The 127,349-nt window shown below is 46.1% G+C and overlaps 10 protein-coding genes, 1 long non-coding RNA gene and 1 pseudogene across 29 annotated transcripts in view; 8 read left to right on the forward strand and 4 right to left on the reverse strand.

Annotated features, from left to right (window-relative positions):
• Positions 1-15,100: 15,100 nt before the first annotated feature.
• On the forward strand, positions 15,101-17,125 carry LOC140497017 (complex III assembly factor LYRM7-like). Of its 5 annotated transcripts, none has more exons than XM_072597486.1 (2): positions 15,101-15,227; positions 16,356-17,125. In XM_072597486.1, exon 2 carries the CDS (start codon positions 16,442-16,444, stop codon positions 16,754-16,756), a length of 315 nt encoding a protein of 104 aa, XP_072453587.1. In that variant the 5' UTR covers positions 15,101-15,227; positions 16,356-16,441; the 3' UTR covers positions 16,757-17,125. The 5 variants fall into 5 exon arrangements, with proteins under 5 accessions (XP_072453587.1, XP_072453588.1, XP_072453586.1 ...); XM_072597487.1 differs by having other exon boundaries at positions 15,191-15,298; XM_072597485.1 differs by lacking the exon at positions 15,101-15,227 and adding an exon at positions 15,636-15,843.
• Positions 17,126-18,767: 1,642 nt separating this feature from the next.
• On the forward strand, positions 18,768-32,738 carry LOC140532213 (replication termination factor 2-like; annotated as a pseudogene).
• Positions 32,739-42,056: 9,318 nt separating this feature from the next.
• On the forward strand, positions 42,057-48,509 carry PRSS36 (serine protease 36). The gene is made up of 14 exons (XM_072597496.1): positions 42,057-42,160; positions 42,499-42,531; positions 42,944-43,106; positions 43,392-43,666; positions 44,277-44,446; positions 44,901-45,132; positions 45,234-45,360; positions 45,528-45,769; positions 45,867-46,027; positions 46,146-46,374; positions 46,807-46,948; positions 47,270-47,520; positions 47,740-47,855; positions 47,952-48,509. Exons 1-14 carry the CDS (start codon positions 42,127-42,129, stop codon positions 48,231-48,233), a joined length of 2,457 nt encoding a protein of 818 aa, XP_072453597.1. The 5' UTR covers positions 42,057-42,126; the 3' UTR covers positions 48,234-48,509.
• Positions 48,510-49,860: 1,351 nt separating this feature from the next.
• On the forward strand, positions 49,861-53,216 carry PRSS8 (serine protease 8). Of its 2 annotated transcripts, none has more exons than XM_072597512.1 (6): positions 49,861-50,104; positions 50,354-50,371; positions 50,741-50,906; positions 51,060-51,331; positions 51,439-51,605; positions 51,913-53,216. In XM_072597512.1, the coding sequence occupies exons 1-6, from the start codon at positions 50,017-50,019 to the stop codon at positions 52,222-52,224; spliced, it is 1,023 nt and encodes a 340-aa protein (XP_072453613.1). In that variant the 5' UTR covers positions 49,861-50,016; the 3' UTR covers positions 52,225-53,216. The 2 variants fall into 2 exon arrangements, with proteins under 2 accessions (XP_072453613.1, XP_072453614.1); XM_072597513.1 differs by having other exon boundaries at positions 49,861-49,996.
• A 96-nt stretch (positions 53,217-53,312) lies between these two features.
• On the reverse strand, positions 53,313-62,108 carry KAT8 (lysine acetyltransferase 8). The gene is given in 12 exon segments (XM_072597503.1): positions 53,313-53,519; positions 54,224-54,378; positions 54,611-54,761; positions 54,861-54,954; positions 55,046-55,186; positions 55,691-55,780; positions 56,532-56,696; positions 56,863-56,916; positions 58,135-58,310; positions 58,452-58,526; positions 61,531-61,780; positions 61,783-62,108. Coding segments are annotated over 12 exon segments (1,608 nt in total). The 5' UTR covers positions 61,975-62,108; the 3' UTR covers positions 53,313-53,454.
• A 146-nt stretch (positions 62,109-62,254) lies between these two features.
• On the forward strand, positions 62,255-65,611 carry LOC140497028 (uncharacterized). Its single transcript, XR_011964505.1, has 2 exons — positions 62,255-62,458; positions 64,863-65,611. It is a non-coding gene; the product is annotated as an uncharacterized lncRNA (long non-coding RNA).
• Positions 64,058-73,356, reverse strand: BCKDK (branched chain keto acid dehydrogenase kinase). Of its 4 annotated transcripts, none has more exons than XM_072597506.1 (14): positions 73,274-73,356; positions 69,165-70,192; positions 68,435-68,744; positions 67,483-67,834; positions 67,309-67,377; positions 67,072-67,182; positions 66,508-66,555; positions 66,198-66,317; positions 65,979-66,077; positions 65,702-65,775; positions 65,479-65,607; positions 65,302-65,391; positions 64,822-64,980; positions 64,058-64,712 (listed from the first exon to the last, which is right to left on the reverse strand). In XM_072597506.1, exons 4-14 carry the CDS (start codon positions 67,669-67,671, stop codon positions 64,568-64,570), a joined length of 1,233 nt encoding a protein of 410 aa, XP_072453607.1. In that variant the 5' UTR covers positions 67,672-67,834; positions 68,435-68,744; positions 69,165-70,192; positions 73,274-73,356; the 3' UTR covers positions 64,058-64,567. The 4 variants fall into 4 exon arrangements, with proteins under 4 accessions (XP_072453607.1, XP_072453608.1, XP_072453606.1 ...); XM_072597507.1 differs by lacking the exon at positions 73,274-73,356 and having other exon boundaries at positions 69,165-69,280; positions 69,999-73,243; XM_072597505.1 differs by lacking the exon at positions 73,274-73,356 and having other exon boundaries at positions 69,165-69,280; positions 69,455-73,243.
• On the forward strand, positions 73,350-75,885 carry VKORC1 (vitamin K epoxide reductase complex subunit 1). Its single transcript, XM_072597511.1, has 3 exons — positions 73,350-73,903; positions 74,671-74,780; positions 75,240-75,885. Exons 1-3 carry the CDS (start codon positions 73,350-73,352, stop codon positions 75,458-75,460), a joined length of 885 nt encoding a protein of 294 aa, XP_072453612.1. The 3' UTR covers positions 75,461-75,885.
• Positions 75,604-93,028, reverse strand: ZNF646 (zinc finger protein 646). Of its 5 annotated transcripts, none has more exons than XM_072597494.1 (5): positions 92,763-93,028; positions 92,437-92,553; positions 91,759-91,817; positions 85,583-91,187; positions 75,604-83,793 (listed from the first exon to the last, which is right to left on the reverse strand). In XM_072597494.1, the coding sequence occupies exons 4-5, from the start codon at positions 91,098-91,100 to the stop codon at positions 83,729-83,731; spliced, it is 5,583 nt and encodes a 1,860-aa protein (XP_072453595.1). In that variant the 5' UTR covers positions 91,101-91,187; positions 91,759-91,817; positions 92,437-92,553; positions 92,763-93,028; the 3' UTR covers positions 75,604-83,728. The 5 variants fall into 5 exon arrangements, with proteins under 5 accessions (XP_072453595.1, XP_072453594.1, XP_072453593.1 ...); XM_072597493.1 differs by having other exon boundaries at positions 91,754-91,817; XM_072597492.1 differs by having other exon boundaries at positions 92,437-92,593.
• On the forward strand, positions 76,777-83,066 carry PRSS53 (serine protease 53). Of its 4 annotated transcripts, XM_072597502.1 has the most exons (11): positions 78,510-78,621; positions 78,791-78,953; positions 79,153-79,418; positions 79,535-79,689; positions 80,028-80,247; positions 80,598-80,748; positions 80,848-81,092; positions 81,289-81,434; positions 82,124-82,334; positions 82,584-82,651; positions 82,726-83,066. In XM_072597502.1, exons 1-10 carry the CDS (start codon positions 78,510-78,512, stop codon positions 82,604-82,606), a joined length of 1,692 nt encoding a protein of 563 aa, XP_072453603.1. In that variant the 3' UTR covers positions 82,607-82,651; positions 82,726-83,066. The 4 variants fall into 4 exon arrangements, 3 of the variants coding, with proteins under 3 accessions (XP_072453602.1, XP_072453603.1, XP_072453601.1); XM_072597501.1 differs by adding an exon at positions 76,777-77,538 and having other exon boundaries at positions 78,601-78,621; positions 82,124-83,066; XR_011964503.1 differs by having other exon boundaries at positions 82,124-82,651.
• On the forward strand, positions 93,010-107,584 carry ZNF668 (zinc finger protein 668). 2 transcript variants are annotated; one of them, XM_072597498.1, is made up of 3 exons: positions 93,010-93,098; positions 104,617-105,294; positions 106,056-107,584. In XM_072597498.1, exons 2-3 carry the CDS (start codon positions 104,639-104,641, stop codon positions 107,293-107,295), a joined length of 1,896 nt encoding a protein of 631 aa, XP_072453599.1. In that variant the 5' UTR covers positions 93,010-93,098; positions 104,617-104,638; the 3' UTR covers positions 107,296-107,584. The 2 variants fall into 2 exon arrangements, with proteins under 2 accessions (XP_072453599.1, XP_072453598.1); XM_072597497.1 differs by lacking the exon at positions 93,010-93,098 and adding an exon at positions 93,950-94,159.
• Positions 107,585-110,728: 3,144 nt separating this feature from the next.
• The window catches only part of STX4 (syntaxin 4), a 23,291-nt gene continuing 6,670 nt past the window's right edge, over positions 110,729-127,349 (reverse strand). For 2 of the 3 annotated variants that reach the window (XM_072597510.1, XM_072597509.1), the window contains 11 exons: positions 126,765-127,237; positions 126,443-126,544; positions 126,147-126,246; positions 125,881-125,955; positions 125,707-125,777; positions 124,494-124,602; positions 124,197-124,273; positions 123,701-123,838; positions 122,759-122,869; positions 122,566-122,667; positions 121,832-122,293 (listed from right to left, as the gene is read on the reverse strand). In XM_072597510.1, coding sequence (XP_072453611.1) covers positions 122,587-122,667; positions 122,759-122,869; positions 123,701-123,838; positions 124,197-124,273; positions 124,494-124,602; positions 125,707-125,777; positions 125,881-125,955; positions 126,147-126,246; positions 126,443-126,544; positions 126,765-126,794 — 894 coding nt within the window. In that variant the 5' untranslated portion in view covers positions 126,795-127,237 and the 3' untranslated portion in view covers positions 121,832-122,293; positions 122,566-122,586. Of the gene's footprint in view, positions 113,305-119,267; positions 120,055-120,576; positions 120,744-121,831; positions 122,294-122,565; positions 122,668-122,758; positions 122,870-123,700; positions 123,839-124,196; positions 124,274-124,493; positions 124,603-125,706; positions 125,778-125,880; positions 125,956-126,146; positions 126,247-126,442; positions 126,545-126,764; positions 127,238-127,349 lie in introns of those variants that run through there. The other variant, XR_011964504.1, reaches the window with a different exon arrangement.

Consider the following 127,349-nt stretch of genomic DNA (forward strand, 5'->3'; position numbering starts at 1 on the left):
AAAAATAGAAGCCCCAAAATGGCAGCCCCTACCCTAAATGTGCTTACATTCTAAAGGGGGAAGATAACATAAAAAAGGGGGTTGGAAATAGGGGAAGGGGGCACCAACAGGATACATCCCTACGTGAGGCTAAGGTGGAAAAGTCAGGCGGGTCAGGCACTAAGCCAAGATAGAATTGATGTAACTGTGGATGGTCTGGAGAATTCCTAGTCTTGAGAAGGGAATCGTGAATAGAAGAGGAGCTCCAGAGGAAGAAGCATCTTCTCAGTGAGAAGGTTGCCATTCCAGGGGTATGAGGGACCAGAGAGTCCCTCAGCAGAACTTAGCTCCATGTGAAAGACCTCACCAGTCAGATGAAGGACCAGAGGGACAGAGGTATTTTCAGGGTAAGAAGGCTGCTGACCAAAATGTGGAAGAGGCAGCAAAGAAAAGAGAGAGGCAGTGGATTATAGGTATAGAATGAGGCATACCCTTTAGAGAAAACCAATGTAGTGATCTACTTGATTATACTTAGTTGTAAGAAGGTTTTCTTTTGGAGCAGGAAAAGTCATAATAGGGAAAAAGAGCACCAAAAATATTTTAAAAGAAAGAAAATCAGTGGAGCCTGATTAGATCAGATGGATACTATTCTTGCCTTGGAGGAACTTGAAAATCTAATGGGAAGATAAAACAAGCATAGATTCCAGGTTTATCTATGTTACACATATAATTATATGTCAACAAAAGTACCTGATCAAAGACTAGAGCTCTAAAGGTTATATAAGGACGACAGACAGCATACTATTGTAATAAAGAGCACTCTTAGAGTCAGTTCAAGTTCAAGGCCCATCTTGGACCATGGACAAATCAGACTTTATGTCTGTTTCCCTCAGCTATACAATGGAGCTAATATACTGCCTAACTCATAACATTTTGTAAAGAAAATGCTTTGTATCCTATACTACAGGAAAGTAGGAGAGAAGGGGATAAGCAGGGTGAGGGGGATGATGGAAGGGAGGGCAAATGGGAGGAGGGAGCAATTAGAAGTAAACACTCTTGGGAAGGGACAAGATCAAAAGAGAGAATAGAAGAAATGGGGGGCAGGGGCAGAAATGGAGGGAAATATAGTCAGTCTTACACAACATGACTATTATGGAAGTCATTTGCAAAACTAGACATATATAGCCTATATTGAATTGATTGCCTTCTCAGTGGGGATGGGTGGGGAGGGAAGAAGGGAGAGAAGTTGGAACTCAAAGTTTTAGGAACAAATGTTGTGTATTGTTTTTGCATGCAACTGGGAAATAAGAAATACAGGTAAAGCGGTATAGAAATTTATCTTGCTCTACAGGACAAGAGAGAAGATGGGGATAAGGGAAGGGAGGGGTGTTAGAAGGGAGGGCACATTGGTGGAAGGGGCAATCAGAATGCAAGGCATTATGAGGTGGGGGAGGGGAGAGATGGGGAGAAAATATGGAACTGAAAATTTTGTGGAAATGAATGTTGAAAACTTAAATAAATTTTAGAAAAGATATCAATATATATAACAGAAAAAATAAAAAAGAAAATGCAAAAAAAAAAGAAAATGCTTTGTAAAACCCTTAAGTACTGAAATTGTGTATTATCATTATAATTGAATCAGGTGTAACAAGGATGTTGAGCAGGCCCAATTTCCCTAGGGAAGTCCTTGGCTACCTACATCTTTAAAACTGGTGACATTGAGCTGGTCACTCTCTTCTCTTCCATCTTTAGCCCCACTGGACCAGTAGTTCCAGCCATAGAGATCTTGGAGTGAGGATTACAAGTAGGGTAGTGCAGGCAGCCAGGCTAGCATGGAAGCTCTGAGAAACCAGGATGCCTGGGACTCCAGTCTGAGAGGAGCTGTGGACTTGAAACAGAAACTGTATTCTACGGGAATCCATGAACCTAAACTTCTTCCCTTCCCTAGAGACTGAGGTGGTGCAAAGAGGGGAGAAAGATTATATCTCCATGTGACAGGGAAGCATTTATGTGATTACACCTTATGAAGTAAGTATTAAGAGATGAATATTGACCTGTACGCTAAAGAATGGGGAATATACAACTTGGCCAAATATGGTACACAATCTGAATAGTCTAAGTATAGTCCATAGAACATATAGGAATTACAGGAAGATGGGAGAGTAGGAAGAACCAATCTTGTACAAAGGGAGTGGAAATATGATTTGAAAGACATAAACAAAGGCATATCTATTCCCAAATATCTCTTCCTATTGGAAATTCTTAGGATTATTGTTATTTCTTTAGGCTAAAATATTACATCTGTAGGAGGTATCTGACCTAAAATAAATATTCCTATATCAGAATAGCCAGAACCAGAGAAGAGTCCCAAGGGGCAAGAAACCAGATCTGATCAATTCCTATGAAGTATAAGAAAAGATGTGAACAGGGAACAGGCTCAGGTGAGGCTCAATCACAGGACAGTGAAGGCCTGGACAATATGGAAATATGGAACAAGGAAAAGTCTAAAAGGTCCTAGAAGAGAGAAGAATTTGACAAAATCTATAATGACTCTGATGTAGACAAGACTGAGAGATGTACAGTTTCATGAATTCAGAACTGGAAGTTGCTAGTGGAATGCCACAGAACTCTGCCCTAGGTTCTGTTTTTTCAACACTTTTATTCGTGACTTAGAAAGTGACAAAGCAGCACATTCCTTATATGTGCAGAAAACACCCTGGATGATAGAATTGGGATCCAAAAAGATTTCAACAGTCTAGAATGATGGACTAAATCTAATAAGATCAAGTCGGATTACTTAGATCAGCGATTGACCAGGATAAGGACTCCTTCCATTGCTGCTGACCAAATTTGAGACAGCAAGATGGTGACATAGGACCCAGAATGCTGGGCCTAGAGTTCAGAAGACCTGAGTTCAAAGTCAGCCTCAGGAACAAGCTGTGTGACCCTGGTCAAGTCATTCAACCCTTTTCAATCTCAGTTTCCTTCTCTCTAAAGTAAGAAACACCAAATGAGTGAATAAAAGTTTAAAAAAACAACAACTAATAAAGTTAGCTAGTCTGATTTAAAAGGAGAGGAAAACCAAATTGCTTGTATCAAAAATGATAAAGGACAGTTTATAATGAATGAAGAAGAAAGGAAAGAATTATTTTGCTCAGTTGCATTTCAATGAAATTGATAACTTTAGGTGAAATTTACAAAAATATCAAATTCCCAGAATAAAAAGAGAAGAAATTGATAAATATCCCAGCATCAGAGAAAAAGAATGAGCCTTAAATGAACTCACAAAGGAAAAATCTCTAGGGTTAGATATTTTTACAAATGAATTTTATTAAATATTAAAAGAACAATTAATTCCAATATCACATAAACTGTTTACAAAAGTAGGAAAAGAGGGGTAGCTAGGTGGCACAGTGAGTAGAGTACTTGCCCTGTAGTCAGGAGAACCTGAGTTCAAATGTGACCTCAAGACACTTGACCTTGGGCAAGTCAACCCCAACTGCCTTCTGCCCTTCAAAAAAAAAAAAAATAGGAAAAGAAAAGACCCTTCTGAGCTTTTCTGTGATAAAAATATTTTTTGATGCCTCAACCAAGGCGAGACAAAGTAAACTACAGACCAATGTCCCTAATGAACAACAAAGAAATATTAAAGTGAAGTATTGGAGTAGAGTCTATTAGACTTCAAGTGAACTCAAAAAAAAAAACCCAAAATACTAAATATTAGCAAATAGACTACAACAATATATTTAAAAGGTTATATATTATGATCAGGTTGGATTTATACCAAGAATAAGGAGATGGTTCAATATAAGGACAACTACTAACAAAATCAGACATGTAAATAACAAAAATAATAAAAAAAATTTTTTTAAATTGTATCAATAGGTGATTAGAGGGATTTTTTAAAAATCCAAAACCTGTTTCTATTAAAAAAAAACAAAACACTTGAAAACATAGGAATAAATGGACTTTTCCTTAAAATGGTAATTAGTACCTACAATTATCTAAAACCAAGAGCAAATATTCTATGTAACAGAAAATGGATGGGGAACTTTCCAATAAGATCAGGGTAAAGCAAGGATACCCATTACCACCACTACTATTTAATATTGTACTAGAAATGCTACCTTAGAAAGAAAAAAAGAAATCAAGGAAAATAACACAGGCAAAGAGGAGACAAAACTATTGATATGGATGGATAGTCTATATAGAAAATCGTAGAGTCAACTAAAAATTTAATTGAACCAAAAAAAATTCAGCAAATTTGCAGAATATAAATATAAATCCACCTGAATCTTTAGCATTTCTGAATATTACCAATAAAACCCAGCAGGAAGAGATAGAAGAGAAATTGCATTTTAAAATAACTACAGAATGTATAAAATCTATCAGTTTACCTTTCTAGACACATACAGAAAATATATGAAAAGAACTACAAAACTTTATTGAAATGGAAACATAGTTATCGTGGAGTCAGGACTAGAACCCAGGGCTCCTGCTTCACAATTTTGAGCTCTTTCTACCAACGTAAGGATGCCTTCCCATGAGATGTATCTACAACCAGAAATAAAAGAGAAACATCAAATCTAGGAGACCTCTCCAAATCTAACTCCCACTGCTCTCCTACAGAAACACTACATCCCAGCCTAGATAGCAAATGCCAAAGCAGCTAAGGAGACTAGTGGATCAATGAGGGCTTCCCAGATGTCGTGGAATGTCATCTGGGTTTTGACAGAGTTTGGTTAAGCAGAGCATAGGGGAGGACCTTCCAGGCCGAGCAGATTGAGCAAAGGGGACAAGAACACAAAGAATAGACCAATGTAGTGCCAGAATGGCGTGATTATAACGCAAGATGCAAATAGGGAGCCTATATGTTCACCATGCCTGAACATTTCTGCCTTTGTTCATGCTATCCCTGGCTATGAAATTTTGTTGTTCTGTTATTTTAGTCATGTGAGTCTTTGGGATTCATTTGGGGTGGTCAGCTTAAAGAGAAAGCAGCCAATATAGAAAATATTCTGATCTTTAGGCAGGGTAAGGAACTTACAATTGGATTATCAGAGGAGCAAGGGCTGGGGAACCCAAAAAGAGTTCTTTGGACTGGAGTTCTTATAAAGTAGCAGGGCAGTAGAGGGGCTGCAGGTCCAAGGGGGTTGGGATATCTCTGAGTTTCACGAGGTGAAACAACCAAAAGTCCAGAAAGTAAGCTTGGGAATCTGGGAGGGGAGAGTTTGGAACATTTACAAAATAGTCAGACTGGGAGTGATGATGTCTGGTAACCTCACACAATTTGTGGGTCTAGGAACCTGGGACAAGGTTAGCTTCAGTCAGCTTGTAGTCAGCTGCATTTGACAGGGTTTTCTTGGCAGAGATACTAGAGTGGTTTGCCATTTCCTTCTCCAACTCATTTGACAGATGAAGAAACTGAGTCAAACAGGGCTAAGTGACTTGCCCAGGGTCACACAGGCTAGTAAGTATCTGAGGTCACATTTGAACTCAAGAAGATGAGTCCTCTAGATTCCAGGCCAGCATTCTAGTTGCCCTAGGTATGGAATATCTTCCCCCTAAGCATCCCTCTTCCCTAATTTCCACCTACCAAAATCTAGACATCCTTCAAGGCCCTGAATCAATCCCTCTCTGTGAATAACCCACACAGCTAAATGTCTGAAGCTAGATTCGAACTCAGGTCTTCCTGACTCCAAGGCCAGTGTTCTTTATCCAATGTACAACATAACTGCCTTCTGCTGGGGATTTTTGCTCACCTGTGATATGAAAGATTCAAGAAGGAATAAATAGATCTCCTGCCCTCTGGGAGCTTATCACCTCATCCAACTTCCCCACAGGAAAAAATTATTCTTCATTACTTTTGCCAAATTGATTTTAATCACTCTCCCAAGATCAAAGCAGCTTGGGTGGAAAAGGGAGAACTTGAGTTGCATCTAGAGCTTGGATGGGGAGTCAGAAGTTAGGGGTTCAAGGGCTAGAGCCAGCAGTTCCTAGCTGCATAGGGTGGGACAGACCACGCATCAGCTTAACTTCAGTTTCCAGTTATAGAATAATAACTGCATTGGCTGCTTCACGAAGTTGTTATGAATATCAGCTACAGAATGTATATGAAATAATTTCTAATGGTAAGGGCTATAGAAATGTAAACTATTATTACTCAGACTACCACTCCCATGTTCTTTCTCACCCCACTGTGACTTACTAGGAGTTTAGTATATGCTAATTGATTGATTATGTCATTTAATCCATCCCTTTATTTTTCTGCTAAGGAAACTGAGGGACAAAGAGGTGAAGTGAGTTGCCCATTATCACCTCGTAAGCTTTGAAAGGTTGGAAGAGTGAGCCAACAGAAGTCCAGAAACTAGAAATTCACATCACAGTTTGCACCATGGAGTTGATGAGGTTCAGACTCTGGGAGCCTCCTTGAGCTCCCCTTGAATCTTCCCACTTAATCTGGCCTTTCTTACTCAAATCTAATCTTCCCATTTGTTCCGCAGTCTCAGGAAGCCATGGGCTTTTCATTATCATTTCAAGTCTCTGTTGCACTCCCCACCCTTGATCCCATCAAAACCCCATTTCCCATACTGCCCCTATCAAGATCTCTGGATTGCCCCACCTGCTTCCCACCCAAACCCTCCATTGTCTGATATCTCCTGATAGCCTCCAGGTATTTCCAGCCTTTGACCCTCCTTGGATTCCCTCCTTGGACTTCTCCTCAAGACCCTTCCTAAACCCCTCCTCCCATCACCCTGGACTACCAGACCACCCCCCTCCAGATCCCTCCTATACTCTTTTCTGTATTTAAGTCCCACCTTGCCTCCATGAAGGCGCTCAGATGCAATCCAGCTCAGACTCTGTCTAGCTGGGATTGTGTCTGGCCCGCTTGTGAATACAGGCGTTACAAATAACTTAGGCTCCTTAAGAGGCAACCCAATTAGGCGAATCCTTAATAAACTTTGTTTTCTTTGGCTTTAAGAAGGCTTGAGTCGAATTCATTCGAGCATGACCCAGACCGTCGGTATTTTGAGGTCCCCATCACCCTTTAACCTCTTCAGAGTGACTTGCTTGACCCAGTGGCCAAAAAGTTTGTATCCAAATTGTGAAGGGCTATAAAAGTCAAACAGAGAAATTTATATTTTATCCCAGAGGCAATTAGGGAACCGTGACAACCATTTCAAATTCATCTATTTGCTGACGCAGATTGCCTTCTTTTAAAGAGTCCCAGTCCCCTTCTAGCACTTAGTACAGTGTCTAGCACATAGTGGGCATTTAATATTTATTGACTGATCAAAAGATACAATTATTCGAATGAATGAAACATTTACTAAATGTTAACTATCTTTCAGTGAAGTTAATTGGAATAACAAGCAAGATTGGCCTTGGAGTTGAGGGAAATTATTTTTCTATTAATAACCAATTATTAAATTAGAATTAAGGCTTTCTCTCTATTTCCTCATTCAGGGACCAACCCCCATAGGTCAGTCAGTTAGTCTCCGAAGGCTATTGTTGATAGATGAGATTGTCCAAAATCCTCAAAAATATATTCTACAATCTTGGGTGGGATTCCACCCAAGTAGGAGACCTTACTTTTGTTTAGAATGTAGCCAGAATCTAATCTAGGTGAATTCAAGCTCAAAACAAGCCTATGCCCTTGCACTCCTCCATTGGAATCCAGGGTAACCCAGCTCATGAAGAAGAAAATCAACTAGAACGGTATTCAGATTGCTGGAGGCTGCTGAGTCTCATGATCAAGCCACATTCTCAGCAGGAGGAGCTGAAGGCTTTCAGCCCACCTCCTCATTTGAAAGTCCACCCCCTCATTAATTGTTCACTAATATGGGGTTAATTTTTATCCCTCAGGGGCACCCCTTTTCAAAAGGTATTTAAATATTCAGGGATCTCTACGGTTTTATCGTTGGTTGTCAAGGGAAACTGCTGACCATCAATTTATTATCAGCTAGCCTAATTAATAAATTGATTATCAATTACTCAGAAATTTTGACTCAGGCTTTTCATTTGTCTCAGAATACAAAATTAAGCAGGACAGAAACTAATATAGTTTTGTTGAGATAACTGACTGATCATAGCAAATACACTTTTTCAACAACCCAAAAGGTGACTCTACACATGGAAATCAGATGGTCAACATAGAAATCAAACTGATTATACACTTTGCAGTCAAAGGTGAAGAAACTCTATGCAGTCAATTAAAACAAGATATAGAGCTGACTGTGACTCAGATCGTAGGTTTCTCATTGTAAAATCCAGACAAATTGAAGAAAGTAGAGAAAAACATCAGACCATATAGGTATGGCCTAAATAACATGCCTTATGAATATGAAGTGGAGTTGGTGAATAAATTTAAGGGATTAGATTTGTTAGAGTGAATGAAGATCTGTGGACAGAGGTTTATAATATTGTACAGGAAGCAGCAACAAAAAACATCTCAAAGAAAAAGAAGAGTAAGAAAGCAAAGTGGTCGTCTAATCAGACTTTACCAGCAGCCAAAGAAAGAAGGAAAGAAAAATGTAAATAAGAAAGGGAAGGATATGCCCAACTGAATGCAGAATTCCAGAGAATAGCACGGAGAGATAAGAAAGTCTTCTTAAATGAGCAATGCAAAAAAAATAGAAGAAAACAATAGAATGGGAAAGACGAGAGATCTATTCAAGAAAGTTAGAAACATCAAAGGAAAATTTCATACAAAAATGGATAAAAAACTAAAATGATAAGGACTTAAAAGAAGCAGAAGAAATTAAGAACAAGTGGCAAAAACACATACACACATACACAAACTATACAAGAAAGATCTTAATATTATGGATAACCAAGATAGTGTGGTTACTGATCGAAGTCAGACAGCCTGGAGAATGAATTCAAGTGAGCCTTAGGAAGCATTGCTAACAATAAGGCTAGCAGTAGAAACGATGGAATTCCAGAACAGCTAGAGCTATTTAAAATATTAAAAGATGATGTTGTTAAAGTGTTACATTCAATATGCTAGCAAATTTGGAAAACTCAACAGTGGTCACTGGATTGGAAAAGAACAGTTTATATCCTAATCCTAAAGAAGGACAATGCCAAGGATGTTCAAATTACTGAATATTTTGCTCATTTCACAAGCCAGCAAGGTTATCCTTAAGATTATGCAAGCTAGGCTTCTTGTGAACAGAGAATTACCGGAAGAGCAGGCTGATTTTCAAAGAGGCAGAGGAACTAGACACCACATTATTGGCATTCAATAGATTATGGAGAAAGCAAGGGAGTTCTAGAAACACATCTACTTCTGCTTCATTGACTACACTAAAGCCTTTGACTGTCTGGATCACAACAAAATGTGGGAAGTCCTCAAAAGATGGGAGTACCAGATCATTTTACTAGACTCCTGAAGAACCTGTACGAGGGCCAAGAAGCAACAGTTGGAACCAAACATGAAACAACTGATTCGTTTAAGGTTGGGAAAGAAATGTGACAAGGCTGTATGTTATCCCTTATTTATTTAACTTATATGCAGAGTACATCATGTGAAATGCCAGACTGGATGAATCAAAAGCTGGAGTTCAGGTTGCCAGGAGAGATAACAATAATCTCAGATATGCAGAGATTTCAGAAAGTGAAGAGGAAGAGAAGAAGTCAAAAAGTTTTTTAATGAGGGTGAAAAAGACTTGAAGCTTAGCATTAAAAAAAAAAACACCCTATCCCCAAGAGATCATAAAAATGGGAAAGGGTCCCACATGTACAAAAATATTTATAGCAGCACTCTATGAAGTTGCCAAAAACTGGAAGTCAAGGGGATGTCCATCAATTGGGGAATGGCTGAATAAATTATGGTATATGAATGTAATGGAGTACTATTGTGCCATAAGAAATGATGAACAAGAAGACTTCAGAGAGGCCTGGAAGGACTTATATGACCTGATGCTGAGTGAAAGGAGCAGAACCAGGAGAACTTTGCGCACAGCAACGACCACAGTGTGTGAGAGTTTTTTCTGGTAGACTTGGAATTTTGTAATAACGCAAAAACTTCTTATAAAAAAAAAAAATCCCAAAGGTGGTTCTCAAGGCAGAATGCCTTCCACACTCAGAGAAAGAAATATGGAAGTCACTCACAAAATGTAGCAGATCATGTTTGTGTATGTGTATGTGTTTGTGTATCATGTTCTGATTTGTTATACAATTTCTTTCATTTATTTTAGTCTGACTACATAGCATGACTATAGTGAAAATATACTCAATAGGAAAGTATATGTAGAATCTATACAGAATTGTATGCAGTCATGGGGAGGGAGGGGAGTAGTGGGGGGTAGGTGGGGGGGGGATAAAATCTCAATTGTATGGCAGTGATTGTTAAACATTAAAAAATAAAAAAAAAAAAACACCCCAAAGAACTTGGCAACTAGTCTCATCACATCCAGGCACAGTGGGAGGAACAGAAGCAGTGTCAGATTTTATATTCTTGGACTCAAAAATCATTGTAGATGGAAACTGAAGCCATGAAATTAAAGATCCTTATTCCTTGGAAGGAAAGCTATGGCAAATCTGGACAGCACACTAAATAGCAAAGATATCACTTTGCCAACAAAGGTCCATATAGTCAAAGCTATGTTTTTTCCAGCAGCAATGTATGGCTGTGGGAGTTGGATTGTAAGGAAAAGTGAGCACCACAGAACTGACACTTTCTTATTGTGGTATAGGAGAAGACTTTTGAGGGTCCAATGGACAGCAAGGAGATCAAATCAATGAATATTTAAAGAAATTAACTCAGACTGATCACTGGAAGGTCAGATACTGAAGCTGAAGCTTAAATACTCTGGCCACATAATGAGAAGATGGGACTCATTGGAAAAGATCCTGATGTTAGGAAAGATTGAAGGCAAATGATAAGATGGATAGTGTCATGGAAACAATGGACCTGAATTTGAACAGGAGATAGTATAGGATATAACAGGCTGGAATGCTATGCGCCATGGCATCACAAAGAGTCAGACGTGAGTGAAGGACTGAACATGTGCAAAGCACTATGCTGAACACTGGAAATACAATAGAAAGGTCAGACAATTCCTGCCCTCAAGGAACTCACATTCTAATAAATGAGACAATGCATATGGAAGGTTTCAGTGGCAAATTAGATAAAAAAGTCATGTGGTCCTTAATATTTAAAAACAGTGTACTGGTGTTGGTGGGTAATTTAAGGGATTTTCAAAACTAACTGAATATATGGATTTTCCCTTTACCTTGACTACCTAACACTTTGTAAAGCAGATCTCCACTATTTGCAAGTATAGAGAGTGCACGCTGGCTTTGCTCTCCTGGAGTGAGATTGACTACGTTTGTCTCTCAGGATACTAGGGCACCCTGAGAGGGTTGGGGTATCTCTTCTTTAATGCCTCCTCTAAAACCACTCAAACCCCCACTGGTTGTATGATCTCATGGTTGGGTACCAGTAGCTATCTGGTACCCCAGTTCTATGTAACCATTTAACAGCAATCAGCTTTTACAAAAAAACATATTTACTTCAAAGCAATAGAAAAAAGAAAAGTCCAAAAATTTTTCCTAACCCCAACTCCTGGGGAAACAGTTTTCCCTATCATATTCTTAGCATAGTTAGAACCTAATATTGGTTCTACCAAGTTCATATCCAGATGCAACATGCCTATTGGATAAATCTTGTCTTATCTACTGCTGGGCTGGAGCCTGAAGGAAACACCCTCAAAGGTCACTTCTTGCTCCATGGGGCATCAATTCTGAATTAGCTGCAAAACCAAGACCCCGGAACCCTGGGACTCCAGGATTTCTGTTTTCTTGGCCTTGTGAAACTCACAAATTTGGAGTTTCCAACACCTTCATCTAAAATGGAAAAGAACAACAGAAAAGCAAAAGGACTATGGGTCATTTTACAGGCCTCATTGCACTGGGGGTGCTGGTGGGGGGAAGATGGAAGGAGTTGGAAAATAGTCAAGGGCCTGTCCACTTACAACACTGTTTCTTACCAGACACTGTCAATGACAGACTCAAACCAAGAGCAGGGCAGCCAAAAACAATGAGAGAATGGACATGACTCTGGATAGCTACTCCTTTCAAAACATTTTCCCCAATTGATAAATGGTCAAAGGATATGAACAGGCAGTTTTCAGAGGAAGAAATTAAAGATATCTATAGTCATATGAAAAACTGCTCTAAATCACTATTGACTAGAGAGATGCAAATCAAAACAACTCTGAGGTACCACATCACACCTATCAGATTGGCTAACATGACAAAAGAGGAAGATGATAAATGTTGAGAAGATGTGGAAGAGCTGGAACACTCTCATTGTTGGTGGAGCTGTGAGCTGATCCAACCATTCTGGAGAACAATGGGAAACTATGCCAAAGGGCTACAAAAATGTGCATACCCTTTGACCCAGCAATACCACTTCTAGGACTGTATCCCAAAGAGATCATAAAAATGGGAAAGGGTCCCACATGTACGAAAAGTGTTTATAGCAGCTCTCTTTGTGGTGGCCAAAAACTGGAAATCAAGGGGATGCCTGTCAATTGGGGAATGGCTGAATAAGTTGTGGTATATGAATGTAATGGAATACTATTGTGCTATAAGAAATGATGAACAGGAAGACTTCAGAGAGGCCTGGAAAGACTTATATGATCTGATACTGAGTGAAAGGAGCAGAACCAGGAGAACTTTGTGCACAGCAATGACCACAGTGTGCAAGAGTTTTTTCTGGTAGACTTGGAACTTCATTGCAATGCAAGGACTTTAAAAAATTCCCAATAGTCTTTTAAGGCAAAATGCCTTCCAGATACAGAGAAAGAACTATGGAATTCAATCGCAGAATGCAGCAGATCATTTTCCTTTGTATTACATTTTGGTTTGTTGTATGATTTCTCCCATTCATTTTAATTCTTCTACACAGCATGACTATAGTGCAAATACATTTAATAGGAATGTATGTGTAGAACCTATATAAAATTGTATGCCATCTCGAGGAGGGAGGGGGGATGTAAGGGGGAGTGAGGAGAAAAAAAAAATCTAAGTTATATGGCAGGGACTGTAGAACACTGAAAATAAATAAAATTAATTTTAAAAATCTTTTTTTCCAAACAGCAAAAATCTACCTTCTTTTCCTCCCACCCTAATCCCCTCCCACAATTAAGAATGAAAACCAAAACAAAACCCTCATTACAAACATGTATAATTAATCCAAACACATATCTGCCGTGTCATGTTCAAAAATACAAGGGAAATGTGACATGTCCTGTTCTGCATTCTAAATTCTTCATATGGGTAGTATATTTTATCATTAATTCTCTGGAATTGTGAAAGACTTTCTTTCAAAAGTTTTTGTATTTAACATATTGTTATTAATGCAGAAATTTTTCTTTTGGTTCTGTTCACTTTGTATTAACTTCATAGAAATCTTCTCGTTTCTCTGATACCATCCCCTCATCATTTCCTACAACACAACAGTATTCTATCACATTCATATACCATAACTTGTTCATTCATTCCCCAGTTGATTGGTACTCCCTCAGATTCCCACTCTTTGCCTACTCAAAAAGAGACATACATATTTTTGTACATCCTTAGAGTTTGTTTAGGACTAATCCCTCTCTTAATATACCTTCCCTCTAATTTCCCCTTATTCCTTCTTCACTTTTCCTCCTATTTCCCTGTTAAATGAGATGTATTTCTGTACCTAATTGTGTAGGTTTGTGTGTATATATGTAGGTATTCTTCTCTCCTTTAACCAGTTCATGTCAAAGTGAGGTTCACTCCCTCTGCCCCTCTCATTCCTGTAGATCTCTTTTTATGCACCCTAATTATAGGAAGTCATTGCTTAGAATCCTCTATTTCATTATAGCTCCATCAGTTTTACAGAGTAAATCATACTTGGTGGTAAGCCTACATCATTTGCCTTCTGAAATATCATAGTCCAAGCTCTCCAGTCCTTCAGAGTGGCAGTGAGGCAGCTGATGACACAGTAGACAGAGCTCTCGGCTTGGAGTCCTTGAGCTTAAAACAGGTCTCAGCTGCTAGACTGAGAAATTCATTTAACTTATGTTTGTCCCAGTTTCCTCAACTGTAGAATGGAGATACTAATGACGTCTGCTTCTGTAAAATGGGGATAATAATAGCACCTACTTCAGAGCGGTTGATGGAGTTCAAATGAGACAATATTTTAAAAGGGCTTATTTCAGGGTCTAGTACATAGAAAGCACTGTGTAAATAATCTTGACCTTCCCCCTTTACAATGCTGTCTGCTAAATCGTGTGTGATCTTGACTGTGGCTCCTCAGGACTTGACTTGGTTCTTTCTAGTTGCTTGCAGTATTTCTTCTTTGACCTGGAAGTTCTAGATTTTGGCAGTAATGTTCCTGGGCACTTTCCTTCAGGGTTTTGTTTTGTTTTTCAGGAGGTGACCAGTGAATTCTTCCTATTTCCACTTTGCCTTCTGGTCCTAAGTGATCTGGGCAGTTTTCTTTTAAGATTTCTTGCAATATAATGCCTAGGTTCTTGATTTGATCATGGGTAGTCCCATTCAGGTAGTCCCATGATTGTAAACTTTTTTTCCTCCTTTCTTTGTTTTCCATGTTGTTTTTGCTAGGAGATCCCTTTCATTTTATTCTATTTTTTAGGTCTTTTCACTGATTGACAGAATCCAAGATATAGAACAAGTCTCACATTTTTGAACATTAACATTAACATATGTTGTTTGACTCTGCATAATTGTTACAAGGATTTTGGGTTTTCTTATTTTTTAATAAAGAGAGGAAGGAAAGAAAATAAATTTTGGTAACTGAACTTTTACAAAAGAAGGTACAGGAAAGACCAATATGGATTAAAGAGGCATCTAGGTGGCAGCGGGTAGGGTGCCAGCCTGGAGCGGGGCGGGCTTGAATTCCAATCCAGCCTCTGCTGTCCCTGAGCTGAACCCTTTGCCTCGGTTCCGGGCACGGCGAACCACCGCCATTCTGTGCCAGGGAAGTCCTAAGTGGGGTCCCAAAGAACCGGACGCGACCCAAAGCCCTGCGCGAGGAGGGGCCTCGGAGAAGGTCCACCTCCTTCTCCTGACTTCTTCCCAAGCCCCACGAAGGTCACACGCTTAGTAAGCGGCACAGGGAGGAGCTGGGCGCAGGCCCGGCTGCGGAACCGCGGCGCTGCCCACGGCCCCACGCGGGGCAGCCCAGGGGGATGGCCCCACGTGGCCGAGCCCTGCCGGGTGGGGCCCGGACGGAGGAGCAGGTGCGGACAAGCGGGCAGCCTCCGCTTTATGGGCCGGGGAACCAATGATCCTGGGGATCCGGACGTTTGAAGCAAGTGTTCTTAGGGAACGACGCGGGGCTCCCGGGCCCAGCGACGGCGGGGTGGGGCTCTGGGGCCGGGTCGGAACCGTCCGCCGCGCCACCCAGCGGCCTGCACACGGCGGGCGCTTCGTAAAGGCCGGCGGACGGGCAGCCTCGGCGAGAGAATATGGTGATAACTGTAAAGCAACGAATGAATGCTTCTCACTCTTGTGGTCGTCTTCGTCCCAGAAAGCCACAGAAGGAATTTATACTAATAATTAAAGAAAGGGACGTAGCCGTACCCAGGCGGGGAGAAGGCGGAAGTAGGCCCGGGGCTAGTACCCGGAATTCCCCTGGCTTCCGGGGAGGGGCTTTTGACCTTGAGAGCACTTTCTTCTGGCCGGAAACTTTCCGGCGGCTCGCGGAGGAGGAGGAGGCAGAACTGGAGGAGGAGGGGGACGTGTGGCCTCCCGGTGTCTCCTCTGCCTAGTCAGGCCAAGCTCGCCGGCCCCTCCTGCTGCCCGACGCGGGAATGGTTGAAGCCAGAGTGGGGAGCGGAAGGGAGCTGCGGGGGGGTGAGGAGGGGATCGGGATGGGGGCGGGGGGCGGACGGAGAACCCCAGGAATGGAGAGGCGCGGGCTAGCCAAGGCTGGCGTAGAGGATCGCAGACCCGACCGGGAACCAACGGCTTCCGAGTCTGGTGAGAGGGGCATCGGCCTCCCCCGGAGCGCCTGCCCCCGTGAGCTCCCCCTGTAGTTACCTAGGGGGGCTGGGGGCTGGAGTCGCCCCGCTCTGCCTCCTCCTCCCGCTCCCAGGGTCAGCTCGCTGTGCTTTATTGAACCCGTTCCTGGGCACTTCTAATTCAGCGGTATCAGTAAGTGCCCCCCTCTGGGGCACGGGTGGGGGCGGGCGGAGTGCTGTACCTGAATGCGTTCAGTGTGTGCTGCAGTGTATCTTCATGAGATAGACTATGAATTTATACTGTACGCACACATATATATTATATATATAAAACTAGATTCCATCGGTTCCTTCTTCTGCCTTCCCTTCCCTCTCTTCCCTTCTTCCCTTCTTTGCCCCTCTAAGGAATGTGACCGGGCAGAGAAAGGCTGGGGTGAGGAGGTGGCCAGCCCTGGGAGCCCGACGGAACCCCAGAACACCAGACTGCCGACATGGTGGACTCCGCCAAGGCCTTACGGCTGTTTAAAATCTTGCACAGGACTAGACAGCAAGTCTTCAAAAACGACACCAAAGCCCTGGAAGCAGCAAGAAAAAAGATCAACGAAGAATTCAAAAAGAATAAAAGTGAGACTTCACCGGAGGAAATAGAAAAGCTGATCAAGATAGGTTCTGATGTTGAATTAATTCTCAGGAAATCTGTTATTCAGGGCATTCACACAGATCACAACACTTTGAAGTTAATTCCTAGGAAAGACCTTCTTACAGAAAATACTCCTTACCGTGATGCACCTGCCCAGAAGCCATGAGTCTTCTTGGACAAACAATTTATAGCATGTTAATTTTTAAATTATTTTAAGTGACTGAAAAAAAAAAAAAGTAGAATGTGTATCTTGATTACATTGTACGGGGAAGGGCATCATTGGGAATAGCTAATTGTACAACGGAATATGTCACTATGCATTTTATATTGGAAGCACATCATTTGGAAAAGCTCATTGTGACGTTGAATGTTTCTGGAGAATATTTGATAAGATGGTTCTTTTTCATAGGAAATCGGTCCATGTTTTGTCTTTAAGTTATGCTCTGGTATATTGTGAATTTCAATTTTTGTGATTTTACTGTGTATTAATTGAGAAAATGAAGTGTGTTAACACACTGACTTATTTTCTTTTAAATTCTGGCTTGAATTACATGCTCCTTAAAGTGTTAAATATAATCAGAAATTTTAGTGTTCCAGGACATTTGCTATTTTAATTATTGAAGTCAAAAGGGAAAAAGGAGAAAGGGAACAGCTAGGTGGTACAGTGAAGAGCCCTGTGGCCCCCTGGAGTTAGAAGGACTTGAATTCAAATATGACCTCACACACTTAGCTGTGTGACCTTTAGGCAAGTCACTTAACCCTGAAAATAAAAGGGAAGGGGAAGTTCCTTTGTACACACACTGCACAAACTATAGTCTTTGTATTTTTGTATCTAAATACCAGAGCTATTTTATCCACCCTGGAGTAATTTTATATTTTGTTAAAGAGGCTAAATGGGTGCACTTTTATGAATAGTAAAGCCTTCCAGGTGAAAGAATAGATGACTTGATGCATGAGGAATCATGGTGGAACAAGCAAAACCTAATAACTTAGGAAGTGGTATTTTATCAATCCATATTTTTATTATCCTATAAAGTTTTTACTGAGGAATTTTTTGGTCAAGGGGTGGTGGAAGAGTGTCCTTTGGAAAATAAGAATATATACGTATTTCTTAAAACTCTTGACTTTTGGAGGAAACAAGATAACATTTATGGTATTTAGTGAAGGATAGGCCTCCATGGCTCCCCACCACCACCACCCATCCTGTTGTCAGAAAATAGGCAGAGTCACAGTACATTTTGACATCTCTGGTGAGGTTTGTTAATATATTTGCTTTAAAATGTAAAAAGTGAAGGGACCTTTTAGTGTATTTTTCCTGTTTGCTTCTGTCTATCTCCCAATTCACAAAAATCTTTTTTTTGTTACCACCCCTCCCCAACTCCTTTATTTATTATTATCAAGTTCTGTTGATGCCTTTTGCTTTTATGTGGCATTCATTTCCAAACCGACTTTGCCTTTTTCTCTAATCCAGTAAAGCAGTTCAGAAATATTAACCCAACATTGTCTATACCCAATAGCATGTGGCTGGGGATTTTGCATTTTCTTGTCCCTTACCCAGGGCCAAGCTTAGTTATAATTACATAGTGTCCAATTTCATATTACTGTTTTTCCCATTTAGATTGTTGTACTAGGTGTGTATGTTGTCTTCCAGTTTCTGCTTAACTGCATCAGTTATAAGTCTCCCCAGGTTTCTCAAAATTAATTCCTTAAATTCATCATGGTTTACAACACAGTCATGTTCAGTATATCCATGTACCACAGTTTGTTTAGCCATTCCCCAATCACCCTTTCTTTTTTTTATAGTTCTTTGCTCCCACAAAAAACGCTACTCATAATTGGAAGTAAATTTTGCTAAGTTGGTTCTTTGTTTATCTTTTAGCCCCTCTGTTATATGAATAGCCTTCCCTTTCCCATTATTAACCAGTAAGAACCAGTGAGTCTTGATGCAAAAATTGCTCAATGACATAATTTTACTACTGTGTTGAAAGTAAATGTATTTGAGACTAAAGTAAAAGGAAATAAAAGCTTTATTACGGTAGCATCGCACCATATCAGGACCATGCCTGTCCTTTTTGGGTTTTGTCAAAAATATAGGGATTTTTTTAAAAACCTACCTTTTCCAAAATTAAATTCCTCCAAAATAGATTTATGTCCAATAAAAAGCAGGAAAGGTGTTGATGACGGTATGCTAATCTGATTTCACTGATGTCCTGCAGTTTGAGTTCTGTTGTGAGGAAAGTTGGCTGATAAACTGGAGTTCTGAAGTTTATATATTCTATATAGCAAAATCAATAAAAATTTGTGGCAGGGTATAAATCTTTCGTTCTAAAAAAGTCAAGCATAAACATTCGCACCAACAAGAGTGTTTATGAACTCAGAAAAACTTGAGGAAATGAGTCTCTCCACAAAATAGTCATTGGGGTAGTTGTGTACAAGTGCCCTCTTTTGCCAACTAAACTTTAGATGACATCTGAACCTCCCACCCATACCCACATGCACCAAGTTCCATGTGAAGATCCCTTCATAGTTTAAAAAAAAATCCTTTGCCTAATCAGTTGTGATCAGCAACTATTCCAAAACTTGTGGTCTTTAAGAGAGTTGTGGGGGACACTGAGGTTAAGTGACTTTCCTTAAGGTTTCACAACTAGTACCTGGCAAAGTTAGGACTAGAACCCAGGTATTCCTGGCTCCTAGGGCTGCACTTGATTGTCTATACGCGACTACCTCTGTTGTGTGCTCTGCAAATGTGTACCACTCCTTGCAGGGCTACTCCCCAAACTTGTACTTTCATTTAAGGGTTGGGTCCCTAAAGGGGTCACAACTACACTCAGGGTAGTAGGAATAATTATGTGGGACTTCTAATACTGTAGCTCCTGATTCCCCACCAATATACTTCCTATTACCAATCTCAGTCAATAGACAACTTTTAGTAAAGGTGTTTACTGAGATGGTAGAGTCAAAATAGTTGACATAATGCATTTCCCCTAGAAAATGAACTCATTTTCCCATTAATATACACAGCATATATGAGGGAAATGGGCTCAAATTTAGGCATGCAAATGAAGCAAAGGAGTAACCTTCAGTAACCCTGAAGCCAGAAATCTCTTTTCCCTTTGTAGTTATCATGTAGCTTCCCTTGAGTGAGTTGTTCTTCAGTCCATTGTACTTCTCTCTGAAATGAGGAGTCACCCTCTAAAGCTACCTTCCCTACAGTACGTATCTCTCTAATCTCCTTCTGATGTAGGTGCTTCCCTTCTATCTGCCACTGCCGCTTCAGGAACAATGAAACTACCACCTTTCACTCCTGGGATCTTCTGTCTATTCGGAAGTCAAGGACACTTCAAATTCAGGTCACTGACTCATCTATAATCAGGACAAAAAAGGAAGAGAGAGCCACATATACAGTGCTGCCATGGCTGGGTGAAGGGAACAGATCAACTGCCCCTCCTTTACCTTCTTTCCAGGAGGCAAGTCAAACCAGTCTTGTTTCACTTGCTGCCAGGAAAGAAAAAGAGCAACTGAAAGTTATGTTATCCCTTTTGTATATCTGCTGAGTTCCAGGCCAGCAGCCAGCTAGGGAACTCTTTACTCTTTATTTCCTATTGCAGAGTCCTGAGTCATCAGCTCTTCTGGCTCAGCAACTGCACCAAGGACTCTCCATCATCAGTGAATGTGAACCCCTTGGTCATTGTGAGCTTAGAGTAGATTCCCCCAAGTTTCCATATGACGGATTGGAATCAGGCAGGGAATATCTGTGCATGCTCTAAGAAAGATCCTTCTAGACCAGTTCATACACATAATGTAACAGAGTAAAAAAGACATTTAGGAGGACGAGGTCAGGAAGAGCCTCACCAAATACATTTAGAGAAGATCTAGGTGGAAGCCAACACAACTTTAAAGGCTCTTTGGGGATCAATTTTTAAAATATCTCCAGAAGGGAAAATTTCCAAAAGGGGGAACTAAAGATAGTAACTAACAATCCACATGCCTATTTAAAAAAAATATTTGTAAAACTGCTTTATGTGTGCAGTGAGGATAAACATGAAATGGAAACCGGCAGGTTTTCACTGAACTTTCTCTCCTGAAGACCCTATCTGGACAGACACAGGACTGACTGACAGCACTTGACTCACTCTTCTCCAAGTAGGTGTCTTCCATTCACATTTCAAGATCATAAAAAATTCCTTGATTTTATATAATCTGCCACCGCTATTGGGTCCAGGAGGCTGAGGTACTAAACCTCTCTAATAAGGGATGCTTAGACCCAATATCTATGAACCAGTATATGGAGACTGAGAGAGTAATACCACTTAAAAGAAACATCAGGCTCTTTTTTCTCACACTCTCTGGAGTTTTACATCCCCACCCCAGAATCCTGGGGAAAATTACTTAAATCTTAAATTTCAAGTCAGATAGAAATGAGGTCAATGTACAACATAGATCAAGTATAAGACAGCTATTTGTTTCCTCTAAACAACAGGAATGTTTAACACACCCAAGACCAACAAACATGCAGTGAAAAAAAACCTCAAGTGGTAGTAACTTAAAAGTATTCTTTTACTCTCCAGGAAGGTCTGGACTTAAAACTGTCAAAACCTAAAGCAATTTGCAAAACTGCTGATTAGGTCTTTATTTTTATTTCATCTGAACCCTACCCTGTACAGAGAATTCCTTCATGGTTCATGATTCCTGGAATGTCAGGGTTAGGCCCCTCCTCCTGTCGGTGGTCCGCTGTTGTAGATGCAGAACAGACACCTCCCACAGGATAGCACCTCTCAAATTCATGAGCCTGGCTCTAAAACCTGAACACTTCCATTTTGCTAACTTTAATCCTTTATAGCTGATAAAAGAAACATAAATCAAAAGAGACAGCCAGAAACCCAGACTCACATCCCTGCTCCAATTGCTGTACAAGAGTGACGTTCATGTCTTGATGCCTTATAGGAAGTCCCAGAATGAACTGATGTCACAGAGTCAAAAAAAGAGAGAGCTAGAGGAAAAGGTCAAATTATTTTAAAGTTTGCCGAGTAAATCACAACTCTCCTGCTTTAGTGATCAAGCCTCTTTGATACAACCTCGCCCTGCTTTGGCCTCGGTGGTGGGAGGAGAGACCAAGAGATCACTGAAGCTTCCCATTATCATCCCAAAGCTGCAAGCCAATTCAGTTTTGAGCTACACATTCCCTGAGAAGAGGTCAGAGAGCAGACCTTGCACACGCAACAGGGAATAGTCCTCACTGATCCACCCCAAGACCTACTGCATGGGTTAGAAGCTCTGATACATACACAAGTAAAGAGATAATAGTTTTCACTTGCAATGGTAAGAGTTTATTGAGCCAATCAAATCATTTTGCCCCACTTTAAATAACAGACAAAACCCTAATACGTTTGTGAAGTGAAAATATATCTCAATTAATTAGTTCAGTCAATGAGCAGGGTACATGTCCTGTGGGACTTACATAAAACCAGTGAATTCCTTTGGAATCAGAGATTCTAGCATCTAGAATTCCATTAGTGGAAGCCACCAGCCAGGTCCCTGAAAAAGAAATGCTTGGGGGACAGGAGAGTGCCTCATCTTCCACCTTACCCTTAGCTTTTGTCTCCTTCCCCTCTCTGCCTCTTGATCAAAGGGGGACTTTGTGAACTCTAGAGGATCAAAAGTTTTCAGCTTTTTCATCAGCATCCTATCAATGGCCTCAGACAAAAGCATCTTTTCCAGAGTCCCACTCTCTTTCAGAATCAAAGCTCCCACTTTCGTAGAAGTTTTTAAGGAGTGGACACAGAAGTGAAGTTTACTTGAGTAAAAATAAAAAATAAAAAAAACACAACTCCTCCCTGTGGTCTCAGCTCTGACCAGGCTAGGGCTACAGTGAAAAGTTAGAACAGCTGCATTTTTAGCAGATTCTGTTAACTCCTGTCATCCCAGATCAGATTAAGGAAAGAGAGTGCCGATGAATAGTCTGGAATTTGAGTTACCCTCCCCTACCTGGCAAAAGGAAGGAGGGGGAGGCACAGCAGCTACAGCAGAGATACCACTGGCAACAGCCTTGAGCCCCTGGGCACCCTGAAGCCCACCCCTCTAGGCAAGCAGTTGAACCTCTCCTCTCAAACCCCTGAGTCCTTGCTTCCATACCAGCAGAACCTCGTCACTTCTGCTCCAAGTGCCCTGAAGCTGAACAGCCACTATCCGGAAGCTTGTAGGTTCCTCAGGAACCCTCCTCCTTATTCACCAAAATCTCCTCCTCAGTGGGCCCCCGGACCTTTAATTCAGGTGCAGGACTCTACAACCTCTCATCACTCCCTGGTCCTTAGTTCTTCTCACAGAGGGAGAGAAAAGGAGTACCCTCTTTCTCCTTCCTTCCCAAATCCCAGACTCAGCCACCCATACAATCAAGATCTGCCGCTGTGGGGATAGAGAAAGGGGGGATGGCGCAGGACAGTACAAGGTGAGAAGCCAGCTAGCCTCTGTACTTGATAAGCCCAAACTTATATCAATAATTTTATATGTAGTGATTTGGAAATGCCATTAATGTCATTTGAGGATGTTTGCATTATTACTGCATTTCTAAATTTTATTGTAAAATTCTCTTATATTGTAAAATTTGAGTGATTTTAAAAATTTAATTTAAAAAATTGAGCTCACAATGGTGAGCCAGAAATGGTGTTAGACAAAGCAAACTTTAATCTGAATTTTGTTGAAACTGAGACAGTGAAAAAGATTGTTTAAAACCGGTTATTTTATTAAGCCCTGCTTTACATCTAAAACAATTTGGCTGTCACTTATGAAAATTGTAAGATTGCTAACTAAATTATTTGGGATTATTGTTATAATGTTAAAACCTAAAATTGATCCCACAGCAGCCCTAAGGGTAGATAGGGTAGATATTCCCTAATCCCCTCCCTTAGGAAGATGGCCAAGGTCTCCTCCAATGTAAGGCTATAGGGATGGAGGTCACATGTGCTAGCTACCATATACTGGAATCCTAAAAATAAAATATGGGAACACCGAAAAGCATCCTAGCAAAGGAAAAGAAAAATCAGTTAGGGCAAAACAAGTTAAATTAAGATTGAAAATAGGGGACTTGCTATGCAGAAAGTATGTGGTTTCATCAGTCCAGAGGAAGAACATCATGGAGTGGACAGGCAGCCTCTTCTTTCAGGTCCCTGCTGATTCCCCTTATTTTGTAAACTTGCCAATTCCTGGAAACAATCTGATGGGCAAGGTCATCAGCCTTGGAGGGGAGAAAAACTTGTTTGGGGTATGGAATTCCTAAACAATGAACTTGACTTGCTCAGAAGTTGCAGATTTATGTGCTTAGTGCGACTCTATAAAAGTAAAAATGATGTATCTAACCCTAAACTGTGATTGATGAGACTTACCAACTCAGGTAAAAGCCCTTGGGACTGCACTGATTTTATTCTGAATTTGAATTAGGTAGTTGTCTGTATTAAATCAGTATGTGAGAGAAATGCCACAAGCTACTCAGAGGAAATATGATCCTATTGCAGGTGGAGTTTGCTTCTGGGAAAAACCAAGAGGACAGTTTTAGCCTCTATCTAAGATGGGATCCTCCTGACTCAGTTTTCCCATTGTCTTCCTTTGAAAAGGAATGTTACCCATCTGCCTCTTCCTGAATCTGGCTATGCGGTGAAATTGATAACTGTGACCTTATCTGAATTGAGACAGACCTCAGGATGTTTTATCCTGTCATATCTACCATGTCCCTGTTTTTTCCTTTTATAGCAAATTTCTATAATTAGGGCAAGTGGTTAATAAAAGTTATGAGTACAATGCAAGTATGTGAAATCTTGCTACTTTCAATCTGAATGTGCAGTCATTCCATATTCCAAACAACTGGGTAAATCAGTACTCAGGATTGTCATCTGCCTGCCTACATAGTCATGTGAAAGGTTAAATCCTTGGAAGAGAACATTCTTTCTGAATGATATTGGAACAATTAGACAAAGGGAAATGAGGTTTATGAAACAAAGGTAAAAACACAATCTTAATCATTATCCTATAGATGCATCTATCCTAGGGTACATCTGAGTTACTGTTATATTACTGTCTATATCCTAAACAACTTAGTAAATGAGTATTTGGCATAGTCACCTGCCTGTTACTATGTGTGTGTATGTATACACGTATATATGCATGCATGTATATATGTATGTGTATATATGCGTACATACGTATGCATGTGTATATGTATACCTGCATGAAAAAAGGTCCTTAAATGTTTCAAAATGATGTAAAGTATCCTCCCAAATCTTTTATTATAATTGTAGTAAAGCTAGCCTCTCATAAGCAAATTCATTTGTACAACTGTTGAACCCAAGGTTGAAAGCTTCTATCTGCAAAAGGGTTGTTACTAATATTTATATGTACAGGGTTGGATCCTCAATAGCATCTGATCCGCCCAAAGGAATTGGAATCAAAGTGGAAACTTTTGGGAAAGTAACAAGATCAGATAATTCTACATGTCAAAAGTAAATAATAACATCATGTGGCTCTTGGTTTCTTTGCCTTTATATTTGGACTCACATATTGAACTTATCTATTACATTTGTGTCTTCTAGACTACATGCCACTCACCTACAGCTGACAGCCCATACTCACCCATCACCTCCTATGCTTAGTTCCAGTCAATCTCCTCCTCAGGACCCATTGAGGCAGGGACAGCTCTATGCCTCTTGACAGCCTGAAGAAGCTACAGAAGCAAAAACCTTCATCCCTTTTCCCAAATGCATTTGGGCTCCAGCTCTTTGAGGGGGGAAGGATGGAATCCTAATAAAGCTGCCCTCAGACCCAATATCCTAATTTCCTTATGGGCCCCACTGAACAGCAGAAATGTCCTGATTTAACCACATAATCTGGCTTTAACCACACGACAAGCCCCCAGACTCAGTATAGCCACTGTCCCTAGCTAGCCACCACCCTCGGATCCAATTCACAGATTTGAACAGGTGTGTTCTTGTACTCAGCCACAATTACTTCATTCATTTAGCCCAAGACAAGCCCACAGTACCTAACTATCCATCTTGACTAGTCAGGACCACAATAGCTAGTCACTTGGAGGGCAGCATGACCAGAATATGTGACCACCAAACCATAAAAGGGACCCCTCCCCTATTACCGCATCCCTTGACAAACCACTCCTGCCTTTTTAATATCCATAATTTCTGTTATGTAATTGCATCTTTACCCTACAAAAATCCATCTTACTTTCTCGGAAGCTGCTGGTTCCAGGCTTCTGAGGGGTGTCAATTCTCAATAAATGCCTACACTTGGATTAAAGGTTGTCTGAGTTCTCTGAGACAGTACCACCACAACACACCATGAAAAGGCAACATAACAATCAAGAAATCTGAGGAGAAACCACAGCAAGGGATTTCTTCCACCCTACAACAGACGAAAAGCAAGCCAGAAGACCCACGGGCTATGGTGAAATTAGCAGAGTCAGAGTAAGCACAGGCAACCAAGCTGGCAGCATCCCAACCTAATCAGTGGCAGACCAAAGACACCTGTATGTAGCCTTCAAGACTGCTTAGAAGCAGCGAGAGCAGTGGCTCCCCTGAGAAAGCCCGGTAGAATTTTGAAAGGTCTTGGCTGGGAACCTTGGAAACTTCAGGAGCAGCTACTGACAATGACCAGTGTGGTAGAGCAGCAAAACACTCAATCTGGGACAACCTAGGTCCAGGAAATCTAAGGTCCCTAATACACTGTCTTGAGATGCCAGAGAGTACCACGAAGAACTAATACTCGGAACCTCCAAGATCGGGGAGGAGGTTTAGACACCTTCTGGGGGTGGAAGTCAGGGCAAGAACCCATTTTTTAAAGTACACAAAAGAAATCAGAAGGCATGACAGACAATAAAGCATCTTTGAAAGTAGCGTGTGGAAATGACACGATATAATGCTATGTTATAGCATAACTTACATTAAAGCCAGTGGCATGAAATGGAGATTTATGCTTTCTTGTACTAATTTTTGTTATACTGTACATATGGGATTTGGAGGGGTGTTTAAGTTTGAAATTTTTCAAAATTGTTTTGGAAAGACCATACATAATGGGAAGAAACATCATGAGTACACCATAAAGAGGAAGGACTTCCAGTAATCGGGAGCTATGAATTAACTCCTTGTAACATGAGCCCACTTTCCTTTGGACTCATTATGTAGCTGTAGGACTCTGTGTGACAGACTTTTTTGGGGGTATGTTTTTATTAATTTTCCTTACTCGACCATATTAAGTCTAACTGACTAATTGATATCTACAAGAATTACCGAACAACCACCCCAGTGGGGGTACATGAATTATCACATTAGAAGACAGTTAGGGATTGGGAGATCCCAGTGCCAGAGCATATGCTACACAATGACCTGATAATCTCTTATCATGAAAGGAGGCTCCATTAACACCTGAAGAGCAGTTGTTAAAACCTAGACCTGTAGCTCAGGCCACCAATGCAGCCATTGTTGCAGTCACTTTCCACTACTTTCTTTTTTTTTTGGAGAAGGGGAAAGCAAGGCAGTTGGGAATTAAGTGACTTACGCAAAGTCACACAGCTAGTGTCAAGTGTCTGAGGTCGAATTTGAATCTAGTTCCTCTTGACTCCAAGACCGGTGCTCCATTCACTGCACCACCTTGCTGCCCTCTACTGCTTTCTTACAGAATGAGAAGCAAATCAAAAATTTTTTTCAAGAACTATATTTTGTCCTGCTCCTGAGACGTTGGATGCCCAGTTTACCTGATTAAATTTCCACAGCCATGAAAAATCAAATGGATGAAGAATGACTTTTGTTCAGCTTATAACATGTAGCTAGGTAGTTCATTAAGTTAGTTCTTACTTTTGCAGAGAAGTATTTGTGGTTCAGTCATTTATCAGTCATGTATGACTCTTCATGACCCCACTTGGGGTTTTCTTGGTGAAGACACTCGAGTGGTTTGACATTGCCTTCTTCAGCTCATTTTACAGAGGAGGAAACTGAGTCAAACAGGCTGAAGTGACTTGCCCAAGGTCACACAGCTGACAAGTATCTGAGGTCAGTTTGAACTCAGGAAGAAGGGTCTTCCTGACTCCAGGTCCAGCACTCTATCCACTGTGCCACCTAGCTGCCCATAGATAGGAATGCATTTGGAAAACTGTACCATATATTCAAAAGATTCCAAAGTACTCCATGATTCAAAAGCCCATTTAAAAAAATACCAATATTCTCAGTTTTGCAAGGTGAATGTGAATCATCACATTCTGAATATTCTGATCAAAATTACCAGTGACCCAAAGACCAATTAAAAGATGTATGAAAGTTAAAAATGAGAAATGACAGATCATCATTAATGAGTTGTGCTCAAAATACCTAACAAATGGGAAATAACTAAATGAATTAAGGCACAAAGATATTACAGATCCCTCAAAGAATTACAAATGTGAAGAACTCAAGGAAACATAAGAAGACTTGTATGACATGAAAAAGCAGAGCAGAAGTGACACATGAAATCACAATAACCAACGTAAATAAAGTTACCATTGACATTACCAAACTGTGCCTGTCCTTTCCACCAGTGCTACCACTACTAGTCCTATACCCAAAGATGTTAAAGAAAGAGGAAAGAAATCCATTCATACAAAAAACATTTGTAGGAGTACTTTTTGTAGTGACACAGAACTAGAAACTGAGGGAGTGTCTGCCACATGGGACAAGGCTGAACAAATTAAGGTATAGAAATATAACATTATTTTACTCCAATAAATGAAAAAAGATAGTTTCAGAGAAACCTGGGAAGGCTCATGTGAACTAATACAGAATTCATGCAGTGAGAAAAACCAGAACAATTAGTACTGTAACATCAATATTATAAAAACAAACAATTTTGAAAAACTAAACAACTCTGATCAGTCCAGAGGACTTATGATAAAGAATGCTGCCCACCTCCTCATGGAGAGGTTCTGCACTCAAGGTGTAGAATGAGACACATTCTTGAACAAGGTCACTTTGGGGTTAACAGCTGAAGTATCAAAAAACCAGTCAGGATCACAGAAGCCCTGGCAGCCTCTATAATAAATGAGAGGAGTAAAATATTCCATAAAGGCTTACAATTAAGCATAACTTACCCTTCCTAAAAGGAAGAAAATGGATCTTAACTGGACTCTTGGGTAGCTAAATGGTCCAGTGGATAAAGTACAGGGTCTGAGTTTTTGAAGACTCCTCTTCCTGACTTCAAATCCAGCCTCAGACACTTGCTAGCTCTGTAACCCTGTAACTTAATCCTGTTTGCCTCAGTTTCTTCTGTAAAATGAGAAGGAAATGACTATTAGGGTGAGGAACTTACTTGTGGCCTCAAGGCCTTGGTTCTTGGGTATGACTTTTTAGGTAAGTTTAAGTTTCACAGAACAAATCATTTTATTAAGGAGATTTGTTCTGTGGAGTTTGGATTCTGTCAAAGGGCTGCTCTTACGGACATAGAGGACCACATGTGGTCCCAAGGCCCACAGATTCCCCACCCCTACAACTATTCCAGTATCCTTGCCAAATGGGATCAAGAAAAATCAGACATGACTGAACAAAGGACTTCTTTTAAGTATTTTTGATGAAAAGATCAGACCTCAGCTGAAACTTTGAAATACAAACCCTAGTCCAAAGAAATCTCAAAAGGTAAATTTATTTGAACAATTTGAAGAAGCCGTATGATGTTGTGCTAACATTTTAATACAGGAAGGAGATAACAAGTGTCCCTTCAGAATCTTATCATCTTTGAAAGGCATTAAGGAGTTAACAACAAAGGAAAATTCATTTTCTTCTCAGAGAGAGACAAAGAGAAGAATATACTCATGTAGAAGGGAGGAAAGGGGAAGAACTTGCTATTTCTCATAAATGGCAAGAAGAAGAAAATATAAATGTTGAGCAAGGGGTGATGAGTGGGGTATCAGACAAGCCTTCCTCTTAATGGGGCAAAGGAGTATTGAACATTTTGAAAAGCCTAGTTACAATAATGGGCTCAACCTCTAGCCATCCAGCAGCAGAAGGGATGACTCCCTAGCAACAGTTTCCATAGGAACCATGGACTCAGGTCTCTCAGACTCCAAGTCGTATCGTCATAGCAACAGGAGTATGGATTCTAGCGACCACTGGTAGAGTGGACTGAGATGAAGAGAGATGGGTGGAGATGGGGCCATGATTCCCAAGATGCACAAGTTGGTGAAGGGGGCGAAGAAGGTAGAGAGAAAGTGGACTGAAATGCTGAATTAATAGCCCAATGAAACTACTATACTTCAAGCCAAGATATTGGTTGTTGTCCTTCATTTTCGAAGAGGACCAAAATGACATCACCATGATAAAGTGAAGTTTCAATGTGTATGACTATGACTGATCAGACCAATACGAACTTGGAGTGCTCTACCACAAGTTGGGCATAGATAGTCCCTGTCAACATTTGGGGTGGATACTCCAGATTTGCACATCCTATATTTCCTTTGTGCTGTTTTAATTCTGCTTTACTCATAGAGCACAGCACCCTTTCTGATATGGGCATACCATGCTGAGTGGTCCTGTGCCAATGTCTCCCATGATCCAAAATCAAATCCAAAGTTCTTGAGAGAGACTTTGAGAGTATCCTTGTGCCACTTCTTCTGACTGAGTGGAATAGGTTTAGTAAAGACTTCTCAGGTTGTAATTCTTCTCCCAGGGGTGAGGTAAGACTGAGGGGCTCAAGGTCACTATATTTTTAGTATAGAATAATTCCATATAAGGATATAACACTGGGTAGTATATTAGGGTCTCAATGATTGGATAAAGTTTACCTAATTCTTTAATGTCTTCATTTCAAAAGGGATTGGTTAGATTTCGTGTCTAGAATGTAAGATCATATTCTCAGCTAATGAGAATAATGGTCAATGGCGGGGAGGGACTGCATTAGAGTCTATATAAATCACTGTCTTTTCTTTGTCTTTGTCTTTCCCACTCCTGGTAAAACTAGGGATTGCCCCTTTTCTCGAGAATCGAATAAATAAACTTTCTGTCATCACTTTGAGAGGCCTCTGACTTTAGTGGAGATTCCGAGCCATCCCACACAGGACCTTATGTGATCACCTGCCCCATAGGAGTTCTCCATAAAAGCCTTTTTGGCAAGTATGCATTTTGCATTGGAACAACATGGCCAGCCCATCAGAATTGCACTCTCTGAAGCATAGTTTGAATGTTTGGCTGTTTAGTTCGAGCAAGGACCTCAGTGTCTGGTGCCTTATCCTGCCAAGTGATCTGAAGAATCTTCCTAAGACAGTTCAAATGGAAGTGATTCCCTTTCCTGGTATGGTGCTGGTAAACTGTCCATGTTTCACAGGCATACAACAATGAGGTCAGCACAACAGCTCTTTAGACCTTCAGTTTGGTAGTCAGTCTAATACCTCTTCTGTCTCACACTTTCCTTCAGAGCCTTCCAAACACTGAGCTAGCTTTGGCAATGCAAGCTGTCAGACAGCAAACACTATATTGACATGTTCCTCAACCCTTTCTGAAGCCACACTGGCTCTCAGGAATATGACCATCTTCCAGGTGAAGGATCAGCCTATTAAGGAGGACTCTAGCAAGAATCTTGCCAGCAATAACTAAGAGAGAGACCCGACACCGCCCCCCCCCCCCGTGATTGTTGCAGGACAATCTATTCCCTTTACCTTTATAGACATGGACAATGGAGGCATCATTGAACTCCTGGGGGATAACCTCCTCTTGCTATATAACCTGGAAAATTTCAGTCAGCTTTTCTATGAGCAGTGGTCCCCCTACCTTGTAAATCTCAGCTGGAAGAGAATCAGCACCAGGTGCTTTGCCACATGAAAGGAGCCTAATGGCCCTCAAAACCTCTTCTTCAATTGGAAGTTCAGCTAAGGAGGGATTGACTTCAACCTGAAGTAAACGGTCAATGGCCGTTGATTGATTGATTGATGATGGTCTGTTGAGAACACTATGGAAGTGTTCAGCCCATCTCTCTAGGATCATGTCTTTATCACTAATCAATGTGGCTCCATCAGCACTGAGTAGTTGTGATGCATCATAGGTTTTTGGTTTGTGAATAGCATTCAGGGAATCATAAAAGCACTTTGGATTGTTACTATCAGCATAAAACTGAATTTCATTTACCAAGAAGGCCAATCTTAGCTTTGTGAAATTGGTAGACTCTACAACAGATACTGCAGTCACTGAGTTTTTATTGGATAAATCTGATGACAAAGCCTTTGGGCAGGCCACTTCTCACACTGAGGGCATTAGGAACGTGACAAAGCCAAAGTTCTCTGATAATCCAACCTGGAATGGTGATAAAGGACATACAATAAATATGATAAGTATGATGACCTCTAGTGTGCCCTGTTGTAGGGATGGAGATGAATGGTCAGCACAAGTTTTGTTTCTTGGGCCATTATGGTTGTGTATTTTTTGAAAGAGCCATGAAAAAAATTAAAGCTGAAGTTTGTCATAGGTGCAGTGTGCTTTTTCAAGAGGACGATGTCACTGTACTTAATGGTGATAAAGAAGATATGGGTATTTTAAAGCCGCTAGGTGGCGCAATGGGTGGAATACTGGGCTTGGAGTTTGTGAAAGACTTGTGTTCAGATTTAACCTAAGACACTAGCTGTGTGACCCTGGGCAAGTCATTCAACCCTGTTTGCTTCAGTTACCTAATCTTTAAAAGGGGTTGGAGAAGGAAATGGCAAGCCACTCCTGCATCTTTGCCAAAAAATCCCCAAATGGGGTCATGAAGAGTCAGACAGGGCTGAACAACACAAGACGATGTGTTAAGGAAGAGAATGGAAGACATAACTCAAAATAAAACTGGAAAAAAATCCAAGGCAGTAGAATCAGCTTTCAAGCCAGATGTCACTGAAGAATTTCCTGGGTCATCAAAGGTTAAGGGTGGAAAATGATTAGAAACAAGCCTTAATTCTGGAGAGAAGAAACCACTCCACTTAGAAAAGTGCAGGAACAAATGGAAGTTCTTCAGGAAGGGTCAGCAAAGCTTCTGTAAACACCAAGAGATCTGTAGCAGATGGTGAAGGATCAGAGCTCTACCAGGATATTTTTTTACAACACAGCTCTGCCAAATGCTTTGAGGAGTCCCCCAACTGGGTTCCTCACATATCATATTGTTACTAAAGTACTCTTTAGTATGATTACACCTTTTCTTCCCCAAGGAAAAATAGTTTTCATGTAGGCTAATCATTGCAATCTAATATTATTTAATTTGTAATATTTTTAGAAGTGTTTATAAACTTGCCCTTTCCTGTGTGAACCATAATAACTGTAATTATTAAGTGTGTAGGAAAGATAGCAGATGCTTAGAGAATCGAGAAATTCAGGATTTCTAAGAACCTGTCTTTGAAGAACATTAAACTATTAAGACATCTGCATGCTTAAAGTAAATTTGCATTTCATCTTGACTTTAGAAATTTTTATTATTTTAACCATAAAATAATTAAAATCTAACAGTAGCTTTTTTTTAATTTTTTAATGTTTAACAATCACTGCCATACAATTGCGATTTTATCCCCCCCCCACCTACCCCCTACTACCCCCCTCCCTCCCCACGACTGCATACAATTCTGTATAGATTCTACATATACTTTCCTATTGAGTATATTTTCACTATAGTCATGCTATGTAGTCAGACTAAAATAAATGAAAGAAATCGTATAACAAATCAGAACATGATACACAAACACATACACATACACAAACATGATCTGCTACATTTTGTGAGTGACTTCCATATTTCTTTCTCTGAGTGTGGAAGGCATTTTGCCTTGAGAACCACCTTTGGGATTTTTTTTTTTAAGAAGTTCTTGCGTTATTACGAAATTCCAAGTCTACCAGAAAAAACTCTTGCACACTGTGGTCGTTGCTGTGCGCAAAGTTCTCCTGGTTCTGCTCCTTTCACTCAGCATCAGGTCATATAAGTCCTTCCAGGCCTCTCTGAAGTCTTCTTGTTCATCATTTCTTATGGCACAATAGTACTCCATTACATTCATATACCATAATTTATTCAGCCATTCCCCAATTGATGGACATCCCCTTGACTTCCAGTTTTTGGCAACTACAAAGAGTGCTGCTATAAATATTTTTGTACATGTGGGACCCTTTCCCATTTTTATGGTCTCTTTGGGATACAGACCTAGAAGTGGTATTGCTGGGTCAAAGGGTATGCACATTTTTGTAGCCCTTTGGGCATAGTTCCAAATTGCTCTCCAGAATGGTTGGATGCGCTCGCAGCTCCACCAACAATGAATTAGTGTTCCAACTCTCCCACATCCTCTCCAGCATTTATCATTTTCTTGTTCTGTCATGTTTGCCAATCTTAAAGGTGTGATGTGGTACCTCAGAGTTGTTTTGATTTGCATCTCTCTAATCAATAGTGATTTAGAGCATTTTTTCATATGATTATAGATATCTTTAATTTCTTCCTCTGAAAATTGCCTGTTCATATCCTTTGACCATTTATCAATTGGGGAATGATAACAATAGCTTTTTGTATCTTAAATTTTTGACACAGTTTAAGTATAGTATTATAAATTTTAAAAATAAAATAAAGCGTATCCTATTAACAACTTCCCCCCCATAAACAGTTCATTTTAGACCTAAGAGATTAGCAGTATAATGACCCCTTAGAGTCCATCGGTTTGCTTTTCTTCAACATCTGGCAGTTTATTTTAGATGAGAAGTCTCAGATTGGTCATACTTTCTAATAATTCCCCAAATTCCTAACACCTAGGCAAAGGTTGAGTTCTTTGATTTATTTTATTTTATATTAATTTACCTTTATATTTATCTATAGTTAACCCTTGGGCTCTGTGGTTCAAACAAAATTAATTTTACTGGGAACACTTGGGTAATAGAATAGCAGATTATGTCATAGTGTCAATAGATAACTAAGCATCAGAGGGATTGGGAAAGAATTAACTTTTTCTTGGGTCTTCTCTCATCCTACTTACAATGCTCATGGACTCGAGGACTTTCCTCCATACTTTCCTTCTCTACCAGAGTTCAGAGAAGACCCTTTACACCATGCTTGCTCCAACCTGTTGACTCTGGAAGCTTAGAATCTCTTCAAATTCTTCAGTGTTTTCTTCCTTTTATATAAAATACTAGGTTGTGACCCGCCCCCACCACCACAAACAATTTTGTAGAAATACTGCAAACTCAACATGGATGCAAGCAGGAGTAGGAAGGACAAAAAGAAAGAAAGAAGCAAAGAAAATGTCCTGAATCTGAAAGGGGAATTAATTAAAAGGAAGAAGAGAAAGAACTATAATAAATTTAAGAATAAATTTAGATTGCCTCTTAGGCAATTGAGGAATGAATGAAAAAAATTGTAGCACATTAATATAATGCTATGTTATTATTCTATTAGAAATGACAAAAGCAATAGTGATGTTTATAAAATGCACAAAAAAGAATAGAAAGAAGACAGAAAAAAGCACAGCCAAGCTAGACAATCTTTAATATGCAGAATTTTTTTAAAGTGAGTAATGTGAAATGGAGATTCACAGTTTGACATAGAATCTTTTTGTGTGTGTGTTCTGCTGTGTACATAGAAACACTCCTTTTTTTGGTGTTTAAGTTCAAAATAAATAAAGTTTTAAAATTTAAATAGAACAGGTGCTAAGGAAAGAGAAGAAACTTACAAGTAAGGGAAGGAACATGAGCAAAGGCATAAAGAGGTTAGTGCTGACAAAGACTGAGGATGAAATTAGGGAGATAGTAAGAGAACAGATCCAAGTTCAAATTTGTTTCATTCTAGGTAAATTGGAAAATCGTGCCCACTTGCACTTGAAAACTGTGCCCTCCTATCAAAAATGTTTAATGTAATATATGCCACTGACTTATAAAATAAGTACCACTGGCCATGAAAACATAAAAAAAGGAAATCTTTGTTTCTTGACTCCTACACTTTATCAGCTTTTTAAGCATAACGGTTCTGCCTCTTTCTCCAGCTAAACTGTTGATATTTTGTGCCATCTGTCCCAGATAGATATTGACGGAGAAGCTCTTTAGGTTGTTCATCTAATATAGGCAATATATACTCTACATAAAACATAAAACTCTACAAAAAGTTCCATAAATATCTTATGTTAACATAGATTCCCTTTGGGATTTGTTTGGCCTGACTACACGTATTTTACAAAGAGGATTTTTTTCAACTTGGAGAAAAAGTGTGGGAGGAAGAAGGATAAGGGTAGACAAAAGGAAGAAAGGAAAAGAAGTCATTGAAGAATTTTGCATAAACATATAGAAGGGAACAGATGACCAGAAAGAATCACAAGATAGCTTGAAAGTTACATGCTAATGTGTTAATTTATATTTTACATTATATAAACTTTTATATTAAAATGGTATACATTAATGTTTGAAAGGAATAGAACATGTTTTATATTATCTTTTAAAAGAAAAGCTGTACATAATAGATATTTGCAGTTTTGTGTACAATATTCTTTTTCTGTTCTACCGTATACATAGGGGTACCCATTTATTACATTCAGAAGAAATTTTTTAAAGTATAGTTTACATTGCCTCAAGGAAAATTTTTTTTTACCAAAGATAAGTAACAGAGGGTAGGTTCCCATTCGGACACTCTAGGTAAGCAATGCATCAGAATAGGAAGGACAGCCTTTATTTTATCCCATAAAATTAGCAAAAAGATGCTAAATACTCACTGAGAAACAAAAACCACCAAAGTCACACCCAGAAGCACCTAAACAGATACTGAATCACTTAAAATCTCCCACCATTGAGTTACGTTTAGATTTAGATTCTCCCCAGAAGGCAAATACATTTTAATTTCTTTCCCATCAGACTTCTGATTATCTGAACAATTCAATGGTTTTTCTCTTTAAGTAGTATGCAGCTTTGGAAATGGGTGGGCAATCCAGTCCTTTATCTAAGGAACAAATAACATTTGACTACAGTAATTTCATCTAGCTGCCACAAAAAACAGAATGAGGAACTACTGCCCCCTACCCACCATTGTCCCCTACCCTAATAACCATACTTCTTCATGAAGATTCTGCTTACTCAAATGTTCCCAGTAAAATTAATTAATGCCAAATGTTGAAGAAAAGGGTATGAATGGTGAGAAAAAGGGAGAAAGGCCAACCAGTACTTTATTTTCAAAGTTATGCTTGAAAACAGGGAGGTCGAAGAGCACTTGAGAGGATTTGGGATCCCCTGGTGAAACTTTAAACAAATTGCTTAAGTTCTCAAATTCAGTTTCCACATCTGACAAATGACAATAATACCAGACAACTCCTAAATAAAATGTTAAGCTGCTTTTGTTTTGGTCTGTAGTTTATATCTCATGCCTCTAAGCACAAGAACCAACCCAATAGGTATTTAATAAGTTTTTTTGAATAAAGAGATTGAATTTTAAAATCTCTTTAAAGTTATGTACAAAAATGTACACATTGTTCTGTAGTTACAGAGAATAATTTCATGCTTTCAAAGGAGAAGTTTTATGATTTAAGAATTTGAAAATAGAGTGATATGATTAAAGCAGAGAAATAAGTATATCTGGTACTCTGAGTAACAATTAGAACCAGCTCCTCAAAAATGTCTCCCTACATTTACTTAGAGTACTGGTAGGCTGACGCCAAGGGCTGTTGACTGTCCCCTCTTCCTGTCCTTTATCCTTGAGGTTTACTTGGGGTTTGTCTGTCTCCTAGGCAGGAGAACTAGCATCCTCAATGCTCTAAGTCTAATCCGACTTCAGATTCTTGAGGAACAATCCTGTTTTTTGGCTCTAGTCCAGGGAGAAGGAACAAGGTACCCAGAGTACAAATATGTACCAGGTACGAAAGTTTTATTTCTACACATGAAGGGCAATGCTGAACAATAACAGTGAAATAATTGGAAGCAGTTGAGAGGCTAGTATCTAAGCCTCATAGGGACACTTGCAACATTGACTGAGTACAGGTCATAGCCAAAGAGGCCTTTTTTCTCCCCATCCCCCTCTTCTCTGGGCAACTCTCTCCCTTTCTGACAGTCTACCTCTGCCAGTGTTTCCACTGCAAGTAGCTGATACCGCACTGCTCGAGTGCTCAGAAAGGAGAGAAGATGCCAGTTGCTTCTGAGATCCAAGGAGGGCTTGTATCAAAAGTAGACATAAACAGCAGGTGACCCCATCCCAGGCACAGGCTTGTCTAGAAGGCTATGTGCTTAAGGGGCTGGGGCTGGTAGTGGGGAAATGGCATCCCCCCAACCCCCACTGACCCTCCTGAGCTCAGAGAGAAAGAAGGGCTGAGGGTTTACTATAGGCATGGAGTTCTGGCTCAGCAGCCAATGAAAAGTGTCATCGTGACAAAAAAAGGACACAAATCAGAGGATATCTGTGCCTACTCTGACATCTAGTTTATCCATCAAGCATGCCTGCATATAAATTAAAGGATAAAGGGCAAAGGTATAAAAGGGAAAAGGCAGAAAAGGATCCGAATTATAGGAAGAGAAAAAGGAGAAAAAGGATGAATTCGGAAGAAATAAGTGGTGAATTTTTTTTTAAAGGGGGAATTTTTTTCAAAGGGTATGAATGGTGAGAAAATAGGAGAAAGGCCAACCAGTGGGAACCGGACAACTCTGCCCTTACTCCTTTCCTCTGCAGAGTACCCAAACCTCTCGACCTATTGTTCAGCCTTTTTGCCTTTGATATTCTATCCCAGCTATCTCTATTATATGTCAACAGCATAGTAGTCTGCCCTCTCTGGCTTTGAAGAACAACTCCCAGGTGTAAGGGTGTGGTGACTTTTTAGTAGGATAGGAGGTCTTTACGGGAAGGCTACTGTGTTTGAGGAAAAAGAAGGATAGATGAGGTCTGGGAAGACTGTTGGTAAGGGCTGTCATTAGGGGAGAGCCCACAACTCACAAACCTTTATTAACCAGTCAGTCAGCATTTCCTAATCACCTACCATTAGTGTGCTAAGTGTCGAGGATACAAAAAGTAAAAAACACAGTGCCTTCCCTTACGGAGCTCACGTTCTAATGGGGGTGACACACCTGCAAATAACTGTACAATATGTACAGCGTAATTTTGCATCTACTATGTAGTGTACGCAAAGGATTTAATAGCTTACAAGTGTACTGACTTTTGGTGTACCCTGTACTAATGGAAGAATGCCAAAATATAAAATGGGGGTTGGCTTGGAGGAGTGGAGAAGTGAGAAAGAGAAGATAAGGGAGAAGGGAGGAGAATGAAGGAGAGGTAAAGAAAGGGAAGAAAAAGTGTTTAGGGAAGAGAGAGGGCAGTGATGGGGAGTAAGCTTCCTAGAAGTAGTAGTAAAGACATCTTTGAAAATTTGTTTGAAACTGAAATGTATGCAAATGGAATATTATTTTAAATACGCTTGAGTGATCATCCTATTTAAAAGAAACTTGGAGGGGATCGAATTGTTTTGTAAAATGAAGGGGTCTCTGCTTCCCCCCCCATCTTGCACTACTTTTTTAAAAGCTGTTACATAGCTAGTGTAAAGCTTGGGGTGGGGGGAGAGAGGGAGGTATTGAGAGGAAAGGGATCTATGTATGATATACAAGGGCCCAAGGCAGGTATGTATGTGTGCTCAGATCAGTTGGGTATGCCAAGGGACCTCAATGCCAGAAAAAGGCTCAAGAAGTTACAGCAGATATTCAGTGATCATAGTGAAAATTTTGACGTGCCTCCGGGAGACTCTTTGAGGCTTTTCTTTATAAGTCTCTCTGTCTCCCCAAGTTCAAAAACAGATGATACAAATGCGCACGCACATGCACACACACACACACACACACACACACACACACACACACACACACACTTTGGAAAATTTTAAGAACAGCGTGGCAAGAATTTTTAAAGTCCTTGCTAGCCACTGCACAAATAAACCAGCAGAGGATACAGACAGGTGGACATTTGTGTCCCAGAATTCCATTTGTCATTTATAGATATAGGTATGTGGAAAGAGGGAGATACGTATCTGATCTATACCTATACCTCTAGCCATATCTATATATCTCTATCTGTCTATATTTTTTGGTCTCTCCAGGAGAGAGAATTTGGGTAAGATGAGATAGGGCATGTAGGTAGGATAACAAAAAACATTTTGGGATAAGAGCAGCCAGGTCACAAGTTTTTTAGGAAAAGATAAAAGATACTTAAACTGTTACAAAGATCTTTAGCATAACTATTTACACCAGGCCAAAGAACACAGAATCTTTTTTTTTTTTATCAGTTAATTAGCATTTGTTAAACTCCTTCCACATGCCTTATTAAGCTGGAGAAAGAGATGGGAATGTGTTTCTGGGAAGTACTCAAAGTCCTCGGGGTGGTTTCATGTTTTTTGTTTTTTGTAACTGCAAAATGACTTGGGGGGAGGGAGATATTAAAGGAGACAATCGGTACATTCAGTTTCATAGAAAAAAAAATATGTAACTACAGCAAACTTAGCACAATTACAAAGGTTTTCTTTCTCATCAGCTATTAGGGAAAAAAATCTGTCCTCATTGGGTTAGGCTTCCCCTCTTTCAGGACCATGTCTAACATCCATAGTCAGACAAACTGAGGTTGGATGGCTGTCTAGTTGTTATTTTCAATGTCACAGAAATGAAAATAAGTTAAAAGGATAAAGCTTCTAAATTCCATCTGCTTTGGCACCACCAAGAGGAGACAATAATTCTTCTCTCTTCCACTGCTACTGGGATAGAAAGGAAACAGAATGTGCGGGTTCCCCACTTTATGAATGAAGGTTTATGCATCTCTTTGCACCCTGAGTCAGCTGGTTTCTTGTGCTCTCACCATGCCCTTAACTAGTCAACTCACCTCCCACTGCTCCCAGTCGCTGACCCTCTGCTTGTCCTTGGCTCATAGCTGTCAGCATCTTGGCTCTAGCCCTTGACTTTCTCACCTCCTTGATCCTCTGCTTCTACGGCCCCTCCCCACCATGACCTGGCAAGCAAGAAGGGGTCCCAGCTGACATGGATGCTAGCCCATATGAAGTCTCCAAGTAGCACTTCTGCTCCCTTCTCTGTGTGTCTTTCTGGCTGACTAGGCTTTTCTGTGAAAGTCCCTTTAAGATCAAAATCCACAGAAATTTGGGGAACCACCAGCAGGTGGTCCACCAAGTGGTCCATAGTAATGACTAGGGGAGGTTCAATCAGCATGGAGATAAGGGCTGCACAGGTTGCCTGCAACTGGCAGGTTGGGAAGATTAGCTGAAAGATAAGAGAACTTGTGGAACTTGCAGTATGTCTTGATGTTGTCTTGATGTGGGTAATCTATTGGTGATGATCAATGGGACTGATTAGACATAGGTGACTTAGTGGGTAATGTCTCTGAGAGAAGAAAGATATTTTCTGTGGGCACTAAATGGGAAAGATGATGTAGGGAGGCAGTTTCCACACCCCATCCTCATATCACATTGTGTTTTCTACTTCTGCACCCACCCTATCTCATAGATACTCTTCTGCCCTGGTTTGATCTCTTCCTTCAAAGTTTTTATTGAAGAGGCGGATGCTAAGAACAAAACTATGTCTTGCTTGGGGCAGCTGAAAATGAGAACGGTTAGCCTTCTGACCTCAAGCAAGTCACAGGAGGCCCTTAGAGGGCCTCTATTTCCTTCCGTGAAAAATGGGGGTGGTGGGGATTTGAACGAGATAATCTGCAAGGCCCCTTAATGCTCTGACATTCTTGGATTCCAAGTCAGTGCTTGATAAGGAAAGTGAGCTCAGGGGCAGAACTCAGAGGGGAGAATGAGACACTGGCTGTCCATGTTGCCTGATGAGTCAGGGTGGAAGCTAGGCCTTGGACCCCATCCCAGCTCTCTTCCCTCCCTTAGTGCAAGCGTCCTGCCTGGCTGCTCTGGGACATGGGATCTGTGATCACATTGTTTAGGATTGGATCAAATTCCCCAGGCTCCTCTCTCTGGGGCTGGCAGGCAGCATAGGTAACTGGAGCAATGTGAGAAAAAAAAAAAAGCCCAATCCATTAGGCCACCCAACCCCACCCAAAGCAGAGGTGAGTCACATCAGTGAAGAGCCCCCTCCCTCTCACCCCAAATCCCAGGGGTGCCAAGCAAGGAGTAATCTTCCCCCTTTAAACTCACAAAGAATCTAGTATTCATATCTCCCAATTCCCAAGGTGCCCCCAAGTCCCACTTTATTCTTGGAACTCTGTGTGTGGTCCTGGTCCTCCAGTTCTCACCTCCTAGATTCTGTCCCGTCTGCTTCATCGTACCCACCCCCATCTTCAGAAAGCAGATGTCCAGACTTCTACCTCTAGTAACCTGGTTAGCCTGGCACCATTCATCCTTCCCAGCCTCTTTGAGATGCATCCGGTCTTGGGGTGGGGCACCCAAACTCCCCACTCTCTACCCCCAGCTCCAGGACCTCTCCAATTCCCTGGGATGGGCTAAAGCCAGGGAGGGTGGGGCAGTTCCTCAGGAACTGCCTCAGGCAGTGGCTCTTCAGACTTTAAAAGGGGAGAGGTCGCCTGCATATTCCCCAGAGCTCTGGCAACCCCAGACTCTGCAACAAAATGATTCCAATTCTCTTAATTCTCCTGCTACTGGGTAACTATGGATGTTGGTGCAGCTTGGGGGGACCAGTCACTGGAAAGGGATAGTCATGGACAAATGACTTAAAGTCCCAGGAAGGAAGGGTTAGGAAATTTCTAGGTTCCTACGGAGGGAAATGACATGCTTAACGGTCAGGAGCACCTTTTGTAAAGGCATAACTGGAAAATGGGGAATGCCAATCCCTAGTAATTCTCCAAGTCCTGTGAGAGAATTTGAACTTTATAGCACGAAAATGAATATGAGGATCTGGGGAAAGCAGAAATATTTTGCCACTAATCTTGGGAAATCGATGAACTTCATGTAGCCAGATTTGTCTTTCCTATCTTCCGCAGCCCTCGCCATCCCAGGAGAAAGGCAACATCCAGGTAAGAGAGCGGCTGGGTGATATCATAAACCTGAAAGAATTTAAAGTAGAAAAATGACGAGGAAGGTGGGAGGCTGGTGGTCTTGGTCACTGGGGAATAGAACCTGACTTTAGAAAGAGCAGGCAGAAGCATAGTAGGGGCACCCTGGACCTTATCGCCGAAGCATTTCCGATCTAGGTAAAAAGGAGACACCCCCCCCCCCCACCATGGGGGGTTAGTAACTAGGGTCTTGAAAATGCAGTGACATGTATGTCTTAGCACATCACTAGACAGGGTATGGGGGGTGTTTATTGGGGTGAGATGGGCTCCTATGGCCCACAGGCCTAATTGAGGTATACAGAGGGGCTCTACTACTAGGGGTAGTGGTATCAGAAGATGGATAAACTTTATCCTCTTTGAGTCTCTCTTCCAGAATGTGGTTTAAGACCACCTTTCCCCCGTATTGTGGGTGGCTCCTATGCCAGGCCGGGAGACTGGCCATGGCAGGTGAGTGTACGCTTGCTAGAGTTCCACATCTGTGGTGGTTCCCTCATTACCGAGTCCTGGGTCCTCACTGCTGCTCACTGTGTTGTACGGTAAGTATGCTATCTGTGCCCCTTAATATCTCCTTTCCCTTGTATATCTTGCCAAGGTCAACAAATAATTCCCTATTCACCCAAGTTATAAGTGGCAGATAAAATACTCTGTACATATCCTATATCTATATGATAACAAATCCAGTACTTTATCCTGTTTATATTCCCTTTCAGTTTTCTGGACTTAAATGTATGTAATAGACCTCCTAAATGTATGTAATAGACCTCCTAGTTAGCTTCAAGCACTCAAGTCCCACCTTCTCATTCTCATCCACCTCTTTCTAGTGATCAGATTGTGATGGCACCACAGAATTTTTCGGTGGTCCTGGGTTTGTATGCACTATTTTCGAACCAAGGACAATACCGGAATGTAACAGAAATTCTGGTCCACGACAATTACATCAATGCATTGGAAGGCTATGATATTGCCCTGTTGCTCCTGTCTGAGCCTGCCAACATCACAGATTCTGTGCAGACCATCTGTCTACCCCGATCCAATCATCACTTTCCCAACGGAGCCTCCTGCTGGTCCACAGGCTGGGGAAACATACATCAGGACAGTAAGCCTTTGAATAAGGTGGCAGCTCTTAATCCTGGACTACCACCTACTTACCCTGTTTTCTGGAAGCCCCACCCCACCCCCCCTTACCTCATCCTTCTGAAGCTCCTTGCCCTCTGCTCTATGCCATCCTTTTCTGTCTTATCTGACTTTCCATCTCCAATTTGGCTCACAGCAGAGGATCTGGCCTCGAGTCTTGACTTAGCAAATTTAGGCTGGCTTAGAGCAGGCTACTTCTTGTCCTCAGTTTTCTCTTTACACATAAAAGAGACAGGAAAGGCTGAAAGGGGCACAGAGCCAGTTGTCTAGGAAGATAATACTGGAAATTTTCTACAGTATTTTAAGGTTTGCCAAGTGTTAATAAAGACGAAATTAAAGGTTAGATAAAGTGATTTTTGAACGCTTAACCTTCTAAACCAGCAATGGACAGGACCTTTAAGAGGGATTCAGGGTGGATATAGGTTAAAGAATGACTTTATTCCGAAGTTAAGCTGTAGAAGTAGATGAATTCTCCAAGGGAAAAAATATGGATAGAATATGAAGAAATTCCTTATCCAGCTCTAGCCCTCAATTTGCAGGCCTCACATGGGAATTCCTTTCTCCCTCCCCAGTATATGTTCCAATACCGATGATGCTGAAGGAAGTGGAACTATCTGTCCTCGGACCTTTATCCTGTCAGTGTCTCCTAAACTCAAGTGGCCCCTATAATGTATCATTGGATCTACTACCGGACATTATGATATGTGCTGGCTTTAAGGAAGGCAAGAAAGACACCTGCCAGGTAAGAGGGCGATCTCCTTTCTTAGGTGCACAATTTATCAAATGCCATCGGAATTCTATCATACTGGATATTCTAGCCAATCAGGGTTAAGTGACTTGCCTAGGGTCACATTTTTAGCTCTGGGACATTCTGCTTCTGCTGTGTTTTACATCTGATCCTAAAATCTGTCAATTTAACTCTTTGGCATTTGGGTAATTTGCTATCTGCACTTCCAGCATTAATTAATTCATGGGCTTTGGTACTTGCCTTTAGTTTTTCTAGTTCTTTGTATCCCTACCATTGCATCTACCAGCTGCTTCCTGGTATCCCTGGGATCTTAGTTCATCCAGGCCCAGTGGTTTAAGCTTATTAGCTCACTTAGCTTTCAATGAAGCATTTTTGTTATGTTCCTGGCTTGAGGTAGATAACACAGCCCCACTCCCACCCCCCCAAACCCTAAGCTCAATTTCCACAGGGAGACTCTGGCGGTCCACTAGTATGTGAGGAGGCAGGTCAGTGGTTCCTGGCTGGAATCACCAGCTTTGGTCATGGCTGTGCAAGGAGGAACCGTCCAGGGATCTTCACAGCTGTGGCAGCCTATGAGAACTGGATCCAGGAACGAGTCACTAACGCTTCCTTCCCTGAACAACCCAAGCCTGTGGCACCAGATATGCCAGAAGAAGAAAACTGCACCCTTGCTTTGCCAGGTAAGCAATGAATGATGATGAGAATGAGGGGCCTGATCTCTCATCTTCTGTGTATGGGAATGCTTGATTGAGGCTTATATTCTAACTCCTTCTGATCTCAGAATGTGGGATTGCCCCCCAACCTGGTCATTGGCCCTGGAAGGCTATTGTAGTTACCCCAACATCTCACTGCCATGGGGTGATGATATCAGAGAACTGGGTCCTTGCACCAGGCACCTGCTTTCTGGGGTGAGTAATGTTACAGGTATCTTATTGACAAATCCTTGAGGGTACAAGTCATGTAGAGGAGGGATTTAATGGCAACACTGGGATAAACTGGGACACTACCTTGTCTGAATTTGAGGCATGGGGATGGATGCCTTAATGTGAAATGGCTTTCTTTGTCCCCTGGACAGCCTAGGCCCAGACCAAGACCCTGCCATCTTACAAGTGATCCTCCCATCCGATGGTGGAAGAGCTGCAACAGTCAACCAAATCTTTATAAATGAAAACTACACAGCAAATTATGGCTATGACCTGGCCCTTTTGGAGATTTATATTGAGAACTCCACTGACACAAGCCCTGTGTGCTTGCCTGAGCTATATCACTACTTTGTGCCCAGGAGCCACTGCTATCTGACCCAATGGGGCTCTGGAGGTGAGTCTTGACAGGACACAATTTTCTACCTCCAAACATTCAGGGAGAAGGGCAAATGCTCGTCATCCTCAGCACTTTCTCCTTTTGCTCTTCCTAGATGTACCCTCCGTCAATAATTCTCTCTTGGAAGCTGAAATAATGATACCCTGGTGGTGTTATTGTCTCTATGGCCAGGAGGGGGAGACAGTTGCTCAGCCTGGAATGAATCCTAGAATCCTGTGTGCTCACTACAAGGAGGAGGAAATTAGCAGCTGTTGGGTATCGAGGGTTCTCCTTATGGGAGCAGAGGCTCCACTGGGATGTGGGGGGATCCATATTCCAACCAAAGACTTAACTTTGGACGCCCATCTTCTAATAACCTCTACCTACTTCTTAGTTTGGTAGCCGCTGGGCCCTCCTATGCCAGGAATCTGGGACCTGGTTTCTGGCAGGTGTTTCAGATTACACAGAGAGCTGTCTTCGTCCTCGGGTTTTCGCACCAATACAGCTTCATCGCCGCTGGATCATACTAGCTGCCGACAATGCCGCCCTGGAGGACCAACTGAACTGGAACTGGGAACTTTTACAGTTTCCAGAAAAGTGTCCCGCCAGAACAAAATATGGAGGTCAGGACTCTTAAGGCTCAACGTTCAAACACTGCCAAGGCCATAGGAAGAGTTCAGGGTCCAAGTCCTTTTTGAGTGGGAGGACAGTATCATTACATAGTGATTCAGTGAGGGGAGTACACTGGTTCCATGGGCTTCTTGTTGGGAGGGGCCATATTTCCTCAGCTGGTCTCTGTAGAATCAGTGGCTTCATGAGGGGAGTTACATAGAGGTAGATCCATGAGGTGATTCCATGGTTCAGAAAGATTGGGGTTCCATGAAGGGAAGGCATCCAGGGTTTCTACAGGTGAAGGAAGGGAAGTACTCATGGTCTTATAGCTGGAGAAATGCCCAGTGATTCCATGGGGACAGGGTAATTCGATGGCTTTAGTAGCCTGAGGAAAAATCTTTGTTTGAAGAGGACTAAAGGACTTGTGTAAAATCTTTTGTCAGCTTGTGGTCTTACACTAAGGACACCAGGAAGTAATAATCCATTGCCCTGGATAGCAGAGGTATACGGGACCAGGGGTGGAGTTTGCCTAGGCACCCTGGTGAGCCCTGATTGGGTCCTAGCACCTGCTCATTGTGTGACCAGGTAGGTCTCAATCATGAAGGGAATCTAAAGGAGGACTTTATGGTGTTTTGGAGGATGGTTCCCCATGTAGTGGGGAGGGATAATTTTTAAAGGTTCCTGTGGAGGTGTTCATGACAAGTGTGAGATTCAGATTCTCTTGAGTGTTAAGTGAAATTCTATGGGAGATAAGTTTTAAAGAGCAGTGAGATAACAGCCCTTGACTGAAGGAGGGGGAGATCCCTTTCTAGAGCAGCTCTCGCATCTTTAAAGGACTAGGAAATTGAACCTAGTAGGCTCTGGACAAACAACATTTAATTCTGAAAACTTGACTACTCCCAACAGACAAGCCTCCACAGCAGGTCTTCAGGTTTACCTGGGAGTAGCAGGGTCCCAGGGCTACCAGGTATCCCGGTCAGTCATCAGCATGCGCTTCCCCTCGGATATGGGATCCAGAGCATCCTTAGTCCTCTTGAAACTAGACACCAGGGTTTTGTCCTCCCCCTTTGCCCTGCCCGTTTGCCTCCACTCTGGTTCTTCCCCAACTGATGCAAGCTGCATCGTGCTGGGCTGGAAAGACAATACTGCAAACAGAGGTGAGCAAAGCCAAAGGGATTCTGTGGGGGCCTAGGGCCTTGAATTTGGGAGGGCTCTCCCAGGACACAGAGTCAAGTGCATCAGGACATTCTCTGGGGGAGGCAGCTGGTTACATGAAACAACTGGATAAAATCTGCTTTTGTGCAATGAAGGGTTTGGAGGGATGACCCTGAGGGTCCATTGCCAATTCTAATGGTCTTGTGTTCTATCACCTCAAGTTCCCTTGGCTGTTCCAGTCACTGTCTTGCCCCCTGAAATTTGCCACTGCCAGTATGATGCACTACCCTATGGAACCATCTGCGTCCATTATCACGATGGAAATCACAGATTTGAGGTATTTCCAAGAAGGGAGGGAGGTAAGACTATTCTGCATCCCACCCTCAAGCAAGGGTCGTTTGAGAAATAATCAAACCTTGATTTCTTTCTCCAGATGAACTCAGGATTATCTCTCATGTGTGAAGAGAAAGGGGGCTCCTGGGTCCTGATTGGAATATCCCTAAAGGAAAGCCATGAACTTTTTTACTCAGTAGGAAGCCAGGAACCATGGATCTTGAACACTGTGGGGGAGGCATCCTTTTTGGCGGAGTCAAAGTTCAGTGCAGTCTTGGAGGACACCAGTGTCCTTTGCCCCCTACACCTGAGTAGCGCTGCAACAGTTCCAAGAGCAGCCCTTGTAATGCTTTTATTTTTACCTCTTTTTCTACTACTCTGAGCACAAGGGGAGAAGATGCAAATGGCCCTCTTTCTCTTCACTCCTCTCCCCCCCCATCTCAAGTCTGCCTCTTGCTGGAATGTACCCAGACCAGTTCCAGGCTGGGAACCTCGAAAGCTTTCCTCCCCCCCCCCCTCCTATATGACAGTGATGACAAACTGTTCAACCCTGGGTGTCTAATTGGACTTGTGTGTTCCAACCACAGCTAATTTCAGCCAAAGAATCCTGGGGGTGGAATAAATACCTGGGTAATAAATACAATGCCAACATTGCCAAGAGCTGCTTCATGTCTGTATGGGGGGTGGAGAAGTATCCAAGGGCTAAGAACAATTTTTAAGTTCAGAATTAGGTTCAGGGTGGACTTGGGTAGGGCTCAGCCTTGGTGGGAGGAGATCACATTTACACTTGCTGGTTGGGAGAGTCTAGATCATCATGATTTGAAGATGTGAAAAATGTGAGGAAAAACTTGGCAAGGACATAAGGGACATGGTTAGGCTCATAGTAAGGTGAGGAACCACACAATGGGAGTCCAGTAGCTTGTTTCTAAGCCCCTGGGGATGTTTGGGTTCAGAGCTGGCCACACAAGGTGCCAGAAGTTTGAGTCAGTATCAGGGCTGTAAGAGAAATTTGTAGCTGATAACGTGGCAGCTGCTACTCATTCCTGCCTGCCAGTGCAGGGTGTGCCCACAGTCAGCTGGCTGTTTGTCACCAGCAGCAATGGAGCACCAAGTCTCTCTGTCCCCTCCCAGGTGTGTTCAATCTCCCTCCATCAAATCCTCAGATGAGATAGAAATATGCCTGTGTTCCTTGCAAACATCAATTGGAAAACCCCTGAAACCTCTAACTTAAGAACCAGAGATGGGATTCCATTTAATAGTGAACTATTTCATTCCAGCCATGGGAAATCAAACTTCCTGGTTCAGAACTGTGGTATGAAGTACATTCTGCCTCCCTGAAAACATTTACTTCTCAACACTACTACTTCATGGTTCAAGTCCTCATAGAAATTTCCCCCTCGCCCTAGTCTAGTCAAAACAGTTAATTCCCTGGGTCCCTTGGGGGAAGGACTTAAGTGGCTGTGTAGTACCTGGTCAATAGGACCTAACTAGTACCTGTAGATCCTCATACTCTTGTCAAACAGGGCTGGTTATGCCTGGATTTTCCCCCTTCCACCCCCCACCCCCAGGTCTCACTCATCTCTACTATAAAATCTCTCCCTGAAATCCTGTCTACATTTTTTTCCTCACCCCTAATAAAGGCCCTTTGGTGGGGTCCAAAGAAGCAGTGGTTTAGAACTGAGTAGCATTCTAGGAAAGTGTTCTTGGGCACCAAATATGAGGAAAAATAGCTAAAGCAGTTCAGACATTGACAGAAGGGTTGTTAGGATCTAAGAATATTCAAGATAAAAGGTCAGCACTGTAGGGGCACCAGAACTAACCTCCTCCCAACTCCACTTCATGTAGAGGAAGGGAGGTGGAGCTTAGTGGAGTAGGTGGAGCTTAGTGGAGTAGGTGTTACTGCTCACTGATGGGGAATAATCCCTATTGGGCTAACCTGGCCAGTGAACAAGGAGTTGGCAGGTAGGGGTGGGGCAGGGCGGGAACAGGTGACACCGGTTACCAGCTCAGCCATTCCAGATCCCTCCCTGAAAGCCTTTCGAGCAGCTCAGCCCCATTCTTTCCCTTCGATTGGTAGCCTACTGGAAGTTCTCTTGGCAAGGCACAGTCTTCTCTGCCCCCTAGGACAAACCTGTCCTGGGTCAGGTGCGTCCCAGATTGGGGCCATGAGCTGGAAGATGGGCCTGGGGTCCCAGTGGCCCCTGGCATTGGTGACATGGCTAAGCTTATTGAATCTGCTACCGCTGGGAAGGGGTGAGTGAAGGCAGCAAGGTGGAGACCAGGGGACAGTAGGTGGCCAGTTTTTCCCCTTCCCCAATTCCTTTCTGTTTCCTAGTTCCTCGGTTTGCCTGTTCCCTAGGCATTTCCCCCTCCACCCCCAATCCTGGCTGACCTAACTCTTCTCCCAAATTTTCTATTTTCATCCCATCCAAGTATTCCAGGTCCCAGCCCTGACCACTTCCCCTTTCCCGCCTGCTCATTTTCTCCTTTCTTTGCTTTCAGGGGCTGATGGGAAAGAAGGTGAGACTCTGGGGGAAGGGAAGGGAGGAAAAGGGTGGGACAAGAAGAGGAAGGGGAGGAGAAAAAATTGGGGAAAAGGGCTTTCTGTTAGAAATGAAGGGGAAGAGGGAAATAGAAAAGGGGACAGGAGAGGTGGGGGAAGAGGAGGGGAGGGAGATTGGAACAATACAGGGAGAAGATATGAAGAAAAGGGAAGGGATGAAAAAGGTAGAAAAAGAGAGGAGGAGGAAAGGAAGTATACAGAGAGGGATTGGGGGGAGGGCACCCTGAGCAGAGTTAAAGAAAGAAAAGATAAATAATTGTCTAGACAACTAGGAAAGAAGTCACAGAAGTCCCTAAACAGTGCCCCCTCCCTTTTCCCTCTTCCAGAAGTTCCCTGTGGCATGGCCTCCCAGGCACGGATTGTGGGAGGTACCAATGCCTCCCCAGGCCAGTGGCCATGGCAGGTCAGCATCACCTACAATGGCGTCCACGTATGCGGCGGCTCTCTTGTATCCAAAGAGTGGGTGCTGACCGCTGCCCACTGCTTCCCAAGGTGAGACCAAGGATATGGGAAGGCATGGAGCTGGCAGGTCTTGGGTAGGATTTTTGGGAGAGAAACAGGTCCTGCTTGGATTCAGAAATGGAGGGAAGTAGTGGAAAGGATGAGGGACGCTGTGATCCCAGCTCTCTTAACTTCGCCTCTTAGGGAGCACAGGTTGGATGAATATGAGGTGAAGCTGGGGGCCCATCAGCTTGGCAACTATAACCCTGATGCAGAGGTTAAGACCGTAGCCAAGGTCTTCACCCACCCTAACTATGTGGAAGAGGGCTCCCAGGGCGACATAGCTCTCCTTCAGCTGAAGTCTCCTGTGACCTTCTCGAGGTACATCCGTCCTGTCTGCCTACCAGCAGCCAATGTTTCTTTCCCCAATGGACTCCACTGCACCGTCACAGGTTGGGGTAACATACACAGCTCAGGTAAGGTTCCTGGGGGTGTAGAGGTTGCCAGAGCCAGTGATATTCATCATAGAGATGGAGAGGATGGAAGATTTGATATGTGCCCTTTTGATCTCCTTTTACTGCAGTGAGTCTTCCTAGCCCCAAAATCTTGCAGCAGCTGGAGGTGCCTTTGATTAGCCGGGAGACGTGCAACTGTCTTTACAACATAAAGCCTGATCCTGAGGAGCCACACGTCATCCAGCCGGACATGGTGTGTGCTGGCTTTGTACAAGGCGGCAAAGATGCCTGCCAGGTAATGGCCTGGTCATGAGAAAGGGAGGAAAAAGGAGGACACCTGAGTCCTAAAAAGCAGGGGCTAAGATACTGGATTCTACCTGGGCCCTGATGGGGTGAGACACCTGAATCTTTTAGGGGCTTGATGGTCCTAAAAGAAGCTAAAACTTAGCTGTCCAGGCTTCTCAAATCTTCCTAGTTGTGTGACCTTAGGGAATTCACTCCCTTTCTCCTTGCCTCAGTTTCCTTATATATAAAATGATGGGGTTGAATTAGATCTCCAGGGTCCTTCCTGTTCTAACCTTTGGTGGTTTCTCTATCTCCAGGGAGATTCGGGAGGACCACTCTCTTGTCCAGTGGAAGGCCGCTGGTTCCTGGCAGGTGTTGTGAGCTGGGGAGATGCATGTGGGGCTCCCAACAGACCTGGAGTCTATACTCTGACTGCTAACTATGCTTCATGGATCCATCACAAGGTCTCAGAGATCCAGCCCCATTATGTGGCCCTGACCAAAGAGTCCCATTTGGATATGGACTTGTGCAAAAAGGAGCTAGGCAAGCTCATCTCAGCCTCGGCCCTCCTGGCCCCAAGCCTGCTGCTGTTGCTCAGTGTGTCAGTCTTTTGTCACCTCCTGCTCTAGAACAGAGCACCATTTCTACAGACTTTGCCTGGTTTGGCTGGAGGGCTTAGTCCCTCATCCACTCACTGCCTCCTGGACAACTGACACTACTGATCCCCCCAACCTTAGAGGACTGAGACACTCCCTTCTTACTGGGACCTGAAGCTTCAGATTGTGAACTGTGGTCTGCCAATGGCCTCGAACACTTACTACCTTGTGTAACTTGGGGATCAATAACCTCAGACTCAATTTTCTCATCTGTCACATGAGAAGATTGGATTAGACGGCCTCCAAGGACCCTTCCAGCTATAATTCCATGAGCAATGAGGACTTTCTGATCTTTGAGCCAGCTTCTTCCACACCAGGACAGCAATGGTTCTTGGTGTGGGATCTGAGGCCTTCTTTGAGTTGTCTGTGGTCTGAGCCTTTCTTTAGTCTTATCATTTGTGGCTGTTTGTTCTCCAGAAACCTCTTGGCAGAGACCTCAGTGAACAGTCTGGGATTCTTCCACCTGAAGGGTTGAGCCAGGTACTTCTCTGGCTGCCATTGGAAATTCTGCTGCCGTTCTTGTGGAGGACTTGGCCTCTTCACTTCAATCCATGCCAGCCCCCAGAGATTTGGTGGAGACTGGGCATCTCCACAAAAACCAACCACAGACAAGGAGCCTCTCCAGCAGAGAGTAGCTCCCATAATGTGGCTCTTCATGAAGGATCATCAACTTCCTCCACATCTGGCTGACCACCCCCATCCTACCCCAGTCCCCGAAGGCACTAACAACTGGTCCTTCTTATGTAAGACCCTATGCTGTAGCCACCTGTTATTGGACTCCCTCCCTCTCCCTCTACTGCACCCTGGAGGACTGAGCCACCCTTGGGAAAGGGCTGAGGGGTGAGGGTGTTTCTGTATATACGTATGTGTGTGTGTATGTGTGTTTGTACACAGGTGCATGCACAGCAGGGGAAGGCATCACATCAGTCCTACTGAGCATAATAAACCATTTGTATAAGCCTGTGGCCTGCGAAGTCTCAATTAGGTTGTTGACCCCACAGCCCCAAACACCATTCTTTCCCTTGCTCCCTCCCCAAACAGCCAATTTTGCAACTGTACAGTGACAAGCTAAAGTGTCTTTATTAAAAAAATATTTTAGGGCTTGAAGGTGGGCAGACAAGTCTATACATATTTACAAACTGGTCTAAGACTGCCAGTGGGTAGGGATGCAGGGAGGTGAAGAGGCAGTGGTTTGAGTACCACTCACTTCTTGGACAACTTTACTTGCTTGTGCTTAGGTGGTGCCCACTTGAGACAAACTGAGTCCACTGTAGGGGAAAAGGAGAAAAAAGTCAGAGATGGGTTGGGTGGAACATGGGGGTAGGCTGCCTCTTCCTGCTCCAGGGCAAAGACCATAGGCTGGGAAAGCAAGCCATGATACCCCCACCCCCCCAACAAAGAAGTGACGTGTGCGTGCGTGTGTGTATAACATGGCCAATGGGAGTCTGACTGTGCATACCTGTTAAGAGGCATTTTTCCCCCAATGGGGTAGGAAGGGTATGAGAAAGACAAAACAGATTTCTGCTCACTGAAAACGTACAACTTTTTTTTAAAGGAAAAAAAGTCATCTGAATGTACAGCAGAAAGAGCCAGGTTCCAGGGACTGGGAGCCAAGACACAGAGGCTCAAATGTGAGGCGCCTGCCCAGTTCTGACATTCTAAGTTTCCATGAGCGGGAGCCCACGTTTGCACTAGGCCCTGGGCCAAGTTTCAATGATCCTAAGTAAGAACAAAAGGGCATACTGAGTGAGTCCTTGAGGGGGAGGGAAAACTAGCCTCCTCCAGAGAGCTTGCCATTGGTAGACAAGAGCAGGTAGGACCGGTTTTCTGGTCATGGGACAGGGCCAGCTTAGCTGCAGGGGACATAGGAAGCCTTGTGTGGCCAACAGATGGGAGCCTGAAATCCCCCAGTAAACATTCTCCTTCTGACCTCCCCCACCCCCTCTCTGTGGTTTGGGTACCTCCCCGCTACCTGTTATGGGCGGCTTCTTGTACTGGGCACTCTTCAGGTGCTCTTCCACCAGCTTGGGGGTGACACAGATGACATGCTGCCCCTTCCAGTACTTGACCATGTTGAGTGACTGCAGAGTGCTGATGATGTCATTCTGCGTGATGCTTGTCATCTGGCTTTGGGAATGAGGGTGAACAGAAGCAATGAGAACTGAGGGGCTTCCTCTCCCCCAGTCCTTGAAAGGGGGAGGGGGGAGAAGATGAGGAGGAAAGGACACGGCCACATTCCAGTCCATTTGGGGAGCCAGAGAGACAGCATGACACTTGTCCTACCTGTTGCCCTCCCCCTCTGCTCTGCCCCTCTGGTGGTGCTGGGGTGGGAGGAAAGAACAAGACTGTTCATCCTTACCTGAGGTCTTTGATGGACAGTGTGCCCCGGAAGTCCCTCAAGATCTCCAGCAGGACCCACGACCAGTAACTGCGATAGCTCAGTTTGCCCAAGTCTGACAGTGGCTTCTCTGGAGAACCCACTGTACTCTCCAACTTCGACAATTCGTAACCTTAAAGAAAGGAGGGTGGGGGTTGAGGACCCTAGCACTCCTACCCCAGGCCCACTTTCTTCCCTCCCTCCCTTTTCCATCACAGGAAACTCAACTCACTGAAGGCAATGAGGAACTTGCCATAACCTCGCCGCTGATATGGGGGGAGGGTCAGGATACAGGCCACATTATTTCCATCTGGAGATTCCTTCTCCTTCAGGGGCAGACAGGTAGAGAACTAGTTAGGAAATAGATACTGGACCATCCCAACCTAATACCCATCCCTCCTGTGCCCCAGTTGGCACCTTAGAGAAGTAGCCCACAATGTGGGCCCCCTGTCTGTCCACCTCAGTCAAGATATAGAAGACAAATGGTTCCACATCAAAGTACAGGGTCTTGTGGTCCAGGAAGAGCTTGGCCAAGAGACACAGGTTCTGGCAATAAATCTTAAAGATGGGAGGACAGAAAGGAACGGGATTAGGGGTTTCCCCAGGAAACCTCCCTCTATAAAAAAGAGAAACTTCCATTTTCCTGGAACTAAAATGAGACTGGGAGATGCTCTTGGAACTCTCCACCTCCCATTCTTCCCCACTCCAAACAACAGCCCTTAGTCTTTATATACTATTCATATGTTTTTCATATATGTATACTATAATATTATAATGATAATAAAATGTTAATCTTTATATAATAATCCCTAGAGGAGGGTCTCCTGGACGATGCTGAAATAAGCTTCTTGAGGGTAGGAAATGTTTAATTTTTTTTCATCTTTGCACAGCACCTTAAACAAAGTAAGTCTTAAATGTCTGTTAAACTGAATCCGCCTAATTTTGAGGGAAAACCTCCCCTTTGGTCTTCCCACCAAAAACAATTTCTTGAGTACCCTGAGATCTCATCAAGGACAACACTGGAGGGTAAATACTATTCCATCCCAAGGTCCTGGGGCACACCTTATGGTCTTTGCCATCTACTTCATACACCGAGATGTTGTTCTTTCGGTAGATTTCCTTGCCGGGTGGCTGTCTCCATTGGCACTGCCCCTGGGATGGAAGAATGGATGAGTTTGACTCTTATCATGGGATTAGCTCCAAAGTAGAGAGACAGTTCAGCAGACACATAGGAGAGCTTACCAACCCAAACCCCCATAGGAGACTAAAGTTGCAAGAATCCTGGTACAGGTAAATTAGTTTGGGCTAATTCAATGTGTGATTTTAGGCAAGTTGTCACCTTCTCTGGGACTCAGGCTGTCCATCTATCAAATGAGCAACATAGTCTGGACCAGGGGTTTTTAACTTGAGGTCCATGGATAGGGAAGGGAAAGTGAGAGGCGGAACAAGATTTTATTTTTATTTTCACTAACTCAAGTTTAGCATTTCCTTCAATTATTTAAAAACATTATTCTGAGGAGGGGTCCATGAGCTTCACCAGGTAAGACTGCCCAAAGACTGCTCATGACTCACAAAAAGATGAAGGCCCTTTGACCAGGAGCCTCTCTAGGGTGCATTCCAATTCAGATGTTGTAGGGTTCTTTTTCTATCAACTATTTAGGCTCTGACCTTTACCAGCCCTGATGCCCCAACCACACTTCATCTGCCATGTTAGAGAGAACTTCTAACTGTCCAAAGACTTGAGTTCTGATCCCTGCCATCACTAAGGGGACCGGAGGTGCCCTGCCAAATTTGGCATCTTGTTATGCATTCACTTCCCCAGTGGCTCTCCTTTCTATCCTGAGCCCAAAGGTACTGCACGTGCCCCCAAACACTGGTTAAGTAGGCTTTAGTCAGGTCTCACCAAATGGAAACGGTAGCTCTTTTCAAACTTCATGTACTTCAGGCAGTATTCGCAGAGCCAAAGTTTGGGCTGTTTTCCATAATCTTCTGGGAATGGAGAGAAGTACCAGGCATCAATCTCATAGTTGCCAATGTGAATCTTGTCCACGTACTTCACCTTGGTAATCTGTGGGTACATTTACCAAGTTAAAGAGACATTGAGTGGAGGCTGTCCATGAACCCAGGGGAGGGGACACATTCAAATGGGGGAAATGAGAAGAGATCACATTGACTGGAAGGGGATTCACGGTAGGGGTAGTGAGAGGCCTGGTCTCATGCCTCTGTCTGCTTACCGCCTCATGTTCCTTTTCTAGTGCTGCTGTGGTTGGATCCATTTCTGCATAGGTCTGGTGGGGAGAGGAAGAGGACAGAGGGAATAAAAAACACTTTCATCCTATCATACCCCCATCAAATCACACCTTCCTTTTAAAACTCACCAAAATTTGGACACAATTTGCAAACTATCTTCTACTACTACTGATTTCCATTATCCAACATGGGCCATTCCTGTCCCTCTCTGTACCTCTGCCCAAGGTGTGCCTCTCTGCCTCTTCTCTGTCCTTTTAGTCTAATCCTGATCAAGCTTCAAGATTAAGACCCTCTCCTACTTTCCCTTTTCTGACATCTTGCAGAACCAGTCTTGCACCTGTTTAATGATGCATTCTCTCTCACTAACATTATCTGTGCCTGATTATCTTTGACTATTTGTCATTTACCACACAACACTGTTAATTTTACTTTTCTTGTCTGTCATGTCTTATTCTCCCCAACTAAACTGAGTTCTTCTAAGTCAGAAGGCCTACTTTAAACACCTTTGTCTCCCATACGCATGGCTAAAAATTGAGACAAACTTGATCATGGACTGAGAATTGAGGACTGGAGCAGAACAGAAAGGGATAAAATTGGACCTTACTCTCTAGCAGGCTCTGGGAACTGTGAATCCCTAGAAAGGATGTCTCATGGAGAACATCAGTAGAGGGCATCCTTCTCCCACTACGACCCTTCTGTACTAGACTACTCATAACTTCATGATCTCATCCTACCCTCTATGAAACTGGTAAATGCTATTTCCTTAGTTGCAAAACAATCTACTATTTCCTCCTCTACTTTATCTCGTCTGTTGAAATCTGTCTCTTCCTTCAAAAGGGAAACATAAGCCAGGTGCTACCTCCTCAGTGAAGTTTCCTGATCCCTTCTAGCCGGAAGTGGTCCCACCTGCCTTAAATCTCTCACATCTCTGACTTTTCTCATTCACTTAATCAACTGATGTAAACTGTCAAGATCTCATGAGCTACACTGTAAATACCTGGCCAGAACTCTTGTTTTTCATTTCCATACCTTAAGCACATAATATAAGGCCAAGTGCTAATAAACAACAACTACGCTTTAGAGCAAAAAGGGCTTCAGAAGGCTCAATTGGTCACCTCCATCATGTTACAGAGGAGGCAGATACACAAAGTTTAAGTGGTTTTTCCCAGAGTGACTCAGTTAATCAGTGGCAAAGTCCATCAAAGAGCGCCTATGTCCTGGTTCCCCCTCAGGCCTCCAAAGGTGGCTACAGAGACCTTCTGTACATGGTTGATCTCATCATGCTTTCGTTTCTGGTTTCGGGTGATCTTGCGCTCAGGCTGCTCTGCCAGCTCACTTAGGTACTTCTCAGAGTTCTTCTGAACAGCTTCTTTCACCGTCTTGGTCAAGGCCAGCCGATTCTTGTCCACCCATTCATCCAGCCGACGGTTAACTGAGAGAGGTGAGAAGTTAATAGGAGAAAATTCAGGTGTTCCACCCACTTCCCCATTCTAGGTTCTGTTCCTTGAGGTGCCCAGTTGGTTCTTCCTGCCTAGAAAAAACTGTCCTGTCCCCAGAAAATCAAGGTACTCACAGCCCACATAATGTACGTAGAATTCCTCTCGTCCTTCTTGGTCATTCACACGGGACTGAATCACCTCTGCTGAGTCTATGGAACAAGAAACCTTGAAGTTGTCAGAAGGACAAGGCAGGGATAAAGAGGTGAGGGCCCTTGAAGAGTAAGGACCCTCCCATTCAGTGAGGACAGTTTCTAACCTCACTGGCCCACTTGTGATAATCACCAAACTACTCCTCACATCTTCCCCTGAGGAACACCTTTCTACTTTTTAATAGCTCAGTTAGGAAGCGATGGATGCACAAAACTGCTTCAAATTCTGCCCTCTTAGGCCAAACAGAACCAGTTTAATCCTCCTTCCACATAATTGCCCTTCAAATACTGGAAGAGAGCCATCATTCTAAGTCTTATCTCCTCCAAGCTTAATACCACAAGCTCCTTCAACCCATCTTCTTATGGACCAGTGTCCAGTCCTCTCACTTTCTTGATCATCTTACTCCACTTTTGTCAATGCCCTTTATAAAACATGGGTTCTAAAACTGAACGTTGTACTATAAATGTGGTCTAAGACAAGGTATAGCAGAGTTATCAATTCCATCACTGTTTACGAAGTACCAACGGATGTGCAAGGCACTGTGTTAGTAAGGGGAATGAATACTTGTATACAAAAAAAAGTATAATATGAGGTAAAGTAATGAAAACCAGCACAGGAGAGATCCAGACAAAGTGCTTTAGAAAAATGTGATGAAGGACAGAATGCTTTTAGTTGAAAGTGGGAAAGGGGAGATAAGGTTAAGGAAGGCTTCAGGAAGGCAACGGAACTTGAACTGAGCTTTGAGGTTAACATGCTGATGTAGTGAAGTGAAGAGCAAAATAATATATACTCTAGGCATGAGATGGACAGTGAAAATGAACAAGCACAATACACAATGAGAACTCAGAAAAGATATCTGTGTTAAAGAATGTTTGGTTAATATGCGACTTGCCCAAAGTAATGCATAATCAAACCTAGGTCTTATGACTCCAAAATCTCCCTAGAAAGAAGATGCATTGCCACGTGTGTCAGGAAAAAGCTCAGTTGATTCAGTCTATACAGAACTTCAAAGTGTGTGAAAGGTAATATAGTAAAATATGGTTGAAAAGGTAGATGGGAATCAAATGACAGAAGGCTCTGAATGGGAGGATAAAGAGTTTGTACTCAGAGAGGGACCATAGGTTACCACTAAAAAAAATATTTTGTTGTTGTTCTTTTTAAAGCAGGGGAACGACATATATCTGCGGATTAGTAAGCTTATTTTGGCAGTTGTGCTAAGGATAAAAGGAGAGGGAGTATGGCATAACAGAGAGCTGGCTGGCCTTGGAGCTTTGAACAAGTCACTTAATCTCAGTACTCTAGGGCTATTTTCAAGAATAAAAACGGAAAATAAATGGAAACTCTTAGGGTAGCATAGGTTAAATGACAGGTCTAGAACCTCTCTTCCTCCCCAACCCCCAAAAAATGTGAAAGAGAAAGGGAAAGACTGCAGACAATTGAGATCCATTAGGAGACAATTGCAATAATTGCTGGACCTGAAGTCAGGGAGATCTGAGCTCAACTCTGGCCTCAGACACTGCATGACCCTCTGCAAGTCACTTTACCCTTGCTACAGCTTCTTCATATGTAAAATGGGGATGATAAAAGCATTTATCTCTCAGGGTTATTATGAGGATCTAATGAAATCATATTTGCAAACCTTAGAGCACTAGGTACATAAGCCCAGCTAATCGGTCTTCCTGCCTAAAGGGTCTTCCTACCCAGTTCGTCCTTCATGTGGCTACCAAGGTGATCTTGCTCAAGTGCATGTCTATGTTACACACACACCTCTCTCTCTCTCTCTCTTTCTCTCTCTCTCTCCCTCCCTCCCTCCCTCCAGTGGCTCCTCATGACCTCCAGGATCAAATATAAATCTCCTTTGGCTTTTAAAGCACTTCACAACTTGGCCCCTAACTTTCCAGTTGTCTTCTCCTTTACTCTAGGACATCAGGCTTCTTGCTGCCCCTTCACACAGGACTCCCCATCCTGAACTAGATCCCTTTTCACTATGGCTAGAATGCTCTCCCCTTTTTTCCTTCTGCCTCCTGGCTTTCTTCAGGACTCAACTCTTGTACCACTTTCTGGAAGAAGCCTTTTTCAGCGACCCTCCTCCCTACCACTCCCTTCCTTCTGAGATGGCCTTGCTTTCATATTGTACATCTCATGTACACAGACCCGAGTTCCAAGCAAACAGGGCCATCCCCTGCATTAACGAAGCACTTAATAAATGCTCCTTTACGATGCGGGGCGATTGCAACACGTAGTCGGTGGGAGATAGGACAGACCTGAGTTAAGGTGCTTGCAAATGGAGGGAAAGAAGAGGCAAGAATGCCAACTGGCTGGAAGGAGGAAGAAGCCAAGGACAACCCTGAGGTTTCGATCTGGGAAAAGCCACCACCGTCTCAGACTGCTTTAATTCTCTGGGGGGAGGACCCTGAAGCCCGAGGACATGAAGCGATTCCCTCAAAGGCACACAGCCGGTAAGCGGTAGGCTTGCGTGGGACCCAGGTCTCCCGACTTCAAAGTCGTCACTTTTCCCACCGCGTGACTCCACCGTTCGTTCGTTTATCAGCAAAGCCAGCCTGGCACAGCGGGGGGCCCGCTGGTCTCGGAGTCCCGAACCAGCTGGGTTCAAGGCTCCCTAACACACCGGCGACTTGACACGCTAAGCCTCCGTCTCCTCACCTGTGAAGCGGGAGTGACGTACAGACAGCTCGGAGGCCAAATGCGCTCCGCAGCCCTTGGTGCCCGCGGCCTCGCTTACCTTTCCCCCCGCACAATCTTCTAAAGCTCAAGCCGGGCCACCGAACCCCAGCCCCAAGGCTCCTGCCCCTTGCCCCCGACCGCGGGCGTTCCTCTCAGGATGCCCCAGAGGGGCTCCCACGGCTCAGGTTTCCTTCTAAGACCCAGGAGGAGCCCCGGGTCCTAGAGAGAGGGCAGCGCGGCCCCTACTTCCATGCCCGTCCCCCACGTCGCCCCGCCCCCCCGGCGCCCCCAGAGCTACTCCACAACCCCCGCCCTTACGCCAGGTACTATCCGGACGTCTGCAGAGGTACGTTTCCCCGATCTCCACCGTGACCTCGGGCTCGCCGCGGGCCGGGACCGGAGGGGAGGCGCGGCCTGGGGGCGGGGAGGTCCCTTCAGCTACTGCTCTCTCCCCGCCCCCGGCCTCGCCCTCCCCCGGGGCTCCGACCGTGGCCGCTGTCGCTGAGCTTGCAGTCGCCATCGAACCGGTCGGAAGTGACGTAAGAATCAGGCGCCTCGACGCCCCCCAAACTTCCGGGTCCCGTACGGCAGAATGGGGGCTCCTCCAGCAGCGTGGGGGAGGTGGAGTCGCGTGACGTAGCGCGCCGCGATTGAGTAGCTGAGAGCACTCACGGCACGTGCAGGGGCGCGGCCCCTCGCTGATTGGTAGCCACGGCTCGGGCGGCCGCTTCTCCGCCCCGCCCCCTTTCTTCCGTACGGCATGGGCCTGCCCAGCTTTAGCAAGCGGGAACGCCCCGTTGGCTGCGTCACGAAGGCGTCAGTTTCTCCCAGGCTCCGCCCGTAGGCTGCCAGAGGTTCCGAGCATTAGGGTGGAGAGGGGATTACATTCTCCTTTCTAACCGGAAACGCTGCAAATAAAGCAGGGGCGGGTCGCGTTGCATTCCCCGTTGCTGGGCAACGGCAGACGAAGGCGGTATCCATAACTTCTTCCCGGCGCTGGCCTTTTTCCTCGTCCAGAACGGACCCCACCCCCGACTCTCGTTCTGACGTCCAAGCTTTCTAAAAGGCGCTGCCGTCTACCACCCTGGGAGATTGTTCCCACTTCACAGATGCAGAGGCCGGGGCTTCGGAGAGGGTCCCACCGCTAACCGATGGCAGAGCTGAGTGCTCGGACCACGCTGCCACGGGGAGAACGGGGGGGCGCCGGCTCAGCTCCCACAGATCTTAGAGGCTGCGAAAAGGAGAGGTCAGAGCTTGCTGTGGTCGGCTGCAAGAAAGGGAGGGAGGGGTGAGGAGGCCTTGGAACGAGCGCCCCCTCCTCACAGTGTTCTGAAATGTTTAAAACAAATTACACAGGGCTAGGAAGGAAATTGAAGTTGTAGTGTTTCTCCTGCCCAAGTTCACGGACACACTCCCTGGCCACAGATTCATCTGTGGACCCCAGTTTAAGACCTTCACCCCAGAACTGACAACGAGCCCCCTCAACTGGACAGTATTTCCAGTATCTGAACAAGCCTGAGGAGGGTTCATCTCCAGAAATGGGTCTGAGTGGTCCCGGGTAATGTCCTTTCTAGGCTGCTTGGACGGTTCAGAGCAACAAGGCACTCTTCTTCCCAAAGCCCGGAAGTTGTCAAGGCCTGCTCTTTTGGGAAGCCTTACTAATGAGCTGAACTCATAAAACAGGCACTTGGGAGGAGGGGAAGGGAGGTCAAGGAGGGACTGAGAGAAGGTAATGAATGACTTTGGAGCCCAGGTCATCTGAGCTATAGGTCAGGACTCCCTCTGAACATCCTCCTGAGAAAGAGACACATCACAGTTATGAGAGGGTGGAGCTGTGTGTATATGTGTGTACATTCAGGGCAGACAGGGACTGAATTAGTCCTCATTAATGAGTCAATAAATCTGGAGATAGGAAGCAGCGAATTCCATACCTGCCTAGACCTGACAGATCAAGGAAGACAATAACACTACATGGTCACATTTCCTCCTTACTTACTAGCGTCTCACGTGCTTCATTTAAAATCCAGCCTCCTAGCCACTTCTATCCTAATTTTCCCCTATCCCCTACATCTTCCTCCTTCCTATATTCTGGGCCTGACCCAAGTACCCTGCAGCCAGAAGCTTGCTGGCCAGGACTCATAAAGACAGGCAGGAGGCCAACCTGTGTGTCACAATCCAGCTGAGGGCAAGTATTTTTAACAGCCACCTGGGATCAGAATATCAGACAGTCCCGTAACCTCATTAGCTGTGGAGAGTGGAAAGGAAATAGAAATAAGGAGCCTTGGGGAGAATATGGGGAGCCTGAGGATGTCATAATTGACAATTATTCCTATTTTAGAAGAGCTAAACTGAAGATCTCACCAGACATTCTTCCTCACTTCCAACAGGTCTCTGGCCCCACAAAGGAACTAGCAAAAAGACAGAAGACCCCAGGATTAGGGTTAGAAATCAGGGAGGATTTCCTAGTTATGACAGGAGAAAAGCCCTAGAGAGATGTTGTAGAAAGAACTGGATTTCAAATCAGAGAAGTGTTCAGATCCCTCCGTTACTTGTTACCCTAGGTGACCTTAGACAGGTCACTCTATTTTGGGGGCCTCAGCCTTGTCATTTATAAAACGAGGAGTGTTCATCTAGTTGATCTTTAAGGTTTTTTTCCGGCTCTAAATCCTATAAAATGGATACATCTCCTCAAAAAGGAAAAGTGTGCCCCACCCCCAGCCAGGCCTACCTGTCTGTGGACAAGGGGGAAGAGACAAGGTGACCCCCAGCTTTGTCCTGGGAAAAGGCAGACAGGAAAGTCTGGCTGTCCCCCAGCCATCCAGGACACACACACCGTGCCCTGGGGGAGGGGCTTTCAAAATATGCACTTTAATATTACAAACACAGCAGAAGATGGGGAGGGAAAGGGGGTTCATGAACCCCCAAACCCACTTCCCCAGTAACATATATGATGGAGGCCTCTGGGGCCCCCAAACACCCCCCTACCCCACTCCATCATCCCCAGCCCTGGGCCAAAAAGCCAGAGGTAGAGAAGATATGAAAAAGGTGGAAGGGTATGAAAGGAAGGACTTCAGTAATTGGTGGGTGGAAACTGAGTTACCAACCCTGGTCTAGTGGGCTCAGGGGAGCTGAGAGTCTAAGTCCTGATTGCCCAGAGTCCAAGGTGCAACAGCAAGACAAAAAAGGTTCAGATATCCCAGGCTGAGCCATTAGCAAAGGTCCTGAGGGGAGCTCCTGGCTCATAATACTTCTGACCAAGCTGCAAGACCTGGAAGGAAGGTGGGGGGAAGGACAGTATTACGGTGAGAGAAAGAAAGAGGCAGGGGGCGGGCCCGGGCAAGGCCAGGCTAATGGGTCAGATCCGGAAGCTCTCCTCCTTGCCATCTATGTGCCGAAGTCGTAGGTAGACGTCTGTGCCGATCCCCTGCAAGGACTGGAGTCGAAGGGAGCCACCCAAGTATTCTGCATATGCCCGGGATGTAGGCAGACCAAAACCAAACCTGGAGGGATGGAAACAAGAGTGTGCTTGATGTCCTAAACATCCTAGTCCTTTGTTTCCCCCTTCTTCCGTGAAGACCAATGAAATCTGGGAAGGGGGGGAAGCCTCACCCATGCATAGGTCCTGACTGGCCATTGCTGTTTGTATCCAGGTGACCAAAAAGTGGGCTGATTCGGGGGTCCTGAGTGCTGGCCTCGGCCGTGGTGAAGTGGTAGTCCATCACTTTGTCCAAGTGGTGGTGAGCGATGCCCCCACCCCGATCTGAAATTCTAACAGAAGCCGGCCAAACCAGGCTAAGGCCATCTGCATGGATCACTTCTACCAGAAGAACTTCCCTTATTAAACCACCCACCTCAAACCACCTCAAACTTTTCCCTTCCTGGGATTGTAGCCATGTTTCCTTGGTGTACAAATCAGACTGAGCTCTTCTAGGGCAGGTCATTCTCTCTGATCTTAATGTTCCCTACAACAACCCCTTCCCCAGAATCCAGGGCTTGGGATCCTGCCCTTCCCCACTTCAGCCTCCCACCACCCATACCCCAGTCTCCTTGCACTACTTGGCGGGCCCTAAGACTCATCCCCATCCAAACCTGATTATGAGGTCGATATCATTATTGGCAATAGTGATGACAATATCCGGGACATTGTATGGAGTGTCTAGATGGCTTTCCATTGTGGCCCTGGGATAAGGGGAGCACATCCAGGTGGGATTGTGGTTAGCAATCCTCCCTTCCCACAACCCTTCCTCCCAGGACCCCGGGCCCCACCTCATGGCATTCTTCAGCAGCTCAGGAAGAATGTAGTCCAGGGGCATTGGGATGAAGGGGAACCGGGCAGCCACATGGCCATTGATTCGAACTCGAGGGGCATTCCCATACTTGTGTTCACACAGCCTCCTGGGGAAAAGGACAAGGGGATAGGGGATCCTCAGCCTGTTCAGTCTCCTCAGGTGCTCCCCCTTCCAGTTTCCTCCCCTTGTCCTCCTCTCACCTGGAAAAGTCCACCCACTTTTCAATGATCTTCTTTGGGGAGAGTCGAGTACAGATGATTCCCACAAAGTCAGGCTGGAAGCAGGAGGAGGTACATGGAAGTTAAGGGGTTAGACATAGACAGCTCCCTCCAAACCAAGAAACCCTCCCCCAGCAGACTCAGCTGTCTCCAACTCTATCTCAAGCCTGAAGCTCTGACCTAACCAACTGTTACCTGATCCCTATTTCCCTCCTTGGGCATCATGAGCTACCCTGCCCACCCCTCCAGGCACTGGCACCTTGTCCTCATGCAGGGCCAGGTGATGGGTGGCCAACATACGGATCCCCAGCCGTGATGTCAATGTCTTATCCAAGAAATATCGGACCAGCTTCTCATCCTGAGAGGGAAGGAAAAGAGGCCGAGGGATATGGACCTCTTTCCTTCTTGCTCTTCAACCCAGTTCTGGGCTCTCTCGACGTACCCCTTCATCCCTCTTAAGATGGCTATGGGGCCCTACCTGGATATGCTTCCGGCATTCTCGAAGTCCCTCAGCCAGAAGAGTCACCACATCTTTGTGATCATCCAAGAGCTGACGGACCAACTGGCAATACTGGGCATCAGATGCCTGGTCCTTTATCTGGGGGTCACCAAGTTCATCAGACAGTCCTGAGTATACAAGGTGCCTCTCTTCTACAAGATCTCTTCCCTGAAGTCCTTACCCTTCTAATATACCCTCCAAACCCCACAGACTGTTTCCTTCTAGAAGTCCTGCACAGGCATCCTCTGTCCCTACAGTCCCCAAGTCCCCCAGAATTCCCCCAGCTCACCGGGGCAAATTCGCTCAGCTTCTGGAAGGCTCGGATATAGAGTTCATGCTGAAAGGAGGAGAGACAGTAAAGGGAGAAGAGAGGATTTTACAGTGAACTAATGACTCTGGCCCCCTCTTCCAGCTGCTGTCTCAGTCACTTAATGCCCCACAAACACACACTATTTCCTACCCCAGATCTCTAGCAGTTAAAAAGGCAGTGTGCTATAAAACCAACTCATAACTCTATGCTTTTAGTGGGAAAAGGCCCAAGATGAGAATTAGAACCAAGTTCTACTCCTAGCTCTCCCTACGACTGGCCATCTGACCTTGGAACAGTCCCAACCTCTTTGGACCTCAGTGTTCTCGTCTAGAAAACAAGCAACTAGAGACTAAAAGATAGCCAAAGTCCCTTCCAGTTGTGACAATTTATGGCACTATGTCTATCTCTCCATCTCCTTCCCCAACGCAGTTATGCCAGTCTTTCCCAGCCTTCCCCTTTTCCTCATGGCTGGTTATGTTTGGTTGCTACTTCTCCTGGAGGTGGAGTTTCCCCTTCCCCTGGACAGGATGAGCCTGTTTTTACCACGTGGAGGATGGTAGGATTACAGCCGATGATAAAAGGCAGACTTCGGAAGCCCTTGATCCGGTGAGCTATGCGTACGGGGAGCTCGTGATGTAGGTAACGGGCACTTTTCTGGAAGGCAAGTGTGTACATGTGTGATGAGTGGAAAGCTCGGAGCAGGTCAGAATATAAAACTTGAGTAGTGGTAGAGGGATGAATGATTGGGGGCCTCATGGAGAGGAACCACAGGGCCCTTACCAGTAGATGGCTTCCATCCTGGGAACGGCCTGAGTACAACATCATGGTTGGAGTGAGACGGACAGAAGGCTGAAATATGGATAGATTGCTGATAGTTCCCCAACATAAACAACCTTACTACTTCCTCCAAACTTTCTCTGCACTGACATACCCTCTTCCTCTACCATAACCCACCTTCTCAGCTGCAGCATCAATGGCTGACTGGTTGTAGAAAGAAGTGACAGTCTTGGATCGCTCTCTGGCCAGTTCCATGTGATGCGTGTCCGTGGCCGAAGTAGACCAGAATCGGAGGGCTGGGGATGCAAGTGGCCAGAGTGGGAAGCCCCCACGGTGGCCACTTCCCAGCACTGAGGCTAAGAGCATCGTGCTGTCCCCACCTGTTTATTCTTCCTGATGGGCCTCCGGGTGGACCCAGGAAGTGGGACAGAACAGGCTGGGTATGTAGGTGAGACTGGGGGGAGGGGGCTTACTTCAGGTTTAGCAGGGTGGACAGGAAACAGGGCGGGCTTGGCAGACCCACTCCCATCTGTTGGAAGAAGGAGAGAAGATTGTGACCCTGAGGACAGACCATCTCAGCTCCACCTCCAGGGATTTTCCTGAAACTGTTCTGGGGCATCCTTACACTGAGGCCCCAAATTAGACACGGAGGTACCTCTTGGCCCCAGCCCCAAGGCGGAGAGCAACGTCTGATGCTGGGGGGCCCTGGAGGAGGAGGATGGCAGGGACTGACCCTTTTTTCCCCTCCTACAGGAAACACGCTTCAGCCTCCTGACAGACAGGCAGCCTCCTGAGGACAGCGAGGCTGGACCCTGGGAGAAGCACCAAGCTCGCTGACTGGCGCCCCTCAAAGGGGATCACCCTCCGCCGCGGTGGGGGCCTGGTCATCCATGAACAGCCAAACCTGGGGCATGGGGCAAGGGGGCTCCCCGAGGTCCTCTCCCCCTTCCCTTCCCCTCCTCACCACCCCCAAACATATGGTAGCGCCCTGGTCACCTCCAATGCCCTCCCTTTCCTCCAACCCCCCCACGTCGGCGCAGTGGTAGATCCCTCCTCGGGGGCCTGCAATGGAAGCCCCCACAATGGTAGGGTCCGCGTGGGGGGTACGTCATGTGAGGCCCGCACTTACCGCCTGCTCCAGGAAGGGAGAGGGGCGAGGAGCAGAGCGGATCGGACCCGGGTGCCAGAGTGAGAGGACAAAGCCGAGCCAAGCAGTCTGTGCCCTCTGCTGCTGCCTCCCCCCGTCCTCCCCCCCACTCCTCCTCCGGAGCCCTCCTCCCGTCTCCGGTTCCTGCGCGATGACGTAGAAGACAAGAAGCCTACGCGGAGGGACTAAGGCCTCCTGGGAATTGTAGTCTTCAGCACGACCTGTCAGGTCTCTGCTGCGAAGTTGCCAGGTTTGGGAGGCGGCGGCGGCAGCGAGGGCGGCACGGCGGGGGCTGGGGGCAGAACCACGGGCTGACCTCTGAGCTTGTGCTCACGACGCTCCCTCGTGTCCCGAGGGTTCCCTTCGCCTGCTGAGTGACTGCCCACCCTTCAAGACCCCCTTCATCTCCGTGTGATTGTGATGCCCTCCGTTAGCCTGGGTTAAGGAAGTGCCCTCGGGAGGTGGGGGACTACGGCTGCTGGTGACACCCTGCGTCTACGTCGGGGTTGGAGACTTGTGGCTTAATTTTGCTGTATTGCTATGTCCACCTTGCTATTCTTTGTTGGGAAAGAAGACTCGTTAGGTACGGGAGGGATGTATTTGGAAATTAATTGGATAGGGAAAACATCCGCCATTTAGAGTTTGCCCATGGGGAAAGAGCATTGTCCCTGGCCCCTGAGGCCCGGGGTTCAGTGTTGTCTCTGCTACTTACCATCTGGGTTCTCTTGGCAAGTCTCTTAACCTCCCTGGGCCTCAGTTTCCTCATTTGTAAAATGAAGTTGGATGAGATGTTTGGGCCAAGGGCCCTTCCAGCTCCACCTTAATGAACTAGGAAGAAGCATTTATTAGACACCTGTTATATGCCAGGCACCGTCTAGGCATGGAAAATACAAAGACAAAGCAGTCCCTTGCTGAGAGCTATTGGCTCTCCCAAGAAAGCACTTCGTCTGCGACAGGCATTTACACGGGCCTCCCTATTCCTGGAATTCCCTTCCTCCTCACCTTCATCTCTAGGCTGCCCTGTTTCCTTCCGATCTCAGCTCAACTTCCACCTTTGGCAAGAAGCATCTCCTAGTTCTACTCGATGTTTATGCCTTCCCTCCGATTAATTATCTCCAATTTATTATCTCTATCTTGTTTGTACACAGAGGTTTGCATGTTATCTCTCCCAAGGGAATGTGAGCTCATTGAGATCAAGGACTGTTGTTGCCTTCTTGGTATCCCAAACACTTAGCACAGTGCCTTGCACCTAGAGGGCACTTAAATGTTAAATAAATTAAATTAAATTAATGTTCATTGAAATAGTAGGAATCAATTAGGAGGATGCCAGGTTCAGAGCAGCTTTTTGGAATATGACCCTCTGGACTATATGAGCCCTCTGGACTATACCAGGAGGGCAGCAGGAAAAGGGATTCCTCTCCTCCCTCTACTATCAGCCATGCACCCAACAGGGACCAACCCCATCCAGCAGTCAGAGAGCACATTCGTTTGAGAGAATTCTAGACAAAAGGGAGAAACAACCAGCAAGGAGGAGAGACACACTCACCAGACCAACTAAAACAGAGAGGAATCAGTCACTGTTAAGCAGCCTCAGAAAGTGTGACCCCTGGCTGCAGAGACTGACCGGGAACTGAAGAAAATCCACTGGCAAATGAGAGTGGAGCTGCACAGATCAGAATCAGGGAACACAGCTGAGCCCCCATCGGATAGGCTTTGTCCCAGGGGAAGCTGAATGCTTCTCTGCATCACAGTTAGGTGAAATCAATTACTGATTGATTAGTAGTTAAAGAGTTTTATTAATCACTGCAGTAACCATTGTAATCAGTTTCTAAAGGCTGAGATTCAGAACTATTCTGTATAAGCCTTGGTAGTATGATACTTCACAGGAGACGGTGCTTATAATTCTGAGCAAACCTACCTGTTGAAAGAGCTAAAGAAAATAAATGGAGGATGATTCAACCTGATCAAGAGATGTTTTTCCTAGCACTGGGTTTCTTTGGTACAGGGAAATATTGAGTTGGGGACTTTCCAAAGAGGATTGACTAATTCTGTGTCATCATGGAGTCTGGAAACCCTTGTTACAAGTCAGCATAATCATGGGCTAATCACAGTCTTAGTTTAGTTGACACCATTTGACATTACTTAATGAATTTATAAAACCAAACTGTATAAAACTGTTTGATTACATGAGTGGTCTTTCATCACTAAGTAATTACTAGCCTTGTTATTAGATTATGCAAAGACTTTTGTGCCTCCGTTTCTCAAAATCACAGATTTATTGAGACAGTTATTTCCTATAGCACAATAATATTTCATTACATTCATGTGTCACCATTTGTTTATCTATTACCCAATTGATGGGTTTCTTCACTGATTTCATTTCTTTTTCCCCCTAAAAATGCTGTTATTAACATTTTGGTGTACGTGAATCCTTCCAATTTCTCAATGACTTCCTTGTGCTGTTTGCCCACCATCAGAAACATAATCAAAAGGTCTTGGACTATATTTAGCCACTTCATTTTCATAAATCCAAAATGCCTTCCAGAATTGTTGTACTAATTCACCTCACCACTAGTGATCTACTCACGTGTTTGTTTTTCCTTATCTTTTCTAACATTCACTATTCACTCTTTTGTCATTGTTGCCAACTTGGTATGTTTGTGAGGTGAAACCTCAGGAATATTTTGAGTCACTTTTCTCTTACTAGGAATTTGGAGCATTCTTTCATGTAATTGTTAATAATCTGAAATTTTTTTTTGAGAACTGTTTCTTCATATCCTTTGACCTCAACTGGGGAACGGCTTTTAATCTAATATATTTCTGTTATCTATGTTGGATAACAAACCTTCTTTCATCCTAGACATTTTATGGAAAGTTTGGTTCCCAGTTAACCCCTTCCTTTGTTATTCTAATGCATTAGTTTTATTTGTGCAAAAGTTTTTTATTTCATTTAATCAAAATTACTCATCTTTTATAATTGCTTCTCTCCCTTGTTTGGTTAAGAATCCCATTCTACCCATCTGTGAAAGGTATATTATCTACTTCTCTTATTATTTTTTAATTGTGTGATCTTTTCAAATGCATGATTCCTTTTAAATTTATTGTGGTTATGGTAGAAGATATTTGTCAAAGTCCAGCATTTCTTATCAATGGCTTTCTGGATGGTCTCACTGCTTCATGCCTCCTCACTCTAATTCATCCTTCAACAAACTGCTGAAGAGATTTTTCTAAAGAGTAGATAAGATCATATTAGGGGCAGCTAGGTGGCACAGTGGATAGAATGGGGAGCCTGAAGTCAGGAAAACTCACTTTCCTGAGTTCAAACCTGGCCTCACTTCCCAGCTGTGCAAGTCACTTCATCCTGTTTGCCTGTTTCCTTATCTGTACAAATGAGCTGGAGAAGGAAATGGCAAACCACTCCAGTGTGTTTGCCAAGAAAATCCCAAATGGAGTCGTGAAGAGCTGGAAAGGACGGAACAACAACAGTGACCATTTTAGTCAACTTCTCAATAAACTCCAGTCGTTCCCTGTTACCTTCAGGATCGAATACAAAGTTTTCTGCTTGGTGTTAAAAGCCCTGCATCACTTGGATCCTTCCTACTTTTCCTCCTTTCCACATTAGCCACTCTGGTTGCTCTTTGCTCAGAATTCTCCATCTTTATCTCCACGTCTTTGCCCGGGCTGCCCCCCTACCAGCAATGCTCTCCTTCATCTCTATCTTCATCTTCATCTTCCTTTCCCTGGCTTCCTTCCAGGCTGCTCAGACCCTCCAATCTGCACAATACCTTCACGTGTCCCCGGGTGTCCCCGTAGGTAAGCCTGCCGGACCTGGCAAGACCTCATTTCAAATCACGACCTGGGTGTGTGGTCCCTTGGTTCAGTCCTTTTCGGTTCTGGGTAGGACTGCTAGCTACAAAAGAAGCCTCTTTTTGCCCTCCCAGCTCTTAGCACAGTGCAGGCATTTAAGAAATGTTTATTGATTGATAATGAAGGCTTGGCTGAACAATCATTCAGACAAATATTTGCGCAACCATAAACGACATACTTCCTTCTTCTTGGGCAAGGACAGACAGATGTTGCTGCGTCTGGCTCCGGCTGCGGAGACCGAAGCCGCAGGGTTTCAGATTCTCTCAAGGAACAGTTCCTGAAAGGACGGAAAGAATCTGAAACCCAGAGGCTTTGGTCTCCGCAGCCGGAGCCAGGAGCCGCAAGATCTCCGCTCCCCCAGGCTCCGGCCAATGCTGCCCCCCGGGAGGGCTCGCAGCGTTCAATAATCTATCTTCCCCATGACTCGAGTTCCTTATTAAACTAGATGACATAAAAGAGATGAGGACACTGACCCCGTATTCAAGGAGTTCTAAACGGTCTCTGATACCTCGTCATCACAGGGACTACCACTGTTCCCAGGTTATACACGGATGATAATGAGTGATTAATTAACTGGAGGTAAGGGAGGCAAACCTCACTCCCCCTGCCGTCACCTCCGCTTGCTCTCCGAAGCTTACGCTTTTATCAGCAATTCATTGGGTGTGAGGAGTGAAAGGGAAGTTAAAACACCCCGCCAGGTGTCTGGACCGTTCGGTCCTGCTCCCCGCCCCCAACCTCCGGGCCCCTCTGCAGTGCTAGCCCAGCGGGTGACCTCAACCCGCGAGGTGCAGGAGGTGGAGGGGCGAGGGACGGGCGATGCTTCTGGCCCCCCTGCCCCGGCCCTCCGAGTTAGAGCTAGGAGATGCGGCGCGAGACCGTCACAAGGCTGCCGGACACGCGGGTCCATGCTGCCCCCTTGTGCCCGCGGCCGGCAACACAGCCCCACCTACTTACTCGCAAACCCCGGCAGGCTCTAACTGGATTCCATCCTCGGCGCCCGGAGGAAGGAGAAGCAAGGAGAAAACAAGGCATGCGCCCGAGACTACATCTCCCAGATATCCCTAAACGCGCCTCGCTTACAATTAATTCCGAACACCCCTCACGCCATTTCTCCACCTCCTACTCTGCAGCTCCCAACCTATCCCCGCGTTTTCCTTTAGAGCCGGAAAGTACTGACACGCTTCAACTTTTTTTTCCTACAACTCCCAGCGGCCTTTGCGCAGGGAGCGAGTGTTCTCTTTTTTCTTTCCAAGCCTCTTCTCGCATTGGACGATCGGACTCAGACCGACGGCCAATCGCCTGGCAGGGCGGAGTGGGCGTGGCCCCGCCGCTCCCCTCCAAGTCGCTGCCCCGTGGCTGTTTGTCTCGGTTCCGGCCTCCGCTTTGGCTGCCTCGGGGAGCTGGCATGCTGTCTCTCGCCGGCTGGGGGTGCCCGGGGAGGGCGCGGCTCGCGCTCTGCCTGGCGGGGCTCGCGCTCTCCGCTTACGCACTGCACGTGAAGGCGGAGCGCGCCCGGAGCCCGGAGTACCGCGCCTACTGCGACGTGGGCGAGTCCATCAGCTGCTCCCGCGTCTTCTCCTCCCCGTGAGCGCGCAGGGCTGCCTCGGGGAGCGGGGTGCGTGGGAGGAGCCGGGTCCACGCGGAGCCGTCGGGGGTGGGGACGCCCCCGGGCGCGGCCCGATGGCGGGCAGGGGGTGATGGCCGCCCCCTCCGGGCACCGAGCGTGACGGGGCTCAGCGGCCCGCAGAGGTCTCTGACCTCGCGTGGACCCCGCTGGGAGGGACCGGCTGCGGACCTCGACCTTCTTACCTGGCCCAAGCCTGGGGTTAGGAGGGTGGGAGAGGAGGCGGGGCAGAGAACCGGCCTAGACTGCCCCGAGTGCCCGGGAGCCCAGGCCCCTCCGGACCCTGGCGTCCGTCCCAGCGCTGCTGGGCTATCTCCATGTGGCATCGGGGGAGGGGGCGCATGCCCCGCCGTGGGCCCCTACCGTCGGGCCTTGGAGGAAGGAAGGAGGCATCTGTTTATCAGGCACCTAGTATGTGGCAGGTGCTGTGCCAATAGCATTACAAATAATTCTCTTCTTTGGTCCTCACCGCCTCCTTGGGGATTGGTGAGGAAGCTGAGGCACGCAAGTGACTTGTCCAGGGTCACACGGTTAGGGCGTGTCTGAGGTGGAATTTGAACCCAGCGTTCTGTCCACGGCTACTCTGTCAGAAATCTAGCCTTTGGGGAGGGTTCTGCTCGATGTGACCCTCTTCTACAGAAACAGTAAGCTGGGATGAGACCGGGACCAGATGCTACCTTTCTCAGCCTGAGTCTCCTTGACTCCTCCCCTTTCCTCTACCCTTCAGATGGAGTAAGGGCTTTGGGCTGGTGGAGCCCCTCCTGGGTCCCGACAGCATCCTGAACCAGTCCAACAGCATCTTCGGTCTTATCTTCTACAGTCAGCAGCTCCTTCTGGGTGAGTGGGAAGTCCCTTTGCCTCACAGACAGCCCACTTCCTCACAGTGCCCACCCCTTCTCCATAGTCCCTGCCTCTGCCCCCATAGGCCCCACCCATGCTTTCCTAAAATGGTTACTTTCTTTGTGACCCTACCCCCCCTGCACTTTCCCCCATTCCCAGTTAAGCAAAAGTGACCCCAATGGGCTCAACTCAAGGGTGAGGCATGACCTTCCCTACCTCCTTCCCAAGGTCTGGTAAGGGAGAATAAAGATCCTCCCCTGTCCTTGAGGACTGTGAACAAACTCATGAAAAATGAAAGCAGGAAAGAGACTGAAACTGTTGATACAGACTTTTACCAGTAATCAGTATAGATCAGGAAGATAATTAAAAAGGGGTAATCATAGTGGGATTGCTGCAGTCTAGCAAGGCTTCCTGGAGGAAAATGCTTATTCCCCTGACAATGCCTTCTTTCCCCAGGCTGCTATGGTGCTCCATGGGCTTCCTCGGTCCTCATGTTCAGCTCCCTGCTTTCTCTCTTGGGTTCAGTTTATCTAGCCTGGATCTTGTTTTTTGTGCTGTATGACTTCTGTCTGGTTTGTGTCACCACCTATGCCATCAATTTGGGCCTGGCCATACTCAACTACCGGAAGGCAATGGGGCCCTTGGCACTACAGGATCAAAAGAAAAAAGGACGCTGACTTCGATGACCCTAATGGGGATCAACAAGCCCTAGCTGAACTCTGATCTCACCCAGGAGCGCACACCATCAGCTGCTGGAGTTTGGGTGAAGACTGAAGGATGATGGCAAGATCCATACCAGTTTTGACTGTGTTCTATTAACTTTCTGTCCTTGAGCTCTTCTCCTTGAATCTCTACCCTATCTCCTCTTGTCTTCTACATGCAAAGACATTCTCCATCCCCCCTTTCCTCCCCAAACAAAAGAGCTATTTCCAGGATGCCTAGGCAGGCCCCTACTCTTCAGTATTAGTTGTCTCTGGAGTCACCTGCTGATTCCACCCTTTTCCCTTAGACTACCACCTGAGGAAAAACTGGGATAAAAATTGCTTATTATGGGTGGGGGCAACCTAATCCATGCTGTTCAATAAAGAAAATGAGAAAGACATATATTGTGTGAGTATGTGGACTCTGCCTTAGGCCTAGACTAATCCCACTTCCTTCCCTTGGTAGCTAAGCATTCAGAGCCATAAAGTCCCCACCTTAGACGCCTGGGGGCTGATGAGGATGTGAGTCAGCATTGGAACTTTGTTTAGTCCTCTTCCCCACTTTGCAGAGTCATCAAGGCTCCAGGCAGTATCAGCCCCAAGCATGGGGAGTAACCCCCCCCAGGTTTTTATCCCATTCCACTCATGGGGTAGGAAGATTTTTCATGATGCCTTGGTGAGGAAGGAATTCCCTTTTCCAGACAGGGAAGGCCATTGGAATATATTCCATCCCTTGCCCCCTCTACAATTAACAGAGCTCTCCAGTAGGGAACATTTCTCCTTGAGGACTTGAATTGCTCCCTTTAGACTTCAACCTCATTCTGCTATTTCATCCCTTAGTGAAGAGGAGGCATAGACTGATAGGGACATTATAGCATTTGGACAGAGGTTAGGGATGTGAATAAGGACAGGACTTGGATTTTGGAAGCACAAGAACTAGGAGACTGGCAGAAATGCTTACGTTTTGGATGCTTCCTCTGGTTGCCCTAGGATCAGGCATCTTTTTATTTTTTTGGTGGGTGGTATCAGGCATCTTTTTAACAGTTCAGGCCACTCAGGCCAACTCAGATTTTGCCAGGCTAGATTTGGAAATGTGATGGAAACTGCTGGGGCATTGGTTAACTGGACCATAAAGAAGAGGAAAGGAGGAGGCCAAAAGGGAACAGAATGAGAGGGAATTAGGATTGAGAAATGAGGGGAAAAAAGCCAGAAGACATGCAAATGAGATGGTGGATCAAGGTATTGGGCAATCTTCTCCAGAATGGGAGGGGAAGGAAATAAACATTTATTAAGCATCTACTATGTGCCAGGCATTTTATTATCTCATTTGACTCATTCACTGGAGAAATTGAGGCAGATAGGTTAAATGACTTACCCAGAGTGACAGTTTGAGGCTGGATTTGAATTTAGGTTTTCCTGATTCCAGGTCTAGTATCCTCTCCTATGCACCAGCTAGCTGCCTTGAAAGTTCTGGGCCTTATCCCTTGTAAGTAAGAGCTAATCCAAAGACCAGAAAGAGGTAGAGGGAATATTGAGGTCAGTGTGGCAAGGAAGGAATATTGTCTGTTATGAATGATGAATTAAAATTCTGAAGAATGTTGGGATGGAGGCAGTGGAGAATATGGTCGTTTGATCAGCAAGTGGTTAAAAGCCTGAACTGTCCTCTTTTTTTCAGAAATACACCAAAAGGGGATGGAGATTTTCCCAATGGGAGAATACCCTGGTTTTAGGGTGAGATGCTGAGATTTAGGGTTTTAGGCTGAGATAATGAGATTTAAGCCATCCTGGCCATATTCTGGGGGTGAGGGGTTCTCTAAAGAAGCAATATCCCCTTCATGGTTAGCTTGCTCTAACCTGGGATTATGTCCGGGTGGAGCAATTCATTTGGTGAGTGAAGCAGGATGGGGGTGGGACTTGACTGGAGGTGGGGCTCCCCGAGGAAAAGGAGACTTGGTGGCCTCCCTGAGGGCAGCACCAGAGCAGAGCTAAGAGTAGCATGAAGAGGAGCTGGGGACCAGGACTACTTATACTGGAAGCACTGTTTCTTTCAAGGGGTGAGAGCTGGAGGGAAGGTTGGACAGAAAGGGCATTAACTGTTCACAGGGAGGAGGAAGGGCTGTGGGACGCTAGGGGAAACTTCTCCAAGGCTGGATGTGTGAACAGCTGGTACCTTGTAGAGCTCTCCAGCCAAGCACCTTCTGCAGCTTATGGGACCCCTAAGGGGTATGGCATTGGGCTTTCTGGGGGGGGCCACGAACTTAGGCTGCTTCTGAAAGTTCATTTGTGTGACTGACTCTACACAATTATACCTGCCACTTGATAATTGTACAACTATTCCTGTGACTATCTGGGTAAGTCCAAGTCTATGCCACTGTGACTGACTTCTTGTGAGACTACCCGTGACTTCACTCTAGGTCTGTGATATTCAGTTTGCTCCACTGTTTCTGTGACTGATCACCTATGCTTTGTGTGTGTATCAAGGTGTGGGCATCTGTTTTTGGAATGCCTGCCTGGGGACTTGTCCCTGGAAGCAGGGGGCGGATGGGTTTTTTAGCTCCTGCTAGCCTCCTGTAGCAGACAGATGAACTGGAGACATGGGAGGTAGGATCTCTGACTTCCTTCTTCCTCCATGTAAACACGACCAGGATTGGCTTTCTTTCTTCCATTCTTCAAACCAGTGGGGCAATTAGGCTAATGACCCCAGACCTCCCCAAAATCAACTTTGACTCACCTATCAGGAGACAGGCTCAGACAGGATGCCTGAGGTCTACAAGGGAAATGAGAGGTGGGAAACTGACCCAGGGTTCAGAGTGCTACCTAAGCCCCTGAGGCCCTCTCCTTGCCCCTTAGATTGCTGAGCACAGAGCTAAGGGAGGAGAAGTAATTACCTCTGTGTTGCCTGACGCTCTGAATCTGTTCCAATAAAAGCTGCTTCTTGATCTCATAAATATTTTATTTCTGGGAGGCGGTGGTGATGGAGTCATGGAGTCTCTGAGGGGGAGGAGCTAAGGGGCCTATACCCCTCATGCCAGCTCCTTTCTGGGGACCCAGCCTCAGTCCACCATTTTCCCTGACACCAGCAGAACAGACTCACCAGTATCTCTGTCTCTTTTCAGGACTTCATGCAGCTCAACAAGGTAAGATTTAGGAGATGGCATGAAGGTCAGAGATGCTTGGGTATGGGGGCAGGAGTGGTGCACTGGGGTCTAATCTTGGATGTGGTTGAATCTTACTTGGGGGTGATGGTGTCTGATTGACATAGAGGAGGACAGGGACACTTATGTCCAAACTTCCTCTTATCTCTAGCCTGTGGGCAGCGTGGTCCTGGCCCTCCCAAGCCTCGGGAGGCTAATGCCATGCCAGGAGAGTGGCCATGGCAGGCAAGTGTGAGACAGCAGGGAGTCCACATCTGCAGTGGCTCCCTAGTCTCCGATACTTGGGTCCTCACAGCAGCCCACTGCTTTGACAGGTGAGTCTGGACAGGTTCATCCATTCACCATGAGGTTGGGACTCCTTTTCTTGACCTGGGTACTGACCATTACTGGCTAAGCTTTCATGAGGGCACTCTCAACATAGGACAATTAAAAAACAGTACAAAAAAACCCCCTTTCTTAGGCTTAGAAATTCTCGTAAGTCAAGAACTTCTAATTCTCTTGTCAACCTTCTAGGAACTCTGTGACAGACCTGCGATCCTGGTCAGTGGTACTGGGTTCTCTGCAGCAGGAAGGGATTGGCTTAGGGGCACAGGAAGTAGGTGTGGCCTCTGTCCACATCCCTCAGACATATAGCCACTATACTGAGGGCTCTGACATGGCCCTCCTCCAGCTGACCCGAAGCTTGCCTCAGTGTCCCATCTGCCTGCCCCAACCTGGCCACCGCTTCCCTTTTGGAGCTTCCTGCTGGGCCACTGGATGGGGCCAAGGCACTGAGAGGGGTGAGTGTCATTTCTGGGCACTTGTTTGGCATCCTTGTCTGTCCCTCCAGTACTGTTGCCCAATCCCTTCCCCTAAACCTAGGCACCTAGCCTCTCTAGCCTTGTATCTCCCCCAGCTCCTGGGATCCTCAGGAACTTGCGCCTGCGTCTCATAAGCCGCCCCACTTGTAACTGCCTGTACAATCGGCTGCATTTGCGGCAGCTCTCCAGTCCAGCTCGGCATGGGATGCTGTGTGCTGGGGCCCAGCCTGGAGGTCAAGGTCCCTGCCAGGTACTACTAGAGATATCAGAGGTCTAGTGGGCAGAAGGTATATGGGACTAGGTAGTAACAGAGGGATCTAGATCCTCAAACTAGACACTGGAATTCAGGAAGCAGGGGACTCATGGGCTAGGCTAGGTGGGCAGGGAAAACTGATTACCAAGTAATACTTTGGGGGATGGGATGAACACATAAGACACAAAAATGAACTGAAACAACAAGAGAGGTGAATGGGTATAACAGAAATCAGAAGATGGAAAGATTTCTCAAACTGAGTCTTCACTAGGTATATTGAGCCATTCAAGAGGGTTTGGGGATCTCCACACCAATGCCTCTTCTATTCATTCTAGGGAGATTCTGGGGGCCCAGTGCTTTGTGAGGAGCCAGACGGGCACTGGGTTCAGGTTGGAATCATCAGCTTCTCCTCAAGCTGTGCCCAAGAGGACACCCCAGTGCTGCTCACTGACCTTGCTACCTATGCCCCCTGGTTACAGGCTCAGGCCTCCAGTGCTGCCTTTCTCCACCAGAACTCCAAGGTCTTGGGGAGCAGTGATGAGGACAGCTGCATCTGTACGGGCCAGGGATGCCTGGGTCTGAATTCTGGGGGAAAGATAGCTAGTACCTTCTCCAAGGTGAAAAACCAACAAGACCCAAATGGCAGCTCCTACCATTCTGAGTCAGGAAAGCAAGGATTAAAGGTCATGGGATAAAGGAACCATCATCTGACATTTCTGCATTAAATGACAACCAAAATAATGGCTGAGGTGGAAGCTACAGTCTTTGGTCAGAAAGTAGGGCAACCCAGGCTGGGGAGAACTCAAAACTCAAAAGGGAGATTAGGAACCATGAACTCAGCTTCTTGGGGCTGCCAATAGTAAGGATTCAGCGCAGGCCTTCAAGCTTGTGTCTTTTTCTTGTAGCCTGTGGTTCACTGAAGGGGAAGGGCCCCCGTCCTGGCGCTCCTTCTCCATGGCCCTGGGATGCACAACTGAGGCATCTTGGGCAGTTTGTATGTGGAGGGGCCCTGGTGTCTGAGGAAGTGGTACTGACAGCTGCCCATTGCTTCATTGGGTAAGCCTGCCCCTCAGATTCCATGACCCATGGTCTCTAGGCTCCTTCATACTGAAGTTCCAGTTTTTCCAAATCCCTTCCCCTTATCTCTTTGCACAGGCGCCAGACCTTGGAGGAGTGGAGCATAGGGCTGGGTAAGGGTAAGGAGCAGAGAGGGCTTCGTCAACTCACCCTTCATGGTGCTTACACACACCCGGAGGGTGGCCATGATATTGCTCTGCTGCTCTTGTCCCAGCCTGTCATCTTGAGTCCCAATCTGCGACCCCTCTGTCTGCCCTATGCTTCCCACCATCTGCCTGAAGGGGCACGGGGTTGGGCACAGGGAAGAGCCCAAAAGGGAACAGGTAGGTGGAAATGGACCCCAGGTTCAATTTAGAGAAGAGAAGGGCATGATGAAGAGCCCCTTGTACCCAAGCTGGAATTAGGGAATGCAATGCAATGAAAGCACTTAGGGCAATCCTGGGAGTGTAAGTAAAATAAAAAAAACCCAGAAAAACAAAACCAACCCAACAAGGACCTGGGAGTCTTCTCTCTTCACAGATCTTGACTCCTCCCTGGCAGTTCCTGTGACTCTCCTTGGCCCCAGAGCCTGCAGCAGACTCCATGCAGCTCCCGGGGGCAAGGGTATCCCCATCCTCCCAGGGATGCTCTGCGGCAGCGCTGTGGGGGAACCTCTTCAGTGTGAGGTGAGGGTGCTTCAGGTAACCCTAAAACCACATTCACAACTAGGACTCCCAACTGTTGCCTTTTTCCCCCAATTTAAATGCTTCTCTCATCTTTATGTTTCAGACTCTTATTTTCTTAGGGAGGCTAAGAAGGGTTCAAAGTTAACTTTTAACCCTTAGTTCTTATGCCTAACATTGCTTGCCATTAACAACTTCATACCAAATAGCTCCTAACCCAGCAAGTCAATACCTGTTAACATCTGTTCCCAACTTCAAACCAACATCTTCTAGACTGGACCACCCAATTTCTTATTATGGATACTGTAAGGGTAAGATTGGGGAGCTATTAACTAGGGTCTCCAGAGAAATTGCCCAGAAGCAGAGTCCTAATGTTGGGGCCACTCCTAGATTATGCCATTCAAGGAGACCTTGGGCTTTCTGATGGATCTTGGCTCAGAAAGGAGCTTACACTAAAGACTTAAGGGTCATTACAACTAGAACCTCATCAACCTCCACCAGAGGCAGTGTCCTAAAAATGTCTACCCCTTCCACACAAACTCTTTTTCAACACAGTTCCCCAGCTACTTAACTAGATTCTAACTGTGGCAAATATTGGGGGGCAAGGAGCACATAGCTGTGCTTTGCCACACACCCTGATTCTTTAGAAAGCTTAGTGCCAAAGGATGATGGGTCTTTTCTCCCCTTGCCAGGGCTTGTCAGGCTCACCACTGGTGCATGATGTGATGGGCACATGGTTCCTGGCAGGGCTGCACAGCTTTAGTGATGCCTGCAGGGGTCCAGTCCATCCTGGGGTCTTTACAGCACTTCCTGCCTACGAAGATTGGATTGGCAGCCTTAAATGGCAAGTCTATTTTGCTGAAAAGCCTGAACCTGAGCAAGACAACTGCCCTGCTACCCTAAGTATGAAACCCAGCAAGCCACACCTACTCTTCAGTTACTTTCTTAGCCCTTCCTTTTTCGAGTCCTCCAAAGACTCAGTAATCTTTTCCCAATCTCTTGCACTGCTCCCTCTTATCCCTTTGTCCCTAGGACCTAAGAAAACTGTTCTTCCAGTTCTTAATTCTTGCCTTTACTCCCAGGGAAAGTGATTTTACAATTCTGTCAACTGAATTTCCTGTTTCCTTCCCTCTACCCCCATTTTCCGCTCAGGAGGAAGTCCTTCTAGTTGGTGACTGAGCTTCTCTAAGATGCCTACATCATGCAGGAGCAGTCCAGAGGTAACTTTCAATTCATTTTTCACCATGTGACCCCTGTTCTCTTTCCCCACACCTCATGCTTTTTCTGATTACAGGTGCCAAGGGACTCAAGCTGTGATGGCCTTGGAAAGAGATCAGGCCATTCACTCTCTCTTCACAAGGAAAGACCCATGTCTTATAGAAACACAAGAACCCAGCTGGACCTGGGAAGAAATGTGAGCATTGCAGAGCCAGGAAGAGGCAGAAGACAAAATCACCCCAAGTCCCCAGTAATCCCTTGCAGGATAGGAAGATTTCAGCAGAATCTTCCCCAAATCTCTTGTTGGTCTGTCGACCAACCCCAACTCATGCATCTTCTACCATACGGGAAAGTCCCATGAACAGATTTTCTCCCTTTTCCGCATGCCAGATACACAATACATACTGTAGCAGTCAACTTTTTTCTTAAAATTTCCTTTTTTTTTTTGGAGCAAATTTTCCCTTTTTTAAAACTTAAATAAAACCTTACAAAATAGACTTTAGAAAATAAGTTACAAATTGTAGCAAAAGGCTTTTCCCCCAAGGAAGAAATCTCGTTCCCTTCTCCCTCTTTGGGAGTCTAGATATCTCCCTTGAACCTATGCTTTGCCTCCCCTTCATTCTTAAGACTCCAAGGTTCCTTTGTCCTATATCCCTCTTTCTATGACCACACAGTAGATCTAAGGTCCTGGATGCTGAGGAAGAGAGGGGAAAAAAAGGAACTTAGTACAGCTCTAATCCTTTCCTAAAAACTGGACAACCAGCATCCTGGAAAATTAGCCCCATACAGCAGAAAATGGGAGCCAGAGAAATGGCAAAAGGGCAGAAACATCTTCTCCAGGGTTGGGATTTTCTCCCATCCTGGATCTCTCATTAGAAGGAAGAGGAAGAAAGCATCTCTAACCGTGTTCTATCCTGCCAAGTCTCCTGAGTTGTTCCCAAGAGGATGACAGGAGAGATCAGGATATCCAACTCTCCTGAGTTAAAAGCAGAAATAAGAAGCCCAATGTCCCAGTCTTTGGGAGAAACAGTTCAGAGGGAGAAGCCGAGGTCTGGAGGCCACTGGGTCTAGGACCAGAGTCATGGGGGTGGATGGAGGAGATATGAGAGATCCTTGTCTCCTGCTGTAGGTGACTGTGTGTCTCCTGAGGGGAGAAAGAGAGAAAGACATCAGGTCACTGGCTGAATGTATATACTTACACAGCTAAAAACAGAACTTTAAATCCTCAAGTGTCTAAACCTCAGCCAAATGTTAGATTTTTCTGTTGTTTTGTGAACCTAGGAGCCTGACTTTCACTTCTTTTCTAAGAACCAGGTATCATATCTTTCCAGTTTTCTTAAGGTCACAAAAGGCTTTTGTCCCTTTAAGGATCATCTTTCTGACTCTCCATCTTTCTTTTCTGTCACTTTTCCTTTTAATAACCTCTCCACCTTCCTAAGAACCACTCTAGTTTGAGCTGTCAGTTTGCCAGGGATGTCTTGGGGTGTAAAAAGGGGACAGGGTCTGAGGTGGCTCAGCTGAGATATGGGGAGGATACTTGGATTTGACCTGGAATGGGCTACATCAAAGCAAGAGAAACATTTTACAAGGTGAGAACTAGATGTTTTGAGAATAAAAAAAAAGCAGGCTGGAAGAACTGCCTAACTATCCCTGCCTCAGTTTCCCCTCTGGTATAAGAAGAGAAGGCTCATTCTAGAGCCACGATATGTAAGACTCCATTCCTGCTTCAGTTTTCTCTGTGGCAAACAGAAGAGGTTCTTCCTATAAGCCACAGTGGGTGGAGGTACTTTATACTTTGATCCCCTTTGATAGAAGATGCAAAATGGGGGCTAATTATTGTTATTGCTTCAGCCAGGGCCAACTTCAAAGAAACAATTAACTGTGACTCAGCCCTGGAGCAAGAGGCAAGCTTGGGATTCGGAGGGAGGGGGAAGGATGACTGGGACCTGGAAAGAATCAAGAGATTTGGAGAAAAACCAAACCACCTGATGGAGCTTTGTTTCAAGGAAAAAGGATGCCTATATTTTAGGAGAACTGCCAATTCTAAGGGAAAGGAATAAGTAACAAGCTGCCGAGGTGACATGGGAATTGAGGGCAAAAAAGTCAAGGACTGAAAAGCAGGGGGCTTAAAATGGTGTGGGAAGGTGGGAGACCAGATCCTTGTAGGCTCCAGGAGGGAAGTAAGGTATAGATATGTTGGGAGAAACAAGTGCAATATAAGTGACCCAGCTCAATCAGTCATGCTGTCTAAACAATGGGGAATGGATACCCCTTCAATCATCCCTTTTTCTTGCTGTCTGCTCTGGGAATGGGAAACAATTTTGGAATTTTCTGAAGTAAAAAGTTACATGCAATGATTTAGCCTATTTCCTTTCTGAGCAGGAAGAGATTCCAGATTTGGCTAACTAAGGAGGACAGAGCTGACTTCCAAAAAAAAGAGAAAATTTCCAACAGCAAAGGAACAGATAGATCAATTTCAGCTGTGTCCTTACTTACAGCCACTCTGATCAGTCTCTTTTCTGAGCTCAAAGGGTTCTCTAAACCTGCTCTTCAACCCCCTCCCTCATAGCTCCTCTATCTTTCCTGTCCCAGGCTTTCCACCAAATCGCATCATACCACTGCTTTCTAGAATTGAGGTATCTGCCCATTACCCTATTAGAACTCAGATAATTGGGCCCCCAGACCATGACTCTCCCCTCTACTCAATTCCTCTGGACCTCCAGAAGGCACAGATTTCCCAAATCCTCTTTCTTACCTATGCCCAAGTATCTGAAACCTCTGAACACCACTCAGAATCTAAGTGTGTTGCTTCCCCCCCTTCCTTGTTCTCTCCCCACTTTCATACTCTGAGTTCCACCCCACCTTGCCTCCCAAAACTCTTGTCCTCAGAAGACTACCTCCTCCCTTCTACCCCCCAACTCATTTTCTCATACCAGTGCCAGTCATTGTCCACTCCTCCTCGTGTTGTTGCTGGTGCTGCAAGAAGCTGATTTGACGACGGAAGCGGCGAGGGCAATGTGAGCAAGAGAAGGGTCCTTCTCGAGGTGCATGGACCCTCCTGTGGCCTTCCAGTCGGGCTGCTGTCCGAAAGGCTTTGCCACACACTCCACAGCGATGGCGCTTAGGGTCTGTATGTGTCCTCCCATGATTCTTGAGAGCCAACAGGTTAGGCAGTAGCTTGGGGCAGAGGGAGCAGGGATAAAGACCTGTGGCATGGGCTTTTTGGTGGTTCAACAGGCTGCCAGCATGACGATAAGAGCGCCCACATTGGGTACAACAGAAGGGACGTTCTTCTGTGGCTTGTTTTAACCCCCTGTCCTGTGCCTCCTTCGTAGCTGTCTCAGACCCTGATATTTCTTTGGTGGCTCTAAGGGTCTCCCCTTGCCCTGACAAATATTTATCTTCCATATCCCCTTTAGTCTCAACCTCTTGCACATCAGTTCCCTCCATCTGAGGTGGGGCCTGGCCTTGACCCAAAGCATGGGCTCGCTGATGGCTGGTCAGCTCACGGGAGGCACGGAAAGCTTTTCCACAGTGAGGGCACTTGAAGCGACGGGTTGCTGTGTGAATGCGACCATGGTTTTTGGCAGCCATAGGATTTGAAAATTCCTTAGAACAGAATTGACAGTGGTAACGGCCTGTTTTGTGGGTATTGCGGTGGTTTAGAAGGCTGCCTGCATGCCGGTAAGTCTTGCCACACTGTCCACAGCAGAAAGGGCGGAGTTCTAGCTGGGACTGAGAGCTGTTATCTTGGTCCTGGGTCTGCCCACTCTCCCAGCCTTCTAAGCTCCTTAGATCTGGTTCATTAGGTTGACTATCTTCCTGACTGCATGGACTCCCCAACCCATAGTCATTGGAGCTAGTGTGTTTTTGGCTACCTGGTTTACTCACTGGTGTTTCATTAATATGCCACCCATCTGTTTTCCCAGTGATCCAGGACAATGGCTCTCCATTGCCTTCCTGACCTTCTGATAACCCACTGGTGCCCTGACCTAATTCTTCTGTACCCTTAGCTTGGTTGTCAACCAGAGCTCCAAGTTCATACTCACATGATCTTCCTTCTAGTTCATTGATATCTGTTTGACTTTCATGTCTGACAGTTGTTTGGCTGAGGACTTTAATTACATCAAGCTCTCTCTTACTCGCCTCCTCATGGTCCCTTAGATGCCTCTCCAGAGATGCCCGTCTAGGGAAACTTCGGCTACAAAGGGCACAGCGCACAGCTACCCGAGGTCCACCCCCACGCCTTGCCCTTCCTGTCCGTCGCCTCCGGCTCTCCGAATGCAGGCGCTGGTGGTTCTTTAGTGCCATACGGTTTGAATAGGTTTTAGGGCAGATTGGACAGCTGTATTGCCCTATCTCATGACTCCGCCGATGGTTCAGGAGGCTTCCAGCATGTCGATAAGTCCTCCCACACTGTCCACAACGAAAAGGTCGTTCATCTCGTGATAGTGAGGGTGATTTTGGCAGTAGTTTTCGAACTCCTCCAGAACTGCCATTTCGCAGCTCCCCATGGACACGCTGATGGTTAGCCAGTTGTTTTCGCAACCGAAAGGCTTTGCCACATTCTCCACAATGAAACCGACGGGGTTCGGCATGAATACGCCGGTGATTCTTGAGAGCCATGAGATTAGAGAAACCCTTAGAGCAGGCCTGGCAGCCAAAGTGTCCTGTTTGATGGCTCTGTCGATGGTTGATGAGGCTACCAGCATGCTTATATGTCCGACCACACAATTCACAGCCAAAGGGACGATCCATGCTGGCCTCCTTCTCTGAATTTCCTTCTTCTATGTCGTTGTCTTTTAGTGGGACTTCCTCCTCCTTCACAGTGGTCTCCTCTGGTTCTTTCTTAATGGGTATTTCTTCCACTGCCTTCTCTTTAGGCTCTTTCTGCAGTTCTTCTGATGTCATCTGCGGTGACCCTACCTCTGCTACCTTCTGTGTTTCCTTGCTTTCTACCACAGGGATGACCCCTATCTGGGGTTCTGCCCCTTTGCAACGAGGATGATTACGCAAGTGATTTCGGTAGGCAGCCAAGTTGGGATATCTTCGGGCACAGATGGGACAGGCAAAGTCTCCTGTCTGATGAGTCTTACGGTGGTTTACCAGGCTCCCACCATGGCGATAGGTCTTACCACACTGACTACATTGAAAGGGACGAGGCTGGGCAGGAGAAAGGGACTCTGGAACAGCTTCTACACTGGTACCTTCTATCTCTAACACAGAAGTCGTATCCATAGTCCCTACAGCTTCCATACTGTCTCCGGACACAGTGTCCAAACACTCCCCAGAAACAGTGCCTGTATCATCTTGAGAGACAAAGTCCACAGTGTTTTCAGATATGTCATCCATAGTTGTCTCTGTGATTACATTCTTCTCTACGGTGTCTGCGGGAGTCACATCCATTCCATCTACAGAAATATTTCCTAGACTCTGATGGTGGCGCTCCAGACTTCCTAGGTCATCGTATGTCTGGCCACAGCAGGCACAGATGTGCCCATAGCCGGCACCATCTAGTCCCTCTACCTCCCTCTGTAGTTGGTTTAGTAGCTCTGCTTCTGAGAGCTGCAAGGGAGTGGAATTAGAGACAAATGCCCCTTCCTCTTCATCCTCTGAAGAATCCTGGCTCTCACCAGGGGAGTCATGGGCTTGACTTCTATGCTGTCTATAATCTGCTCGCCCAGGAAAGATCATGCCACATAGGCAACAAAGAAAAGGCTGCCCTGATGTGGCTTCTCCTGGTCCATGGTTCTGAAAATGGCTGCGTAGCGCAGGGAGTGAGTCAAATTCCTTAGGGCAGAGTGAACACTGGTAGATGCCTGGTGGGTGGCAAGGTCGATGGTTCAGTAAGCCAGCTGTATGGTGGAAAGATCGCCCACAGTCATGACATGTGTGGTGGCCAGAGGTCCGCCAACCATTGATAGCCTCAGGGCCATGGGAAATGGCATCACACACAGTCTCCTGTTTATGTTCCTCTTCTACCAAAGCTGGAGTGTCCCCACTGCCTTCCTTATTGCCTGTTACTACATTCCCAAGGAAACAGGACTCCTTCCCTTCCAGTCCTTCTTCATTGGTTTTGCCCAGTTCATTACTCTGGAAACAGGCCTCATTTCTTTCCAGCTTACATTTGTCTCTTTCAATATTACCTTGAAAATAGTTCTCATTGCTTTCTAACTTGCCATTGGTCATATTAACTCCATTCACTTTCACATCTTTGTGAAAGTCAATTTTCTCTTTTTCTTCCTCTTTCACAACCAATTCCTTGTCCTGATAGTCCTCTGGTGAAGATTCGTTTCTATCTGTTACAACTACTCCACTGCTGCTCCCATCAGTGATCCCAGCACTCCGCCGCTGGTGCCTCTTGCTCCGTCTTCGGCTATGGCGTCGTAAGTGGCTCTTCATGGCTGCCACGGTGTGGAAGTGCTTGGCACATGTTCCACAGCCAAAGTCACCTGTCTGGTGGGTCTGTCTGTGGTTGATGAGACTTCCTGAATGACGATAAGTCTTCCCGCAGTCTCTACAGGAATAGGCCCTTGGAGGTGACTCCACTGACTCAGTTCTATTACTCTCCCCTTCTTGATGGGTTTGGCCATGTTGTTTTAAGCTCTGTACATCATCAAAAAGCATCCCACAAAGACCACATATTTGTGCCACTGCCATATCTACTTCTGGATGGCTGCCCATTGTCCCTTCTTCACTAGGATCTTTTTCTTTCCCTTGGGCTGCCTGCTGTTCCTTCTCCTCTTCGGGGCAATCCTCCTCTTGACTAGGGGCAGAATCCTCCCTTTCTAGGCCAGGTGTGATACCCTCTCCATCCTGACACTGTGGTTCTTCTCTCCCTTGACTCCCATTGCGTCGTGCTGCCTTAAAATGTACCCTCACATGATTTCGGAGGGCCATGAGGTTTGGATACTGGCGGGGGCAAAGGGAGCACTGATATTCACCAGTCTGATGGCTGTGTCGATGGTTTACCAGACTCCCCCGGTGACGGTAAGCCCGTCCACACTCATTGCATTTATAGGGGCGATGGTCTGTGGTAGTAGTTGGAGTAGCAGGATTCTCTTCCTCCTCTGGGTCAACTTCTGGTGGTGGTGCAGTCAGGGAAGGTGTGGGAGGTGGTGGTTGATGCTGCTCCTCGCCCCCTCCGCTACGACGAGTTTTAAGATGAGCCCGCAAGTGATTTTTGAGGGCTGCAGCATTGAATAGCTGCTTTGGACAGACTGGACAGGGATAGACACCAGTCTCATGACTCTTCCGGTGATTGATAAGGCTCCCAGCATGCCGGTAAGTACGGCCACAATCAGCACAACGGAAAGGCCTATATTCTTCTACTCCACCCTCATTAAGCTCCCCAGCATCAAGATCTCCAGAAGTGTTGAATTCCCCAGAGGCATTAAAGTCCTTGGTACCATGAAGCTGATTTTTATCACAACCACTTTCTCCAGGGCCATTGGCAGATGGCTCTCCTTTTTCTTCCCATGATAGTTCCTTCCCTTCTCCCTCATGGGCTTGTTGGTGTCCCAACAATTCACTCGGCAGTCGGAAAGCCCGGGGGCATCGAGGACACTGGTAAGGCCTATACTGAGCATGTAACCTAGAATGATTCTTTAGGGCCATAAGGTTGGAAAATTCCTTGAAACATACAGCACAGGGGTAAATGCCTAAAGCATGGCTCTGACGGTGGTTGGTTAAACTCCCTGCATGTTTATAGGCTTTGCCACATTGTCCACACTTATATCGACGTTCATCCTCAGTAGGAGGTGACTGAGGTGGTCTCTCATTCCCTGTGAAATCCACCATGGATTCAGCTAAGTACTGCTCTAAATTGCTGAGAAGGCTATTGGCTGGAGCAGGAAGAGCAGGGGCCTCTGTGGGACCTGATGTATTTCCCCATCCCTCTATACTCTCCTTAGAATCTGTCCTGTTCTCCCAGCCATCTTTGTGTCCAGGTGGCTTCTCCCAGGTACTAGCGGCCTCTGCAGGATCAGGCCCAGCCTCCCATACATGTGTACTTTGTCCATGGCTCGTCTGGTTGTTCCAGTTTTCCCCAGGACCAGGCGTACCCCCCCAAATGTCAGTGGCAGTCATTTGACCCTGGCTATACGATGTGGGCTCTTTGTGGCGGGGGGGCCTGTGCCTCCTGCGGCCCTCAGGGGCATGAGTCCTCAGGTGACTCTTGAGGGCCATAGGATTGGAGAAGTCCTTGTTGCATGTGGTACAAGGAAAGCGGCCAATCTCATGGGTCCGTCGGTGATTGACCAGACTACCTGCATGACGATAACCCCGCCCACACTGTGCACACCGGTATGGCCGAGGGATCCCATCAGCCTCATCACCATTCCTGTTTGGAGGAGAGTGATGGAGCAGCTCACGGTGACGTGCTAGTTCTGGGAGGCTGGGGAAATGACGCTGACAATCAGGGCAGCTGATCAAGGCAGGGGTATCCTCCATGAGGCAGCAAGGTAAACTGCAGAGTGCTCAGGAAACACAGGCAGGTGATAATACCATCTTCTTGCTCTGGAGAAAGCAGCAAAAAGACTAGAATATAAAAAAGGAAATATTAAGAAAGGAATTGAGAATGTAACTCACTGCTTAAATGAGCTTGTCCATTAGGTAGTATGTGAAAAAGTACTTCAGGTCCTGCATTCCATCTGATCAAATCAAAGTCCTATTTCCATCTGAGCAAATGGAACCCATCATCTCAATTTTCCCCAGAGGAAAACAGAGATGGGGCAAGAACCTGAGATACTGCCTTAAAACCAAATGTTTCCCTGGATCAAAGGCAGAAATTTCTGTTACTTTTGATCTCTTCTAAACTTAAAAGTTCAGTACTGAGACCTCTTAGCTATAGTTGGCATCACAACCCAAAAAACCCTTTCCTTTTTTCTTTAATATCCTCCCCAAACTGAATCCAGTTGAACTTGGTGCCCCTCTCCCCACCCTCTTATAGATCTAAAATGGGAAATCATCTTTCTCCGGACACAATGAACTGGTTTTTACCTCTCTCAAGTTTTCTCTCTCTAAAGTCTTTGGTTAAGAATAAAGCTCACTTTTTACCACCCAAGCTAAAATCATGACTTTAGATGTAGTCACACTAATAATACCTTACATGGGCTGCTGGGGATCCAAGTCAGAGCCTCTCTCTATCACTATACTCCAGTTGAGAATCTGTTAGGTAAAAAAAAAATCAGGACTCACTGTTCAGGTAAAGACTTGCCTCTTTAAGCTACCTATACTCGCCACTTTCCTCTTAACCATTTTACTACTCCAGCCTCATATTTTACTAACTTCATATTTTATCTACCCATTCCTATCACCTCCCCTCCTTTCTTCTTTTATTCTTAATCCTTTGCTAATCATGCACTCCCACCTAGTTTCCCACCTAATAAACACTTTATAGGTATTTTTTTAAAAAGATTTTGAGTTCACTTATCCTTTTTCATATTATCCTCACAATAACTCTGTAAAGTAGGGAGTACAAATTTTATCATTCCCTCCTTTATTATAGACAGTAAGCAAGCCCCAGAAAGATGACTTGGCTAAGGACGAACAGTTGATTAAGTGGCAAAGTTAGAGAGTCTTGAATCTCCTGATTCTTAGTCTCATTCTCCTTTCACTATAACCAGGTAGTTCCCAACTTCCCTTCTGCCTCCTGTTCTTATCTCCCTATATTTTTTCCCCTCTTCCTCAGTCAATCTATTACTTTCCCCCCTCTAGACCTCTTTCCCACTCTTGGCCTTCACCATATACTTCACAAGTACACGCACATATACACAAGTACACACACCTCTGATTTCAGCCCTGTCTCTGCTTCAAAAGGCCCTTTCTTCTGGCTGCCCCAAGTGGACCCCACAGTCCTGTTCTTCTCTTAGATCAATCTCAACCGCAGATCTCGAGGAGACAACTTGAATGGAGACATCAGGGTTCCACTTTCTCTACAGGGCCTTCAGACCAGAATGGAAGGTCTTGGGTGCCCCCTCCCCCGCGGCTGCCAATAGTGACTCCTCCACCTTCCGGCCTCCCACTATCCCCAACCCCTTCTTGTGCCCCCCTTGCCCCCCACCCCCACCCAGCCCAGCCCTTCAGGCCCTCAAGTCCCCTCCCCTCCCTCACCTCGCCTGGCCTCTCTGGGGGCGGGGAGAGGACGCTGGTCCCTTTCTGAGCTCCCAGCCTCCAGCTCGCCACTTGACTGGGAGGGGCCCAAAGTCCTTCGTTTCCCTAGGGACTGAGAGTTAAATTGGGGGTGGGGGTGGGGAGGGAGGTCGGAGGATGTGGAGGACGACAACCAGGTTGCGTTCGTATAGGGCAACGGTCGGACGGGACTAGGGGGGCTGGGGGGGTCCGAGTCTCACGGAGGCTGATGGGCCGTTCGCGCGTGCGCAAAATGAAGCCCACTACTCCTCCTCCTCCCCCAGAATCCCCCCCTCAACCGCCGAAGAACTCTGCGAGGTAGGCAGGGGATGGGGGAGGGGGAGGAGGAGAGTAGTCAGTCGCCCGATGCCCACTCAAGTCCCCCCCCCAGGAGGGGGGGGAAGGGTCTCTCACCCACGCGCAAGCGCGCTCGGGCCAGGAAGCCAAGGAAGGGGAGGAAGGGAAAGTGGGGAGGGAAAAGGGAAGGGGAAGGAGGGGGAAAGGAAAGGGAGCTCAGCTGGCACGAGCCCGAGGTCTCCCCCGGCTCCGCGGACACTTCCTATTGTTACTAGGAAACAGGAAGTGTTCGCTTCGCAAAGGCTTCCCAACTAACCTCCGCCAAACCCGCCCCGGTAGCACTTTCCCTTCTTTTCGGCCTGCCCAATGAGACCTCTCCGTTTCTGATGTCAGGGAACGGTATCCAAGGCACAATACTAGCCCCGCCCACATCGCTAGGCATACTTCCGTTTGTCCAATGACTGTTAAACGGCACATCCGGTAGGGTACAGCTAAAAGAGTTCCCGCCATACATTTTTCTAAGAACGGCAAATGATTGCCCCTGTTACACGCTCCAGGTCAGGTGGATCCTTAGACAAATGGCTCTCTCTACTAATAGCTGGTGACACTTCTTATAGGGTCCCCCCACCTTGGTTAGTGATCTTCCTCTTCCGGTGACGTTACCTTCTAAGTTACATGACAGAAGTAGTCACCGGAAGTGTGGCGTGCTTCAAGTCCTTGTGCCTCGCCTAAATCTTTCCCCACCCAATGACGGCTGTGGGGATCCGCTTGGTCCTCGACTTCACTTCCGAGGGTTTTACCCGCAAACGAACACCCCCGATACTGCTTCCGAACCCTCTCTGATTTCATTTCCGTTGGTGCCCGCCTACTCTGAGTCAAATACGTTTTCTCCACTCTTTCTCTCTTTGGGGCTCCGCCTAAACCCTTCCCCCTCCCTCTTAGCGGGAGAATACCTCCACTTCCGGTACCTTGCTCTCCTCCCACCTCCCCCGCTGGGTCCTAGCGCCTGCTCTATTTCTAGCGGGAGCCCCGGCTCTGTCCTCTGGAACTACTGCAGCCGAGAGAGCATCAGGCTCCCCCAGGTAAGAGCCATGATTGCGACCCTGGAACGCGCCCCGTGGAACTTGGGTCATGGAAGTCCCATTGTTTCGGGACGCCATAGATGGACTCAGTTTTCCCATCCGTAAAATGGGAGGGGGTATGTGTGTTTATGTAGACCAGATGCTTTTTCATGGTCCACTGAGGTCTGACATTTTGTTGAGACGGGGACGCTTCCTTGACCCTGAGCCCCGAGGCAGGTAAAACCTTTGACAGTCCGCCCCCCCCCGCCCCCTTTCATTCATTCACACACCCCTGCTGCTCTACTGTGCGGCGTCCCGGGATTACCACCGCTCCCGCCGCTGTGCCCCGGCCCAGCATGGTCCTAGAGACCGCCATTTTGCATGCCTTTGTGCGGCGCGGCACGGCACGGCTGCTCCTTTGGCTTCCGAGCCGGGTGCCGGGCCCGGGGGTGAGGCTCGCTGCATGCGGCTCTCCGCTTCGCTGCTGGACTCCGCGTGTTGGGCAGCAGGGACTGGATGTCCTCTGTCCCCGGTCCTAGTGACCGCCATTTTATAGGCCTCTCTTTTGTCCAGGTTATAACAGCCGCCAGCGTCCTCCCCCCTCCCTCCACGCCCTCCAGCCTCCTTCGGTGACTCGGCCCCCAGCACCCCTGAGGTCTCCAGCGCCCGCCCCTCCTAAACCCGCCTCGGGCGCCGCTGGGGAAGGCTCGGCCTTCTCCACGGCCGCCCCTCCCCCGGTCCTAAAGACCGCCATCTTGCTCGTCTTTGTCCCTTGGCCTCGCGGCCCTTCGCAGCACTCCCGGGGTCGCCTCCTCACGCGAACCCTAACCTCCTCCCCCCTGCTCCCGCAGACCCCTCCTTCCCGATCGCCACATCAGGCCGTAGCGTGAGCGCCGGGAGGGGAATGGGAGGCGCGGGAGCTAGAGCTGGAAGGGACCTCCGGGGCGGTCCGTCCGTCCGGTTTAGCAGACGAAGGGACAGAGGCACCGTTGACGGCCCCCCCCCCCCCCCCCCGCCCCATTTATACTGAAGAGGCCCTGCCGAAGGGACTCAGCCAAGGTCGTCAGTGACCTGGCGGCGCAGCGCCAAGGCCTGAGATCTGGATGCGAATCCCTACCCTGGGAGTGCCAAACGAGGGGAGTGGACGCCAAGGTTTCTTTGTGCCCCTTCAGCTTTACACATTAGAACAAACCCGTGGATTCTTTTATTCCTTGTCCCCCAGTGAAGCCCCCTCTGTGGAGCCCCGGCGGGGGAGGAGCGCGGCCGCCGTCCAGCCCGGGCGGGGGGTGAGGGGGGGAACCGCCCCTCCTCCGGCCCTGGGCTGCCCGGGCTTGCGCCGGTCCTCCCCCTCTCCCCCAAGGCCGCCGCCGCAGCCGGGCGCTCCCTTTTTAAACTGCCCTCGCTGCTCTCCCCGACCCCGCCTCCCGCCGCTCCGCCCGGCCCGGCCGCGGTCCTAGAGCCGGACTCGTCTGCACCTCCCCTAGGACCTGTCCCGGCCTGTCGGGGTCGGGCTTTGTGAGGAGGCTCTGGGGCTGGAGAGGGTTTTCACTTCAGCCTTCCCTGGGTCCTAGAGCCCAACCCTGGCGGGGCGGGGGGAGGGGGGGAGCTTCTCCGCGGACAGCTGGCGCTCCAGCCTGGGTAGGAAGGCGGGGCTGGGTCATCTGGGGAGGTGGGCGTCTCGTCCTGGGTTTGGTGACGCCCTCCGCCCCGCCCCGGGAGCCGCAGTCCGAGGCTGGGACCAGGAGCTGCCGAGGAATTGGGATTTCTGGCCGCTGCTCTGCCTGAAAGGGCCAGAGAGATGGTTCTTGAGAAGATTCGTTTCCACTCATCCAAAGCTCTCGCCTCGGGCTTCCCGCAGGGTCACCGGCGTCAAGGCCACCCCGGGCCTTGGGGATCCTTTAGGTCCAGGCACTAAGACAAGTCACTGTTTCTACCACTAGGCTTTGGTTCCCAGTTGAGTTCTCTGAATCTGTGATCCAGGGATTCCTCATTGGACAGGTCAGGAAATGGATGGTGGGGATGAGATAAGAAGAAACAAGCCGGGAGAGCCAGGTAGAAAGTGGCGCAGCTGGGTTCAAACCTGTATCTTCTGCTGCCCAGTCCTAGACACAGGTTCGAGGGGGTAGGGAACAGGTAAATAAGTGCTTGCCATCCTCCTTACCCCTTTGAAATAACCTCAAGACCATGGTCATACCTTCCAACCCTTGATTCTCCCCCAACATCCTTCTTTCCCATCCTCATCTTTACTGAATTCTGTTTGCCCAGTCTCATATCCTCTGTGCCGAAGAAATTGTCAGATATAATAGGAAACAAATCATCGCTATCCTTGACTAAAGGTGTGAAGTTGGTGAAGGCACCAAATCTACTTAGACCTCATTTTCCTCATCTGTAAAGTGAAAAGGTTGGACTAGATCAGGGGTGGGCAACCTGTGGCCTTCTAGATGCTTAAGTTCAGCCTTTTGACTGAATCTAGACTTTACAGAACAAATCCTTTAAAAGGTAAAATTTGTGTAAAATTCAGATTCAGTCAAAAGGCCACATTTAAGGATCTTAGAAGGCCACTGTCACCTCAAGGCTGCAGGTTTCCCATCCCTGGACTAGTTATCTTCAAAGTGCCTTGTTAGAGCTAAATGATATAGTTCTTCAATTCAGATAATGCTATATACAAAGGTAGGCAGTTGAAATACCAAAGAGCTCATTCCTTCTGTCCCAACACCCAGAGCTCCAAAGTTCTAGAGGACAAGTTTGGCACAGACTGTCATCTTGCATCTCATTTGATTTTCTCTCTCCCTTCTCTTTAACATATGTGCCTTAGTCTAAGTCATCCACTCACTCCAGCACTGCCAAAATTGTTCATGAGTGAATCATAGGATTTTAATTCTGGAAGGAAGGAGATAATTTAGTCCGAACCATCTATTTTAAAGATGAGTTAGCTGAGGCCTAGGGAAAGAGAAGATCTTGCTTTACTATGATCTCATACATGTATCAGTCAACAAATCACTGACAACCTATTTGGGCAAGGCACTATTCTTGGGGTATACAAGAGAAAAGAGAGTCCTAGCCTAGTGAGGAAGTCTAGACACACAAAGCTTAAACAATATAGTGATAACAATGCAGGTTCTTAAAGTATCTTAATGCTTAATAATCTTTTTCCTTTACAGTAATACTGTGAAAATAGTAGAAATTTATTATCCTCGTTTTTATAGGTAAGGAAACTCTGTCCAAGAGAGGTCAAGGGATTTGCCCATCATGTGGCCTTTAAATGTCTGAGCCAGGATTTGAATCCAAGATTCCTGACTCAAAGTCCAGTGACTTTTGTATTGAATAATTAGTACACATTGATAAGTGTTGTAAGAGCAGAATTTGTGGAGAAGGTAGTACTTATTTGAAGGTGGTGTAGGCTTTGGATAACCTATAACCCTCTCTGGATAGGGAAGGTATGAGTGGGGATTAGGGTAGGCATGCCCCTAGGCTCCAACAAATGGGGAAAGGGTGGCAGAGTCTTGAAGTGAGGTACTCTTTATTAATATGACTTTTTGTAAAGGCACATGTTTGTAATACTAGAAAATCCATGGAATGTTTGTACATGTGTTACCCTAAAGACTTAAAGATTAGGGGAGTGGGGCAGAGTGAGCACATGCCTTCCATTCCTGTTCCGAAGAAGGGTTCTGGACTGGAAAGGTTTGGAACTAGAAAATACTAAGGGATTACTGAAAGTTAAATGTGGAAATTTTGATTTAGACCAAATTGGGGCAGGGGTGGCTGAGGATGAAAACAATCAAAGATATTTATCTGCTAAGCAGTGGGGAACTATTGAAGGCTTTTGAGCAGAGGAATGACATAATGAAACTGGTGTTTAGGAATATAAATTTGGAAGGAATGGAGAAGAGAAAGATGGACCAACCCAAAGGACGAGAATTCTCTTGTAGTGGAAAATGATCTTATGGGTGTTGGAGCCTGGCTGAACAAACTCCACTCAGACTCCCTCCCAGATGTGACTGTTCTGTTCTTCCAATCTCTTTCCTCTCCCAGCTGCAAAACCAGCTACCCAAAAGCTCTAAATGGGATCTACCATAATCTCATCCCATTGCCTTCCTATCCCTCAATCCTCTTCCTCTCATCCCAGCTAAGCTGATAATGAAATAAACCGGGTTTGTTAGCAGCAGCTGCCAATCTCATTTGTTTATCCTTTGATCCTCTGTAGGGCTCAGCTGTCTGGCCTGTCCCTGAGGAGGTGGGTGCCAGGCCTCTGTGAAGAAGGGGGGAGGAGATAGGGTGAAGAATAGGAAGCAACCAAATTCTCCCTTTTCTATTCACTTCTACTCTTTCTTGTGGCCAGTGATTCATTCAAATAGTAAACCTTTAGGGAGGGAGCCCCTACTATGTGCCCTGCTCTGACCTGAGTGTTACAGGAGGACATAAAGAAATATGAGGAACACCTGCTGGAATGTTGAGTAAGTATATTGTTCTGAAAAAGACTTAGCAGATACATGAGCATTGTCTTCTAAAAGCTGTCACACTGTTGTGTGGACAAGGACGGACCTCTTCAATATAGCTCCAGAGGGCAGAACTAGAGTCCCTGGGTGAAAATTAGCGTAAATGGCAGTAGAGTTTAGAGGAGGCCAAGACTGGATTCGGCTGTGGCATTTGATGAACTTTTAAGAGAGAAGTGGGTCTTTGATTCGACCTGCGAATTTGCTTGTACTCTGTTGCTCCTGGCACTGTGCCTGGCACACAGCAGCGGTCCCTCAATAAATACTTTTTGATTGAATTGATTGGAGAGGAGGAAAAAGTAGAATGGGGTACATTCCAAAGGAAAGCCCAGAGGCAGATATGCCTGATACTTGTTCAGAGGAGAGCAGACGGAATGAGTAAGCGCTGAGAAAGAAGGCTGATTACAGAGCGCTCTGAATACTAAGCCAAGGAATTTGGATTTGATCCTGTAAGCAATAGGGAGCTATGGGAAGTTTTGACCAGGAGCACAACATGAAGTATGCTAAACATGGGGTTTTAAGAAGTTTTAGGTTTTATTCCACAGAATACTCTTAGGTTTAACTCTGAGAAGCCTTACTGCTCCTGCTAAATTCCACCACCCTCAGCTCAGACGCTACCTTTCTAATACCTCTCTATTTCCCACCTGACTTCCCCAGGATCTTTCAGAGACCATGGTTCCCTTCTTTTCCCTCACTTGTGTTCTATTCATAGTCTTCTTCTATATCCATAGACAGATACTGCTGTGTCTGAAACTTCCCTTCTCTTTGTGTCTCCCTTACCCCAGCTCTGCAGGAGAAAGCAAAGGGGCCAGGGGCTATGTCACTGATGGTGTCCAGCCACTAGGTTCAATAGGTCTGGCCTGATTTGTGGGGCAGAAAGAATCACTGAGTGTTAGAGCTGGGAAAGTTCATCTAATGTAATTTGTTCTTTTTACAAAAAAAGAAAATGAAGCTCAGAGGGGAAGTAAAGGGTCCAAATGTCACATTGCAAACAAGCAGCAAAATTACAGCTGGAATCCAGATCTCTTGAGTCATATCATATTACTACTTATTCATTCAGTGTAATGACCAACTACTATGTGTCTGGTGCGTGTGCGCGCATGCACACACACACACACACACACACACACACACACACACAGCTGAGGGATATGGAGGTGACCAACTGTCAATCTGGCACAAATATGAGAGACAGCTATAATGAAGACAGGACTAGCTTTCCAGTTGAGTTCCAGCTTTTGCCCCTTCTTAGCTGTGTTACATTCAGCAAATGACCTAAACCCTCTGAATCTGTTTCTTCATTTGGAAAATGAGGTAATACCTTCTCTGCCTGCTTCACAGGGGTGTACAAGGATCAAATCATGTGTGCCTATGTCTACATATGTATGTATAGCAGGTGGTGCAGTGGATAGAGCTCCCAGTCTGCTGTCAGGAAGATCTGAGTTTAAATGTGACCTCAGACACTTACTAGCTGTGTGACCCTGGGCAAGTCACTTCACCCTGTTTGCCTCAGTTTCTTCACCTGACAAATGAGCTGGAGAAGGAAATGGCAAACCACTCTAGTATCTTTACCAAGAAAAGCCCAAATAGGATCACAAAGAGTCAGACACAATTGAAATGACTGAACAACAACAAAAGTATGTGTGTGTGTGTCATTATGGAAGCCACAAAGCACTGGGTTGTTATTATAACAATAGAGAATTCTATCAAGAATACAGCTGGCAACCTCTGGACACTGATCAAACTTTATGACTGCTTTCTACTTCTGGTTGTTATCCATGTGAGAACAAATAATGCCATCAGAAGGAACCGTCCAAGCACAACTGAGACTGGTAACGTCCTCCACATCAACCCAAAGATCTTTTGTGCACAGATCCTGTGGGGGGAAAAAGATGGGTAAGAGAAGTAAGCAGTGGATTAAAAAGGTAGACTTTGGTCTTCTAGATCAGGGCTCAAGGAAGGTAGAAGAATGTTATTCTTGGCTGACAGACACAGGAGGGCCTGCTGTACAGGTCTAGGATTTACATTTCTAAAAGGAAAGCACCTTTTGAGAGGTCAACAATCACTTTAATCAAGCACATATATCACTCATTTAGTTCAGGGGAAAAACTCAGCACCCTGAACTTCAGTGACGGTGGGACAATAATAGTATTTAAGGCCTCATGTATATACACAATGTGTATAGTATGGATAATAAACTCTGAGAGCAGGTAAATTTGATCTCAGGTATCAATAGATTTGTTGGAGCTATAACTTCTGGAGATGTCAAAAGAAACATTAGATAAAAGGGACAGTGGAATAATGCCACATCAAGAAGATATGTAATATATGAAAATACACAAACCAGAAATGGGGAAACATGACAGAATTTGGTTAAGGATAGATGGAAGGAGAAATAAATGATAATTTGGTGGGTGTCTTACAAACCATAAATCGATGACCACTGTGCTGGCATGGAATAGGTGGGAGGAGCTTGGGAACAACAGGATGCTTCATGACCAACCCAGACTTTAAAGAGACATGTACAAAAGATGGAAGCAAAGGTAGGGAAATGAGAATGAATGAAAAAGGTGATAGACCCCACAATAAATGTTGATGACAAAAAAGGACTTTTGTTTTTTAAACCATGTTGGGAGAGACATAGTTGGACAACTCATGTGAAAAGAACCCAAATGCATTAGTCTCCTGCAGAGTTCCTTAGGAGTTATTGTTGTGGTGGGGTAACAAAAAAAAAAGTTCAGTCATAAACTTTCCTAAGAGAAGCATAGTGTCCATAAAAGAGAGAGGTGACAAGTCCTCTGAACACTGCTTAGACCACAGATGTAGTATTGTGTTCAGTTCTGGGCACCACATTCTAGGAAGGATTGTAACAGTCCTTAAGCATGTCTGACATAGGTGAACAAGATGGTGAGAGAGGATTGGAGACCCTATCACATAAGGCTCAATTGAAAAAACTAACAAGAGGGCGTAGTAACTATTTTCAAGTGTTTTTCCTGCTTTGCCCCAGATAGATCAACTAGGTATAGAATTTCCACCTAAGAAGATTTTAATTCAATATACAGAATAACTTCCTAACCATTAGAGCCATGCTAAGATCATGAGTTCCCTATGTTTATAAGTCTTTAAGTGGAAGCTAGAAGTGGAGGATGTTATAGATAGGAATTCTTTATCAGTTATGGGTGAAATTAGATGACTGAAGATCCCTTTCAGTTGAGATCTCTGTAGTTACGTGAAATAATATAAAGTAGAATCAAGCATTAGATGTACTTGGTGCACTCTGCCTTTTTATCTGCCAAGTCCATTGTCCTTTTCTTGGATCTTAATTTCTTCAGTATTCTTGCTTTACTGGACACTTCACTAGTCCTTCCTTTTGGAAGCTTCCCTCAGCTTCCTTGGCACTGTATAATCCTTTTTAACTATGAGCCTCTTTATGGATCTTCAGCATGTATCATCCGTCATGGCTCAGTCTTTAATCCTTTGCTCTTCTGACACTCATCATCCTTGGGGATCTCATCCCTTCACTGGTCATTTCTGTGTAGATGACTCCCCCCCAAATATATGTCTCTATCCTGAAGTCTTGTCCAGTCTTGTATTTCCAGCTTCCTCTTGGATGAGATAATATAAATAAAATGTTTTGTCAGTCTTAAAGCATTCTATGAATGTCAGTTATCATAATTATACGTTCTTGTTCTTGTAGCAGACTGTTATTCCCAAATAAACCCTGTGATATTCCACCTCCAGATTATTTTTTCAGATTCCCTAAGCCTAGAATATCTTCCCTCTCTCTTTTCCCCACTTGAATTCCTACCCATCCCTTAAAACCTAATTCAAAAGCTATGAATACTTTGCTGATTCTCACCACCAGCACCCCAGGCTGGTAATGATTTTGCCCCCTGTTCTCAAAAGGTTCCTGATAGCTCTCTAATGTAATAACTACATAATAGAGTGATTTAGAATTAGTTGTCCCTGTATGTGCCTCCACCCTCTGCTAGGCCATAAATTCCATGCGGACAGGGACCTTGTCTTATCCAGCATTGTGCTCTGGGCGCAAGGGGTAATTTAATGAGTGACTGAATGTTCCTAAAATTCAGCATGTCTGAAATGGAATTATTCTCCTGCCATTTCCTAATTTCCCCCATTTCTTTCTGGGGTACTGCTGTTCCCTCTTTCATTCTTGTAGATAGTCAGGAAATCTGGGATTTGGCTCTTACTCATTCCCTTTCCTAATCTCTATATCCAATCTGTCACTAACTGTATTAATTCTTTCTTCAAAGTGATTTTTCCTACTTTTCATTACCATCACTTAACCAGAGTCTCATCACCTCACACCTAGATTACTGCAATAGGCTTATAATTGGTCCCCCTGCCTTTGGTTTCCACCAGACTAGTGCCCCCTGCATTTCTGCTTTGACTCTGTCACTCCTCTGCCCAGAAGGCTCCTCCTTCCTTGTTAAGCTCATAGAGTCCAAAGGTGGTAGGGAGGGAAGGGAACTTGGAGGTCATCTAGTCTAGCCCCTTGATTGAACATTAGTTGGGGAAACTGAGACCCAAAGAGAAGTCACTTGCCCAGGTCACACCAAGGCAGTGGTGAAAACCAGAACGACTCAAACATTCCAAGGAGGAAAATCTGAAACTAACCTTGATTGTCTGGGATTAAGGAGCCTTTTCCATTTTATTTATTTTATTTTTATTATATTTATTTAGTTAGTTTATTCCTTTTCCTTCCCCTATTTACTTCTGCTTCTCCTCCTAAACTGTTAATTCTTCCTTACCTTCTTTGATAATAATACTCAGCCTCACTTTCTTAGACTTAAAATAACCTGTAACTTCCCTGTCATTTCCTATCATATCTGTTTCACTTATGTTTAAAATTTGATTGTGTTTTCCTCAAGGAGGAGCATTATGACTTGCTAATCAAATTTTGCCCAAAATGAATTCTAAAGTCTCCTGTCCTAACACTGTACAAATGAAAAGGGGGTGTGTGGTGTAGTGGTTAGAGTGCAGAAGATCGGAGTTTCAGCCTCAATTCTTACTTATTGCTATTGATGTGGCCTTGGCCCAGTTATTGCCCATATCTAAGTGTCTGTTTCTCTCTTTGTTGAATAGGGGGGAGTGGGAGTGACTAAATAATCTCCAAAGGCCCTTACGATTTCAGATCATATGATCCTACTACATGCATAATGAAATAATCAGAGCAGGCTGCATGGATTTGAACTGATCCTGAAAAGGAGGGCTAGAATTTGGAACTGGGGGTTCGAGTTACCCTGGTTGAACTTCCTGACTACTCCTTCTCAGGGGAAGCTGCTACCTTGGGTCAGCCTTTCCTCCTTTGGGTGGAATGGGGTAGAATATTCCCACAGACTAATTGCCTCCTTAAACAAAACTGCACCTGGTCTCTGAGGGAACCCAGTGACTTCCTAGGGGAGCAGGTAGGCTTAAGTGGCATCTGGGAGACAGCCCTGGATTAATGAAGTAATTATTGATAATTGAATTAATGTCTGCTAATGAAGACTCTCTTGGGGGGAGGTGGGAGGTTGAAAGAATTCCCCTGCCTGACATTCAAGGCCCTGCACAATATGGAGCCACTTTTCCAGCATTATTTCATACAGGACCCGAATCACAAACTTACTCTCCTCTATGGAGACATTCCAGATCCAGGACCTCAGTCAGCACCCAATTGTTCTCCTTTCTAATGCACTGTTGAAATATGTCATTAAATATATAGTGTGGTATAATTTTTTACCAGTGTGTCATATCCCTTTACTGGACTGTAAATTCCTTGAGGATAGTTACTTAATAAATGCTTGATTGACCGTCACAACTGTGTTCTCTCCAGCCCTGTCTGGGTTGTGCTGCCGCAGCAAATATCTATACAGTGAATGGTGGCTTTGCCTGGGGGAGAGGCCCTCCTGGAATGGTTTTCCCCAAGGGGAAGGGTGACTTCCTTTGGGGTGTGATCTAATGTGTGCATTCTCTCCATTCTAGGGGAGGCTCACCCTAAGTCCCCATGGAAGTGGAGCTGGTGGAAGCTCCGCCCCCGCACCCCGGCTATACCCGGGCCGGAAGACGATTCAAGTGCCTCTCTTGCTCCAAGACTTTCCCCAATGCCCCTCGGGCTGCTCGGCATGCCGCCACCCACGCTCCCAGTCCTGGACCCAGTCCCCAGGAGAATGCTGCCGGGGGCGGGGATCCAGGACCCCCTCCAGGGCACCCGGAGGGTCCCGGCAGCGGGGAGGATGGGGAGCCGGCTCCCAAGCCCCGACCCTTCGCCTGCTCGCTGTGCCCCAAGGCGTACAAGACTGCCCCGGAGCTGCGCAGCCACGGGCGCAGCCACACTGGGGAGAAACCCTTCCCGTGCCCGGAGTGCGGGCGGCGCTTCATGCAGCCGGTGTGCCTGCGGGTGCACCTGGCGTCCCACACGGGCGAGCTGCCCTTCCGCTGCCCGCAGTGCCCCAAGGCCTACGGCACCCTGTCCAAGCTGAAGATCCACCAGCGCTGCCACACAGGGGAGCGGCCCTACTCCTGCGCGGACTGCGGGAAGTGCTTCGCGGACCCCTCCGTCTTCCGCAAGCACCGGCGCACCCACGCGGGGCTGAGGCCCTACGGCTGCCCACGCTGTGGCAAAGCCTACGCGGAGCTCAAGGACCTGCGCAACCACGAGAGGTGAGGGGCAGGGGGAGCAGCGCCCTGTCACACAGACGGTCTGGGTTTGATGGGTCAGAGGATTTAAACGGGTTCAGTTTAATGAGAAATGAGGGAGATGAGGTGGAGAGGCTGCCCTTGGATGGACAGAAGGGGAAACTGGGGAAAGCGTGCTGCTTGATAACCATTGTCTAGGGGGGCTGTAGTGGAGATTTGGCCCCGGAGACCCTCGAAAGTCCTTTCCACATCTGAGAGTCTGAAGTAGACGTTTAATTCTTCTACTGAATTAGTAAAAGACTCTAGAGCAGGGGTTCTTAACCTGGGGTCCCAGAAGGATAGATAGATAGATAACCATTTCAGTATAATTAATGTCATTTAATCCTCTATGCTTTATGCATTTAAAAATGTTATTCTGCGAAGGGCTTCACCAGACCACTGAAAAGGGTCCATGATCAAAAAGAAAAAAAAAATTAAGAATTTGTATCCTAGAGTTTGGGATATGGAAGCTAGGGCCCAAACTTTTTAGTTGGGACTTAATCCCTCCTGATTGGTGCCAAGGAGAGCGTTGGGGAATTGGAAGGCAAGGGGCTCAGAACCCCTGTGCCCTGCAAAGGGAAGGGGCTGGGTTCTGATGGTAGAGGAAGGGAAGCTGAGGCAGCAGGACCTGTTTGGGTTCTGCCTTGGAAGGAGGAGTGTAGCCTCTGAAATGGAGCCTTGCTGGTGGGGAAAGATTGAGGCTAACACATTACCCTTGGCCTATTTCCTTCCTTCTCCCCACTTAGGTCTCACACAGGAGAACGCCCGTTTCTCTGTTCTGAGTGTGGCAAGAGCTTCTCCCGTTCCTCCTCACTCACTTGCCACCAGCGCATCCATGCTGCCCAGAAGCCGTACCGCTGCCCCGCCTGTGGCAAGGGCTTTACCCAGCTCAGCTCCTACCAGAGCCACGAGCGCACCCACTCGGGGGAGAAGCCTTTCTTGTGCCCACGCTGCGGCCGCATGTTCTCCGATCCCTCTAGCTTCCGCCGCCACCAGCGGGCCCACGAGGGTGTCAAGCCGTATCGATGTGACAAGTGCAACAAGGACTTCCGCCAGCCAGCCGACTTAGCCATGCACCGGCGCGTACACACTGGTGACCGACCATTCAAGTGCCCACAATGTGATAAGACCTTTGTGGCCTCTTGGGACCTGAAGCGACATGCCCTGGTCCACTCAGGCCAGCGGCCTTTCCGCTGTGAGGAATGTGGACGGGCCTTTGCGGAGCGGGCCAGCCTCACTAAACATGGTCGTGTCCATTCAGGTGAACGGCCCTTCCACTGTGCTGCTTGTGGCAAGTCCTTTGTGGTGTCCTCCAGCCTGAGGAAGCATGAGCGAACCCACCGAGGAGAGCTGGTGGGCGGCCTTACCACCCAGGAGCTGGTTGTGGGGGTTGCACTGCCTGCAGGTACCTCTGTGGAAGGGCCAGCACCTCCTAGCACAGTGGCTCCTGGAGTGGGTGTGGAACTTGGGGAGTCGCAGGCTGGGCTCCTAGGCCTCCCCACAGAGTCAGGCAGGGTAGTAGCCTCCCAGTGGCAAGTGGTGGGCATGACCCTAGAGCAGGTAGAATTCAGGGAATCTGGGACTGGGGCAGGAGAGGCCCCAGCACCAGCAACAGAGGTTGAGAGTGAGGGTGGGCCCCCTACCCAGGAGCAGCCCCTGGGTACTGGAGAAATGCCCCAGAACGTGTGCCGGGAGTGCAAGGAATCTTTCCCAACGGCAGTGGCTCTGCGGCGTCATGAGCGATCCCACCCAGCTCTGCGTCCATTCCCCTGTCCGCAGTGTGGGAAGGGCTTCCTGGACCGGGCAGGGTTACGAAAACACAGCCGTACCCACAGTGCTGTCCGCCCTCATGCCTGTCCCCACTGCCCCAAAGCCTTCCTTAGTGCCAGTGACCTCCGCAAACATGAGCGCACTCATTCCACCCCCCAGCTTCCCCTTGAGCCGCTGGTTGCCCTCTTGGGGATGCCAGAGGAAGGAGCAGTGTGAAAGCCCCCAGCAGCCTGCTTTCCACACCTCCTGACTCACCCCTGTCAGCTTCACTCCTTCCCTGGAGTCCCAGCAGCCACTCCCTGCGATCTGGGGCTTCCTTCTTGTCCACATGTTTTACCTTCTCATTCTCCTCTTAATACTCTGTTAGCACTATCTTTGACTGAGAAGAGGCCTCATTCTCAGAAAATGGGAAGGCTGGAAGGAAGGGATGTGGTGGTAGGAAGGGCAGACAGCCTGAGAGGCCAGCTCCAACACAGTGGCACTTATTAAAAGCTTTGGCTCTGAAGTTTGCTGTATGGCCTGTTTTCTTGAGATTGATTCCTCCTAACACACCCCTCTGCATTCTCTAACTTTCTCCTGAATTCCTCCCCCTCCATGTCCCAGCAAAACCTCAAAGTCAGCAGAAGCGAAACTTAGCTCATCTCTAAACCAACTCCTCTATTAAAAACAGTATCTGTCATGCAGGCTTAGGACCTTAGAGGTACCTTTGATGCTTCTCTGTACAGGTAACTAGCCCAGCTATTAAATCCTGTCAGTTTTGCCTTGGCACTCTTTTTTCGCTATGGCCAGTTGCCAGTCTTGGAACTAGTTGTTACAATATCCTCTATATTCTTAGTCGTGGCTCTCAAAGCTGTGTACAGTGTTGCTAGACTAATCTGACAGTACAGTTCAGATGAAGTTCCCCTCATGCTCAAAAGGGCCACTAGGTGGCACAAGAGATAGAGTGCCAGTCCTGGAGTCAGGAAGACTCATCTTCCTGAGTTCAAATCCAGCCTCAGATACTTCCTAGTTGTGTGAACCCTGGGCAAGTCACTTAACCCTGTTTGCCTTAATTTCCTCATCTGTAAAATGAGCTGGAGAAGGAAATGGTAAACCATTCTAGCATCTTTGCCAAGAAAACCCTGCATGGAGTCATGGAGAGTAGGACAGAACAACATCCCTCTCATTTGAGCCTTACAATAGTGCCATAATGTAAGCAAGACACTATTACCATTGAGGAAATGGGCTGGTTTACCCAAGGCACCAGAACCTAAATCTCATGACTCCCAGTCAAGCTTTCTTTCTACTGTTCAGTCAAGGAAAACCTTCCTGAGGATACAAAGCCCCCAGGTGTGCAGTCCTGGGAAAGGGTGGTGACTCCCAACTGACTGGCCTTCCAGTGGGCCTTGGAATACACACCTTAAGCATCAATATCCCTGCAAGTGGTGTCTGCACATGGCCATGTAGTAGAATGTAACATTTCCGTGATTCAGCATGCAGGTGTCTGTCACCCAGAAACCAGTTTCACTTTGCAGGAGCCTAGTAGGTTACTGTTATAACCATGGTCAGTGTCCCACACCAGCAGCAGCCAAGGGCCTCTAGCAACTAGCAAGCCCTCTCTGAATTCTAGCAATACCTGCTGCTGCCAGTTGTCTGTGGGTGGGTACCTAGACACCCCTTTCATCCCCCAAGATGAGCACATACATGTCAGTCTGGCTCATCCAGTCTCCCCATGGACCTTGCCCTCCCTCCCTCCACAGTCATTACAGCGTGGTCAGGCTATGTGCTCTGGTTCCATAACCCATGAGCCATGGCATACAGAGGTGGGAGTCATGGACACTTCACCAGCTGCAATTGGCCCTGAACATAGGTACTGAAGGTGAGTCAAAGGTTCCCCAAGGCTCCAGCAGCTCATGTAGTGGAGCTACAGAACAGGTGACCAGGGCCAGCACTGAGCCCAAGGTGCTCAGTCAGTCCTCTAAGCGTTCAGGTCCTCGGGCATATGGAAAGATATTGGCAGTGCTCCTGCCTGACACTTTCAACTCTCTATAGTACTGGTGGAAAACAGCCCACAAACCCAGCTGTTGAACCTCATCCTGACAGCCCTGGAAAGGAACCAAACTCTGCCCTGGAGCCCTAGCCAAGCAGAAGGCAGTCTAAACCTGCAGTGCCACTGTCAAGAGCCAAGCGCAGGAATGCAGGGCAGTGAAACTGAGGGGGTGGTCCCCATTCTGGAGAAAGCACCTTCATTCCATAGGTTGCCACTGGCGGAGGACGTCACAGCAGGGAGGCTGGCGTGAACTCTCCAGGCAGGGCTTTGACAACCAGTAGGAAATGGGGTTGGAGTTGGGGGTTGGGGTTGGTTGGAGCTAGAGAAGCTTGGACGGAAGAGAGTGGTCTCTAGGGAAGTGGCCAGGGAGAGGCAGGGTCAGAGGAGGAGGGGCCAAGGAAAGGGTGAGGCTCCAAATGAATGGGAACCAGAGATTGTTTAGAATGTGGGGGACCTCGGGCCAAAGAGAAGCTTGTCAGAGAGGCAGGGTCTGAGTGGGAGGGCCAGGTGGCTTTGAGGATGAGAATCCGAGAGGAGGTAGGGCAGAGGGGGAAAATAGGAGTGGTTACAGTTGTGTTGGCAATAAGGAGAGACTTGGTGTGAGAGAATATTTTAGAGAGAGGATGAGATACAAGTCTACTCTGATGAACGGGCTACATTTCCTTGCAGCTCAGCTAGTGTCTTGTTCCCAGACTCCCTACAGGCCCCTTCAAACCCTCTGCAGCTTTCCTGGGCAGAGCCTTCAAAAGAAAATCTATTACATTTAAGAGGCCAGGGGACAGAAGTGCCTCAGATCTGGTCCCCATCTGAAGGCCTCACTGCAGCTCGTGAGGTTCAGCCACAAGGGCTGGTCTCTCTTGATCTCCAAGGTACTTACCTGTAGTAGCTGCTTTCCACTTATTCAGAGGTGAAGCTATACTCATCCTCATCAGACTCTGCTGAGGAAGCTGGCAGCCTCTGAGTGGGAGCCAGCCAGGGACACCTGCAGACGTTTTCAGTTGGTTCCAGCTGAGGGCCATGCTCCACTCCAGCCCGCCAGTCATTCTGAATGTTGTGAGCTAAAGATGCTGCCACTTCTATTACAGAGCTGGCAGAGGCCCCTAATATACTTGGATGACAGTTGCGTGGTCCAGCCTTCTAAGAGGCCAGGGCAGGTGCTGAAGCTGTCTGCCCTGCAAGGGATTCATGCAGAGAGTACAGGTGCCATTGGGCCAGAGGGCACAAACCATATTAAAAGGGGAGGTACCCACAGACTTCATTTTTGGCTATGTCAGTCCCCTCACCCACCATTTCAGAAGATAAGGGAATATTGAGAAGAGAGAACTGTGATAGGGAGGAAATAAGGGGGACATCTGGATCCTGTGACAAACCCATCCCCTCCCCCCCAGATTAGATAGGTGTCACAACCTGATTTAGTGGAGAAAGCACTGGCTTGGGAGTGAAGTGAAAGAACCTGTACTAATTCTACATTCAGAACACTGCAATGTGACACTCCATAACCCAGCCTCAGTCTTCTAATCTATAAAATAAAAAGCTCTCATGTTCTATGCCACCTGGAAAACTCGAGTTAGATATGGGATCAAGATCCTTGAGTGGATGAGGTATTGGGAACAGGACCAGTAAAGGAAGGAAACAAACATTTATTAAGCACTTACTCTGTGCCAGGTACTGGGCTAAATGCTTTACAGAGGTCTGACTTTTTTGTTGTTGTTTAGTAATTTTTCAGTCATATCTGACTCTTGTGTGACTCCATTTGTTTTCTTGGGGTTTTTTTGCAAGGATATTGAAGTGATTTGCCACTTTCTTCTCCAACTCATTTTTACGTATGAGGAAACTGAGACAAACAGGGTTAAGTAACTTGTCCAGGATCACACAGCTAGTAAGTATCTAAAGCCAGATTTGAACTCAGAAAGATGAATGAATCTTCTTGACTCGAGGCCCAGCACTCTACCCACTTTGCCACTTAGGCTGCCCAAAAATGTCTCATTAGATCCTCACAATACAGGGAGTTAGATACTATTGTCCTCATTTTAGATTTGAGAAACCTGAGACAGACAGAGGTTAAAGTGACTTGCTCAAGGTCATACAGCTAGTAAGTGTCTGAGATCAAATTTGAGTCCTCTTGACTCCAGGTCCAACACTCTATCTACTGTGCCACCTATCAACTTCTGGGGAAAGAGGAGAATATCAGGAAGACAAGATTCTAAGGGAGGGTACAAAGGCAAGGGAGAAAGCTCCGGATGTCTGGGTCCCAAGTAGGGTTATCACTAGGTTGGTGTAAGAGCAACCATGCTAGCACACAGAGTGGCTGCTAGCATAGGTTCTTTGATCTACTTTTCTAAAGGAAAGATAGCTTTAAAGGAGTTAATAATCTTACTTTAATTAACAGACAGATAAGTAGTTCAAGAAAGAATCCAATGGACTAATGCAACCACCTACATACAACACTAAACACTAAACCAGAAAAGCACCAACATCTGAGTAGTGGGGGGAGGGAGGCTCTTAAAAAACAGCTACGCATAGTCCTGCCCAGGGAATCAAAAGGTCCTTCTCATGAGCACGCCCCCAAAGCACAATGCCAGCGACTCCACCCCTGATTGGCTCAGAGCCAGAAGGCACAAAAGAAACCTATGTGACCCAGCACAGCTGTGAATTATCAGGGTTCAAAGGAGATTAATCTTTCATATGTTTACAATTTAGCTTGAGCCTGGGAAACTGAACTCCAAAAAGAAAACAACAAAAATCCCACCTTGCTTGTGCTTACAGTTGGGTCCCAATGGAAACAGATTAGCAAATCTTTGCTCTTCTCATTTGGGACAAGGATATAATATTCTCTGTAAACTCATATGCAGTATGACCCAGACATCTGGTGTTCCCAGCCCAGCTTCTCTACCTAAACCCAGCATCTTAGCCCTTCTACCTGGTCTAATTCTACTATTCTGGGCCATTTTGTGGCATTCCTTGGATTCCTCCAGAGATGCTTTCCTGCTCACTTATCTAAGAAACTTAAACAAGTTAAGAATGTGCCTAGCTCTTATTCTTCTCCCAGGACTTAAGTGTTCTGTCTCCTATCAGAACTCAAGCATTCTGTTGTCTAGCCCTAGCTTTTCTCTTGGTACCTAGGCATCTTGTCTTACAGACCAGCCCCATCATGCCAAGTAACCTGTTGCTCAGTCATGTCCAACTCTTCCTGACCTCATTTGGGGTTTTCTTGGCAAAGATACTGTAGTGGTTTGCCATTTCCTTCTCCAGCTCATCTGACAGATGAGGAAACTGAAGCAAACAAGGTTAAGTGACTTGCCCAGGGTCACAGAGCAAGTGTCTGAGGCTGACTTTGAATTTGGGTCTTCCTGACTCCAGGCCCAATGCTCTATCCACTGCACCACTTAGCTGCCCTTTCCTGTTGCTCAGAACATGCTCCCCATACAGGACCTAGGTATCTTGTCCCCTAGCCCTAGCTCCCCTCCCAAGACCCAGGCATCTGTCTCTCAATTCCCATAACCCAGAAAACTTCCACCTTCCTAGGGCAGCAGCAGGGACACATGCAGAGAACACATGTGAAACTATAGTGGAAAGGGTAAAACTAGATTTACTGTCAGAAGAAATGCAACTTACTACTCAAATGAGTATACTACCTACTCAAATGAGCAAGCTTTACCTCCCTGAGGTCCCCACCTGAAAAATAAAGGAATTGGAATATATAATCATGAAGGTCACTTTCATCTCTAACTCCCAACATCTTTGCCTCGATAGCCTGAAGCCTGAGTCTACCTGGGTTCCTTTCACTTAGCCCATAGCTTCTAAGGAGCCTTCCCTAGTTTCATGTAGTATGTTAGGACTATGGAAGGGCCCCTTAGGTGAGAACCTCAGGGCTCAGTTACAAGAGCAACCACCTGCTTCATTTCTCTGTAAGGCTGGGGTCACTGCTGCACTATTGAGAGGGCTGGAGAAAGTAAGGCATGGTTTAGAAAAGGGATAGAGTCATGAATCAAAAAGTGTCAGAGCTGGAAGGGGCATCAACTGTTGAAGGCTTCTCATGTTCTAGCTGGGGAAATTACATTGAGAAAGGAAGGAATTACTTATATAAGTTCATGCTGCAGATTTAGCTTGACCCTTTGTTGTGGTTACCTCAATGAGAAGAGGAGGGCAGCTAGCCATGTCTTCCAGATTCAGTTAGCTCCAGGAAAGAAGCAACACTAAGCAACAACAAAAAGAAAGAAAAAATATAGAATTTAGAGCTAAAAGGGACCTCAGAGTTTATCTAATCCAAACCTTTTATTTATTTGAAATTTCATTAGATAAAAATAAGGCATTATCACAGAAATTAGAGATTAACTAATTCAAGAAACCCCAGACTGTCTTCCCTCTACTTGTCAAGATCCAGAAAGCCCCTAAGGGATTAATCTTTAGCTTCTAACAAAGGGTTATCCTGTCCCTTACATCAGATCTATAATGGGGTCACGCTGGGCCTGGACATCAGTATTATAATAGGGCTTTCCTTGTCCTAAGCACAATTTGTTGTAGAAGTGGTTTGAGGTTTAGCTACCTCTATTATGTGGCTCCAGAACTTGTGGACAAAGCAGAGCTTTAACTTTTATGTGGTTAAGGGTGCTTTGCCCCGGGGGAGCCCATTTCCAGAAGTACTAGCTTCCTCTCAAAGAAACCATGCTTTTACTTGGAAGCCACCATTCCTGCACCTCCATCTCCTACTCCTCTGTTAATAATGGCACCAGTATTTTAGAGGGTGCTTTATCCAGGGACAGGGGCCTTCTTCCCTTTGATAGTCACCCAATGTCCCAATGCCACGCTTCAGTGTTTTCTGTCAGCCTCAGTGCCCCAAAGCCACCTAGCCCCTCCCCTTCAACACTGCAGGAACAAAGACTATGTAATTTTCCCTGTATGACTGTATCCAGAGTCAGGCTCTTCTCTGTACTGTTACTATTTCTTACGCCTCCAAATTGTTCTTGTCCCAAGTGAAAAAAAATGTCTCTGTCAGGATGTGTTAAACAGGTAGGGTTGGGGCTGCCACTTAGTAATGGACTTTGCACAGAGTCAGTATTTGATGAACTGAATGGAAGTTTAAAATGTGCTTTAGAAATGTCCTTGGGCTATGATGAGTTTCATAATTGCCTTTTTAAAGAAAAGATTCTGTTCTATAGGATACACAAGTCCCTTTCTAGTACCTTGGATACCAGCCCTCTATTGGAGTATAACAAATGAGAGAGAATGCTTGAAGTTTCATAGTTTCAGTAAATTCAGAACTGAAACTACTTAGAAAGACTTGAAAGATCAACATCCCAGCTAAAGTGGCTGGTTCCCAAAATATATTCTGCTCCTTCCAGGCTCCTTACATTCATCTCGGATATTCTCCTCACCTAGAATACAGTCCTATCCAACTTACACCAGATAAAAGTTTTTTCTTTTAAGTCTCAGCTCATGTCACCTCTACCACAAAGCTTTCCCTAATTCCATCCCATGCTCAAGATGAGAGTTATCTTCTTCTCATTATTCAATAGTACTTTGACTATATATCTTTTTTCCTTAAGTTCCTTATATTCATACTTATCCATGCATATGTTGTATTCCTCCTCCCCTACCCACTACTGTAATCTCTTGAGGGCAAAGAATATGTAATTTTTAAATTTCTGTACCCCATCCTGGTATAGAAATGTGCATGTAAGTGCTTAATAGATGTTTATTGAATTTAAGATAGAAGTAGAGTTTTGCCCTTGCTTTGACTTCACAACTTCTCTCTGTCATCATTTCTTATCCCTCTTCTTCATTCCCTGCTGGCTTTTCTTCCTCCCCCACTCCCAAATCCACCAAGCTCTGAAAATTCATCTCTCTTTTTCGTGATGCAAATCTGCTATGTCAGTCAAGCTGATTTCTTACTGGCTCACTACACACACACACACACACACACACACACACACACACACACACACACACACACACACACACACACACACACACACACACACACACACACACACACACACTTTAGATCAGGATGCTCTTTCTATCTCTACAATGCCCTCCCTCCTCCTCTTGGCCTATATAAATCTTGCCCATTCGTTAAGATCCAGCACAAAGTGCACTGACAGCAGGAAACCTCTCTAATTCTAGCCCATGCTGAGCCTCTCTTACTCTAAATTCCCTCAGTGCTCGTGTACATTCTGCCTCTCAGTATCCTAGACTTGTTGATCTACTTATCACTTTGGAATTGTCCTCTTGTCATCCTCAGCTTACTCTAAACTACTTTGGGGCAGGAAGCAGATGCTTTCCTCTTCAGAGGCAGGGTAGTGGAGTAAAAAGAGTGATAGACTTATAGTGAGTAGAACTGTATTGGGATCCCAGCTTCAACTCTTGCTACCTGTGTGAACTATGGGCAAGTGATGCAACCTACCTAGCTACCTAGGCCTCAGCTCCCTTATCTCAAAAATGGGTTTGTGAGGAAGGGGGAAAGCTGAAAAGAACACCTGTGCTACTCATGTTATAAGAAAAGTATTTTGTAAATCTTAAAATGCCATAGAAATGTTATTATTACATGCCTCTATCTCAACGTCCCCAAGAGCACCTACCAATCATTTATTGTGTGCAAAAGCACTTTAGGAATGACAGAAAAATAAGATATGTTCCCTGCCTCAAAGAGCTTACAATCTAATTAAGGACCTCCATTCATATGGCTAACATTCTAGGTCAAGCCCTGTTCTCATCACATGTAACCTGGGCATTTAATCTCCTAATTCTACCTGCTTCCAAGCTACCTTTCCAATCTATTCTCTACACAACTGCCAAAATTATCTTCCTAAAGTACAGGTCTGACCATATCACTACCTCACTCAATCTTTGGTGGCTCTTTATAGCTTTTAAAATAAATCACAAAATTATCTTGGCAATTGAAGTCTTTCACAATCTGGCTCCAATTTACCTCTCCAGGCTTATTTCACATTATTCTCCACCAATGCTACATTCCAGCCAAACTGGCCTCCTTGATATTTCCTCAGTTCAACATCCACAATCCTGATTCATTTCCTTTGCACTTTGACCCCCCACGTCTAGAAAGTACTGCTTCCTCACACCCACTTCTTAGAATTCATTTATTTCTTCAAGCCCCAACTCTGGTACCAGTTCTTCAGATGAGCCTTTCTTAGTTTTCAGTATTCTCTCTCTCCTCAGTTTATCTGGCCCTTAGTTATCTGTGTGAACATCGTATCCACAGGTAGAACTAAACTCCTTCAAGGCAAGGATTGTATTGTCTCTGTATTCCCAGCACCCTAACACAGTGCCTTGCACACAACAGGCACCTAATAATAAATGCTTGCCAAATTGAATTAAATGGTGTAACTAACAGTGCCAGACATGTGACAAGTGGGGATATAAGAGTAAGAAGCTGTGAGTGGCTCCAGTGGATGGTGAGCTCAAGATGTCAGCCATGTGATGTGGCAATCACAAAAACTTATTCCATCTTGGGCTGTCTTAATAGGAGTATAGTGTCTCTAATTGTTCCTTTTGTCTCCTTGGCTGGCTTCTCACGTTTCCTCACATGCACCCGCTCACATCAACTTCCCCAAGTCTGGTTTCCTACTGCGTGCTTTCTCAAAGGTTAACAATGACTTAATCAATAACCAAAACCAATAGTCCTCATCCTTGATCTTTCTATAGCAAGTGATACTGTTAACCTCTCTCTCCTGCTGGATTCTCTCTCCTCCTTTGACTTCAAAGATACCACATTGCCTGGCTATCTTCTTCTGAATATACCCTCTACCCTCCCACCTCCACAGATTAGCTTATGTCGTTCTCTCAACCAGTAGGGCTATCCCTCAAGCTTGCCTGTTGAATAATGCCTACTCAGCCTTTAAAGTTCAGTTCAGAATACCAGCTCCTCTATAAAGCCTTCCTTGTACAATCTCATCTGTAATGACCCCACTAGACCTCACAAAGTGTTGTATTCTTGCAACTTGTGGCAGCATTGTTGTTCAGCTGAGTCCGACTCATTACCCTGTGGGCTATACTGTCCATGGGGTTTTCTTGGTAAAGAATGGAGTGGTTTGCTATTTCCTTCTCAGAGGTTAAATTACTTGTCCAGAGTCACATAGCTAGCAAGTGTCTGAGGCCACATTCCAGGTCCAGCTCTCTATCCACTAAGCCACCTAGCTTGTTACAATACTTAGCACATATTACACTGTATTAAAAATTTTATTATGGACCAGATTTATGACTTTATCCTTTTAGGGAACCCCCAGTGAGAAAACTCCCTCTATCAATGTAGATTAGCAACTTTATGGTGTTAGAGTTTCATGGGGGCACAGAAAAGTTAAATAACTTGCCTTGGGTCACAGAACCACTATGTGTCAGTAGGTGACTTCCTAACTCAAAGGCCTGGTCTCTAGAGATGCTTCTCCTTTACATGAATAGCAAAGAAAACAGAGTAATAATATAACATGCCTCTCCTAAACCTTGAATTCACTCTTCCCCAAATACATACATACTCATTTGGAAGAATGGCTCTTTATAGGAATCATGTGTGGGTGATCCACATGAGGTACACATGTCACCAAATCAATTGTGTTAGGAAGTATGGAACATGGTGACCAGGGGATGGATGTCTTGAGTGATGTCATCTTGCTTTTCTCTACCAGATCTTCTCCCATCTGCATTGCTCTCCAGTCCAGCTGACCATCAATTCTGACATTTTTCAGAGTCACCTCATACCCTGTCTAAAATTCATTATAAATATTGTGGTTGTTGTGCATCTTTCACCAGATCTTTTAGGTGCCTCTACCAATCACTGCAGAATTTTAGTATCATGGTGCATTATAGTTTTCCAGATATGAGTCACATCCCAGCCTTATTAAACTGTAAACTGACTGAAAAGGCAGAAACTGACATGTCCAGTCTGTATATTGCTTTATCACCTTTTAGGGTTCTGCAAACAGTAAATAATATTTGTGGAATGAAAATAAAATATGAGACAGCACAGGGTTTATTCATAGAAATGAGTTTAGCTTCAGACTGGTGTGTGAAGTTTTGTTGAAATCAGAAAGAAATGGTTTCAAATTTCAACTCAGAAATCTGTGATTATGGGTAAATCACTTAAATACTCATTCTTAGTTTCTTCATCTGTAAAATGGGGATAACAAAAATGATATTAATAACGACAATAGTTAACATCCATATAGTGCTTGAAGGTTTGCAAAGAACTTCACAAATATAATCTCATTTGATCCTCAAAACAACCCTGAGAGGTCAGTGCTATTATCATCCCCATTACAGATGAGGAACTGAAGTTAAGAGAGGGTAACTTACTTTGTACAGTTATAAATGTGTGAGGCAGGATTCAAATTGAAGTCTTCCTGACTCTTAAGTCCACTACTTTATCCTTTGGGCCATCTAGTACCTATCTCAGAGGTTTGCTATAGAGCTCAAATGGAATAATGTGTTTAAAAATGTGCAAAATGCTTTATGTGCTATGTAAATTATTGCCATCATTATTATTCTCAAGGATTTCCACCAAAAAACTGGAGAAGAAACACAAATAATACCAAGTAACCAATAATCAAAAGAAATTGCAATGCCTTTGGAATACCGAGTGGGACACTATAGAGGTACACGGGGTGTCAAGCAGGAAAGAGGAGGCTACTCTCTCCCCTTTGTAGGAAAAGCACCATGGCTCCCCTAGGCATGGCCTACATGTCAGCAAGTAGTTATGTTTGTCAGCCCTGGGCCAAGGGACAAAGATTCCAGTGGCTTCCTTCTGTGTCTAAATCATTGCTACAACAACCGGGGCAGCTAGGTGGTACAGCGGATAGAGCACCAGTGCAGGAGTCACGAGGACCTGAGTTCAAATCTCATCTCAGACACGTGACACTCACTAACTGTGTGACTTTGGGCAAGTCACTTAACCCCAATCGCTTCATGCTAGGTCATCTCCAGTCATCCTGATGAATATCTGATCACTGGATTCAGATGGCTCTGGAGGAGAAGTGAGGTTGGTGACCTGCACAGCCCTCCCTCACTCAAAACAAAGTCAATTGCAAGTCATGTCATCATTTCTCTGATGGCATGGTCTTCTTTGGCAATGAAGGACAAACACACACACATTACTACAACTGCCTAGCAGGTCATCATTACCAGTGAAGAAGTCCTGGTTTCATACCTTCAAATGCAATTGGGTCTTCCCACCCTGGCCCAGACTCATGCAACCAAAGTCAAAGGTGTGGTACCATGTCGAAGATTTCTGGTCCAGGATCATGATACTGGATCTCTCTGGGACCTCAAAAGTCACAAGCACATGGACATTAGTGACACTGAAGGATATTCCTGTGCAACTCATGGGCCTGAAGTGACTGCTGTTCCCCCTCCCTCCCTGTGCTTCAAGCAACATCAGGTTTCAGTATCCTCTGTCTCAGGACAGCTATCTAAGCAGGCTCCTTTCTGATCCCACAGGCCACCAGGAGAAGCACTCTTCATTCCTCAAACACACAATCTACAGCTCGGTGCAGTACTTCTCTTCATGGGTCTTTGAGGCTCAGTGGAGTGTAAAGTGGTACCACAGTTGAGAAAATCATGCCTGGCAAGGTTCAGAGGTTTTCTGTCAAGATTTTGAAGTCTGTGATTGGTTCCCGAAGGGAAAACGAGTTTGCAAATTCCCATCGTTGCCCCCCAACTACCTCCTCTAGTTATCATGGTACACTCCATAGTAGGGACTCCTGAAACCACTAAGAGATAGAGAGTTGCAGGGGGAGTCTACAGAATTATGGGCCATCCACCTGCGTCCAGGTCCTCCTGAGAAAGGTAAATACATAGTGTGTGAGGCATGACTTCATCCAGTGTGGTCAAGCAGAGGTTCAGTGCAATGACAAATGACAGGCCGCCACCCAGTTGCAGGCAGGTGACATAGTAGGTCCCCAAAGGTCTGGATCAAAGCCCAGTAGGTGCCCGTGCTGTAATTCAAAGGAAGAGAGAAGAAAGCCTGGGCTAAAGTAGCAGAGGACACGATAATTCGTTGGAGGTAGAGACTGGAGGGGGAAGAAAAGTCGGAAAGCTCAGCTGCCCTGCCCTAGGGAGCCCTACACCCTCCAGCAGAACCCATGCACACATCTTGTCTTTCTACTTCCTAGTACCTACACCTGTCCCCCATACTCTGTGTCCATACAGCTCCAACTAGTTTGACTCCAGCTCCCTCCTTGAGTTGGGCAGCCTGTTCCAGGGCTTAGCACAGTGTCTGGCACATAATAGGCATTTAATAAATATATATCGATTGTTCCACAGCCTTCTCAGCCTCCACCACAAAGACCCGTGCTACAACCTTGCCTTCGGGCGACCTAAGTGTCTCTTTTCCTGAAGCACCCAACAACGCCTAACGAAGGATCCAAGTATCCTTTCCTCTGCTTATCGGGGGAGTTGTGTCCCTTCCCCGCCCCAGCTCTCTCCCCGGGGACCCAGGATTGGGGCCCCTCACCTACCTGTCCACGGGACTTGCAATCTAGCCAGAGAGGTCCGGTGGGGATCCGACTGCGGAGAGGTAGGTAGAGGTGGTAGGACTGGAAGTCTGCAGCAGCTCTCTACTTGGTCACGCCCCCAATAGGTTTCTCCATCTAATCCCGAGTCTTTTGATCTCTGATCCCGCCTCCTGCCAATCACGGCCAGGCACTGCGGTTCCCTGAGACCGTTCTTTCTCGCTCAGCTCCCGACTCCCCCATCCTTTACTGAATGGGACTCAACCCAGAGGCTCCGCCCACCTCTGGATCCCAGGCCCAATCCTCATGCAGTTCCGCTTTGGCCACGCCCATCCCGGGAAACGGATCTAAGTGCAGATCCCAGTGGTTTCCTGGCTCAGACCCCGCAGCTGCTTCTGCCGTCCTATCCTAGCTTTAGACCTCAGGCCCCTAAGTACCACAGCTCGGCCACGCCGGCAGCCTCCTGCAAGACCCAGTCTAGGCCCCCAGTCCTCTCTCTTTCCGGGTTCACCTCCCAACCCAGGTCCAGGGGCCGGGGCAGGGAGCTGGTCAACTTAGTGACCTCCGGGGCCTGCCCCTGGTCAGCGCCTTCCCCTGAAGCTGGGTGGCACTGCGGGTGGCCCAGAGGAATGTGCAGGGTTAGCGGCAGGAGTGGCCTGGAGGTGGGGAGAGGAGATGGGATCCAGGTAGCCGGGGATATCCACCCGCCTTCCAGGAACTTTGCCCCTCCCTGAAAACCCTGACATGCCAGCTCAAACTTCTCCTACCTCGATCAAAAGATAGAATCGTCATGACCCCAACCCGTTGCTAGGTTCTGGGCCCCTGTCCAGCACAGCAACCCGGACTATAGACACACTGACTCTGCCCGGTCCTCACCACCTCTCTCACCTGCAGTTCGGCCCAAACCACCGATTTCTGGTCTGCCCTGGAGCAGGCTCCGGAAGTACAGAGAGAGCTAAGGGGCTCCTCCCCGCCCCTCAGCAGGAGCTGAGCCTAAAGACTACAGCTCTTTTTACCCCCCTGTTTAGGTCCCACCTCCACCCATCGAATAAGCAAAATGGACCTGGGGAAGGTCACCAGGACAGAATCAGGTTGACCTCTGGTTATATCTATACCTATATACCTGGTATGTATCAGGGGAAAAATACCTGGAGTCTGGTCTGAATACTGGCTTGAGAGTGAAAGAAAAAGTAAAAGAAGGGGAAAAGTGTCATTTTGGTTCTAAGAAGTCCCAGGGACTACAAAAATCAAACACATACAGTCATAATACACTGTTTTAACTTTATTTCTTGCAAAATTTTGTCCCAGATGATGCCAGGACCTAGGCCCAGCAAGGGTCAAGCCCTGCTCCTGCCCTCACTCTGAGGCTTCCCCACCCCATTTAACCACCTGGTAGTCACCCTGAAGGGTAGGAGTGGGGGGACAGAAAGGGCTGGAATAGGATTCTAGGGATGCAGGAGTGAAGCTCAGGTGGCTGAAGGGGAAAATAAAATGAGGGTGCAGAGGGCAGGAGACCTGTGGAGGGTAGAACCAGGGATCAAATGGGCTCCAGGTGCCACCCATCTTCCTCCCACTCCACTTCTCCCCTCCAAGGAAAAACATCTGCCTCCTTTGCCAGCTGGGCCTCCTAACTGTGCTTTTGGGGGGGTATCAGAAGGAGGCAGTGCTGTTGACCTCCTTCCTAGGTTCCATGAATCCCCCAAAGTCAGGTCTCCCCCCTCACCTGTAAGGGAAAGGAGGGAGAGGAGGATCAGAGGGAGAAAGTGGGGGGTGGGGAAATTCCAGGTTTCTGGGAATTGGAGAATTAGCAGGAGTTGCTAAGCAAGGGACTCCAAGAAAAAAAAAAAGACTTGGATTCAGGGTAAAGGGTTATTTTGGGGTAGAAGTCCTGGATTAGGATGCCTGGGTTCCAAAAGGGGTAAGTGCAGGAGCTTTTGGGAGAAAAAAGAAGGGAAGGGACAGTTCACCAGTTCTCAGGTATGTAAAGGTGCTCACCTCAGCTGATGAAGGCTGCTATTAGGTTCCTACGCTGAGACCAATGATTAAAGCAAGGATGAGGACGGCAATAACGACACAAATAGCGATCCCCACCTTTTTCTGAAGGAGAAGAGAGGGAGCTTAGGACCTGGCCCATGGCCAGCAGGTACGGGAGGAGATTCCTGTTGCTGATAAAAGTGCCTTCTCTCACCTTCCTGGCCTTTTTCTGACTCTCCAGTGCAGACTTGACATGCTCCTGACCTCGCTCCACAAAGTCGGCTGAACTGAGAATGTTCTTCTCAATTCTGTTAATCATCTCCCCCTAGGGAGGGAAGAGGAAGGTCAGGGTTTAAGAAGGAGCCAGAGCTGAGGAGAAGAGACCAAAGCAGACTGAGATCAAGTCCAGTCTCCTACTCTGGCATTCAAGGTCTTCCACACTCTGGGCCTAAATTACCTTATCTCTTATGTACAACACAGGAGACTCTTCCCAGGTGTTCAAACTGTTTTCCCCTTATCTGTTACTGCCACCTCCAGATCAACATCCTCCTTATTCTTTTCAACACAGCCTCAATGCCACATTTTTCATGAAGTCTTCTCTGATTTTGCTGTCCCCTACCCCAAGCCAGAATTTGATGGTGCCTCCTCCAAAAACCTTCCTTAATGTCATATCTCCCTAACCACTCCCCCACTCCCATGAAAGTGACCTCTCCTAACATTTCCTTTGTATACCTCCCGCATTCTATCTTAACAAAATTATTTGTGTACATGTCCTTCTGCCCATTAGATGGTACGCTCTTTAACAGTAGGGTATTGATCAGATCCATCTTAGTATCTACAGCACTCAGCTCAGCACCTCCCCCTTGGCTGGTCCTTAATGTGTGTCTAATTTGTAAGTCCCTGCCGGGAAAAGGGAGTAAAATGAACACCTCTCTATCCCCCAAGGGGTACCATGCACGTATTTAGCACATAGCTTAATGAATTAGGTGGGTGGGGAAAGAGACTAGGAAGTCACCTAAAGATGGGTAGATAGGAGGAAAAGAGTTTTAAAAGACGGCAGGGTTTTGAAAAAAGGCAAAGCTATGAGGCAGTGAGGTCATGGAAAGGTGGAGCCTTAACTCTACTGAGGACTAGCAGGAAGCTTGTAGTTTCCTACCTGCATCTCCACTTCAGTGGCCAGAAAGGTGAAGATTTCATGGAGTTCTCGGATGCTTCGTTCAAGCTGCTGGATTTCCCCATGTCGGGTGGAGATTTCATTCAATGCCTGCCGTGTCATTTGTGTGTCCTTCAGGATCTAGGTCAAGGAAGAAGGGAGGCATGCTTATAAATATCATCCCATCCCCCAAAGCGCTCCATCCCTAGGGTGAAATCCTTGGAGCTCTAGAGGTCCAGTGAAATAGGGGACAGGGATCTATACACACACTACCCATACTCCAACCCATGATGCTGTATGAATGAGTGGACTAAGACAAAGGAGAGGGTAAAGCCAGGTAGGAAGTAGGAAGACTCAAGCAGGAGATTCTCGTTAACCTCAGAGAAATGAAGTTTTTTTTCACAGCAGGTTTACTCTGGCAGGGGAGGAGAGTACCAACAAAACCTACCCAGAAGAAATTTGGGTTGAGGGTCAGGGTTTGAATATTTGACAGACTCACATTGGACACAAACACTTCACTTTGTCCGCTTTCCAGCATCTGTTCCAGCTCTTCTTCTGACACCATTCCAGCATTGGCTAGGAAGAGGAGGGGAGGAGGGGGGAAAGATCATGCCCTTACTTAAAGGCTCAGCCTTCTGACTGACCATTTTAGATCCAAGGCTTCATGTATTGTTCCCATTTAAACCCTGGGCTGCCCCCAAACCTGCCCTTTTAATTCCAAGGGTACCACTCCCTCCATAGCTTAGTGTGCCCTCACCCTTTCCATCTCCCTTCACCCCCACTCCCCAGTGCTCACTGATTTTTAGCTGCCTCTGGATCCGTTCTACATTCTTTTCCCGATATTCTGACTGCATTGTATTACATTTGTTGATGAGCTCAACAAATTGTTGGGATAAGATTCCATGCTGTGGGTAGAAGAGTATAGGAGAACACAGGATAGAATGTCAGTTAAGGAAGGCATAGTGGGAATCAGAAGACTGTGCTCTGGTCAGACTACTCTCATCACTACCCTCCAAATAAGCCCGCTCACTTCATACCTGGACTACTGCAACCATTTTCTAAAGATTATCTCTGTTTCAGTTTCTGCCTTTCTCACCAATGCATCCCACACAAGCAGTCAGATTAATCCTTCCCAAAAGTCCAGCTATCATCTGATTCCACAGCTCAAGAACCTCCTTCAATGACCGTTCATTGCTTTCAAGATAAAGTAAACAATCCTCAGTCTAGAATTTAAATTCTTCCATGATCTAGGTCCAACCTACTTTTTTCAGCTGTATCTTCTACCCATTCCCAAAACTAACCTTCTACTTCAGACAAAGTGTTCAACTTAACTGTTCCCTGAACAAGGTAGGGGTACTCCTGACAGCACATTTACAAACTTTGTTCCCCGACTAGTTTGCCATCCTACACCTCTCATTTGTCTAAGTCCATTCTTTTCATGGTCCAACTCAAGCTCTCCTCTCCTATCCTGATCGACACAGCCAACAAAGAAGTCTTTACAGCATTTAACCACTTAGACATTCAACATATCTATAGCTCTGTGTGGTTCTCAATTTGACACTCGTCATTTAAAATCGCAAGCAGCCCCACCACAAGGCATTAAGAATTCCCCCCTCTCCCAAACCCCACCCCTTCCCCAGAGCTCAGCCTTCAGGAAACATTTATTGAAAGGTCAAGATTCTGCAGAGAACACTCTACACAACAACAAGGAAAAGACAAATAATTTTGTCTTTGAACCCCGATCAAAGCAAAGAACCACGAAGAAGCAATTTACACAACTTCTGAGAGATGATGGACTCAAGGTGCAGAATGAGACTTTTTTTTTTAACATGGTCAATATAAGAATTTGTTTTCCTTGACTATGTATACGTGTTACAAGGATTTTGTTTTTCTTTGTTCCTCCCTCCCCCAACAGGAAGGAGGCAGGAGGAAAAAAATAGATTTTTGTTAATTGAAAAAAAAATTAATTAAAAAAATTAATGCTAGGGTTCTGGAAAGGACCGACGCACCTGGGTCTTTCTCATCCTTATGTTGACAGAATTACAGTTTTCATCTGCTTCCTCCTTCTGGGGATCAATGGCTGTTAAAGGACAAAGGAGGGATAGGGCAATGGGCTTAGGGGACCTGCCTCTAGCCTCAGGTTTCTTCCCAGAACCCTGGCAGAACAGCCAACCAGCACTTACCTTTCAGCTGAGTCCGAATCTCCTTCCCCAATTGTTTGATCTCTTCTCTGAGGTTTTGGAGATCTTGCTTCATGCCTGAATTGGAGGCAAGGGTGGGAATCGGAGAAAAGCATGATTTCAAGACAGCTCCAATAATAGCGGTCCAGGAGACTGCGCGGACTTTGCGTCCCCCTGGGAAAGCCGTCCCACTAGGGCAGGTGGGGTACTACAAAGCCCAGAATCCCTAGGGAACACGGAGTGAGCATGCGCCCTTGGCCCTCACTCACTCTCCTCAGGAAGAGGCGTGGCGAGGATGGTGATCTGCTGCTTCTCCAGTTCCTTGACTTTGTTCTCCAATCTCCCCATGGTTTGTCGGATGCCCCGGACCTGGGAAAGAGGGAGCAGGACGAGGAGCAATGGGGACCGCGCTCATCCCCCCACGCTAGCTTCCAGTCTTCGAGCATCCTCTGCTTCCCCACCCCCTCCAAACTCAGGCATTCCAACTTCCCTGAGAATCCTCCGGGAAGCCTCTCCACCCCGTGCCACCGCACAGCACCTCCTGGCGCCCTCTCCCCACCTTTACCTTCTGGAAGAATTCCTCGTCGGGGTTCCCCAACTTGGCAGTGCCCGGATGCACGACCAGGGCCACTCGCTCTTTCTCCTCCTCATCAGAGCTGTCATCCCCCTATTGAGGTCTGGGGTTACTGATGGGAGCTTCTGCCCAGCCCCCTCACCCACAGTCTACACTCGCTCATCCTCGTGTGGGGCGTCCCCCCCTCTAGATGCCAAAAGTCAGGTGCCCTGGAACCCCGGTGGTACGGATGCCGCTCGGGTTCGGGATGCTGCCCACTGCTTTTCCCACCGGCATCTCAGCGTCAGGTCGCTGGCTTCCACCTAGGTCTTACCTGTCTCAGCTCGTGGGTCCGGTCCCGCATGCTGACCCGGTTTTTCCCCACGCCACCCCCCCGCACCTGGTGGGGGTCTTACGGATTGGTCCAAACCTCAAGGCCTCCAAAGTTCCCACTGTAAAACACTGACCCCTCCACCACCACCCCCCCTCTTCTCCAACCCGCCCCTGCGACCCCCTTCAAGTCCCCAATACCCCAGGCTCCGCCCCCCTCCACCTCCTGTAGCCAATGGGAAGAATCCGGCTACTGGGACCCCTCAACGTTCCACAGGTTGTAATTCCCTCCTCCTCCCAATCCTACAACTCCAGCCCCTCCCCCTCCGGCGAGGGATCTGCACATGCGTGCAGAGACAGTTGTCTCCTCGCCCTCAGGAAAGACGGAAACGGGAAGCGGCAGCTGCAACCTGAACGGAAGTGAGGCTGCCAGGACTCAAGGATGCTTCGCCCCTACCGGAAGCTAGGTGGAAGGATCTCACCACCGGACGTGAAGTTCCAAGACGGGGGAGGGAAGGAGATAAATAAACGTCATCCAAACGTCACCCGCCAGTCCTCTCCCTGCTCACATCACCCCACGGCCCCCACT

This window comes from Notamacropus eugenii, chromosome 3, assembly GCF_028372415.1.
Source record: "Notamacropus eugenii isolate mMacEug1 chromosome 3, mMacEug1.pri_v2, whole genome shotgun sequence".
In the NCBI taxonomy this organism is placed as follows: domain Eukaryota; kingdom Metazoa; phylum Chordata; class Mammalia; order Diprotodontia; family Macropodidae; genus Notamacropus; species Notamacropus eugenii.

Bases quoted from the DNA above. Each gene is read 5' to 3' on its own strand.
- LOC140497017 (XM_072597486.1), top strand. From the start codon at position 16,442: ATGGTGGACTCCGCCAAGGCCTTACGGCTGTTTAAAATCTTGCACAGG.
- PRSS36 (XM_072597496.1), top strand. From the start codon at position 42,127: ATGATTCCAATTCTCTTAATTCTCCTGCTACTGG. The intron at 43,667-44,276 runs GTAAGCCTTTGA...CTCCCTCCCCAG, and splicing joins GGGAAACATACATCAGGACA to TATATGTTCCAATACCGATG. The intron at 45,361-45,527 runs GTGAGTAATGTT...TCCCCTGGACAG, and splicing joins CCAGGCACCTGCTTTCTGGG to CCTAGGCCCAGACCAAGACC.
- PRSS8 (XM_072597512.1), top strand. From the start codon at position 50,017: ATGAGCTGGAAGATGGGCCTGGGGTCCCAGTGGCCCCTGGCATTGGTG. The intron at 51,332-51,438 runs GTAAGGTTCCTG...CTTTTACTGCAG, and splicing joins GGGTAACATACACAGCTCAG to TGAGTCTTCCTAGCCCCAAA. The intron at 51,606-51,912 runs GTAATGGCCTGG...CTCTATCTCCAG, and splicing joins GCGGCAAAGATGCCTGCCAG to GGAGATTCGGGAGGACCACT.
- BCKDK (XM_072597506.1), bottom strand. From the start codon at position 67,671: ATGCTCTTAGCCTCAGTGCTGGGAAGTGGCCACCGTGGGGGCTTCCCA. The intron at 67,378-67,482 runs GTGGGTTATGGT...TCCATATTTCAG, and splicing joins TTGATGCTGCAGCTGAGAAG to CCTTCTGTCCGTCTCACTCC. The intron at 66,318-66,507 runs GTGAGCTGGGGG...GGTGACCCCCAG, and splicing joins AGCTGAGCGAATTTGCCCCG to ATAAAGGACCAGGCATCTGA.
- VKORC1 (XM_072597511.1), top strand. From the start codon at position 73,350: ATGCGCCCGAGACTACATCTCCCAGATATCCCTAAACGCGCCTCGCTT. The intron at 73,904-74,670 runs GTGAGCGCGCAG...TCTACCCTTCAG, and splicing joins TCCCGCGTCTTCTCCTCCCC to ATGGAGTAAGGGCTTTGGGC. The intron at 74,781-75,239 runs GTGAGTGGGAAG...TTCTTTCCCCAG, and splicing joins CAGTCAGCAGCTCCTTCTGG to GCTGCTATGGTGCTCCATGG.
- PRSS53 (XM_072597500.1), top strand. From the start codon at position 78,510: ATGCCAGCTCCTTTCTGGGGACCCAGCCTCAGTCCACCATTTTCCCTG. The intron at 78,954-79,152 runs GTGAGTCTGGAC...TCAACCTTCTAG, and splicing joins GCAGCCCACTGCTTTGACAG to GAACTCTGTGACAGACCTGC. The intron at 81,093-81,288 runs GTAGGTGGAAAT...CTCTCTTCACAG, and splicing joins AAGAGCCCAAAAGGGAACAG to ATCTTGACTCCTCCCTGGCA.
- ZNF646 (XM_072597495.1), bottom strand. From the start codon at position 91,100: ATGGAGGATACCCCTGCCTTGATCAGCTGCCCTGATTGTCAGCGTCAT. The intron at 83,794-85,582 runs GTATGAGAAAAT...TTCTCCCCTCAG, and splicing joins GTGGACAATGACTGGCACTG to GAGACACACAGTCACCTACA.
- ZNF668 (XM_072597498.1), top strand. From the start codon at position 104,639: ATGGAAGTGGAGCTGGTGGAAGCTCCGCCCCCGCACCCCGGCTATACC. The intron at 105,295-106,055 runs GTGAGGGGCAGG...CTCCCCACTTAG, and splicing joins GACCTGCGCAACCACGAGAG to GTCTCACACAGGAGAACGCC.